The sequence below is a fragment of the Pseudophryne corroboree genome, chromosome 10 (genome assembly GCF_028390025.1).
Source record: "Pseudophryne corroboree isolate aPseCor3 chromosome 10, aPseCor3.hap2, whole genome shotgun sequence".
Classification (NCBI taxonomy): Eukaryota; Metazoa; Chordata; class Amphibia; order Anura; family Myobatrachidae; genus Pseudophryne; species Pseudophryne corroboree.
Window position 1 is genome coordinate 113,545,977 of NC_086453.1, and position 121,896 is coordinate 113,667,872.

The 121,896-nt window shown below is 45.7% G+C and overlaps 1 protein-coding gene across 1 annotated transcript; it reads left to right on the forward strand.

Moving 5' to 3' along the window:
- Positions 1-25,866: 25,866 nt before the first annotated feature.
- On the forward strand, positions 25,867-121,584 carry LOC134965069 (sulfotransferase 2B1-like). Its single transcript, XM_063941632.1, has 6 exons — positions 25,867-26,002; positions 57,772-57,980; positions 59,427-59,553; positions 108,209-108,303; positions 118,948-119,128; positions 121,453-121,584. Exons 1-6 carry the CDS (start codon positions 25,867-25,869, stop codon positions 121,563-121,565), a joined length of 861 nt encoding a protein of 286 aa, XP_063797702.1. The 3' UTR covers positions 121,566-121,584.
- Positions 121,585-121,896: the final 312 nt, after the last annotated feature.

The following is a 121,896-nucleotide window of genomic DNA, read 5'->3' on the forward strand; positions in this document are numbered from 1 at the left end:
CTCTGCAAAACACCAGGGACAGAAACAATAATGGAATACAGCGGCCTAGGCCAACGGACGCGGGAGAGCCGCTACTCACGGAACCGGTACGAAATACTGGCAAATGGACAGGAACTTCTAATGCTGCCGACACCGACTCTCAGAACTGGAGGACGGGCAGAATCCCAAACGACAGACCGGTGGACACCAGGAAGCCAGAAGACTTGACCAGGGACAGGCAAAGCCACTGGACCTCAGGGCAGGAACGCCTCACAGCAGGACACGGGCTCAGACACAGGAATCGACACCGGGACTGACACAGGAATCAACACAGGAAGCAGCTAGTCAGACACTGCTATACAGGAGCTCAGGGACTGGCAGGAATCAGCTCACACTTCAAGCAGACTGCAAACCAAGGAATATCACCAGCATCTGTGAATTGCAAACAGCCAGCATATAACAGAGAGGCCTAATTAATAATCCCATGCAGCTGCCCTGTTGCATGACTCTAAACTGACAAGATGCAATTAGCAGCCAGGTGAGGCTGAACACATGGGAACAAGCTGCAATTACACAGACTCACCAGCGGCAGCAGACAAGAGTATTCTAAAACAGAGCAACGGGAAATCCTGGCATGCAAGACAACTTTATAAACATAAAATAGGAATGAACCACTACCTGTGGTTCATAACACCTGGTCTGTCTGGAACTCCTGGTCTGTGCTACAGTAGACCTCCTGGTCTGCTATACTCTAATGCTCTTATTAATATGTTTAACAAGGGATGCCTCCCAAGCCACCGTGCCGTCACTTACATGTATGTACCTCACGAGAACTCGATGATTTCCTGTGGTTCAACCCCAAAATTTAGAAACTTATATATATATATATATATATATATATATATATATATATATTGCCAGGTCCACGGCACTCCCAATTCCCAAAAGTCTCTGGATACAAGAGATATGGCCGGTGCCCTCCCTGGTTACAGCAGCGCTGTGTCCAATGTAGCATGCAGAATTGGGCGGCACTCACGGCGCAGGAAAAAAAACAGACAAGCAAGTCTGGAAGTCTCAATCAACGTTTCAATGTGTATTATAACATTTTCGTCAGGATGACGAAAATGTTATAATACACATTGAAACGTTGATTGAGACTTCCAGACTTGCTTGTCTGTTTTTTTTCCTGCGCCGTGAGTGCCGCCCAATTCTGCATGCTATATATATATATATATGCTATATATATATATATACACACTCTTTCACCTCATATACTCTTTACTTTCGTTTCTGCGCTGAAATCCCTTTCATTCAGTATCGCAGGCTAATCCCGAGGAGTTGCAATTAGAGAAGGATCTATTAGCTTAAAATTTTGGACACTGAGATTGATTTGCGCTATTATCGCGTTGCCTCCTTATCGCCTACTAAAACAATACTATCGTGTGATTTGTATAATGTGGGCGTACCCAGACGCTCCGTTGCATAATATACGCTCCGTGCGTCGGCCCTTGCGTCGCGTACGCTAGTCCCGCCCTTTGTTAGAGACACATGTACGCAAGCCAGGTATATCCACAGAAATACAATTAACACGTTTATGTCAATGTAGATGATCTTTAACTGTAATCATCTACTGAGCACCACACAGAACTTCCTTGTATCTTAGGCAAGCCGTCCGCATGTTTTACAAATTACTCCTTAACGTATTAATTTTACTTTTAACTACCAATAGCAACAAATCTTTCTCAGCACGTTATCAATTGTGAAATGTCAAACAGGGAAGTGAGGTGTGAAAATACACAAATGAAAAGAAATACAGGTGTGTGCGTGCGTGCGTGTGTACGCAAAACAGAAATAAACAGTTTTAAAAGACAATAGCGTACTGTTCTTACCTTCCGGTTCCGGATTCCACCAGCACTCCTACAGCGTAGCGAAATAGACGCTTATCTAGCCAGCACTACTGTATCCCGATACAAAGGGATACTGCCTTCCCGCCCTTGCTGACAGATAAAGTCTGTGTTCGCTGGTGCGGATATGTGGAGGACGGACGAGCCGCCAATTGATAAAGCTAACTATTTATCTTATAACATTCACTATAAAATGGGTAAGAGACTCAGTACGCAATTGGCGTATGGGGTACCGTAAGGGTACGCACTTAGCGTAGCAGACGCTTATCCATGGTTGAGACGCACATGCGACACGCTCGCTCACAGCTTAACGCGTGGTGTCGAGCACGCTATAGGCGGCCGACTACCGTAATGCTACGCTACTAGCGTAGCGTACGCTCGTGACCACGAGGAGAACACGAGCGGCGCAGACGCTCACGGGATGACACTCAGTAAACCTTGTATGCAACTCAATGAAAGGCTGAGCCTATACTGTAAACCTTGGTTTTGTAATGTGAGCACAATGCAATGCTAATTAACCTCTATTGTATGAAAGCCTCTTGAGCGATTGAGACGCTCTGAATACTCTCAGCAATGTAATAAACACACAATACCTTGCTAAGGTTCCAACACCTTTACTAACAATATCTAGCTATGTAAAAGTTAAAAACCGCTACAGTGCATCCACTCCCATGAGGAACTGGGGTTCCCGGTCACTCTATGAAGAAAACGACACCAAAAAAACATTAAAAAAATCATGTCGACCTTTTTCCATGTCGACCTTGTTCCTGTCGACCCTTTGTCCATGTCGATCTAAGGTGTGTCGACCAATTGGCGTCGACCTAAGGTGTGTCGACCCTCAATCCCAGACCCCTGTGGTGTATCATCATTTACATATTTAAACAAGGAAGCGCAGGATTGAACACATAAATTCTATATTGCTAGCTGTTTCAACCACAACACAGTGGTTTTCTTTCTGCTCACTCAGTAAGTCAGTATATAATTCAGATTCACACCCTGTGTTCCAATTTGAATTGAATATCTTCTGAAGAATCCTGAAATAGGGAGGAGTCACCTAGCCTTAACAAATTGGATGCAGGAGGACTACCTCTGATGATTACTGAGGATATTGAGGATGAAGCTGTTGGCGTGGAGATTGCAGGTGCTGGGATCTAGTTAAGTGAAGGGAACTAGCTGATGCTGAACTGTTTGTTGTTATTTTTGTAGCACCAGCTTTTGATGTTATCAAAAACTTGTCATGAGCTCGCTGCAAATGACATAACAGAGTGGAGGTTCCTAGATGATTAATGTCCCTACCTCTACTTACTGTGGTTCCAAAAAGGCTACAGATGGCTTGACTAATGTTGCCAGGATTTGGATAAAAAGAATTCCACACATAAGAGGTGGATTTGTTGGCCCTATGCCCAGGCATAACAATGGCCATCTTCTTATCATGGCCAACAGCTGCTTCCACTGGTGCCTATTTACACAAAGAACATCCTCAACATTCTCATTAGCAACAGCGTCATCTACACTAATATCCCCCTCATCCTCTTGCAATTCCACAGTGGCATCCTTAATCTCTATGTCATCAGGTATACTTCTGCTGTTCATCACCACATTTGTAGAGGGAGCAGAAATGGTGGAAGGCAGCTTCACTGTGAGTACAGTATCAGAAAGGTCAGGTTCACACATAGTACAAAGGTCTTGCATCATCATGAGGCAGAAGAAGATGCCTCACTGACAGTTGCAGAACCACCACTCAGAAATAGAGATGTGCGGGTTTGGTTTTACTCTGATTTACTCGGGTCTCAAACGGCATCTTATTGGCTCACAGATGTCACGTGTTTTGGATAGCCAATAAGAAAAATCTGAAAAACCCGAGTAAATCTGAGTAAAACCGAACCCGCACCTTTCTACTCAGAAATAAAGACCAATGCCTAAGCCTTTCCTTGCCACTGCATGTGGTGAATGGCATGTTGGCAATTTATAAGAGGTGTCTTTTTCTTTAACACTGTATATTGTATTTTTTTATTTTAGATGCCCTGTCTTAGACCTGCTATGCTCTTGAGCATCTGCTTTAGTAGATGACATTGCTGGACTAGCATTGTCGTAACTGGTGGCAGCAGCCGCTGCACTAGTATTTGGTTGCTCTCCTCTAAACTGATAATTATCCATTTGTCAAGTTGCAGATCACGGCATGGATCACAGGGCTTATAGATGTGCATGAACACACTAGAGCAGAGCGCATCACCCAGTACAAACAGTACATAGATATTATGTTTTGTTTTATTTTTTAACTTGCAGCTCCATTAAACTGTGTGGATCACAGGGCTTATTATTAATGTATGTTACCAAAGTTCACCAAACAGTACAAGTACAAACTATATATATATATTGTAACAAGAAGGAAAAATACTTCGCCACAGGTGGAAATAAAATCCTTTTTAACTTTTTGACCCCTTGATGAAGTCTGTGTGACGAAACGCATTGGGCATCCAATTGACCTCTGACTCAGATAAGCACTTTAATACTTTTGCACTTTATTATTTTTATATGAATGTGTATTTGCTTTTTATCCCATTTTTAGAAAAAGTTTTGTTAAAAATAAATGTTTATATTTTTTTTAAGTACCGGTATCTTGTAATTATTTATAGACACCATTGGTCGCTACCCCCATCCCTTTCTTTTATATATATATATATATATAAAACTTTTTTTTAACTTGCAGCTTAATTAAAATTGTGTGGATCACGGGGCTTATTATTAATGCACATGAACATACAGAAGCATGCCACTATACACAGTCACTATACAGAGCACAGCCAGTTGTGAGCCTGGACACAACACAATACAGCAGAGTATAGCGCAGCACACAACAGTATGCCCCCTATACACAGTCATTATACTGCACAGTCACTAAAGAGTCTGGACACTACACAATACAGCAGAATATAGCGCTGCACACAGCCACGTACAGCGTGCCCTCTATAAGCAGTCACTATACTGTACAGCCACTAATGAGTCAGGACTCAGCACAATACAGCAGAGTATAGCACATTATACAGCATCGTGCCTCCTATAGCAGAGCTACTTATGAGTCTGTACACAGCACACAGCCATTAGAGCCTGCACAGCATGCAGTAGTGTTTGTTTCTCTGAAATGGTGACAAGTGCCAACTGTGGTGAATTTATAGAATCCAACTCCCGCGAGAATCCAACGCTGGGAGGATGACGTTCAGCCTTGCAGTGGGATCTGAGTCTGGTGGGAACATCCGAGCCCCTGGTGTTTGAAGTGGTTTGGGTTCCAAGGAATCCGGACCGCTCATCTCTATTACAAATATAGCATGATGATTGCTTTACTAGAAAGGCAACCTCAATTTTTCGCATTCTATGAGTAGTCAATACAAGACTTTTGTTGTCAGGACACATCGAAATAACATAATCTACCTCTCCTGGATTCATTTAATTATTAAGTGAATAAATGACAAATACTCATCCACACCAGGCTGTATAATCATTATTATTGATGACCAAAGGGTTTTTTCCTCTTGTCTACATCAATGTCTTTCCCATGTGTCTCATGATGTCAACACTCCATAATCACACACTATAGGATATTCCTAAAATAAAGCATGGCCTCTACTGCACATATTGGATCTTTTCAAATTCTCACAAGAGCATTGTGAGTAATTTTGTCAGACTGTTTAGTTAGTGGGATGTAGTCAGAATCCCAGTGATCACAATCCTAGCGGTCAGAATACCGGCAGCAGAATCCCGATGGTCAAAATTCTGATGAAGATGAGTGTTAGGACTAGGGTTAGGCAACAGGGAGAGTGTGCTATGGAGCTCCAGAACAATTGTGTAAGATCCCTAGAGCCACTTATAGGGTCTTCTGCCTACAACGGCCACCCATTGTATCATGCACATGCCAGTACTTAGGATGCTGCCATGTCTTAAACCTCAAGCAGTAGAGACTTACACAATTGACTGGAGACCACAGGATGATTGGCTGGAGTAATGAACAATAAACAAGAATACAACTGGAGGTGTCTGTGCGCTTCAGTGACTCCAAATACAGTGGTAATAAAGTGAATGTTTGCCTTTACTAAAAAACCAAGAGACTTGTTATAATATATTATTTTACTAGAAACAAATAATGTTACACTTTAAATAAATACACTTGCTAAAATACACAATAAAATGTATCAGCTCAATTGCTATTATATTTCAACCAGAATGCATTCCTTGTTTAGTGAAATGTTATAATAAAAAGCCACTTTGACTTATAATTAATTAAACCAATATTTCTTACAGAGATATCCAATTAATAAGAAACATTAATCAATTATTTCATTTGCCGTTAATGCCACATAATTCTCATTACTAAATGCCAGTTTGTAAATATATAAATGATTGAATAAATGTCTCCACTTAACCTGTCACTGGCGTCCCAGTGCAGGATTAGTCCTTCATAATGTGTTTTGCTCGATCAAACAGGGTTAATAATTACCCTTTCCTGGAAATGTCCTCCACTACAGCACTATAGCACAAGTTCAGGGATTAATTTTTCAGGTAAATACCTTAGGGAGTTCCAGGCTGACGGGCAGCGTTTGTAAGCACACAATCAGAGGCAATGGAGACTTTAGCAGGCCGTGGGTGCTGCACCGAGCAGCGTCCAAAGAACCACAGTAGTAATGAGCCGTAGATGTAAATGTCCTCGGTGTATAGCACACACCGTGAGCGGCAGCCGAATGGCACAGATGGATGCGGCAGAGATGAGCGGCAAAAGACCGGCACAGCTGAGAACGGCAGGAGCGGCAGAAGCGGCCAGAGACACAGTCACACATGCAGCGGTTGAAAACGGGTGATGACGTCAACGCGTTTCGTCCCGTTTATTCTCGGGACTTCCTCAAGACTGGCTTCTCAATGGGGTGTTACCTTTTTATCTACCTCTTAATGAGAAGCTCAAATCACCTGTGTTTGTTCAATTGGAATCTTAATAGCATGATACTCAAAAACAATTTAACTTTATATCTATATGAAATGCTATGTTGTTTTACTTCTTTAAATCACTTCATATGCACGAAATTTAGCATTAATAATATATAAAAACAACAAAACAGTTCTCTTGGTTTTGGTGGAACAGTTTTATATAAACAAGATGTACCCATAATATATTAAATATATTAAAATATATACTTAGATGCCAAAAGAAAAAATATATAAATATATATATATAGAAAAATTATATATTAGAGTTATATAAAAATTATGTATATCCATCGTGTCCATATATATTCTTGATCTTACTATTGTTCTATTTACCACAGACCCCCAATTCATGGTCCACTGTATTTAGTTTCTCTTACCTATTTGGTGGACCAACACTAATACTAATATTATATTTACTCTAATATATATTCATATATTCATTGTGGACTATTTTACCCTAGTCCATAATGCCCTATACAGTATATTCACTCTGTTCTAATGACCATGATTTACCCACACCAGTCACACTCTAATTATCAGATTAATCTAATGGTGTATAATCAAGTGCTTCATTTAAACCATTTGGACTCAAAGTGTCCAACTTGAAAATCCAGGATGACTCCCCCAGACAAACATGACGAAATCTATTCCCCCCTCGTTTTGTATTGAGAAATTGTTCAACAACTGTTAAAGACAATCCCTTCGGATCATTCTTACAAAATGTCTAGACACACTGTGCTTCAGGGATTTATTGATAATATTCCTTCGATGCTCTCTAAATATAGATTTTATTGATCTTGTAGTTCTGCCTACATACTGTAGTGAACATGGACACTGCAGTAGGTATACACTATATGTTGACTCACAGCTTAAATATTGTTTTATGGGAAAACTCTTCCCATTTACACTGGATGTCACTGAAAGTGCTTTATTAGTAATATGATTACACGTCAAACAAATAGGCTTATTACATTTGTAATTACCAATGGGTTTCACTGGCAACCATGTGTTCACTGTAATTTTATTTTTTTGTGTTCTTAATTCACTAGGTGCCAATATATTTTTAATATTGATTTTCTTTTAAAAAATTACTCGTGGTTTCTCTCCTATAGATTCACCCAAAATAGGATCCTGTTTTAAAATTCCAAAATTTGTCATAACGATCTTTTTAATTTCATTAGACCTAGAATTGAATTTTGATAGGAACGTCACTGTATCTGATAGCTTCTGACTTTGGGTATCTTGTTGTTCTGATATTTTATCTGTGTTATCTACTACCTCTTTTTGACCCCTACTTGTTTCCTTATCTTTCTTTTCTTTCTTATTTAGAAGGTCAAGTCTAACGAGGGATCTTGCATAAATTTTAGATTCATCTAGAAGTTTTTTCGGGTATCCTCTACGTTGAAAATTATTCATCATAATCTCCTCTTGATCGTAATAATCTTCATCTCTAATACAATTACGTCTTAATCTCATTATTTGATTTTTTGGTATATTGGTAACCCATGGTTTATAATGAGCGCTGTTATAATGCAAATAATTATTAGCTCCCACAGGTTTAACATAATTTGAAGATATAATTATATCATTTTGTATTGAAAATGCCACATCTAGGAAATTAACAGTGTCTAAATTAAATGTGTAAGTGAATGTGAGATTAAACGTGTTACAATTAAGATAATTAACAAATTCTTGTGCACGTGAAAGACCTCCTTCCCAAATAATAAACAAATCATCAATAAAACGGCCATAGAGGACCAGATTATCTCTAAATGGGCCGCCCCATATATACTCTTCCTCGAAGCAGCCCTTATAGAGATTCGCGAAACTTGGCGCAAATCTGGTCCCCATGGCCGTCCCTAGTGCTTGTAAATAATAAACATCGTGAAATAAAAAATATAATTGTGAGTTAAAATATACCGAATAGACTGCAGGATAAAATCACGTCGATTATCCAACAGATTCACATCTTTCATAAGATAATGTTTAACAGCATCTATTCCACTTTGATGTGGTATATTTGTATAGAGAGCCTGGACATCAAGGGTGAGAAAACCCCACCCTCTAGTCCAGTGCATCCCCATTGTTTTTTGTAAAATATGTGTAGTATCTTTAATATGTGATTCCAAATTACTGACGTACTTTTGTAAGTGAGTATCAACAAAATAAGATAAATTAGATATGAGGGACCCTATACCTGAAATAATGGGACGCCCGGGAGGTGATATAAGTGTTTTGTGAATCTTAGGTAGGTGATAAAAAACAGGAGTTACCGGGTGAGGACATGACAAAAAATTAAATTCATCCTCAGAGATGGCATTCTCCATTTTGGCTGTATCTAGCATCATTTTATATTCCAGCAGAAAAGGGGAGGTAGGATCACCCTTCAGAGGCATATAATATTTAGTATCTTGTAATTGTCTATTTGCCTCTGAAATATAATCTTCACGGTTTTGAATGATGATCCCACCCCCCCTTATCCGCTGGTTTGACGATCAAGGAGAGAGTATCTTTGAGTTCTTTAAGAGCCAATCTCTCTGCTTTTGATAAATTTTGATGACCTAAGGAGTTCCTATGTGTCTTTTGGCAAATACTTTTGAAATCACCTAGAGTCTTGTTAGAAAAAATATTAATCGCAGGGCTCTTGTGTTCCAGCGGAAAGAATTGAGACTTCTTCTTAAATTTAGGGATAACCGAAGAAGTCCTATGTGCCTCAATATCAAATATATTTACAGTATCTGAGTTATCTCTAAGTAATTCTTCTAAACATAAGAGTCCTTCTTTATCGGATTCATCTAATATAATTGGCATCTCAACAGTATTTTGTGACCCTATACCTTTATTTAACCTTTTTGCTGCAAAATATCGTTTCCTACAAAGCTCTCTGGTGAATTTATTTAAATCTAAAAATAATTCAAAAATATTAGGTTCCCTTGTTGGAGCATAGTTTAAACCTTTCTGTAATAATGATAACTGATTAGTGGTTAATTCATGGGAAGAGAGATTATATATACCTTTGGCATCTACTTGAACCTTGTTCTCCTGGTTTCTTTTATTTCCTCTTTCTCCTCTTCTCCCTCTCTTTGCCTTCGTTTTCTTGGGGTAGGTATTGTGAGGTGATCGTAAGAGTTTGGGTGGTGAAATTTGGTGTACTGACGAAAATCCTTAGATTGGTCAGGTGTATTTCTTTCACCTTGAGTTGTAGTTTCGGGTTTAGCCCTCCTTTCATTTGATTAGAGTCTATCCCGTGGTTGATATAGGGGGGTTCTCTTCTCAAATCTATTAGGTCTGGGGGAATAGTAGGTCCTATGTGAGCTCCTCATATTCATGTTAACAGGTGTTTTCGGTTGGAAATATTCAGCTCGTTTATTATCTCTACTCTTTTTATTGTATGAGCTAACAGAGTCTGTTTTGTAATCTTCCAGATCACGGGTATATTTTTGTTTCTTAAGGTATACTAAATCCTTCTCAAATTTTTCCACTCTCATATTAATTTGTTCATCTTTATTTTTTAAAATAGAGTTGTCTTTAAATTTGAGAAGGTTTTCTTTAATCTCATCAATTGATTCGGTTATCTTTGTTACCTTCTCATTTCTATATTGTATCAATAGTTTCATCAGGGAATAAGAACAGATGTCTAATGCCTCATCCCATTTCTTTTGTAATTCCGGGTTTTCAATAATAGATAGATGTTTAAATAATCTTAAACCCCTTGGTATAATTTTAGCGTCAACATATTTTTGTAGTGAAATCCCGTCCCACCAATTTCTCATCTCATCTTTTAGGAGATCTTCCAGGTGATAAAATTGCTTATTCATATAAGAATTAGTATTAGTAGGACTACTTTCATGGTCCTTAAATGTCATAGATGATAAATACATATCTCGCCTATTTTTTCTTTCATAATAGCTCCTAAATTCCGCCATAAGCAAAGGCAAACTCACTAATATAAAAAATAAGATTTTACTCACCGGTAAATCTATTTCTCGTAGTCCGTAGTGGATGCTGGGGACTCCGTAAGGACCATGGGGAATAGACGGGCTCTGCAGGAGACTGGGCACTCTAAAAAAGATAAAGTACTACTGGTGTGCACTGGCTCCTCCCTCTATGCCCCTCCTCCAGACCTCAGTTAAGGAAACTGTGCCCGGAAGAGCTGACATTACAAGGAAAGGATTTTGGAATCCAGGGTAAGACTCATACCAGCCACACCAATCACACCGTATAACTTGTGATAAACTTACCCAGTTAACAGTATGAACAAACAACATAGCATCAACCAATGGATGCCAACATAACATAACCCTTTACTAAGCAATAACTATATACACGTATTGCAGAAAGTCCGCACTTGGGACGGGCGCCCAGCATCCACTACGGACTACGAGAAATAGATTTACCGGTGAGTAAAATCTTATTTTCTCTAATGTCCTAGTGGATGCTGGGGACTCCGTAAGGACCATGGGGATTATACCAAAGCTCCCAAACGGGCAGTAGAGTGCGGATGACTCTGCAGCACCGAATGGGCAAATACAAGGTCCTCCTCAGCCAGGGTATCAAACTTGTAGAATTTTGCATATGTGTTTGAACCCGACCAAGTAGCAGCTCGGCAAAGCTGTAATGCCGAGACCCCTCGGGCAGCCGCCCAAGAAGAGCCCACCTTCCTTGTGGAATGGGCTTTCACTGATTTTGAATGCGGCAATCCAGCCGCAGAATGAGCCTGCTGAATCGTGTTACAGATCCAGCGAGCAATAGTTTGCTTTGAAGCAGGAGCACCCAGCTTGTTGGATGCATACAGGATAAACAGCGAGTCAGTCTTCCTGACTCCAGCCGTTCTGGTAACCTAAATCTTCAAAGCCCGGACTACGTCAAACAGCTTGGAATCCTCCAAGTCACAAGTAGCCGCAGGCACCACAATAGGTTGATTCAAATTAATAGATTACACCACCTTTGGCAGAAATTGCGGACGAGACCACAATTCTGCCCTGTCCATATGGACAACCAGATAGGGGCTTTTACATGACAAAGCCGCCAATTCTGACACACGCCTAGCCGAAGCTAAGGCCAACAGCATGACCACTTTCCACGTGAGATACTTCAGCTCCACAGTCTTAAGTGGCTCAAACCAGTGGGATTTCAGGAAACCCAACACCACGTTAAGATCCCAAGGTGCCACTGGTGGCACAAAAGGGGGCTGAATATGCAGCACTCCCTTAACAAACGTCTGAACCTCAGGCAGTGAAGCCAGTTCTTTTTGAAAGAAAATGGATAGGGCCGAAATCTGGACCTTTATGGACCCTAATTTTAGGCCCATAGTCACTCCTGACTGTAGGAAGTGCAGGAATCGACCCAGCTGGAATTCTTCTGAAGGGCCTTCCTGGCCTCACACCAAGCAACATATTTTCGCCATATACGGTGATAATGCTTTGCTGTCACGTCCTTCCTAGCCTTTAACAGCGTAGGAATAACTTCATCCGGAATGCCTTTTTCCGCTAGGATCCAGCGTTCCACCGCCATGCCGTCAAACGCAGCCGCGGTAAGTCTTGGAACAGACAGTGCCCTTGTTGCAACAGGTCCTGTCTGAGAGGCAGAGGCCATGGGTCCTCTGTGAGCATTTCTTGCAGTTCCGGGTACCAAGTCCTTCATGGCCAATCCGGAACAATGAGTATTGTTCTCACTCCCCTTTTTCTTACAATTCTCAGCACCTTTGTTATGAGAGGAAGAGGAGGAAACACATAGACCGACTGGAACACCCACGGTGTTACTAGTGCGTCCACAGCTATCGCCTGAGGGTCCCTTGACCTGGCGCAATACCATTTTAGCTTTTTGTCGAGGCGGGACGCCATCATGTCCACCTGTGGCAGTTCCCGTCGATTTGCAATCTGCGTGAAGACTTCTTGGTGAAGTCCCCACTCTCCCGGGTGGAGGTCGTGCCTGCTGAGGAAGTCTGCTTCCCAGTTGTCCACTCCCGGAATGAACACTGCTGACAGTGTGCTTACGTGATTCTCCGCCCAGCGAAGAATTCTGGTGGCTTCTACCATCGCCACCCTGCTCCTTGTGCCGCCTTGGCGGTTTACATGAGCCACTGCGGTGATATTGTCTGACTGGATCAGAACCGGTTGGTCGCGAAGCAGGGTCTCAGCTTGACTTAGGGCGTTGTATATGGCCCTTAGTTCCAGATATTGATGTGAAGGCAAGTCTCCTGCCTTGACCACAGCCCTTGGAAATTTCTTCCCTGTGTGACTGCCCCCCACCCTCGGAGGCTTGCATCCGTGGTCACCAGGACCCAGTCCTAAATGCCGAATCTGCGACCTTCGAGAAGGCGAGCTCTCTGCAGTCACCACAGGAGAGACACCCTTGCTCTGGGGGATAGGGTGATTAACCGATGCATCCGAAGATGTGATCCGGACCACTTGTCCAGTAAGTCCCATTAGTAGGTATGGAACCTGCCGAAGGGAATGGCCTCGTATAATGCCACCCTCCTTCCCAGGACTCGAGTGCAGTGACGCACTGACACCTGTTTTAATTTTAATTGATTCCTGACCAGTGTCACGAGCTCCTGAGCTCTCTCTATCGGGAGATAAACCTTTTTCTGGTCTGTGTCTAGGATCATGCCTAGGAGAGGCAGATGAGCTGTAAGAACCAACTGCGACTTTGGAATATATAGAATCCAGCCGTGTTGCCGTTTCACTTCCGGAGAAAGCGATACGCTGTTCAGCAACTGCTCTCTTGATCTCGCTTTTATGATGAGATCGTCCAAGTACGTGATAATAGTGACACCTTGCTTCCGCAGGAGCACCATCATTTCCGCCATTACCTGAATATTCTCAAGGCCGTGGAGAGACCAAATGGCAACGTTTGAAATTGGTAATGACCATCCCGTACCGCAATTCTGAGGTACGCCTGATGAGGTGGATAAATGGGGACATGAAGGAATGCATCCTTTATGTCCCGAGTCACCATAAAATCTCCCCTTTTCAGGCTTGCAATCACCGCTCTTAGCGATTCCAACTTGAACTTGAACCCTTTCAGGTATATGTTCAGGGATTTTAAATTCAATATGGGTCCGACCGAACCGTCTGGTTTCGGGACTACAACATGGTCGAATAATAACCCCCTCCTTGTTGAAGGAGGGGAACCTTGACCACCACCTGTTGAAGATACAATTTATGAATTGCAGTTAACACCGTTTCCCTCTCGTGGGGGGAAGCCGGCAGGGCCGTCGGTGAGGGGGCATCTTTCTCAAAGTCCAGCTTGTATCCCTGAGACACAATATCTATTGCCCAGGGATCTAATAGGGAGTGAACCCACTTGTGGCTGAACTTACGAAGGCGTGCCCCCACCGGGCCTAGCTCCGCCTGTGGAGCCCCAGGGACATGCGGTGGATTTTTGTAGAGGCCGTGGAGGACTTCTGTTCCTGGGAACTAGCTGTGTTGTGCAGCTTCTTTCCTCTGCCCCCGGCTCTGGCAAGAAAGGACGCACCTCGGACTTTCTTGTTTCTTTATTCGACAGGCTGCATTTGATAATGTCGTGCTTTCCTAGGCTGTGCAGGAATATAAGGCAAAATATCAGAATTACCAGCTATAGCTGTGGAGACCCGGTCCGAGAACCCTTCTCCACACAATCCTCAGCCTTCCACATGCCTCTTAAGTCGGCATCATCTGTCCATTGCATATTCTACAGGACACGTCAAGCAGAAATCGACATAGCTTTGACTCTAGGACCCAGTATACTCATGTCTCTTTGGGCATGTTTAATATATATATATATATATATATATATATATACACCTATCACTTAAGACAGCATCTTTGATATATATATATATTTCTATATATACATATATATATATATCTATCTATCTGCATACTAGGGTCTCAATCTCTGCTGATAAGGTACCTGTCCACGCTGCCACAGCGCTATAAACCCATGCCGACACAATCGCCGGTCTGAGTAGTATACTAGAATGTGCACGCTATCTGCAGGCTCCCTGAGAATAGCTAGTGCTACTTTCTGGGCAAATGGGACACCCTAGGGGAAGATTCCCATCACATCCTGGCCCTAGTGGGGAAAGGATACTGCTTGAGAATTCTTTGTGGGAAGCTGCAGTCTCTTGTCTGGAGTTTCCCGCTCTTTTTCCTCATGAGAGGAGGGAAATTTACCTCAGCTTTCTTCCCCTTAACATGTGTACCCTTGTGTCAGGGACAAATGAGTCATCAGTGATATGCAAATCATCTTTTATTACAATAATCATATATTGAATACCTTTCAGCCATCTTGGCTGTAACTTTGCATTATCGTAGTCGACACTGGAGTCAAACTCCGTGTCGATATCAGTGTTTATAATTTTGGATAGTGAGCATTGTGAGACTCTGAAGGTCTCTGTGACATAGGGACAGACAAGGGTAGATTTCCTGTCTGTTCTCTAATCTTTTGTGCAATAAATTCACCTCAACTCTTACACATATCCAAACAGGTGTCGGCGTTGTCGACGGAGACACCCTCTCACACACATATTTGCTCTATCTCCTCCTTAGGGGAGCCTTTTACCTCAGACATGTCGACACACACGTACCGACACACCACACACACAGGGGATGCTCTATTTGAAGACAGTTCCCCCCACAAGGCCCTTTGGAGAGACAGAGAGAGAGTATGCCAGCACACACCCCAGCGCTATATGACCCAGGAATCACACAGTAACTTAGTCTTAACCCAGTAGCTGCTGTATATATTGTTTTTATGCCAAATTTATGTGCCCCCCCTCTCTTTTTTCTCTATCGTGCAGGGGAGAGCCTGGGGAGCTTCCTCTCAGCGGATCTGTGGAGAGAAAATGGCGCTGGTGAGTGCTGAGGAAGAAGGCCCCGCCCCCTCAGCGGCAGGCTTCTCCCGCGATTTTGTGTAAAATTAATGGCGGGGGCTCATGCATATAACAGTGTCCAACTGTATATATGCTGCTTTTGCCAGGAGGTACTTAATTGCTGCCCAGAGCGCCCCCCCCCCCCCCCGCGCCCTGCACCCTACAGTGACCGGAGTGTGTGGGTGTAATGTGGGAGCAATGGCGCACAGCTGCAGTGCTGTGTACTACCTCATGTGAAGACAGGAGTCTTCTGCCGCCGATTTTGATGTCTTCTTGCTTCTGCCGGCTTCTGTCTTCTGGCTCTGCGAGGGGGACGGCGGCGCGGCTCCGGGAACAGACGACAAGGTCAGGTCCTGTGTTCGATCCCTCTGGAGCTAATGGTGTCCAGTAGCCTAAGAAGCGCAACCTAGCCGCAGTTAGTAGGTTTGCTTCTCTCCCCTCAGTCCCTCGTAGCAGAGAGTCTGTTGCCAGCAGAAGCTCTCTGAAAATAAAAAACCTAACTAAAATATTTCTTATTAGCAAGCTCAGGAGAGCCCACTAAAAGCACCCAGCTCTGGCCGGGCACAGATTCTAACTGAGGTCTGGAGGAGGGGCATAGAGGGAGGAGCCAGTGCACACCAGTAGTACTAAATCTTTCTTAGAGTGCCCAGTCTCCTGCGGAGCCCGTCTATTCCCCATGGTCCTTACGGAGTCCCCAGCATCCACTAGGACGTTAGAGAAATATATATATATATATATATATATATATATATCAATTGAATCAATATTCCTAGAGATAAATCAAGATCTAATTTTGATTCTCTTAATAAAAAAGAGAGAATGCTGCCTTGGGAGATAGCAAAAATCAAAAGATAAAAAACAAGTGGATGTACTTGACACCCAAATCCCAGGCGCAAAATTCTATAATTAATTATTTCACTTGTATTAGGTAGACACTAGCTGCACAAACTATGGCTTTGCAAGAGTCTAAAAGCAAACTAGAATACAATCGGAGGTGTCTGTGCGCTTCAGTGACTCCAAATACAGTGGTAATAAAGTGAATGTTTGCCTTTACTAAAAAACCAAGAGACTTGTTATAATATATTCTTTTACTAGAAACAAATAATGTTACACTTTAAATAAATACACTTGTTAAAATACACAATAAAATGTATCAGCTCAATTGCTATTATATTTCAACCAGAATGCATTCCTTGTTTAGTGAAATGTTATAATAAAAAGCCACTTTGACTTATAATTAATTAAACCAATATTTCTTACAGAGATATCCAATTAATAAGAAACATTAATCAATTATTTCATTTGCCGTTAATGCCACATAATTCTCATTACTAAATGCCAGTTTGTAAATATATAAATGATTGAATAAATGTCTCCACTTAACCTGTCACTGGCGTCCCAGTGCAGCATTAGTCCTTCATAATGTGTTTTGCCCGATCAAACGGGGTTAATAATTACCCTTTCCTGGAAATGTCCTCCACTACAGCACTATAGCACAAGTGCAGGGATTAATTTTTCAGGTGAATACCTTAGGGAGTTCCAGGCTGACGGGCAGCGTTTGTAAGCACACAATCAGAGGCAATGGAGACTTTAGCAGGCCGTCGGTGCTGCACCGAGCAGCGTCCAAAGAGCCACAGTAGTAATGAGCCGTAGATGTAAATGGCCTCAGTGTATAGCACACACCGTGAGCGGCAGCCGAATGGCCCAGATGGATGCGGCAGAGATGAGCGGCAAAAGACCGGCACAGCTGAGAACGGCAGGAGCGGCAGAACAATAAACAATACAGACAAGAACTGGAGCACAGTAGATTAACAGTGAGGGCATGGTCAGATCTCAGCAGCAGCAAACAGGACACTGTGTGAGTTGGAAACACAGAACAAAGTGCATTTGCTAAATACACTTGCAGGCTGAGCTGTGGGAAAGAACAATAGGAAACAAAGTCAACAGTAACTAATGGCAGATCCAATGTTCAGGCTAGATTCAGGCACAACTGACAGACAGGAGTTCTGACAGGTAGGGTAACCACAGGAACAGACAGAGTATGCAGAGGAATAGTACAGGAATCCAGGACAGACTAACATCTTACACTGAAGCATAAACTATAACCTGCAGGGAGGAGCAGGCCCGACTTCCTTATAACAGAGAGTGGTTCCAATCAGAGCGGCAGGCCCACAATAATTATAATTACCTGCAGCTGCAGTGCTGCACGTACTCTTGGCACCCTGAGTACTAGGCAACTAGCGGCATTGTAGCTGTCCAGTGACCCAGTTGCCTAGCAACCTGCAGGACCTTTGGGCATTGTGGACGGATAACGCGGTGTCCCGGTTGCCTTGCAACAACTGGGACACATTGCAGAGACAAGTCGCAGTAGCAGCTTGTAATAGAGGGTTAGGATTAGGCTGTGAGAGGGGTGGTTAGGGTCAGAATGCGGGAAGGAATGGTTAAAATAAGAATTTACTTACCGATAATTCTATTTCTCGTAGTCCGTAGTGGATGCTGGGGACTCCGTAAGGACCATGGGGAATAGCGGCTCCGCAGGAGACTGGGCACATCTAAAGAAAGCTTTAGGACTATCTGGTGTGCACTGGCTCCTCCCCCTATGACCCTCCTCCAAGCCTCAGTTAGGATACTGTGCCCGGACGAGCGTACACAATAAGGAAGGATTTTGAATCCCGGGTAAGACTCATACCAGCCACACCAATCACACCGTACAACTTGTGATCTGAACCCAGTTAACAGCATGATAACAGAGGAGCCTCTAGAAAAGATGGCTCACTACAGCAATAACCCGATTTTTTGGTAACAATAACTATGTACCAGTATTGCAGACAATCCGCACTTGGGATGGGCGCCCAGCATCCACTACGGACTACGAGAAATAGAATTATCGGTAAGTAAATTCTTATTTTCTCTAACGTCCTAAGTGGATGCTGGGGACTCCGTAAGGACCATGGGGATTATACCAAAGCTCCCAAACGGGCGGGAGAGTGCGGATGACTCTGCAGCACCAAATGAGAGAACTCCAGGTCCTCCTCAGCCAGGGTATCAATTTTGTAGAATTTTACAAACGTATTTGCTCCTGACCAAGTAGCTGCTCGGCAAAGTTGTAAAGCCGAGACCCCTCGGGCAGCCGCCCAAGATGAGCCCACCTTCCTTGTGGAGTGGGCATTTACAGATTTTTGGCTGTGGCAGGCCTGCCACAGAATGTGCAAGCTGAATTGTACTACAAATCCAACGAGCAATAGTCTGCTTAGAAGCAGGAGCACCCAGCTTGTTGGGTGCATACAGGATAAACAGCGAGTCAGATTTCCTGACTCCAGCCGTCCTGGAAACATATATTTTCAGGGCCCTGACAACGTCTAGCAACTTGGAGTCCTCCAAGTCCCTAGTAGCCGCAGGCACCACAATAGGTTGGTTCAGGTGAAACGCTGAAACCACCTTAGGGAGAAACTGAGGACGAGTCCTCAATTCCGCCCTGTCCGAATGGAAAATCAGATAAGGGCTTTTACAGGATAAAGCCGCCAATTCTGACACGCGCCTGACCCAGGCCAGGGCCAACAGCATGACCACTTTCCATGTGAGATATTTTAACTCCACAGATTTAAGTGGTTCAAACCAATGTGACTTTTGGAACCCAAAAACTACATTGAGATCCCAAAGTGCCACTGGAGGCACAAAAGGAGGCTGTATATGCAGTACCCCTTTTACAAACGTCTGAACTTCAGGGACTGAAGCTAGTTCTTTTTGGAAGAAAATTGACAGGGCCGAAATTTGAACCTTAATGGACCCCAATTTCAGGCCCATAGACACTCCTGTTTGCAGGAAATGTAGGAATCGACCCAGTTGAATTTCCTCCGTCTGGCCTTACTTGCCTCGCACCACGCAACATATTTTCGCCAAATGCGGTGATAATGTTTTGCGGTTACATCCTTCCTGGCTTTGATCAGGATAGGGATGACTTCATCCGGAATGCCTTTTTTCCTTCAGGATCCGGCGTTCAACCGCCATGCCGTCAAACGCAGCCGCGGTAAGTCTTGGAACAGACAGGGTCCTTGCTGGAGCAGGTCCCTTCTTAGAGGTAGAGGCCACGGATCCTCCGTGAGCATCTCTTGAAGTTCCGGTTACCAAGTCCTTCTTGGCCAATCCGGAGCCACGAATATAGTGCTTACTCCTCTCCATCTTATCAATCTCAGTACCTTGGGTATGAGAGGCAGAGGAGGGAACACATACACTGACTGGTACACCCACGGTGTTACCAGAGCGTCTACAGCTATTGCCTGAGGGTCCCTTGACCTGGCGCAATACCTGTTGAGTTTTTCCCAACGGTTTATAATCATGTGGAAGACTTCTGGGTGAAGTCCCCACTCTCCCGGGTGGAGGTCGTGCTGAGGAAGTCTGCTTCCCAGTTGTCCACTCCCGGAATGAATACTGCTGACAGTGCTATCACATGATTTTCCGCCCAGCGAAGAATCCTTGCAGCTTCTGCCATTGCCCTCCAGCTTCTTGTGCCACCCTGTCTGTTTACGTGGGTGACTGCCATGATGTTGTCCGACTGGATCAACACCGGCTGACCTTGAAGCAGAGGTCTTGCTAAGCTTAGAGCATTGTAAGTGGCCCTTAGCTTCAGGATATTTATGTGAAGTGATGTCTCCAGGCTTGACCATAAGCCCTGGATATTCCTTCCCTGTGTGACTGCTCCCCAGCCTCGCAGGCTGGCATCCGTGGTCACCAGGACCCAGTCCTGAATGCCGAATCTGCGGCCCTCTAAAAGATGAGCACTCTGCAACCACCACAGGAGGGACACCCTTGTCCTTGGTGACAGGGTTATCCGCTGATGCATCTCAAGATGCGACCCGGACCATTTGTCCAGCAGGTCCCACTGGAAAGTTCTTGCGTGGAATCTGCCGAATGGGATTGCTTCGTAGGAAGCCACCATTTTACCCAGAACCCTTGTGCATTGATGCACTGAGACTTGGCTCGGTTTTAGGAGGTTCCTGACTAGCTCGGATAACTCCCTGGCTTTCTCCTCCGGGAGAAACACCTTTTTCTGGACTGTGTCCAGGATCATCCCTAGGAACAGAAGACAAGTCGTCGGAACCAGCTGCGATTTTGGAATATTGAGAATCCAATCGTGCTGCCGCAACACTACCTGAGATAGTGCTACACCGACCTCCAACTGTTCCCTGGATCTTACCCTTATCAGGGAATCGTCCAAGTAAGGGATAACTAAAATTCCCTTCCTTCGAAGGAATATCATCATTTCGGCCATTACCTTGGTAAAGACCCGGGGTGCCGTGGACCATCCATACGGCAGCGTCTGAACTGATAGTGACAGTTCTGTACCATAAACCTGAGGTACCCTTGGTGAGAAGGGTAAATTTTGACATGAAGGTAAGCATCCTTGATGTCCCGAGACATCATGTAGTCCCCTTCTTCCAGGTTCGCAATCACTGCTCTGAGTGACTCAATCTTGAATTTGAACCTCTGTATGTAAGTGTTCAAAGATTTTAGATTTAGAATCGGTCTCACCGAGCCGTCCGGCTTCGGTACCACAACAGTGTGGAATAATACCCCGTTCCCTGTTGCAGGAGGGGTACCTTGATTATCACCTGCTGGGAATACAGCTTGTGAATGGCTTCCAAAACTGTCTCCCTGTCAGAAGGAGACATCGGTAAAGCCGACTTTAGGAAACGGCGAGGGGGAGACGTCTCGAATTCTAATTTGTACCCCTGAGATATCACCTGAAGGATCCAGGGGTCTACTTGCGAGTGAGCCCACTGCGCGCTGAAATTCATTGAGACGGGCCCCCCACCGTGCCTGATTCTGCTTGTAAAGCCCCAGCGTCATACTGAGGGCTTGGCAGAGGCGGGAGAGGGTTTCTGTTCCTGGGAACTGGCTGATTTCTGCAGCCTTTTTCCTCTCCCTCTGTCACGGGGCAGAAATGAGGAACCTTTGCCCGCTTGTCCACGAAAAGACTGCGCCTGATAATACGGCGTCTTCTCATGTTGAGAGGCGACCTGGGGTACAAACGTGGATTTCCCAGCTGTTGCCGTGGCCACCAGGTCTGAAAGACCGACCCCAAATAACTCCTCCCCTTACTAAGGCAATACTTCCAAATGCCGTTTGGAATACGCATCACCTGACCACTGACGTGTCCATAACCCTCTACTGGTAGAAATGGACAACGCACTTAGACTTGATGCCAGTCGGCAAATATTCTGCTGTGCATCACGCATATATAGAAATGCATCTTTTAAATGCTCTATAGGCAAAAATATACTGTCCCTATCTAGGGTATCAATATTTTCAGTCAGGGAATCCGACCACGCCAACCCAGCACTGCACATCCAGGCTGAGGCGATTGCTGGTCGCAGTATAACACCAGTATGTGTGTAAATACATTTTAGGATACCCTCCTGCTTTCTATCAGCACGATCCTTAAGGGCGGCCATCTCAGGAGAGGGTAGAGCCCTTACAAGCGTGTGAGCGCTTTATCCACCCTAGGGGGTGTTTCCCAACGCACCCTAACCTCTGGCGGGAAAGGATATAATGCCAATAACATTTTAGAAATTATCAGTTGTTATCGGGGGAAAACCACGCATCATCACACACCTCATTTAATTTCTCAGATTCAGGAAAACTACAGGTAGTTTTTCCTCACCGAACATAATACCCCTTTTTGGTGGTACTCGTATTATCAGAAATGTGTAAAACATTTTTCATTGCCTCAATCATGTAACGTGTGGCCCTACTGGAAGTCACATTTGTCTCTTCACCGTCGACACTGGAGTCAGTATCCGTGTCGGCGTCTATATCTGCCATCTGAGGTAACGGGCGCTTTAGAGCCCCTGACGGCCTATGAGACGTCTGGACAGGCACAAGCTGAGTAGCCGGCTGTCTCATGTCAACCACTGTCTTTTATACAGAGCTGACACTGTCACGTAATTCCTTCCAACAGTTCATCCACTCAGGTGTCGACCCCCTAGGGGGTGACATCACTATTACAGGCAATCTGCTCCGTCTCCACATCATTTTTCTCCTCATACATGTCGACACAAACGTACCGACATACAGCACACACACAGGGAATGCTCTGATAGAGGACAGGACCCCACTAGCCCTTTGGGGAGACAGAGGGAGAGTTTGCCAGCACACACCAGAGCGCTATATATATACAGGGATAACCTTATATAAGTGTTTTTCCCCTTATAGCTGCTGTATCTTTAATACTGCGCGTAATTAGTGCCCCCCTCTCTTTTTTAACCCTTTCTGTAGTGTAGTGACTGCAGGGGAGAGCCAGGGGAGCTTCCCTCCAACGGAGCTGTGAGGGAAAATGGCGCCAGTGTGCTGAGGAGATAGGCTCCGCCCCTTTTTCGCGGACTTTTCTCCTGCTTTTTTATGGATTCTGGCAGGGGTTAAAATTCATCCATATAGCCCTGGGGGCTATATGTGATGTATTTTCGCCAGCCAAGGTGTTTTTATTGCTGCTCAGGGCGCCCCCCCCCTAGCGCCCTGCACCCTCAGTGACCGAAGTGTGAAGTGTGCTGAGGAGCAATGGCGCACAGCTGCAGTGCTGTGCGCTACCTTGTTGAAGACAGGACGTCTTCTGCCGCCGATTTTCCGGACCTCTTCTGCCTTCTGGCTCTGTAAGGGGGCCTGCGGCGCGGCTCTGGGACCCATCCATGGCTGGGCCTGTGATCGTCCCTCTGGAGCTAATGTCCAGTAGCCTAAGAAGCCCAATCCACTCTGCACGCAGGTGAGTTCGCTTCTTCTCCCCTTAGTCCCTCGATGCAGTGAGCCTGTTGCCAGCAGGTCTCACTGAAAATAAAAAACCTAAACTAAAACTTTCACTAAGAAGCTCAGGAGAGCCCCTAGTGTGCACCCTTCTCGTTCGGGCACAAAGATCTAACTGAGGCTTGGAGGAGGGTCATAGGGGGAGGAGCCAGTGCACACCAGATAGTCCTAAAGCTTTCTTTAGATGTGCCCAGTCTCCTGCGGAGCCGCTATTCCCCATGGTCCTTACGGAGTCCCCAGCATCCACTTAGGACGTTAGAGAAAGTAAGGGTGTACACACGGTGAGATCCTTGCTATGCCCGATTTTCACTTGCGATTTCCCTTGAACTCCCCGGAGCCCAGCACCACCGATTTTGACTAACTTTTCTTGAGATATGGACAATGTGTACTTACGATTTTGGCTTATGTGAGATGTCATTGACATGTGAGATGAACTAGATAGTACACCAATCTAGCAAGGATTGACTTGCCTGCACAGTCTATCTTTTCTTGCGATGCCGACCTGGCGGGACCGCGCATCGGGATCGAATCGGAATTGCAAGGTGACTTTCACCTTGCGATCTGCACTAACTTTTCTTGCGATTTTGACTATATAGTCAAAATCGAAAGAAAATATCTCACCGTGTGTACACACCCTTAGGCTGCTGAAGGGGATGGTTAGGGTAAGTCTGTGGGAGGGGTGGGTTAGAGTTAGAATACTCACAAAATCCATCAGTATTTTGACCATTGGGATTCTGCTGCTGGTATTCTGACTGCCAGGATGGTGAGCACCGGGATATCGTTCACAACTCCAATTAGTAATGTTCCAATAGCTGCTGTTATACTTTGCTGAGAACTATGAATTTTATGGTTTCTTCAGATAAAGGGTTAATGTCTTGGTTGAATTTCAACCATGCAGGGCCTCTCACATTAATGTGCACATTGATGTATCCAAAGGTAGTAGCTTCTGCTGTGTCTGCAGCCATTAGGTTCACTGCTGTGTGACCAATGACAATGCAAGGAATTTTAAGTCCAAGTATACTGTGTGTCAGAGTTAACATTCTACTGTATTCGTCCAAACATAAATCCTGTCCAAAAAGGAGGGACATTTGCAGGTCAATTCCCTCTTCTAAACAGTAAATACAAAGAGGGGGTAGTGGTGGTTTGGTGGAGGAGGAATAGACTGATTCCACCATTAAAGTAAGTTAGAGTAGGTGAGGGCTGGAATGTCTTTCCTTGGAAACCTTGAAAGTTCATCAATATTTTGCTATGGAGCTCCAAGGTCCTGTTTACACCCCTGAGGGTATAGTTACTAAAAGTCAATTTTGGTTTTTAGTAGTTTTTCACTCGATTTTGTGTGACAGGTATTTACTAAGGTCAAAATTGACTCAACATCAACCACAAAACACCATTTTCAATAGAAACATCAGAAACAGCTCTATTTGATTTTAAATCGTCAAATTTTCGGAACCCTCTATATGTTGGGAAAAAAACATCGGAGGGAAGCATGGGGGGCACTCTGGCTGCATAAATTATGGCATTTAAAGGCACAGCAATCATTTAAAAAAATTAGTGGATATGCAAATTAGCACAGGAATTAAAGTGTTTGTGGGTAATACAGTGCATGTGACAGTGCATGTGGCCAATAAGAATGCTTTTGTATAATTTTGTCTATTTTAAGTCATTTATTGATCAATTTTTGATTGCCTTTTTATCGATTTTTATTGATTTTTGATGACTAGAACACATTTAAAACTTTAACTCTAAGTGTATAGTGCCTGTGGGGTATCTATTTTCAACCCTGTACCTTACTGTTCCGTACTGTACTGTACTCTAGTCTAGTTACTCTGTATTATATAACAAACCACTATGGCCCACACCGGCTAATAGCTAGGATATAGTGTTACCTAATCACACCACCAGGGGCATTTTAATAGATGAGGAGGACCGTGTGCAGTCTTGGTCCAGGTCCCCTCCTCTTTAGTCGGCAGCGCAGTGACTCAGAGCACTAGGGTCACTGGTAGACCTTAGTGCTATGCCCGAGTATAGTGCGCATGTGTTGGTCTCAGGGAAAATAGCGCGGGAGACATTTTCCCAGTGATCTTCCTACTGCGCATGCACAAAGTGACCCCTCCAGAGTCGCTGACGGACTCAGAAGGGGTAAGTATTAAAAAATTGGGTGCAACCACACACCTTGCACCCATTATACTGTAGATAAGCCACTGCAGACCACCTGGATACTATCTGAAGCCTTATATTAAGATCAATGGCTGTCAGTTCTTTATCTCAAGCTAGGCTCTTTCAGTTTTTTTGTTATGTAATATATAAATAGTTGAAGATTTTAATATTCATATATTGTTTTAATGTCTGCAGATAGAAATGATTTATGATTATTTCACGTACAACGGAATCAGATTTGCAAATAGTCTACATTCAAAGGACATTCTCAATTATGTGGAAAATGGATTTGACGTTTTGGACGACGATGTTTTCAATGTAACCTACCCCAAATCAGGTAATTTACTGTATAGACTGTTTGCATTGTTTTTCTATAATGACTAGAGATGTGCGGCGGGCACTTTTCATGTTTTGTGTTTTGGTTTTGGTTCTGGTTCCATGCTCGTGTTTTGGATCTGGATTGGTTTTGCCAAAACCACCCTTTCGTGTTTTGGTTTTGGATCTGGATGATTTATGAAAAAACATAAAAACAGCTTAAATCACAGAATTTGGGGGTCATTTTGATCCTACAGTATTATTAACCTCCATAACATTGATTTCCACTCATTTCCAGTCTATTCTGAACACCTCACACCTCACAATATTGTTTTTAGGCCAAAAGGTTGCACCAAGGTGGCTGTATGACTAAGCTAAGTGACACAAGTGTGCGGCACAAACACCTGGCCCATCTAGGAGTGGCACTGCAGTTGCAGACAGGATGGCACATTTAAAAACTATTCCCCAAACTTTTTCTCCTAGTCCGTAGAGGATGCTGGGGACTCCGTAAGGACCATGGGGTATAGATGGGCTCCACAGGAGATATGGGCACTCTAAGACCTTTTAATGGGCGTGAGCTGGCTCCTCCCTCTATGCCCCTCCTCCAGACCTCAGTTATAGAACTGTGCCCAGAAGAGACGGACATTTCGAGGAAAAGGATTTTGTTAATTAAGGGTGAGATACATACCAGCTCACACCACAAACACACCGTATAACATGGTATATAACTAGACCAGTTAACAGCATGAACAACAGAAATCAGCAACAGTCTGATCTCAACCGTACACAACTCACGTGTAACTACATCAGTAACTATGTACAAGTACTGAAGATTTATTCCGCACTGGGACGGGCGCCCAGCATCCTCTACGGACTAGGAGAAAAAGATTTACCGGTAGGTTTAAAATATTATTTTCTCTTACGTCCTAGAGGATGCTGGGGACTCCGTAAGGACCATGGGGTTTATACCAAAGCTCCAGACCGGGCGGGAGAGTGCGGATGGCTCTGCAGCAACGATTGAGCAAACAGGAGGTCCTCATCAGCCAGGGTATCAAACTTATAGAATTTTGCAAAAGTGTTTGAACCCGACCAAGTAGCTGCTCGGCAAAGCTGTAATGCCGAGACACCTCGGGCAGCCGCCCAAGAAGAGCCCACCTTCCTAGTGGAATGGGCCTTCACCGATTTTGGTAACGGCAATCCTGCCGTAGAATGAGCCTGCTGAATCGTGTTACAGATCCAGCGTGCAATAGTCTGCTTGGAAGCAGGAGCGCCAACCCTCAGGCCGCATATACAGTAGTACAAACAGAGCCTCTGTTTTCCTAATACGAGCCGTTCTGGCTACATAGATTTTTAAAGCCCTGACTACATCAAGGGACTTGGACTCCTCCAAGACATCCGTAGCCACCGGCACTACAATAGGTTGGTTCATGTGAAACGACGAAACCACCTTAGGTAGAAATTGTGGATGAGTTCTCAATTCCGCTCTATCCACATGGAAAATCAGATAGGGGCTCTTGTGGGACAAGGCCGCCAATTATGACACCCGCCTTGCAGATGCCAAGGCCAATAACATGACCACTTTCCACGTGAGAAATTTTAACTCAACAGTTTGAAGTGGTTCAAACCAATGTGATTTAAGGAACTGCAACACCACATTCAGGTCCCAAGGTGCCACAGGGGGCACAAAAGGAGGTTGGATGTGCAGTACTCCTTTTACAAAAGTCTGTACTTCTGGAAGAGAGGCCAATTCCTTCTGAAAGAATATTGATAAGGCCGAAATCTGCACCTTAATGGAACCTAACTTTAGGCCCATATCCTGTCTGTAGAAAATGGAAAAAACGACCCAGCTGGAATTCTTCCGTAGGAGCATTCTTGGATTCACACCAAGACACGTACTTCCTCCAGATACGGTGATAGTGCTTCGCCGTTACTTTCTTCCTAGCTTTAAGTAGAGTAGGGATGACTTCCCCTGGAATACCTTTTCTAGCTAGGATCTGGTGTTCAACCGCCATGCCATCAAACGTAATCGTGGTAAGTCTTGGAACACACACGGTCCCTGTTGTAACAGGTCCTCTCTGATAGGAAGCTGCCAAGGATCTTCTGTGATCATTTCCTGAAGATCTGGATACCAGGCCCTTCGAGGCCAATCTGGGACAATGAGTATCGTCTGAACTCCTGTTCTTCTTATGATTCTCAATATTTTTGAGATGAGCGGAAGCGGAGGGAACACATAGACCGATTGATACACCCACAGTGTTACTAGCGCGTCCACTGCTATTGCCTGAGGGTCCCTTGCCCTGGAACAATATGTCCGAAGCTTCTTGTTGAGGTGTGACGCCATCATGTCTATTTGAGGGAGTGCCCAACAACTTGTCACTTCTGCAAAGACCTCTTGATGAAGTCCCCACTCTCCAGGATGGAGATCGTGTCTGCTGAGGAAGTCTGCTTCCCAGTTGTCCACTCCCGGAATAAATACCGCGGACAGAGCGCTTACATGATTTTCCAATACAAAAAACTCCTTCGGGACCTCTAAATTGCGCAAAAGTCACAAGGCAGCCTGCTAGGTACTTACAATCCCCAAGGTACCCCTCCAAAGTACCCAAAATCTAAATCAAGAAGGAAACGGGTGGTGGAGAAAGTATTCCCTCAGGCGCTCAACACAACAAAAAATAAAAGGTATTATAAAAGGGGTAATACATTCCTTAATAGGTAGAAGAAATCCAGGACACAGTTGCACTCCTTCTTCACAAAAGATGCAATATTTTATTATAGAGGGGATTCATTTTATCTTAAATAATAATTATTTTACGGTAGAAAGGGATTTTTTTATTCAGAAGGTCGGTACAGCCATGGGCACCAGGTTTGCTCCAAGTTATGCCAACATTTTTATGGGCAATGGGAAATAGATTATATTTGGAATAACAACCCATTTGGAGCGAACCTGGTGTCCTGGAAAAGGTATATTGACGACATTTTATTTATATGGAGAGGAAGTAGAGAAGCACTTGATTGTTTTTGTGCTTATTTAAATAATAATGACCTCAATATTCAACTTACTTTCAATATAGATATACGACAAGTAGATTTTTTAGATATCACTCTTTCTCAGAAAGAGGGCGGATTCTGTACCAAGACCTTCATCAAAGAAACTGATTCACAGGCTTTTATCAATATCACTAGTTGTCATCATCACAGCTGGTTAGATTCGATTCCACAAGGGCAGTTGAAAAGGTTTAAAAGAAATTGTACCAGTAATGAGGTTTTTAGACAGCAGGCGGATCAATTGAAGGATAGATTTGAAAAAAGCGGTTATAACAGCGAAAAGATAGATAAAGCTATACAGGAAGTGGGTTTGATAGATAGGAAAGAATTGTTATGTGATAAGCTGCGGGAACAACCAAGAAATAACAGCAAAAAAAGAAAGAATTTTGATTGGGCTTTTATTACAAGTTTCAATGCACAACTTAGAACTCTTGAAAGGTCTTTTAGAAAGAACTGGGATATCCTTAAAAGAGATCCAGTTGTTGGAAAGGTAATCCCGGACCAACCAGTTTTTATATATAGAAGGGCGCCCAACTTAAAAAATTCATTAGTAAGGAGTTATCTCCCTCCAAGAAAGAGAGAAGGTACAGTTTTAACGAAGGGTTTTCATCGTTGTGGAGATTGCATTGGGTGTAAGGAAATAAAAAGCGATGGGACAAAGAAACTGGATGTTGTATGCATTAATGGAAAGACAGCCAAGATACAAGATTTTATTACCTGCAATGTTAAAAACGTGGTATATTTCACAGAGTGTTCATGCCATCTATTTTATATTGGACGCACTACAAGGTCATTAAAAATACGCATAAGTAAACACTGCAGGAACATTAAAAAAGGTCTAGTTACCCATGCGCTATCTAATCACTTCAAGATTCACCATAATAGCTCTGTAAATGGAATAGTCAGATTTGCGGGATTTAAATTAATCAAACCTACAAATAGACAAAAGGATACTATGACGATGCTGGCAAAAAGTGAAATGCAGTCTATTTATGAATTCAATACACTGCATCCGTTTGGGTTAAATAATGATTTTGAACTCAAATGGTTTTTATAAATTTTTATGTATTTATATATGTCTGTGTTATACCCTTTTTAAATGTTTGAATGAAATTTATGTTTATTTTTAGATTTTATTACCTCTGAGAGTTGGACTTTTTAAATCTGGATATATTATAATGCATTTTGTATATGTGTGTGCCGAGGAGATGCAATCGTATTAGTGAGACCGGTCACCACTTCCGGGTCTTTTGGATGGCAAAATAGGGATTGAACGGTTGGCGGAAGTTTCCGCCGCCGCAATGTCCCAAATCAGTAGTATATGCAGTAGATTGGCTGTTCAAAGAATACGTAATACCGGAAGTGACGGGGCCGGGATAGAGCCTGCGTCACAGGATATGATGCGAGCGGCTGTCAAGTGGATGTCGAGTGGTTGGCGGAAGCCGCCAGAGACATCTACTCTATAGGAATGGTTGGCGGAAGTCCCGCTGCCTAACGCGAGGGGTTGGCGGAGGTCTCCGCCACCATTGTTATATATTTTAGTCAGTATAGGAATGAGGTATTGGAAGGCCCTTTTGGAGCCTCAGTACGTGCAGGGGTTAAAGGTTAATTTAACTTGTCTATGATAGCTGGAAATTTATGGAGAAACCGCGCCCCCCGGAAGTGATGTATCGGAAATCGGTGCTCGAGATTGGAGGATTGCATCTCCATGGTACCCAACCTGTGATACAACAGCTGATTGTAATAGAGGATTAGGATTCTAATTGGTGGACTTTTGAATAAATATATGGATCAGAACACTGTCCCTTACTTCACCTTGAGAAAGACCCGCAGCATCGCGGGTAGAAACGCGACGGTAATTAAGGGACAGACCGGACTCCGAAGCTGCTGCTGTTAAAAGATCTGGAGAGCTGAATTGATTGCCAAACACCGGTTCCAGTGGTCTTTTCCGGAGAGACGCTTGGTGACTATATTACAAACTGCCATTTTGAGATCTGACAAAAATCAGTTCTCATTATTTGCTGGTAATTATTCTGGCCTCCCATTCTCAGCAGAATCTTTGGGGAGCATTCTTTTTGTGGATCGTGTTTATGTATAATGTGTGTTAGTGTTTTACCATTAAATTGTGATTGTACTGCACATGTTATGATTTCTTTTTTACATGATTTTCCGCCCAGCGAAGAATCCTGGCGGCCTCCGCCATTGCTGCTCTGCTTCTTGTTCCGCCATGGCGGTTTACATGCGCCACGGCTGTGATATTGTCTGACTGGATCAAAACGGGTAGGTTGCGAAGAAGATGCTCCGCCTGTCTCAGGCCGTTGTATATGGCCCTTAATTCCAGCACGTTTATGTCCAGACAAGCCTCCTGGCTTGACCATATTCCCTGAAAGTTTTTTCCCTGTGTGACTGCTCCCCAACCTCGGAGGCTCGTGTCCGTGGTTACGAGAACCCAATCTTGAATTCCAAACCTGCGACCCTCTAGAAGGTGAGCACTCTGGAGCCACCACAGGAGAGAAATCCTGGCCCTGGGGGACAGGCTTATCATCTGCATCTGATGCATTTGGAGATAGGACCCTGACCACTTGCTCAGTAGGTCCCACTGAAAAGTTCTTGCATGGAACCTGCCAAACGGAATGGCCTCGTAGGCCGCCACCATCTTTCCCAACACTCGAGTGCATTGATGAATCAACACTCTTTTTGGTTTCAGCAGAACCCTGACCATGTTCTGGAGTTCCAGAGCTTTTTCCACTGGGAGAAAAAACCTCTGCCGTTCCGTGTCCAGAATCATGCCCAAAAACGACAGCCGAGTTGTCGGGACCAACTGCGACTTTGACAAATTTAGAAGCCAGCCGTGTTGTTGTAGCACCCTCAGAGAGAGAGCCACGCTCTTCAGTAATTGTTCTCTTGATCTCGCTTTTATCAGGAGATCGTCCAAGTACGGGAAAATTTTGACACCCTGCTTGCGCAGGAGCACCATCATTTCTGCCATTACCTTGGTGAAAATCCTCGGGGCCGTGGAAAGCCCAAATGGCAACGTCTGAAACTGGTAATGACAATCCTGTACAGCGAATCTCAGGAACGCCTGATGAGGAGGATATATGGGGACATGAAGGTATGCATCCTTTATGTCTAGTGACACCATAAAATGCCCCCCTTCCAGGCTGGAGATCACTGCCCGGAGAGATTCCATTTTGAATTTGAATCTCTTCAAATATAGATTTAGGGATTTTAGGTTCAGAATCGGTCTGACCGAACCGTCCGGCTTCGGGACCACAAACAGGGTTGAATAGAACCCCTTTCCTTGTTGCAACTGGGGAACCTGGATAATCACTTGCTGTTGACACAGCTTTTGTATAGCCGCCGAAACTATTGCTCTCTCTGGGAGAGAAGCTGGCAAGGCCGATTTGAAAAATCGGCGTGGAGTCACATCTTCGAACTCCAGTTTGTAGCCTTGGGACACAATTCCTATCACCCAAGGATCCAAGTCCGAATGAACCCAGACCTGGCTGAAGAGCTGAAGACGTGCCCCCACCGGTGCGGACTCCCGCAGTGGGGCCCCAGCGTCATGCAGTGGATTTGGTAGAGGTCGGGGAGGACTTTTGCTCCTGGGAACTAGCCGAAGCTGGTGTTCTTTTCCCCCTACCTCTACCTCTGGTGAGGAAGGATGAACCGCGCCCCTTTCTGAATTTATGAGACCGAAAGGACTGCATCTGGTATTAAGGTGTTTTCTTTTGCTGTGGGGGAATGTAAGGCAGAAAAGAAGACTTACCCCCGGTAGCTGTGGAAACCAGGTCTGCAAGGCCTTCCCCAAACAGAACTTCACACTTGTAAGGCAAAGCCTCCATAAGTCTCTTGGAGTCAGCATCCCCTGTCAATTGGCGAGTCCACAGTGACCTCCTAGCTGAAATTGCCATGGCATTTGCTCTTGAACCCAAGAGCCCAATATCTCTCGCAGCCTCCCTCATATATAATGCTGCGTCCTTTATGTGACCTAATGTCAACAAAACACTGTCTTTATCGAGGGTGTCCATGTCAGATGACAAGTTATCTGCCCATGCTGCAATTGCGCTCCCCACCCATGCAGACGCTACCGCCAGTCTGAGCAGGGCTCCCGTAGTCGCATAAATTGATTTTTAGGTAGTTTCCTGCCTGCGATCCACAGGATCTTTTAAGGTCGCCGTGTCCAAGGACGGTAGGGCCACCTTTTTAGACAAGCGCGTAAGAGCCTTGTCCACCGTGGGTGAGGATTCCCACCGTAACCTGTCCTGTGAGGGGAAAGGATACGCCATTATAATTCTCTTGGGAATCTGCAGCCTCTTGTCTGGAGTTTCCCAAGCCTTTTCAAATAAAGCGTTCAGCTCATGTGATGGGGGAAATGTTACCTCCGGTTTCTTCCCCTTAAACATACAGACCCGTGTGTCCGGGACAGACGGGTCCTCTGTGATATGTAATACATCTTTTATTGCAATAATCATGTATTGAATACTCTTTGCCACCCTTGGGTGCAACTTTGCCTCATCATAGTCGACACTGGAGTCGGAATCCGTGTCGGTATCAGTGTCTGCTATCTGGGTAAAGGGACATTTTTTGGGACCCTGAAGGGTCTTGTGACACAGTAAGAGCCATGGAGTGACTCCCTGGTTGGCATTTGGACTCTGCTTTGTCCAATCTCTTATGTAATAAAGCCACATTTGCATTCAAAACATTCCACATGTCAACCCAATTAGCCGTCGGCGGTGCCTCTGGAGACAATACTACCATCTGCTCTGCATCCTCCCTAGAAGAGCCTTCCGCTTCAGACATGTCAACACACACGTACTGACACTCCACACACACTGTGATATATGGATATGGGGACAGACCCACAATAAGGAGAGACAGAGAGAAAGTATGCCAGCTCACACCCAGCGCCCTGTGGTTCTGAAACAAAGTCCCAGACTAGTAAGCGCTTTTATAATAATACATTTTGCACCAAATTAATGTGCCCCCCCCCTCGTTTTGCACCCTGTTACTTGTGTACAGCAGGGGAAAAGTCCGGGAGCAGCTTCTCTGAAGCAAGCTGTGGAGATAATGGCGCTGGTTAGAGCTGAGGGAACAAGCTCCGCCCCCTCGATGGCGGGCTTCGGTCCCGCTGTTTCTTTATACTGGCGGGGCTTTATATACTGCCTCAGCAGTATCTATACTTGTGCCAGCCTATATATGAGGTAAAAATTGCTACCCAGGGCGCCCCCCCTGCGCCCTGCACCCTTGCTGTGCCGTTGTGTGTGTGTGGGAGCAATGGCGTGCAGCGCGATCGCTGCGCGGTACCTCATGAAGATCTGAAGTCTTCTGCCGCCTTTGAAGTCTTCTTGCTTCCTATACTCACCCGGGTTCTATCTTCCGGCTCTGCGAGGAGGACGGCAGCGCGGCTCTGGGACGAACAGCGAGGACGACACTTGTGTTCCGACCCTCTGGAGCTAATGGTGTCCAGTAGCCTAAGAAGCAGAGCCTATCAGTAAAGTAGGTCTAAGTGACACAAGTGTGCGGTACAAACAACATGGGATGTGCTGGAATTTGCCCAGATGTAATACACGCACAATATTGGTGGCACAGGAAAGCGTACCCCTAAACCACACACGGCAAAGCCTGTAAAATTAATTTGGATAATAATAACAACCCTCTTATTTGGAGCTATTATAATAATATGCAGCACAGGCGAGCGTAACCCTACACCACATAGGGCAAACCCTGTAAAAATTATTTAGATAATAATATAAGTAAGGTATATAACCCTTTTATTTGGAGTAAATAATATACAGCACATGACACCACCACTGGACTTATGGCAGCACAAGACAGCACCACTGGACTGGACTTATACGGCAGTACCCCTGGACTTGTTCGGCAGTGTCAGACAGAAAGGCACTTTAAAAGACTAGTCCCCAAACAGCACATTATGCAAAGAAGAAAAATACTGTAGGTGGAAGATGGAATTGTTCTTGGGCCCTCCCACCCACCCTTATGTTGTATAAACAGGACATGCACACTTTAACAAACCATTCATTTCAGTGACAGGGTCTGCCACACGACTGTGGATGTAATAACTGGTTTGTTTCGACCCCCACCAAAAAAGAAGTAATCAATCTCTCCTTGAACAAGCTGGCTCTACAGAGGCAAGATGTCGACCTCATCCTCTGATTCCTCATCCCTTTCAGTGTGTACATCCTCCTCTTCACAGAGTATTAATTCGTCCCCACTGGAATCCACCATCACAGGTCTCTGTGTACCTTCTGGAGGCAATTGCTTGCAAAGGTCTTCCTGGAGGAATTTATAATTTATTTTGATGAACATCATCTTCTCCACATTTTCTGGAGCTAACCTCCTACGCCGATCGCTAACAAGGTTACTGACTGCACTAAACACTCTTTCGGAGTACACACTGGAGGGGGGGGGGGGGGGCAACTTAGGTAAAATAAAGCCAGTTTGTTCAAGGGCCTCCAAATCGCCTCTTTCCTGCCAGTATACATACAGACTGTCTGACATGCTGTCACTGATATTATCTATTTATTTATTACCAGTTATTTGTATAGCGCACACATATTCTGCAGCGCTTTACAGAGAATATTTGCCCATTCAAATCAGTCCCTGCCCCAGTGGAGCTTACAGTCTAAATTCCCTATCACATGTACCCACAGACACATTCACACTAGGGTTTATTTTTGTTGGAAGCCAATTAACCTACCAGTATATTTTTGGATTGTAGGAAACTGGAGAACCCGGAGGAAACCCACACAAGCATGGGGAGAATATTCAAACTCCACACAATTAGGGCCATGGTGGGAATTGAACCCATGACCTCAGTGCTGTGAGGCAGTAATGCTAACCGTACTGCCCAATAATCCTCCACCATTCTTTCAATGGTGACAGCATCACCACTAGACATGTCAGTAATCGTTGGCAGGTCCTTCAGTCCGGACCAGATGTCAACACTTGCTCCTGACTGCTCTGCATCTCCGCCAATGGGTGGGCTAGGAAATGTTATCCTTTTCCTCGCAACCCTAAATGTGGGAGAAACTGGAGTAGCTGTTGGCGGGTCACGTCTCACCAGCAGGTCTTTGCACCACTGCAGTATTGTGTCTGCTGGAAAGAGAGATACAACTGTCGAAGTCAGAAAATATTACAGTGCACACATCACGGACAAACTCCACACAGATGGCGTTGCATATTAGCGTGTGGTATGAGTAATTACGGTAGCATTTGTATTCGCATGGAAAAGCCACAAAGACATATCTCATATTTAATCCACATAGTGCACAATGGGGGTCATTCCAAGTTGTTCACTCATTATTTTTTTCCGCTACGGAACGATTAGTCGCAAACTGCGCATGCGCAATGTACGCAGTGCGCCTGCGCCAAGTAAATTAGCACAAAAGTTTGGTATTTTACTCACGGCGTAACAAAGTTTTTTCATCGTTCTGCTGATCGTAGTGTGATTAACAGGAAGTGGGTGTTTCTGGGCGGAAACTGTCCGTTTTCTGGGAGTGTGCGGAAAAACCCGGGAGCATCTGGAGAAACGGGGGAGTGGCTGGGCGAACGCTGGGCGTGTGTGTGACGTCAAACCAGGAACGAAACGGCCTGAACTGATCGCTATTTGTGAGTAGGTCTGGAGCTACTCAGAAACTGCTAAGAAATTTCTTTTCGCTATTCTGCGAATCTTTCGTTCGTTATTCTGCTATGCTAAGATACACTCCCAGAGGGCGGCGGCTTAGCGTGTGCAATGCTGCTAAAAGCAGCTAGCGAGCGAACAACTCGGAATCACCCCCAATGTACACATAGCCCACACGCACCGCACCAGCAAGTTATACTTGTTTAAAAGGTACAACAACAAAGGGATTCACCTTTACAGGATATGAGGGGACAGCATTAGGTTATGAGGTGGTGTTTGGTAACCACTTGTAGGGTATTTTAAGGGCAACATTCCAGTATTAGTTTGCAGAAGATAGCACGCTCCTGCGCATAAGTATGCGCAGGAACAGGATATTAATATTATACTGTGTTTACAGTACTCTGATATTCGGCGGGAACCCAGTGGAGACCAACTGCAAGCACACCTGGACCAGACATCGCCCACCTATTCAAACCAACCTATGACCCCTCCTGTACTGTAAATGACCAGCCCTTTGTCCTATAGATGAAGAGGTTACAGTTTCTATTGTATTGTGTTTTGACCAACTGTATAAAAGCCAAGCTGCCTAGCCAGTCATTCATCTCTCTCTGAAGGTCATCTTGCTTGATTGATCTGAGCACCGGACCGTGTGGCGCTGGCGAAACCAAATGTATGTACCATTGTATTGTAGCCTCTTTTCTGTTATTGTGATTGTATATCTGTTGTAACCCCCTTTAAGCAATTATATGTTGGTGGGTCGGATCCTGACATCTTATATATAGTTGGTGTTGTGTCTCTTTTCCTGCTAAGGTATTAAGTGTAATTCAGCCACACGTGAAGCTGCATTGTGCTCTCAGCGTGTTGGTGTGTGTGTATGGACTGCGTGTACTTTGTACGTCCGTCGTGGCGTGTGTACGCAAAGTGCGTACACGGTACAGGCCTTTGTATGCTAATTAAGTAAAAAGTACGTAGGTTAAGGATTGAATACAGCGGCCGCAGCAGCTCAAATTTAAAGTGTATTAAGGTATTGCTTTTAGTCCTGTAAGTAAATCAGCATTTACAATTGGGAGCTCGATCCGGTTTTTCACACGCTCGTAGGCTAGCAGGTCATAGCAGAATTTAATCTATCAGCAAAGGGTGGAGATACATCTTTAAGTTAAACCTTTTCCTGGTTGCGTGGATGTTTTAAAACTCTATTTTGTGCTGTTAGATTGAGTCTGCTCTGTCTGGTCTGCAGAGGTGCTGATAGAACCCTGAGGTAAAAGGGGAAAAAAGCTATTTAAAGATCTGTGTAATTTTTTTTGGTGCCAAAAGCGTACACAAAGGGTACCGATATTTTGCATACTCTCCCACATATTGTTGCCATAGGTTATTAGTCATTATAGATCTGTGTGAAATCAGATACATTTGTTTGCTCTATAGATAAATTTGAAATAAATGTATTTAAAGGCGTAATTATAAAACACAAAACACAGTTCTGGCCTAGTCATTTTAGGTTTATACAGAACAAGTGTGGGTTGTGTTTGTGAATGATAGTAGCTTTTCTCGATCACATTTATAGAGATTGTGTGATTTGTTTTATTGCGGATGCACGTTTGTACACGTGGTCTGGACAAAGTACAGGAGCGCGCACGAGGCGTAAAAGGCACGCACGGTCGCAGGTTTACGCAAGGTTGCGTAGGAGTACGGACGCTAAGTACAAATCACACAATAGTTTGTTCAATTAAAGGCAGGATAGTATACATTTAATACAATAGCACATAACTATCCGATTTCAAAAGCAGGTTACCTTAAATATCTTGTTTAAAACTGTAAGTGCCTCTGGGGTAAAGTAACCAACCTAAGGGAGTGGAATTTTCTGTACAGAAAAGAAAAACAAGGTGTATCTGAGTGAGTGAAAGCAAGAGTGAGTGGAGCTGAACCCCAGAAATCGGGTCCCGTGGGAACACTGGGTTAGTAGAGGCCCGGTGGTGTAAGGACCGCTACCTTACGTGAACATATTGTGGAAATATGCAAGTCATGAGGAGACTTGCACAGAAGCGTGGTAGGGAATTGTGAATTGAGAATTGTGACCCCAGATAGTTTTTGTTACGCTCCAGCTGAGGAACGCAGCTTGTGAATTCGACTCCCGTGATCGTAGGGCATATAGATAACTAGTATCTATAGGCTGTGCGATTGAACCGCACGTCCGTGTGTTCTACACAGCACAACTGGATAGCATTATGTCATATATGCTGTGGAAAAGCATACGCAGATGTGATTGTGTAAACAAAGGGGTTTTTCTTTGATAATGTCGGGAAATCTCCCTGGTGGGCTTCCACTGGAAAGAGTGAGCAATAGTTATTAGGCAACTGTTTTTTTCACCCTTCAAAAATTCCAGTGGAAAGATACCGAAAAGGAATTTTTTCGCTGCCTCTCTCATGAAAAGATTCCAACAGAACCTCCACCGAAAGAAATTACGGTGCTGTAAGTTCTGATAGGGCCCTAGGTTGGGTACATTGCGATCCACTATCGACAGTGTATCGTTGTACTGGCCAACGTGGGCGAGAGCGGGTGAAGAGCGCTCAGTGAACTCTCACCCATCTGCTTGCATTGAGTATTTTGGTGTTTGTGGGAACGGCCGAGAGGGCAAGACCCACAATTATGGGAGCCAGTTGCTCAAGTGAGAGACGTTCAGTATGCAGGGTTCAGGCTGGAGAATTGCGGCCGAAAGGGTCAGCAAGGTTTATTGCAATGAATGGGTACGTATGACTACTGAAGATAGGGCAGCATTCCCCAGGGTGGGTAGCTTTGAACCAGAGGTACTGCAGAATGTAGGTATTTGAATATGTCTGATCAAATCTAGAAAACAAAGGATCAGACATAACGATTGTTTAAATCTGTGGCAACAAGGTGCAAAGGGAACTAACTCGCAAAGCAAATTCCAAACCTGGCAGGAATGTGAGTATGAGCACACCATTACCGACACAAGTCGAAGGGGAGGAAATGGCTACAATCAATGGTACATCTGTAAATGATAGTGAAATGCAGAAGCAATGTGTTAACCCTAACCCTTGCAAGTTGTATCCTGTTTTGAATTCTCTCCAAGGCTATAGGTCACACGAAGATGAAGGATCCAGCCTAATAATAGCCCTCATTCAGGCAGTCACCTTACAGGAAACTCAGGTGGGCCCGGCCCAACCAGTAAGAGCAGTAACAGTATCCCCCACTGAAAGGACTGGTGAGGTCACAGACATCGGTAAGTGTGAGACTGTTCATTACACAGAGACATTAACACCTCACAGTGAGCAGATTAGGAATGGAATGGTAGGATTACATCCTGTCTTGGAAATAGTAACTTCCAATGGGAGAACCGATAGTCAGGGAATAACCCTCACCAGGAATAATGCAATGTATTGCCCGTGGTCCAGATCAGAGCTGCGGTCAATCATTTCAGAATTCCCCGATCCCCGGAAGCATTTAGCCAGATGTCAGAAGTTTATCAAAGATTGGCGGATATTCTTGAAAGCGTGCCTACCCCCTAATATTGACACCCAAAAATGTATTACAGATTGTAAATTTGAGTCGGATGGTCCTATGACTGACGAACACAATCAGGAGAACGTGGAATGAATTAACATACAACTAGGATTGTATTTCCCCACTGCTGTTAAGTGGAGCAAAATTTTCTCCATAAGACAGAAGGACAGTGAAATGACATCTGAATATTTCCATAGGGCTTTGCAAATAATGGCTAGATACACTGGGGTATCGGATATAGGGAACGATGTGAATTACAGGGAGGTAGCTGTCTCTGTGCTAACGGACGGGCTCAATAAGGCATTGAGGGACAGGGTGCAAACATCTTTGCCTAATTGGAGAGGGGTCACAGTAGATAATCTCAGAGAGTGCGTTATTGAACAGCACAAGAATATCGCTATACGCAGAGAACAACAGAAGGAGAGGTTGAGGACTGTAAGTATACAGGCTCTTACAGCAAAGTCCCATCTGCCTAAACCCCAGACCCTGGATGTTTGGAGAAGACCAAGACTATGTTACATTTGTAGGAAGAAAAGGCATTTTGCCAGAGATTGTAGGAGTAGTCGGACACATAGTCAATATAGACCCCCTAGACAGAAAACACAAGCCACATTATTAAACACATAGACGGGACCAAGGGACATATAGTAAGGAATTACAAGCTATGTAGAAAACACAGATTCGGCTAATGGGAAGAACGAAATAAATGCAACATTACCCTTTGACAAAACTTGCTGGGGTTAAGATGGAGCCTCTAAACTTTTGCTTCTTTTTCTAGCAGAAATGGCCCCTGATTAACTTAACAGGAGCTTTGTTAAAAATGATATACATATAATGTGCTCCCGCTCAGGAAGTACAAAGTATGTTAGACACCCACGAAGACTAATGTTGCATTTCACTGTTCTAGATTCATGTCCATCACAGGTAGAGGAAAATGTCTCACAAATACCAGGTTCCATATGAACTTAGGATGGACAGGACACTGGATTGATGGGTGGGATAGTCCCAGTAGAGATACAACACACATAGATTTTTTTTTTTTTTAAGGGGAGTAGACCAAGTAGAGAATCACTTCCCCGTAGTGCCCAATCCAGTTGTCAAATTTTTATAAAATCTCCTTTACCTCTACAAACTCATCTGCCACCAACTTCTATTCTGTTTCTCCACAAATGCCTCTTCATCTTTTGCGTTCACACAGGGTGGTCCAATACATGGACCCGATTACAGTTCAAACACCAAATGCCTACTCGGTCCTTCAGAGTTTTGCCCAAACCCAGTATATCTCACTAACACAATGACACCAGTATTACTACAGTGTGCCTCGTCATGCACAAAGGGTGGAGAATGAGAATACTGGTGAAAGGGAAACTGTGTACAGACATCGATAGGCATGATGGTGTGATGGCATGTTGGTGAATGGCAAACCTGACATTTTCTTTTTCATTTTCCCTCTCTTCTCTCATCCAGAGATGTTGTTACTTCACACAACTGATAACATGAAATAATTAAATTGAAATGCAAAAATTTGTGTTCCCTACAGGAAGAGGCAGTCTGGAAGGCGAAGGAATATGGTCAGGAGTCCCCAGGACTTTGGACAGATGGACACGGTAAGCCAGTGGCCCCCAGAGCATATCTTCTAAGTCTAGCTGAGGCGGCACACGGTCTGACTCATCTGGGCAAGGAGGGTATGTGCAAGCTGGTAAGAGCCTACTGGAGTGCGCCAGGATTCTCTTCTCATGCAGGTAAAAAAGCAATGACATGTCTTACTTGCTTGAGGAAGAATATTGGTAAGACAATACCAATGGAGCCATCCCATATCCCTCCTACAGACGGACCTTTTCAGGTAATACAAATCGACTTCATACAGTTACCACCTTGTAGGAATTTAAAATATGTATTTGTATGTACTGATGTGTTTTCCAACTGGGTAGAAGCATTCCCCACTGCCACAAATACTGCTGTGTTCACTGCAAAGAAAACCGTGCAGGAATTTGTGTGCAGATATGGCATCCCTAGAATGATTGAAAGTGATAGGGGTACCCATTTTACAGGTGAAGTCTTTCAGGTCATGTGCAAACTGATGGGAATTAATAGCAAGCTGCATACTCCGTACCGGCCACAGGCGAGTGAGCAAAGTGATGGCTGAAACTGGATTGCTGTGGCCAGAAGCTTTGCCAGTAGTGTTGTACAGCATCAGAACCACTCCCAGGTCAACGTTTAACTTATCACCCTTTGAAATTATTTTTGGTCGACAACCCCATGTAATGATAGACCCCCAGGATGATTTGAAATGCAATAATGAAATAACTGTGAAATATTTGGTTAGGATGAGCCGGCAGCTGAGAAATCAACAAAGAAATCTAAAGTTGGTGATTCCTGACCTACCGAACAGTAATTGTCATGACATTGAGCCTGTGGATTATGTGATGATTCAAAATTTTTTACACTCAGGTTGCCTCATAGACAGGTGGGAAGGACCGTATCAAGTCTTGTTAACCAGCACGACAGCACTAAAGGTCGCCGAAACAGAGACTTGGGTCCACTCGTCCCACTGCAAGAAGGTCGCTGACCCGGAGAAAACTCGTGACAAAGAGCAAGGTGAAGAGAACCTCGTATCACTAGAGTGCTTGTTCCGGGAAAGCTGAGAGGCAGGACTGTTGAAACGGCACCTGAGCGCGGAGAACAACAAGATCAAAGACGGTTGTCGTGCCAGTTTTCTTTTTTCACCTCCCACTGCCCTTTTCTCTCTCTCCCCCTTCTTATTTTCCTTCTCTTTCCCTAACGAAATGGATCTACCTAAAGAGACTGCGTTTTGGGTTTTTCTGGTAATTCTGTTTTTGCCCAGGACAATCTGTTATGGTGAGGATCCCAGAGAAGTCGAGCAAGGATCTGGAATGGGTTCTGATACTGTGCACCGGGATCCCGTCAGTCGGCATACTGAAGACCACCCCTTAAACCAGACAGAATGTTTGGTGTGCTCACAGGTACTTCAAGGACAGAGTAAGTCAGGATTAGTACCATACCCTTTACCAATAGATGAGGTACTCGAATTACAGTGTGGGAGACCAGTGGACAAGAAATTCAATATATCTAGGTCCCCTAGCTTGAAGCTCCACCAGTACATCGTAGATAGGTCCCTGTTGTGTTTTAATATTTCCAATTTCCGAAAACCAGGAAATTGGGAAGAGACGTGAAATAACCAGACAATGACCTTTTCGCACAGAGCTGATAGGATACCTATCGACTCTGAACTTGTACGCAAGATAGCCAACAGTGGCAAGTATTTTCGGTACCGGTATACATGTGGAAGCAAAACCATGTGGGTTGGATAGGTATCGCAGGGGTATTGTGCCCATATCATCCAGCCCGATACTTGTACTGAGCAAATGAGAGAACTAGGGATTGGATTCTTTATATGGAAGATTTGCAATATGGTGTTGTTACATTTTGTTCCCTATGTTCTCCCAGATGATGCCTATTTCATATGTGGGAGGAAAGCATACAAGTGGCTTACTCCGAGCTCTGAGGGATTGTGTTATATTGGGAGAGTACTACAAGAGGTCATGACCATAACTCATGACAAAATGAAAGACGTTCACCGCAACGCTCAGACTCCTTATACTCATACCCATTATAAACACATCATCAAGAGACACCTCATAGGTATGCAGAGCACGCAGCCTCTGATTTGATCCACGAATCCACCGGGATTCAGTTCCTTCTCGCATTAGATATCACCCGTACTGCCAGAGGAACTATAAATTATAGGTACATCCATGCGCTAGCGAAATTGATAGATAATATCACTGAGATGTATGATGACACCTTCAGGTATACAGGAAGGGAGTTACAAGCCTACAAGAAGGAGCTGATTCAGCACAGGATGGTCCTCAATTACGTTACAGCTGTGACAGGTGGCTACTGTTTTACCCTGGCAACTCAATATGGCGTGAAGTGCTGTACGTATATTACGAATAGCACTGACAACCCCACGGAGATCATCGATCAAAAGATGGATGAGATCTCACAGTTGAAGTGGGAGTCCAGGAGGAAGCACAATCTTACCTTGACGGCTGTGGGTAATGAACTGACCGGCTGGGTTTCATGGTTGAACCCACACAAATGGTTCTCAGGGTTAGGAGAGTGGGCACAGAATGTTATTATGAGTGTGGGAAAGTTTCTCCTTTGTATCCTTGGAGTCATCATAATTATTGGCTTGAAATTCAAGTGTGTTCAAATTCTAACGCGGCGCAAGCACGGCACAAATTTGATGAGTCTAAGGAGCGAGGGCGTTGTCACAGCAGCAGATTTGGTTTATGACCCATCAATAGAAACGCTGTTATGAGAATGATTGCAAATGAATTTCATGGCCTGTTTCTTTCACCATTTTTCTGTTTCCCCCTTTTTACCCATAAACATCCAACCGGAAAAGACATCAACCCTACCCAATGTTTATGTGAATGTATTTTTATATATTTGTTTTATCTTCATCTCTGCAACCTCCAGTTAATGGCACACATAGTCGACAGGTGTTATACACATATAGTAGCATTCACATATGTTCACCCTCCATGTATCATCAACTAAATGAGCTTCCCTTTTGTTGGTATTTGAAGCCGAAGAGGGGAGGGTCAAAAGCCCTTGCCCGAAAGGAGCTCGGTAGTGTTTGTTTGCCCAAGTACAGACCCTTAATATGGGATAAGAAGGATTTAATGTATACTTCGCAATACCTTGAAGCTTACTTAGAACATATATGGCACGATGATACATGCCCCTCAGACATTAATTCATACATACATGCTTTTACTATCCCACTAGGCTATACATTTCCCACCTACAACTCTCCCCCGATCATCCAAGCTGTGTATATATTGTATAGGTAATATTTTTAGTTTATTACTTAAGAGTGGCAGTTATTGATGACTGCCAAAGGGTGGACTGTCGAAGTCGGAAAATATTACAGTACACACATCACGAAAAAACTCCACACAGATGGTCTCCGTGCACATACTTGTTCTGCCGTGCGTGCGCATATTCACAAGTTGTGTATTACCGCTCACGCGGTCCTGCGTATTAGCATGTGGTATGAGTAATTACGGTTGCAATTGTATTCGCATGGAAAAGCCACAAAGACATATCTCATATTTAATCCACATAGTGCACAATGTACAAACAGCCCACACGCACCGCACCAGCAAGTTATACTTGTTTAAAAGGTACAACAACAAAGGGATTCACCTTTACAGGATATGAGGGGACAGCATTAGGTTATGAGGTGGTGTTTGCTATCCAACTGTAGGGTATTTTAAGGGCAACATTCCAGTATTAGTTTGCAGAAGATAGCACGCTCCTGCACATAACTATGCGCATGAACAGGATATTAATATTATACTGTGTTTACTGTATTCTGATATTCGGCGAGAACCCAGTGGAGACCAACTGCAAGGACACCTGGACCAGACATCGTCCACCTATTCAAACCAACCTATGACCCCTCCTGTACTGTAAATGACCAGATCTTTGTCCTATAGATGAAGAGGTTACAGTTTCTATTGTATTGTGTTTTGACCAACTGTATAAAAGCCAAGCTGCCTAGCCGGTCATTCATCTCTTTCTGAAGGTCATCTTGCTTGATTGATCTGAGCACCGGACCGTGTGGCGCTGGCGAAACCAAACGTATGTACCATTGTATAGTAGCCTCTTTTCTGCTATTGTGATTGTATATCTGTTGTAACCCTCTTTCAGCAATTATATGTTGGTGGGTCGGATCCCAACATCTTAAATACAATTGGTGTCGTGTCTCTTTTCCTGCTAAGGTATTAAGTGTAATTCAGCCACACGTGAAGCTGCATTGTGCTCTCAGCGTGTTGGTGTGTGTGTATGCACTGCGTGTACTTTGTACGTCCGCTGCGACACGTGTACGCAAAGTGCGTACACGGTACGGGCCTTTGTACGCTAACTAAGTAAAAAGTACGTAGGTTAAGGATTGTATACAGCGGCCGCAGCAGCTCGAATTTAAAGTGTATTAAGGTATTGCTTTTAGTCCTGTAAGTGAATCAGCATTTACACAACGTAGGCTTTAACCTAGGATTGAGCACGGTGGCCAAAATGTAGTGCTCTGATTTCAACAGATTGACCACCCTTGAATCTTGGGAAAGCAAATGAAGGGCTCCATCCACAAGTCCCACATACTTAGCGGAATCGCTCCATCTTAGCTCCTCCTTCAATTTCTCCAGCTGCTTCTGTAAAAGCCTGATGAGCGGAATGACCTGACTTAAGCTGGCAGTGTCTGAACTGACGTCACGCGTGGCAAGTTCGAAGGGCTAGAGAATCTTGGAAAACACAGAACTCATTCTCCACTGCACTTGAGTCAGGTGCATTCCCCTTCCTTTGCCTATATCGTAGGTGGATGTATAGGCTTGAATGGACTTTTGCTGCTCCTCCATCCTCTGAAGCATATAGAGTGTTGAATTCCACCTCGTTACAACCTCTTGCTTCAGGTGATGGCAGGGCAGGTTCAGAAGTGTTTGCTGGCACTCCAGTCTTCAGCACGCAGTGGCTGAATTTCGAAGTGGCCCACAATTTTTCAGGCCAACGACAGCATCTCATGCCTCTGTCATTTTTCAAGAAAATTATGCACCACCAAATTAATTGTACGTGCAAAACATGGGATATGCTGGAATTTGCCCACATGTAATGCACGCACAATATTGGTGGTGTTGTCCGATATCACAAATCCCCAGGAGAGTCTAAGTGGGGTAAGCCATTGTGCGATTATGTCCCTCAGTTTCCTTAAGAGGTTGTCAGTGGTGTGCCTCTTACGGAAAGCGGTGATACACAGCATAGCCTGCCTAGGTACGAGTTGGTGTTTGTGAGATGCTGCTACTGGTGCCGCTGCTGTTGTTGCTGCGGGAGGCAATACATCTACCCAGTGGGCTGTCACAGTTATGTAGTCCTTAGTTTGCCCTGCTCCACTTGTCCACATGTCCGTGGTTAAGTGGACACTGGGTACAACTGCATTTTTCAGGACACTGAGGACAGTTTTCTTAATGTCCCTGTACAGTCCGGGAATCGCTTTCCTAGTGAAGTGGAATCTAAATGGGATTTGGTATCAGGACACAGTACATCCATTAACTGTCTAAATCCCACTGCACTAATGGCGGATACCTGACACACGTCTAACACCAGCATAGTTGTTATGGCCTCAGTAATCCACTTTGCAACAGGGTGACTGCTGTCATATTTTATCTTCCTCGAAAAAGACTGTTGGACAGTCAATTGCTTACCTGAAGTAATACAAGTGGTCTTCCAACTTCCCCTCTGGGATGACGATCGACTCCTAGAAGCAACAACAGCAGCAGCAGTAGACACTCAAGGATCTTTCGGAGGAATCCCGGTTAGGAGAGGACTCGTCAGTCATGCCAGTGACGTGGCCTGCAGGACTACTGACGTTTCTGACTGAGGAGGAAATTGACGTTGAGGGAGTTGGTGGTGCAGCTTGCAGGAGCTTGGGTACAAGAGGAAGAAGGGATTTAGGTGTCAGTGGACTGCTTTGGCTCTTACCCAAAGTTTATGAACTTGACAATGACTTCTGATGAATGTGCTTCAGGTGACGTATAAGGGAGGATGTTCCTAGGTGGTTACCCCTACTCATTACGGATTGACAGAGGCAACACACGGCTTGACACCTGTTGTCCATATTTGTGGAGAAATAATTCCACACTGAAGAGGAGGCTTTTTTGGTATTTTGCCCAGGCATGACAATAGGCTTTCTCATCCCACGGACATAACTGTCTCCACTGGTGCCTTATTCAAACAAACCACATCACCATCAGCATCCTCATCGTCAACTTCCTCCTCAGTGCCAGCTACACCTATATCCTCCTCATCCTGGTGTACGTCTACAGTGACATCCTCAATCTCAATATCAGCAACTGGACTGGCGGTGCTCTTCCCAGCACTTGCAGGGGGCATGCAAATGGTGGTAGGAGCCTCCTCTTTCTATACAGTTTTGGGAAGGTCAGGCCTAGACATCGCAACTGCGGACACACTTGGACTCTCCTTGGGTATTTGTGATATCTCTGAACACACAGTTGTATTATCCTGTGCTTTAACAAGCTTAATTTTTTTAATTTTTTGAGAGGGAGGAGGGCTTCCATCCTCATGAGAAGCTGAGCCACCAGTCATGAACATAAGCCATGGCCTTAGCCTTTCCTTGCCACTTCGTGTCGTGAATGGCATATTATCAATTTTACATTTCTCGTTAGATAATTTCTTTTTTTTCTGATTATTAATTTTATCTTCTTTTATATGCCCTCTATGACATTGGGCATCAGCCTTAGCAGATGATGCTTATGGAATTGCATTGTCAATGTCAATACTGGTGGCAGCAGCAGCTTCAGCACTAGTACTAGGAACTGGAAGTGGTTCCTGATCTTCCACTATTTTTCCCTCCAAATTGTTCTCCATTTCACAGGACAGCACCCCTTTATTATTACAGCACACAGAACAGTGTCCCTTTATTTTCACAGCACCCCTGTATACTTACAGCATACAGGGCCAGTGTAATGTTATTTGAACAGCAGCACCCCTATATTTTACAGCATACAGCAGTCTGCTTTTAATTTTTAACAATTGCACCTCTGATTTTTTACAACAAACAGGGCCAGCAGCACCCCAGTATCTTATTACATACAGGAGCAGTGTGCTTTTAATTTGTAACAACTGCACCTCAGAATTTTTACAACATACAGGGCCAGTGTAATGCTATTTGAACAGCAACACCCCTATATTTTACAGCATACAGCAGTGTGCTTTTAACTTTTAATAACTGCACCTCTGAATTTTTTACAACATACAGGGCCAGCAGCATCCCTACATTTTACAGCATACAGCAGTGTGCTTTTCATTTTTAATAACTGTACTTCTTGATTTTAGTACAACATACAGGGCCAGTGTAATGATATTTGAACAGCAACACCCCTATATTTTACAGCATACTGAAGTGTGCTTTTAATTTTTAATAACTGCACCCCTGATTTTTTATAGCATACAGGGTCAGTGTAATGTGATTTGAACAGCAACACCGCTATATTTTACAGCATACAGCAGTGTGCTTTTAACTTTTATCAACTGCACCTCTGAATTTTTAAAACCTACAGGGCCAGCAGCACCCCTATATTTTACAGCATACAGCAGTGTACTTTTAATTTGTAAAAACTGCACCTCAGAATTTTTAGAACATACAGGGCCAGCAGCACCCCAATATTTGACAGCATACAGGAGCAATGTGCTTTTAATTTTTAACAACTGCACCTCTGAATTTTTACAACATACAGGGCTAATGTAATGTTAATTGAACAGCAACACCTGTATACTTTACAGCATACCGCAGTGTGCTTTTAATTTTTAATAACTGCCCCTCAGAATTTTTAGAACATACAGGGCCAGCAGCACCCCAATATTTGACAGCATACAGGAGCAATGTGCTTTTAATTTTTAACAATTGCACCTCTGAATTTTTACAACATACAGGGCTAATGTAATGTTAATTGAACAGCAACACCCCTAAACTTTACAGCATACCGCAGTGTGCTTTTAATTTTTAACAACTGCACCTTTGTATCTTTATAGCATACAGGGACAGTGTAATGTTATTTGAACAGCAACATCCCTATATTTTACAGCATACAGCAGTGTGCTTTTAACTTATCAACTGCACCTCTGAATTTTTACAACATCAGGGCCAGCAGCACCCCAGTATTTTATTGCATACAGGAGCAGTGTGCTTTTAATTTGTAACAACTGCACCTCTGAATTTTTACAACATACAGGGCCAGTGTAATGCTATTTGAACAGCAACACCCCTATATTTCACAGCATACAGCAGTGTACTTTTCATTTTTAACAACTGCACCTCTGAATTTTTACAACATACAGGGCCAGCAGCACCACTATATTTTACAGCATACAGCAGTGTCCTTTTTTTATTTTTAACAACTGCACCCCTGAATTTTTACAACATACAGGGCCAGTGTAATGCTATTTGAACAGCAACACCCCTATATTTTACAGCATACAGAAGTGTGCTTTTAACTTTTAACAACTGCACCTCTGAATTTTTACAACATACAGGGCCAGCAGCACCCCTACATTTTACAGCATACAGCAGTGTGCTTTTAGTTTTTAACAACTGCATCTCTGACTTTTTACAACATACAGGTCCAGCAACACCCCTATTTCTCTTACGTCCTAGAAGATGCTGGGGACTCTGTAAGGACCATGGGGTATAGACGGCTCTGCAGGAGACATGGGCACTCTAAGACTTTAGAATGGGTGTGCACTGGCTCCTCCCTCTATGCCCCTCCTCCAGGCCTCAGTTAGATGCTGTGCCCAGTGGAGACTGGATGCACTGCAGGGGAGCTCTACTGAGTTTCTCTGTAAAGACTTTTGTTAGGTTTTTTATTTTCAGGGAGCACTGCTGGCAACAGGCTCCCTGCATCGTGGGACTGAGGGGAGAGAAGCAGACCTCCTTAAATTATAGGCTCTGCTTCTTAGGCTACTGGACACCATTTGCTCCAGAGGGTCGGAACGCAGGTCTCACCCTCGCCGTTCGTACCAGAGCCACGCCGCCGTCCTCCTCACAGAGCCGGAAGATAGAAGCTGGGTGAGTATGAGAAGAAAGAAGACTTCAAAGGCAGCAGAAGACTTCAGATCTTCAATGAGGTACACACACAGCGGTCATGGTGCACGCCATTGCTCCCAACACACACACACAGAAGGCACTGTAAGGGTGCAGGGCGCAGGGGGGGGCACCCTGGGCAGCAATTATTACCTCAAAAACAGCACTGGCACAGGTCTCAGATACTGCGGAGGCAGTATAGTATAAAACCCCCACCAGTATAAAGAAATTGAGCGGGACTGAAGCACGCTGTCGAGGGGACGGGGCTTGATCCTCCAGCACTAACCAGCGCCATTTTCTCCACAGCATGCTGCAGAGAAGTGCTCCCGGACTTTCCCCTGCTGAACAATAACAGGGGGCAAAAACGAGGGGGGGGGCACATTTATTTGGTGCAAATTGTACATATATTTATATATAAAGCGCTATTTAGGCTGGGACCTTGGTTTCAGTATATTGTGGCGCTGGGTGTGTGCTGGCATACTCTCTCTCTGTCTCTCCAAAGGGCCTTATTGTGGGTCAGTCCCCATATTTATTTAACCCTGTGTGTGTGGGGGTGTCAGTACGTGTGTGTCGACATGTCTGAAGTGGTAGGCTCGTCTAGGGAAGATGCAGAGCAGATGGTGGTGGTGTCTCCGTCGGCACAGCCGACACCTGATTGGGTGGACATGTGGAATGTTTTGAATGCTGATGTGGCTTTATTACATAAGAGATTGGACAAAGCAAAGTCCAAAGACAAGCAGGGAATTAACCCATGGCTTTTACTGTGTCCCAGGACCCTTCAGGGTCCCATAAACGTCCCTTTACCCAGTTAGCAGACACTGAAACGACACGGATTCCGACTCCAGTGTCGACTAGGATGATACAAGGTTGCACCCATGAGTCGCGAAAGTATTCAATATATGATTATTGCAATAAAAGATGTTTTGCATATCACAGAGGACTCCTCTGTCCCTGACACGAGGGTCTGCATGTTTAAAGAAAAGTAACCTAACACATCTCATGAGCTGACCATTTTATTTAAAAAGCTTGGGAGACTCCTGACATTAGACTGCAGGTTCCCAAGAGAATTATTATGGCGTATCCTTTCCCCTCAATGACAGGTTACGGTGGGAATCCTCGCCCACGCTGGACAAGGCCTTAATGCACTGGTCCAAAAAGGTAGCACTACGGTCCCCTGATCCGCAGGATCCTAGGCAGGAATCTACCTTAAAATCAATTTATGCGACTACGGGAGCCCTATTTATACCTGCAGTAGCGTCGGCATGGGTAGGTAGCGCAATTACAGCTTGGGCTGATAACTTGTCATCTGACATTGACACCCTAGATAAAGATATTATGGTGTTGGATGCAGCACTATATATGAGAGTGGCTGCGAGAGATATTGGGCTTTTGGGTTCAAGAGCAAATGCCATGGCAGGTTCTGCTAGTAGGTCCCTGCAGACCCGTCAATGGTCAGGTGATGTTGACTCAAAGAAACATATGGAGGCTTTACCTTACAAGGGTGAAGTTTTATTTGGGGAGGGCCTCACGGACCTGGTTTCCACAGCTACCGCGGGTAAGTCGTCTTTTTTGCCTTACATTCCCCCACAGCAAAAGGAAACACCCCAATAACAGATGCAGTCCTTTCGGTCGCGTAAGTTCAGAAAGGGGTGTGGCTTTCTTTCCTCGCCAGAGGTAGAGGTAGAGGGAAAAGAACACCGGCTACGGCTAGTTCACAGGAAGAATGTCCTCCCCGGCCTCTACCAAATCAATCAAAGAGGTGCTTCCACGCCGATTTTCAAATCGGCCTTGCCAGCTACTTCCCCGGAGAGAAAAATAGTTTTGGCTGCCATACTAAAGCTGTGTCAACAGCAAGTGATTATCATGGTTCCCCTAGTATAACAGGGAAAAGGGTTTTATTCAACCCTATTTGTGGTCCCAAAGCCGGATGGCTTGGTCAGACCAATTCTGAATCTTAAATCCCTAAACCTATATTTAAAGAGGTTCAAATTCAAGATGGAATCTCTCAGGGCAAGGATATCCAGCCTGGATTGGGGGGGATTTTAGGGTGTTACTAGACATAAAGGATGCATACCTTCATGTCCCCATATATCCTCCTCATCGGGCGTACCTAAGATTCGCTGTACAGGATTGTCATTACCAGTTCAGACGTTGCCGTTTGGGCTTTCCACGGCCCCGAGAATTTTCACCAAGGTAATGGCGGAAATGATGGTGCTCCTACGCAAGTAAGGGGTCACAAGTATTACATACTTGGACGATCTCCTGATAAAAGCGAGTTCAAGGGAACAGTTATTAAAAAGCGTCTCTCTCTCCCTGAGAGTACTACAACAGCACAGCTGGATTCTAAATCTACCAAAGTCGCAGTTGGTTCCGACAACTCGGCTGTCTTTTTTGGGCATGATTCTGGATACGGAAAAACAAAGGGTTTTTTTCTCCCAGTGGAAAAAGCCCAGGAACTCCAGAACATGATCAAAGATCTGTTAAAGCCAAAAAGAGTGTCAGTTCATCAATGCACTCGAGTATTGGGAAAGATGGTGGCGGCCTACGAGGCCATTCCATTCGGCAGGTTCCATGCAAGGACTTTTCAGTGGGACCTTCTGGACAAGTTGTCAGGGTCCCATCTGCAGATACATCGGAAGATACCCTGTCCCCCAGGGCCAGGGTCTCTCTCCTGTGGTGGCTCCAGAGTACTCCTCTTCTAGAGGGTCGCAGGTTCGGCATTCAAGATTGGGTTCTTGTGACCATGGACGCGAGCCTCCGAGGATGGGGAGCAGTCACACAGGGAAACAATTTTCAGGGAATATGGTCAAGCCAGGAGGCTTGTCTACACATCAATGTGCTGGAATTAAGGGCCATATACAACGGCCTCCGACAGGCGGAGAATTTTCTTCGCAACCTACCGGTTCTGATACAGTCAGACAACGTCACAGCCGGGGCGCATGTAAACCGCCAGGGCGGGACAAAAAGCAGAGCAGCAATGGCAGAAGCCACCAGGATTCTTCACTGGGCAGAAAATCATGTAAGCGCTCTGTCAGTGGTCTTCATTCCGGGAGTAGACAACTGGGAAGCAGACTTCCTCAGCAGACATGATCTCCATCCAGGAGAGTGAGGACTTCATCAAGAAGTCTTTGCAGAGGTGAAAAGTCGTTGGGGACTTCCTCAAATAGACATGATGGCGTCACGCCTCAACAGAAAGCTTCGGACGTATTGTTCCAGGTCAAGGGACCCTCGGGCATTGGCAGTGGACGCCCTGGTGACACCGTGGGTGTTTCAGTTGGTCTCTGTGTTCCCTCCACTTCCTCTCATCTCAAGGATATTGAGAATCATAAGACGAACAAGCGTGCAGACAATGCTCGTTGTTCCAGATTGGCCTCGAAGGGCCGGGTATTCAGATCTTCAGGAAATGCTCTCAGAAGATCCGTGGCCTCTTCCTCTCAGGGAGGACCTGTAACTACAGGGGCCCTGTGTGGTCCAAGACTTACCGCGGTTACGTTTGACGGCATGGCGGTTGAACACCAAATCCTATCTAGGAAAGGTATTCCGGATGAAGTCGTTCCTACTCTTATTACAGCTAGGAAGGAGTTAACGGCGAAACACTATCACCGTATCTGGATAAAATATGTGTCTTGGTGTGAAGCCAAGAATGCCCTACGGATGATTTTCAACTGGGTAGTTTTCTCCATTTTCTGCAGTCAGGTGTGGATATGGGCCTGAACTTAGGCTCCATTAAGGTGCAGATTTCGGCCTTATCTATATTCTTTCAGAAGGATTTGGCTTCTCTCTCAGAAGTCCAGACTTTTGTAAAGGGAGTGTTGCACATCCAACCTCCTTTTGTGCCTCCGGTGGCACTGTGGGACCTTAACGTGGTGTTACAGTTCCTTAAATCACACTGATTTGAACCTCTTCAAACAGCTGAATTGAAGTTTCTCACTTGGAAAGAGGTCATGGTATTGGCCTTGGCATCTGCAAGGCGGGTGTCCGAATTGGCGGCTTTGCCTTACAAGAGCCCCTATCTGATTTTCCATGCGGATAGAGCAGAGTTGAGGACTCGTCCTCATTTTCTGCCTAAGGTGGTTTCGTCATTTCATATGAGCCAACCTATTGTGGTGCCTGTGACTACGGGTGCCTTGGAGGATTCCAAGTCCCTTGATGTAGTCAGGGCCTTAAAGATTTATATAGCCAGAATGGCTAGGGTTAGGAAAACAGAAGCACTGTTTTGTCCTGTATGCAGCCAACAAGGTTGGCGCTCCTGCGTCTAAGCAGACTATTGCTCGCTGGATCTGCAACACGATTCCGCAGGCTCATTCTACGGCTGGATTGCCGGTTCCAAAATTCAGTAAAGGCCCATTCCACTAGGAAGGTGGGCTCTTCTTGGGCGGTTGCCCGAGGCGTCTCGGCATTACAGCTTTGCCGATCTGCTACTTGGTCGGGTTCAAACACTTTTGCAAAATTATACAAGTTTGATACCCTGGCTGATGTGGACCTCATGTTTGCTCAATCGGTGCTGCAGAGTCATCCGCACTCTCCCGCCCGGTCTGGAGCTTTGGTATAAACCCCATGGTCCTTACGGAGTCCCCAGCATCCTCTAGGATGTAAGAGAAAATAAGATTTTAAACCTACCTGTAAATCTTTTTCTCCTAGTCCGTAGAGGATGCTGAGCGCCCGTCCCAGTGCGGACAAATTCTGCAAGGCTTGTATATAGTTGTTGCTTACATAAGGGTTATGTTACAGTTGAGATCAGTCTCTGGCTGATGCTGTTTTGTTCATGCTGTTAACTGGTTTCGTATATACCATGTTGTACGGTGTGTGTGGTGTGGGCTGGTATGTATCTCGCCCTTAGATTAACAAAAATCCTTTCCTCGTACTGTCAGTCTCCTCTGGGCACAGTCCTACCTGAGGTCTGGAGGAGGGGCATAGAGGGAGGAGCCAGTGCACACCCATTCTAAAGTCTTAGAGTGCCTATGTCTCCTGCAGAGCCGTCTATACCCCATGGTCCTTACGGAGTCCCCAGCATCCTCTACGGACTAGGAGAACAAGATTTACCGGTAGGTTTAAAATCTTATTATTTTACAGCATACAGCAGTGTTCTTTTAATTTTTAACAACTGTACCTCTGAATTTTTACAAAATAAAGGGCCAGTGTAATGTTATTTGAACAGCAACACCCCTATGTTTTACAGCATACAGGAGCAGTGTGCTTTTAATTTTTAACAACTGAACCTCTGAATTTTTACAACATACAGTGTCAGCAGCACCCCTATATTTTAAAGCATACTGGAGCAGTGTGCTTTTAATTTTTAACAACTGCACCCCTGAATTTTGATAGCATACAGGGCCAGTGTAATGCTATATGAACAGCAACATCCCTATATTTTACAGCATACAGAAGTGTGCCTTTAATTTTTAACAACTGCACCCCTGAATTTTTACAACATATAAGGCCAGCAGCACCTCTATATTTTCCAGCATACAGGGTTACAGTGCCCCTGCACCCTGTACTACACAGTGACAGCTAGGACAGCAACACCCATGTACAGCTGCAGCACATGAAACACCAGTGACAGCCAGGTCAGCACCCCAAACACAGCACAGGTACACCACAGTGACTGCAGTAGTACCTCTACAGAGCACACATTAACCCCACCCGACGCCATCACCCACAGAGCGAGACAGAGGTCTGTCTCCCTCACTCTCCAAGTCCGGAGTGAAAATGGCGGTGACGCGCGGCTGTTTATATGGAATCCAAATCTCATGAGAATCCAACAGCTGGATGATGAAGTTTTGTCTTGTTCTGGTTTCCGAGTCTGGTGGGAAGTCCCGAGCCGGGCTTGCATCTGGGCTCAGGATGTGATGTTCGGGGGGTTCGGTTCTCAGGGAACCGAACCCGCTCATCTCTAATAGGGATGATTACAGATCTTCATTGTAATATCCAGGCACACAGAAGCCCCACTTATTCCTTCACAAAATGCAGCAGAGAAAGGAGAGGAGAGCAGCACATGCCCCAAGCACCTCCTATTCCTTCCCATCAGAATGAAAGGGTTCCAAAAATGAGCAAGTGACAAATGTGAATGGGGCGACTGTGAGTGTGAATGGTGAGAAGTAAGGGAACACCACAATCTCACTGGGAGCTCCCCCACAAAGTTGATCAGACATGGCACACCTTGAAAATAGCATAGGCAGTAATATCATCGCAAAAGCATCAATGCAGCCAATATATCTGTCTTGTGGTATCTATTTAAATTATTGAATAATAATGGACCACCAGTATCTTTGTTTTTGATTAATTAATGTCTAGCTCTATTTAGAAGGCCTGTAGGCTGATTTTTTTTAAATTTGTTTGCCAAGGAGGTATCTCAGCATCCCTCCCAGGTAGCCTATACTTGCACTTGTGTGCACTTGTGCTACCCGATGTGAAATAGTTAAGCTACTGTCCTTCCAGCCAGTAAAGTTATCAGATGATGCTCGGCGGCAGAGGTCAGTTGGTCTCCTCCAAGAATATTCTACTCTGATCCTTGTTGCTCAGTATGTTCTACTTGGAAGGACTGTTAGCAGTATGTATGAAACATTGGAGAGAGATAAAGTGGATCAGTTGGCAAAAGCAACCAATCAGCTTCTGTCACAGGAGCTGATTGGTTGCTTTGGGCATTTTTTCCACTTTCTCTCACAGGCTTGATACACCACCCCCTAAGTCCTTCCAGTAACTTTCAGATGCCACAGCTAATTGTGCAAACCAAATTTTCCCCACCTACTAGAACCTGAGCACTATTGCATATGTAGACAAGGGAATTTATTGTCACCCACTAGAAACTGTGCTTTCTGGAAGCCTTAGTGCATAAATAAAGGTTAATAAACAATATAAAATAATAATATAGAAATAATGATTTTATGAATTTCATTATTTCTAGGTACTAACTGGATGATACAGATCTTGAACTTAATAAAGCACAAAGGGGATGTCACACTTAGCAACAGTGTACCATTCTACGAGAGATCACCATGGTATGAAAGTATTCCAGCTCAAACAGTGATCAAGGACCTTGTACCTCCAAGAATTATGACTTCCCATCTACCAATCAGCATTTTTGCTAAATCTTTTTTCAAGTCTAAAGCTAAAGTAAGCAAAAGAGATGAGATTTGCAATAGAGTGTGTATTATTAAATTATTATTGAAACCATCCCCAGGCTGTTAGTATGGGTTCTGAGACTTCTTTTTAAATGAGTATCAGTACTGGAGTCTATCAGGGATGTGCTATAAACCCATTACTATATTCATGTATACTTACAAATTGATTGTGTTTACTCTTTACAGTCAGGTGATTGTAAAATTTGCAGATGACAACAATGTGGTGGGATTTATTACCGGTGGTGTTGAAGACCGGTTTAGAGCTGAGATTCATCACCTTGTATAATAGGGGTGGTTAAGTATTTGTTGCTAATTAATAAGAAAATGAAAAGGAACTTATTTTAGGAGGTCAAAAAGAACAGAACTGCACACACTGTCCATAAGTGGTGCAGGAGGAGAGAGAGTGAGGGAGCTCAAGTAACTGGGTATAAATATTTGAGAAGATCTCACTGGGACTCCATGCATCGCTTCTGTATTGGGAAAGGCACAACACCTCTCTTTCCTACGTAGACCGTGTGCTGCAAGCTTACTCAGAAATACTGTATTTAAACATTTATATAGACGTGTTATTGAGATTATACCAACATATTCTATTTTTCTTTGGTAGAAAATAATGCCCTTATTTATCAATGAGTGATACATTTTACTGTGAGTGATAAATTGCACCAGCCAATCAGCTTCTAACTTCCATGTCACACACTGGGTTTGAAAAATGACAGTTTTGAAATTTATCACTCATTGATAAATAAGGGCATAAGTCTGTTGATAGTGTAGTCACAGCAGCAGAGCGGATGATTGGTCAATCACTGCCTCATTCAGAGCAGGATATACATCATAAAAGGAGTGTGGTAAAGTCAAGGAAACTTATGAGTGACAATAGTCATTCTTGTCAGACTCACTTTGCACTTTTACCATCAAATAGGTCATTAAGCAGTATTAGGACACACATAAGCGGGATTAAGATAAGTTTCTTTGCATCTGTGATTTCTAGATTCAATTTAAATTGAATTATTTTTAATATGTGTTGCCACTAAATTTCCTGTTTGACTGTTTTGTAATTTTACTTAATTTGCTTTTAGGAATCTGTTGACAAAAAAACAATTAAATTATAAAGATACATGTTTACTACTACTGACCATTGTTTTACAATCAAGCTGCTTTTTCATGTTACTGTGTGTATACAGTATGTAGGGTAGCTGAACAGTGATTGTCTCCTCAACCTGGTGAGAAGACATCACCAGCCAATGGTGGACTGGTCTGACAAGGAAATAGGTCAATGAGGACAACTGGTTTCTCAGTGATGGTTAAAAGTATAGCGTAAAGAAACTGTGATATGTAGGAATACGGTATTTAGGAATTAAGTGTAGCTCAAATTTTAATTGTATCAAAACTACATTTACTTCTTTATATACTGAACTTAATTCTTGATTTTCCTTAGATTATCTACACCGTGCGAAATCCTAGGGATGTCATTGTGTCTGCATTCTATTTTATCAAGATTTTCAAAATGTTTTCAGAAGTTGAACATTTCCAGGAATACTTAGACCACTTTTTACAGGGGAATGGTGAGTTTATTAAACCAGGCTCTTGACATAAAATATTATCTGTAAATCACTTAGTAATAGCTCCATATAGATTAGAGATGTGCACTGGCCCAAATCTCCGGTTTTGGGTTGTTGTGTTATCTCCTTTGTGTTTTGGATCTGTTTCTGTTTTGCCTATAACTCCCCTGAAAGTTTTGGTTCTGAATTTGTTTTGGATCTGTATGATTTTTTTTTTAAATCATAAAAACAGCCAAAATGAGCGAATGCGGGCCTGTTTTTGTTCCTACAGTATTATTAACCTCAATAAGATTAATTTCCACTCATTTTCAGTTAGTTTTGAACACCTCACAATATTGTTTTCATCCAGTTTAGGCCAAAAGGTTGCACCGAGGTAGCTAGATGACTAAGCTAAGCGACCGCAGTGGGCGGCACAAACATGTGACACTTAAACTTCCAACATGGCACATCTAGGAAACAGAATGGCACTGCAGTGGCAGACAGGGTGGCAGATTAAAAATGTATACAAATGTTTGTCGTGTATGCAAGAAGGCAGTCAGAAATGCTCCAAACAGCACATAATGCAAAGAAAAGAGGTGCAAGATGGAATTGTCCTTCGGCCCTTCCACGCTATATATATATATATACATATATATATACATATATATATATATATATATATATATATATAGCTTGTTCAAAAAGGTGCGGCACTCCAATGGTTTGCACTCACGGTACACATATGATACAACGTTTCAATGCCCTTTATTCATGTGGCATTTTCGTCAGGTAAACAACGGAAAGAACATACATCTTACCTTAAATAGATATCACCCTGTGAAACACGAGGATGCCGTAGCGGGACTCCACGCCCGCCAAAAGGCGCACTCAAAATGACGTTATGGCGTCCAGAGAGAGATGCCAGGCAACTAGTGTGAACCCGTCACCATAGAATCAAACAACATAGATAAACAGCAGCACAATGTAACACAGTTAGCTTCGGTTATTAGACTAGCCAAATAAAGTGCATAAAATGCATAAACAATGTCACAAATAAGAAATATAATCAAACAGATACATATACTGTAGTAGCGCTCCCATTAAGAATTACATAAGAGCACAATTACATATTAGTACACCTGTAAAACAAAATAGCAGAACAGCAAGCTGACTCTCCATAAATGTATATAGCTAAACAAGCATCTAGTTACCACAGACCCAAATACCATATGTATACAAGCCTGCTAACATTAAAAGGAGAATGTACTAGGGGACACAAACCTAGCATAGGGTTAATATAAAATAAACACTTAAAAATAAACACTTAACCACTATTAGCCAAAATGTTAATATCTGAATGTTCATTTAAGCCATTAGGGGCCACTGTACCCAATCTGAAGATCCAACGTGCCTCACATTGTAACAATTTAAGGCCCCTATTGCCACCACGTAAGGACTGCGGAATATGGTCAATCATTCTATATTTGAGAGTGGTAAGATTATGAGAAGCCGTCGCAAAATGTCTCGCGACTGGCTGGTCACTCTTACCGGAACTCAACGCAGACTTAATAGCCGAACGGTGGGCGGCCATCCTATCTTTAAACGGGCATTCTGTCTTCCCTATACAAGATAGGCCGCATGGGCAGATGATCTGATACACAGTGATTTTAGAATTACAGGTAAGTCTATGCCTAATATGCATAGTCTTACCTGTTTGCTGATTGGTTGTGCTATGGGGGCGGCGGTAGCCCCCTCATATGCCAACATTTTTATGTTTGAGGTTGAACAGGCTGTATTTTTTTTCTGATGTTTCTATTGCCAACAGAATTATTTTCTTTTGTCGCTATATAGACGACTTGCTATTTTTTTGGAAGGGTGAAAGTAGCGATTTAATTAGCCATATTAACCAGCATAATTCTAGTAATAGCCCTGTTAAATTTACCTTTTGTTCTAGTCCCTCCGAGATCCATTATTTGGATGTTGCAATATCCGTTCAGAATGGTTTGATTTCTACCAATGTGTATTCTAATCCAACGGATCGCAATAATTTACTTGCTCCATCTAGTTGTCACCCTAGAGCTTTAATCTCAGGACTGCCCTATTCCCAATTTATCCGTGTTCGATGGATTACTTCTGATACCAGACAAGCCGAAATTCAGATTAACAATCTATTGTCCAAATTTCTTGAACGAGGATATGATTTCGAGTTGTTACAACAAACTAAAAGTAAGGTTTTAAATATGGATAGAATGGAATTATTACAATTTAGGAACAAAAAATAACAAAATATCCTTCCATGGGTTACCCAATTTACTACAGCTAGTGGTATTATTAATAAAGCTTCTAAAAAATTATGGCCTATGATTAAATCTGATCCTGATTTCCATTTGACTAATACCCAATTGATGTCCTGCCACAAACGAGGCCGTAATATACGTGACATTCTAGTCAAAGCTGACATCTCTGTGCCACCACCGACTATTTATAGAGGTAAATTGGGCTGTATTCGTTGTACCCGTGTCACCTGTAAATTTCTCATCCCGGGTGATACGTTTTATCATCCGCAAACAGGTAAGACTATGCATATTAGGCATAGACTTACCTGTAATTCTAAATTCACTGTGTATCAGATCATCTGCCCATGCGGCCTATCTTGTATAGGGAAGACAGAATGCCCGTTTAAAGATAGGATGGCCGCCCACCGTTCGGCTATTAAGTCTGCGTTAAGTTCAGGTAAGAGTGACCAGCCAGTCGCGAGACATTTTGCGACGGCTTCTCATAATCTTACCACTCTCAAATATAGAATGATTGACCATATTCCGCAGTCCTTACGTGGTGGCAATAGGGGCCTTAAATTGTTACAATGTGAGGCACGTTGGATCTTCAGATTGGGTACAGTGGCCCCTAATGGCTTAAATGAACATTCAGGTATTAACATTTTGGCTAACAGTGGTTAAGTGTTTATTTTTAAGTGTTTATTTTATGTTAACCCTATGCTAGGTTTGTGTCCCCTAGTACATTCTCCTTTTAATGTTAGCAGGCTTGTATACATATGGTATTTGGGTCTGTGGTAACTAGATGCTTGTTTAGCTATATACATTTATGGAGAGTCAGCTTGCTGTTCTGCTATTTTGTTTTACAGGTGTACTAATATGTAATTGTGCTCTTATGTAATTCTTAATGGGAGCGCTACTACAGTATATGTATCCGTTTGATTATATTTCTTATTTGTGACATTGTTTATGCATTTTATGCACTTTATTTGGCTAGTCTAATAACCGAAGCTAACTGTGTTACATTGTGCTGCTGTTCATCTATGTTGTTTGTTTCTATGGTGACGGGTTCACACTAGTTGCCTGGCGTCTCTCTCTGGACGCCATGACGTCATTTTGAGTGCGCCTTTTGGCGGGCGTGGAGTCCCGCTACGGCGTCCTCGTGTTTCACAGGGTGATATCTATTTAAGGTAAGATGTATGTTCTTTCAGTTGTTTACCTGACGAAAATGCCACATGAATAAAGGGCATTGAAACGTTGTATCATATGTGTACCGTGAGTGCAAATCATTGGAGTGCCGCACCTTTTTGAACAAGCTGTTTATCTCTCTGTGAGGGCACTCAGTGTGATATTACTGTAAGTGGCTGTGCCGGACCCTTGCCGTTTGTTTATATATATATATATATATATATATATATCAAAAGGCAAATACCACTCATCAGAAAATCTCCTGAACCATAAGTACTAGGATTTGACATTTTGACAGTAGCTTGCTTTTGTGACGTAGGCACCCACTAAGAGGGGATTTTTAAAACTTCCACCCACATAGGGGGTTAAAAGGGGTGAGATGATTATTGGGAATTCCCCCCTCACGGAGGAGAATTAAGACAGCCCACCCAGCCAGGGCATTAAAGAATGCATGGTGCCAGTGATGCCAAGTCACGGAGGAGGGAGGACACAATTTGTTCCTGTACTTCCTTTGTAGGGTAGATAAAGAGTCGCACAGGCACCTTCTTTTCAAATTACAATTTTATATTATCATATATATGTCCTTTCCCCTTTATTCAGTCGCATAGGTATATACCTTTGACGTATTGGAGGTGCTCCTAGGAATGGCGTAAGTATGCAAGACCAAAAGAAAGAAGTATTCCTTGTTGTGGGCACACACAGACTAATATATTTTTTTTAAAGCCAAATATCCTTATGATAGATGACCATTAATTCTAAAATATAGCTTTTATGGTTGTCATTTAAAACATTAGCGAAATATAGTGCATGTGAAATAATTTGTGTGCAAAAATTATAATAACGTGAATTAAAAAGCTTGGCCACTGTGATTTACTGTTTCTTCACTGTCTCTAGTATTATTTAAACAATGTTTCAATATTTGTTGCAATGTTAGTTGCTGAGTGTCTTCTACCAATACATTTGTATCTCAGGATTAATAAGTCCTGTGCATGATTTTGACACCAATATTTTTATTTAATTCCGTGCTTGCAGTGTGCGCATCACTGACTAATAATGCACCATTTGTTCTAAACAATTATATGGAGGACCTTATTACTTTATTAACTAAAGTGCCTTATAGTGTCCAATATCAATAAATTAATTGTTGCTGCTTCAGGGAGTGTTGTCACTTTGCTGCTTTTCTAAATCAATACAGCATCACTGTGTGTTGGGATGTGTGTGTATAAACTATTATCTCTCATTGCCGTGGATAATCCCTTATTCCTGTCTGACAGATGTATAGTCCACAGATAGTTAGGGCTTCAAATGTTCACACTTTCTCTACATATTTTATGTGTATATAAATTTATGTTTGTGGTATATTTAAGATTGACAGTGCTCTATTCTATATGGCACTACTATACGTTTGATCTCATTGGTGGCATGCCACCATCAAATTTCACATATCAAATATGGAGTTTGTGGTATAATCATCACATTACTTTTATTCAATTAATAGACTCATAATTCACCAATTATTTATTCACATATAATAATCACACACAGAGATTTCAATGTATTGTGCTGGCACAGTGTAATTGAAGCCGTTCTATGTCCCCTGAACAAAGTGCTGCCATCCTGTGTCCCCTTGATATAGCGCTGCTCACACGCTGTGGTACCCGTTTAAGTGACCCCCCACACATGTGTGCCGTCTCCCGTGCAGCCCTGAGGAGGCCTCAGCCTGGGTCTCCCTCATGCCGCGTGTCCTAGCATAATGCCACTAGCTGCGGCTCCCGTCTATGGGACCACCCGCGTGGCTGAGCGTTAGTTATGATGAAGCCGTCTCCGGCGTGGTATTAGAGCAATGGCGCCGACAGCGCTGCAGCTATAACTTAGGTCACAGCACCTTTAGTAAATTCAGCACTTAATTATACATGCAACATAAATATAAACAGTGGCAATGCTATTAAAATGATAGGACACATGGTACAGTATCTGCGTCCGATCTCCTAACGATCGTTTCGCATTTGCTTAATCATAGGAAACCCGATTTCCGGGTTTGGGAGAACTATATCCCCTGTCTCAGTCTCTCATTCATCATAAATTTTGATTGACAGGTTCAGTCACCTATCAACATATGGAGTTAGGAGATCGGACGCAAATACTGTACCATGTGTCCTATCATTTTAATAGCATAGCCACTGTTTATATTTATGTTGCATGTATAATTAAGTGCTGAATTTACTAAAGGTGCTGTGACCTAAGTTATAGCTGCAGTCGCTGTCGGCGCCATTGCTCTAATACCACGCCGGAGACGGCTTCATCATAACTAACGCTCAGCCACGCGGGTGGTCCCATAGACGGGAGCCACAGCTAGTGGCATTATGCTAGGACACGCGGCATGAGGGAGACCCAGGCTGAGGCCTCCTCAGGGCTGCACGGGAGACGGCACACATGTGTGGGGGGTCACTTAAACGGGTACCACAGCGCAGGGCCGGCTCCAGGCCTACTAGCACCCTGAGCGAGAAAATGTAAAAGCGCCCCCCAACCCCTATGCGAGCGCCGAAGGCGCGCGCGCTTCGGGGAAAGTGGGCGTGGCTTCTGGGAAAGTGGGTGTGGCCTCGTAACTTCATATTATTAAACTATAAATAAATATATTTTTTCACACCCCCTCTATGCACACAATTAGCAGCCTTATGCAGAACAGCCACAGTAGTGTTCCTTACACACAATGTCTCCAGTGTAGTGCCAGCTACACATGACATGCCCCGCAGCAGTGCCAGCAACACATGACATGCCCCGCAGCAGTGCCAGCAACACATGACATGCCCCGCAGCAGTGCCAGCAACACATGACATGCCCCGCAGCAGTGCCAGCTACACATGACATGCCCCGCAGCAGTGCCAGCTACACATGACATGCCCCGCAGCAGTGCCAGCTACACATGACATGCCCCTCAACAGTGCCAGCTACACACAATAGACCCCCAGCAGTGCCAGCTACACATGATAGTGTTCACGTTTTAGGGCAGGGTGCTGATCACAAGGAGGGCACATTTTTTAGTAAGGAGGGCAAAATGATGTACATACTGTAATGCTTGGTGCTCCTCCACCCACATGCTAAAGCAGGGACAGTGCGCGCCGAAGGCGCGCAGCAAAAATTTAGGGGCGTTGCTTCGTGGGGAAGGTGCATGACCACAGAATAGTGGCAATTCGCATTACACCACATAGTAGTGCAGCTAATACATATTGCACCAGGTAGAACCTCCTATACACTTTGCGCCAGGCAGAGCACGTTAGACACTTTGCGCCAGGCAGAGCACGATAGACACTTTGCGCCAGGCAGAGCACGATAGACACTTTGCGCCAGGCAGAGCACGATAGACACTTTGCGCCAGGCAGAGCACGATAGACACTTTGCGCCAGGCAGAGCACGATAGACACTTTGCGCCAGGCAGAGCACGATAGACACTTTGCGCCAGGCAGCGCACGATAGACACATTGCCTAGCCACAGACGCCTAGTAGATACACTACATGATATGCCCCCCAGCAGTGCCAGCTACACGTGACATGCCCCCCAGCAGTGCCAGCTACACGTGACATACCCCCCAGCAGTGCCAGCTACACGTGACATGCCCCCCAGCAGTGCCAGATACATAAATGGCCACACAGTGCAGATATGCCCCCAGTGCCAGATACATAAATGCCCCCACAATGCCAGATACATAAATGACCACACAATGCCAGATACATAAGTGCCCCCACAGTGCCAGATGCATCAATGACCCCACAGTGCCAGATACATAAGTGCCAGATACATAAATGCCCCCAGTGCCACAAAACATAAATGCCCCCACAGTGCCAGATAAATAAATGCCCGCCGTGCCACAAAACATAAAAGCCCCCACAGTGCAGATATGCCCCCACAGTGCCAGATACATAAATGCCCCCAGTGCCAGAAACATAAATGCCCCCACAGTGCAGATATGCCCCCACAGTGCCAGAAACATAATGCCCCCACAGTGCAGATATGCCCCCACAGTGCCAGAAACATAATGCCCCCACAGTGCAGATATGCCCCCACAGTGCCAGAAACATAATGCCCCCACAGTGCAGATATGCCCCCACAGTGCCAGAAACATAATGCCCCCACAGTGCAGATATGCCCCCACAGTGCCAGAAACATAATGCCCCCACAGTGCAGGTATGCCCCCACAGTGCCAGAAACATAATGCCCCCACAGTGCAGATATGCCCCCACAGTGCCAGAAACATAAACGACCCCACACAGTGCCAGACAGATTTTAACTTACCTGTCACTGACACTGCGGTGCTGGGAGCCGGGAGTACTGCTGTGGGCGCGGGCGGGTGGGCGGGCCGCGGACGGAGGAACTATACTGTCTGCGCGCTATGCACGCTGCGCGGCGCCGGCGTCCAACGTCAGACGCCGGCGCCGCACAGCGAGCGCGCACACAAGCGGCCGGGAGTGGGACAGGCAGGCTGGCTGGCTCCAGGCAGGAATATGGCGGCCGCAGCGTGCGGCGCCCTATAAGAGTGGCGCCCCGCGCGGCCGCTCTAGTCGAACATGCCTGGAGCCGGCCCTGCCACAGCGTGTGAGCAGCGCTATATCAAGGGGACACAGGATGGCAGCACTTTGTTCAGGGGACATAGGACGGCTTCAATTACACTGTGCCAGCACAATACATTGAAATCTCTGTGTGTGATTATTATATGTGAATAAATAATTGGTGAATTACGAGTATATTAATGGAATAAAAGTAATGTGATGATTATACCACAAACTCCATATTTGATATGTGAAATTTGATGGTGTCATGCCACCAATGAGATCAAACGTATAGTAGTGCCATATGGAATAGAGCACTGCCAATCTTATATATACCACAAACATAAATTTATATACACATAAATATGTAGAGAAAGTGTGAACATTTGAAGCCCTAACTATCTGTGGACTATACATCTGTCAGAGAGGAATAAGGGATTATCCACGGCAATGAGAGATAATAGTTTATACACACACATCCCAACACACAGTGATGCTGTATTGATTTAGAAAAGCAGCACAGTGACAACACTCCCTGAAGCAGCAACAATTAATTTATTGATATTGGACACTATAAGGCACTTTAGTTAATAAAGTAATAAGGTCCTCCATATAATTGTTTAGAACAAATGGTGCATTATTAGTCAGTGATGCGCACACTGCAAGCACGGAATTAAATAAGAATATTGGTGTCAAAATCATGCACAGGACTTATTAATCCTGAGATACAAATGTATTGGTAGAAGACACTCAGCAACTAACATTGCAACAAATATTGAAACATTATTTTAATAATACTAGAGACAGTGAAGAAACAGTAAATCACAGTGGCCAAGCTTTTTAATTCACGTTATTATAATTTTTGCACACAAATTATTTCACATGCACTATATTTCGCTAATGTTTTAAATGACAACAATAAAAGCTATATTTTAGAATTAGTGGTCATCTATCATAAGGATATTTGACTTTAAGAAAATATATTAGTCCGTGTGTGCCCACAACAGGGAATACTTCTTTCTTTTGGTCTTGCTTCCTGTACTTCCTTGCCAGTGGCTGTTGCAGAGCAGTACATTATTTTAATAGAGAAGCCACATCAACTGCCACCCTTAAACACTATCAAACATCGCTGGGTGTGGCTCCCCTATGTGAATAATGGGCTGTTCTGCAACTGCCACTGGCAAGGCAGTCCAGCCTTATGGTTCAGGAGATTTTGTGATGAGTCAGTGGCATTTGTCTTTTATATATTTATTTATTTCAGATATAAGTACTTAATCAACCTTTCTCTTACGTCCTATAGGATGCTGGGGTCCATATTAGTACCATGGGGTATAGACGGGTCCACCAGGAGCCATTGGCACTTAAGGAGTTTAATAGTGTTGGCTGGCTCCTCCCTCTATGCCCCTCCTACCAGACTCAGTTTAGAAAATGTGCCCGGAGGAGCCGGTCACAGCTTGGGGAGCTCTACAGAGTTCTCTTAGGAAAAGTTTTTTTCTTTCTTTTCAGAGTTTGTTATTTTTCAGGGAGGCTGCTGGCGACAGCCTTCCTGCAGCGAAGGACTGAGGGGGGGGGGGAGCAGTGTCCGCCCCATGGGGTCTTGAACCACTGCTCCCCGCTGACTGGACATTGAGCTCCAGAGCGGTCCGATCATGCCCCGCCGCAGGGGAATGCTCGCCCCGGCAGCCAGCCGCCACCCCCTCAGGGAGTTGAAGAAGTGTCGAGTGAGTCACTGTCGCCCCTTGCAAGCGGGGGGACAGTGTGGAGAGGGCGGCAAGAGGGTAGGAGCATGGTATTTACCGCGCTCCTAGAAGGCTCCGCGGTACTGCAGTGCATCGCTGGGAGGGGCGCCTTGGGCCAGCTCCGGGCCCTACACTGTCCACTACAAGCCTGTCGGGGTCTGCGGATCCAGGCCAGCACAAGTCCTCCGGCCAGTATAATCTTTCAAAGAGCGGGAAGACAGCGCCATTGAGGGGGCGGAGCTTCTCAGAGCGGACCCAGCAGCGTTCAGGGCCATTTTTCCTGCCTGCACTCACTACCAAGTGGATCCAGGTCCCTCAAGAGCAATCTCCAGCTATCTGTACAGTACCAGGGGGTTGTAGAAGGGGGGGAGGCTGTATAAAGGCTGTGTCACCTATTAAGGGACACAGTCAGCACTGGTTAGGGACTCCCTATACCTCTAATAGCGCTGTGTGTGGGTTGGCTCCAATCTCTGTGTCTTTCTGCCATTCTTGGGAAACTCTGTCTACATAATACCCTGTGTGTTTGTGGGATGTTTGAGGGTGTGTGACATCATGTCTAGGGACACTGTTTCATATGCTGCAGAGGATTTGTCTTCCCAGGAAGACTCCATTCTATGTAATCAGGATTGCACTGTTTTAGCACAGATCCCAGCTAGAGAGCCAGAATGGTTAGTCTCTCTGAGGGGGACTATTTCTCAGATTTCTGATACAGTTGCTAGGACTGAGCATGCCACTCAGGTCCTCCAGTCCTCTATGGTTGTATGGTCTGATACTGCCTCCTCGGGGTCCCCTGCAGTACATTCTCACAAACGTGCACTTGCAATTATGCAGGATGACACGGACACTGACTCTGACATTGCAGACGGTGACGGGGATGTGTTGAGGGGGACAGCATCACTTGCCAAGGGGGTGCAGTTGATGATTGAGGCTGTTAGGGATGTTTTAAACATTTCGGACACAGCTCCGGAACAGGTTGAGGAGACCTTCTTTAAAGATAATAAGAAGCCCCCCTCACCTTCCCGGCATCCAAAGAATTAAATGCTATCTTTGAGAAGGCATGGGAAACTCCGGAATAGAAATTCCAGATTCCCAAGAGAGTCTTGGTGGCTTTTCCCTTCCTAGAGGAAGATAGGAAGAGATGGGAGTCCCCACCGATAGTTGACGCCTCTGTCTCCAGGCTGTCCAAACAGGTGGTATTACCAGTCCCGGGATCTACCGCGTTAAAGGACCCGGCAGATTGCAAGGTGGATGCTACGCCCATTTTCATGGCTTCAGGGGCTATATTGCGGCCTACTATAGCCTGCTTGGATTGCTAAGGCTATTGCCAGGTGGTCAATCACTCTGCAGGCGGAATCGACTATGCTGGACAAAGGTGACGTTGATTTGTTTTTACGTAATATTCAGGATTCTGCAGGGTTCCTGGTGGATTCCATGAAAGACCTGGGTTCCATGGCTGTGGGGATCTCCTCCATGTCCGTCTCGACTCGCAGGGGTCTCTGGCTGCGCAACTGGTCTGCGGACGCGGAATCCAGGAAGTGTGTGGAGGGCCTACCATGCAAAGGTCAGGCTCTCTTTGGGGAGGCGCTGGATGCGTGGATTGCCACGGCTACCGCGAGTAAGTCTCCTTTTCTCCCCTCAGCTGCACCGGCTATGAAAAAGCCTTTTTCATCTACCATGTCACAGTCATTTCGGCCTGCGAGGCCTAGAAAGAATAAGCCTTCGAACATCTTCTTCAGGGGTGGTCGTGCCAAAGAAAAGAAACCTGCTCCTGCAGGTTCCCAGACCTAGAAGCACGCTTCTGATACCCCTAAGTCCTCCGCATGACGGTGGACACCTAGGCCAGGAGGAGGGTCAGGTGGGGGCAAGACTCCAGCAGTTCAGCCACAGCTGGGTGTCATCAGGTCTGGACCCCTGGATCCTGGATATAGTGTCCAGAGGGTACAGACTGGAGTTTCAAGATCCCCCACCTCACCATTTCTTCAAGTCAGGCTTGCCAGCCCTGCTGGCAGACAGAACAGTTCTTCTGGAGGCCATCAGAAGATTGGTGGTGTCAGAGGTCATTGTTCCGGTCCCACTTCAGCAGTGGAACAAGGGTTATTATTCGAACCTTTTTGTGGTACCAAAACCAGATGGTTCGGTACGGCCTATTCTAAACTTAAATCTTTAAACCCTTATCTCAGGGAGTTCAAATTCAAGATGGAATCTCTGAGAGCTGTCATCTCAGGACTGATGGAGGGGGAGTTCCTGTTGTCTCTGGACATCAAGGATGCTTACCTCCACATTCCCATTTGGGCGCCGCATCAAGCATATCTCAGGTTTGCGCTGATGGACGATCACTATCAGTTCCAGGCGCTGCCATTTGGCCTCTCCATAGCACCGAGGATCTTCACCAAGGTGATGGCGGAGATGATGGTTCTCCTCCACAAACAGGGGGTAAACATAATTCCATATCTGGACAAACTCCTGATCAAGGTGTCGTCCAGTGAGAGGTTGTTGCGGTCCATCGCACTCATGACACAGCTGCTCAGGAAGTACAGTTGGATCCTGATCCTTCCAAAGTCTCATCTGGAGCCAACAAGGCGGCTGTCTTTTCTGGGAATGATCCTCGACACGGAAGTGCAGAGGGTATTTCTCCCGGTGGAGAAAGCGTTGGTGATTCAAACAATGGTCCGGGATGTCCTAAAGCCTACCCAGGTATTGGTTCATCAATGCATATGCCTTCTGGGGAAGATGGTTGCCGCCTACGAGGCTCTGCAGTACGGCAGGTTTCATGCTCGACCTTTTCAACTGGATCTCTTGGACCAGTAGTCGAACTCTCACCTACACATGCACAAGAGGATACGCCTGTCTCCGAAAGCCAGGATTTCACTCCTCTGGTGGCTGCAACTTCCGCACCTTTTGGAAGGGCGAAGGTTCGGAATTCAAGACTAGATCCTTTTAACTACAGATGCAAGTCTAAGAGGTTGGGGAGCAGTCGCCCTGGGGGAAACTTTTCAGGGATGATGGTCACATCTAGAGTCACTCCTCCCAATAAACATCCTGGAACTCAGGGCCGTGTACAATGCCCTTCTGCAAGCAGCACACCTTCTACAGGATCGGGCTGTTCAGGTGCAGTCGGACAAAGTGACCACAGTGGCCTACATAAACCGACAAGATGGAACAAAGAGCAGGGTTGCATGTCAGAGGTGTCAAAAATCCTCATCTGGGAAGAAAGACACGCTGTGGCGAAGTCGGCAATCTTCATTCCGGGTGTAGACAACTGGGAAGCAGACTTCCTCAGCAGACACTATCTCCATCCAGGGGAGTGGGGCCTCCATCTGGAGGTGTTCGAGGAGGTCACCGGTTGGTGGGGGTTCCTCACATAGACATGGTGGCCTCCCGCCTCAACCAGAAGCTACGGAGGTACTGTTCCAGGTCAAGAGACCCACAGGCAGTGGCGGTGGACGCACTGGTAACACCGTGGGTGTTCAAATCAGTATATGTGTTCCCTCCACTTCCTCTGATACCAAAGGTTCTTCAACTCATGAGAAGAACAAAAGTTCTGGCAATCCTCATTGCTCCGGACTGGCCAAGGAGGGTTTGGTACGCAGATCTGCTGGATCTTCTGCTGGAAGATCCACGGCCTTTACCTCTTCGGGAGGATCTGCTCCTGCAGGGGCCGTTCACTTATCAAGACTTACCGTGGCTACGTTTGACGGCATGGCGGTTGAACGCCAGATCTTAGCTCGGAAAGGTATCCCGAGTGAGGTCATTCCTACCCTGATACAGGCCAGGAAGGTGGTAACGTCTAAACATTACCATCGCATTTGGAAGAAATATGTTTCTTGGTGTGAGGCCAAGAAGTTTCCGGCAGTGGAGTTTCAACTTGGACGTTTTCTCATTTTCCTGCAAGCAGAGGTGGATATGGGACTGAGATTGGGCTTCATCAAGGTCCAGATCTCTGCTTTGTCCATCTTCTTCCAAAAACAATTGGCTGTTCTTCCTGAGGTTCAGACCTTTTGAAAGGGGTTCTGCACATCCAGCCTCCCTTTGTGGTGCCTACGGCACCATGGGATCTTGATGTGGTGTTGCAGTTCCAGCAATCTGCTTGGTTTGAGCCTCTACAGGAGGCCGATCTCAAGTTTCTCACGTGGAAGGCGGTCACCTTGTTGGCCTTTGCTTCTGCAAGACGCGTGTCGGAATTGGGGGCTTTATCTTGTAAAAGCCCCTATCTGATCTTCCATGAGGACAGGGCGGAACTTAGGACTCGTCCACAGTTCCTACCTAAGGTTGTGTCGGCTTTCCATATCAACCAACCTATTGTGGTGCCAGTGGCTACTGACTACTCGATTACTTCAAAGGCCTTGGATGTTGTGAGGACTTTGAAGATTTACGTGAAGAGGACGGCTTGTCATAGGAAAAGTGACTTTCTGTTTGTCCTCTATGATCCCAAGAAAATTGGATGTCCTGCTTCTAAGCAGTCGATTTTGCGCTGGATCAGGTTCACTATCCAGCATGCCTATTCCACAGCAGGATTGCCGTGTCTGAAATCTGTAAAGGCCCACTCTACTCACAAAGTGGGCTCTTCCTGGGCGGCTGCCCGGGGTGTCTCGGCGGTACAACTCTGCCGAGCAGCTACTTGGTCTGGGTCAAACATGTTTGCCAAATTTTACAAGTTCGATACATTGGCCTCTGATGACCTCAAGTTTGAACAAGCAGTGTTGCAGGAGCCTCCGTGCTCTCCCTCCATACTGGGAGCTTTGTTACATCCCCATGGTACTAATATGGACCCCAGCATCTTCTAGGACGTAAGAGAAAATAGGATTTTGGATACCTACCGGTAAATCCTTTTCTCATAGTCCGTAGAAGATGCTGGGTGCCCGCCCAATGCTGCGTTTTCCTGCTTGGCTTTTATAATTCAGTTCTGCCTGTTTCCTAGGTATGTTCTGTGTTATTTACGGTTTTCAGCTGTTGCTGAGTTTTTCCGGCATATTGGCCAGATTTGCATGTTGTGTGAGCTGGTATGAATCTCGCCACTATCTGTGTAATTCCTTCTCTCAAAGTTTGCCGTCTCCTCGGGCACAGTTTCTACACTGAGTCTGGTATGAGGGGCATAGAGGCAGGAGCCAGCCCACACTATTAAACTCTTAAAGTGCCAATGGCTCCTGGTGGACCCGTCTATACCCCATGGTACTAATATGGACCCCAGCATCCTCTACGGACTACGAGAAAAGGATTTACCGGTAGGTAACCAAAATCCTATTTTCTCTGACGTCCTAGTGGATGCTGGGGACTCCGTAAGGACCATGGGGAATAGCGGCTCCGCAGGAGACTGGGCACAAAAGTAAAGCTTTAGGACTACCTGGTGTGCACTGGCTCCTCCCCCTATGACCCTCCTCCAAGCCTCAGTTAGATTTTTGTGCCCGAACGAGAAGGGTGAACACTAGGTGGCTCTCCTGAGCTGCTTAGTGAAAAGTTTAGTTTTAGGTTTTTTATTTTCAGTGAGACCTGCTGGCAACAGGCTCACTGCATCGAGGGACTAAGGGGAGAAGAAGCGAACTCACCTGCGTGCAGAGTGGATTGGGCTTCTTAGGCTACTGGACACCATTAGCTCCAGAGGGATCGAACACAGGCCCAGCCATGGAGTCCGGTCCCAGAGCCGCGCCGCCGGCCCCCTTACAGAGCCAGAAGCAAGAAGAAGTCCGGAAAATCGGCGGCAGAAGACATCCTGTCTTCACCAAGGTAGCGCACAGCACTGCAGCTGTGCGCCATTGCTCCTCAGCACACTTCACACTTCGGTCACTGAGGGTGCAGGGCGCTAGGGGGGGGCACCCTGAGCAGCAATAAAAACACCTTGGCTGGCGAAAATACATCACATATAGCCCCCAGGGCTATATGGATGAATTTTAACCCCTGCCAGAATCCATAAAAAAAGCAGGAGAAAAGTCCGCGAAAAAGGGGCGGAGCCTATCTCCTCAGCACACTGGCGCCATTTTCCCTCACAGCTCCGTTGGAGGGAAGCTCCCCTGGCTCTCCCCTGCAGTCACTACACTACAGAAAGGGTTAAAAAAGAGAGGGGGGCACTAATTAGGCGCAGTATTAACAATACAGCAGCTATAAGGGGAAAAACACTTATATAAGGTTATCCCTGTATATATATAGCGCTCTGGTGTGTGCTGGCAAACTCTCCCTCTGTCTCCCCAAAGGGCTAGTGGGGTCCTGTCCTCTATCAGAGCATTCCCTGTGTGTGTGTTGTGTGTCGGTACGTTTGTGTCGACATGTATGAGGAGGAAAATGATGTGGAGGCGGAGCAAATTGCCTGTAATAGGGATGTCACCCCCTAGGGGGTCGACACCTGAGTGGGTGAACTGTTGGAAGGAATTAACAGTGTCAGCTCTTTACAAAAGAAAGTGGTTGACATGAGACAGCCGGCTACTCAGCTTGTGCCTGTCCAGACGTCTCATAGGCCGTCAGGGGCTCTAAAGCGCCCGTTACCTCAGATGGTAGATACAGACGCCGACACGGATACTGACTCCAGTGTCGACGGTGAAGAGACAAATGTGACTTCCAGTAGGGCCACACGTTACATGATTGAGGCAATGAAAAATGTTTTACACATTTCTGATAATACGAGTACCACCAAAAGGGGTATTATGTTCGGTGAGGAAAAACTACCTGTAGTTTTCCTGAATCTGAGAAATTAAATGAGGTGTGCGATGAAGCGTGTGTTTCCCCCGATAAAAACTGACAATTTCTAAAAAGTTATTGGCATTATATCCTTTCCCGCCAGAGGTTAGGGTGCGTTGGGAAACACCCCCTAGGGTGGATAAAGCGCTCACACGCTTGTCAAAACAAGGGCTCTACCCTCTCCTGAGATGGCCGCCCTTAAGGATCCTGCTGATAGAAAGCAGGAGGGTATCCTAAAATGTATTTACACACATACTGGTGTTATACTGCGACCAGCAATCGCCTCAGCCTGGATGTGCAGTGCTGGGTTGGCGTGGTCGGATTCCCTGACTGAAAATATTGATACCCTAGATAGGGACAGTATATTATTGCCTATAGAGCATTTAAAAGATGCATTTCTATATATGCGTGATGCACAGCGGAATATTTGCCGACTGGCATCAAGAGTAAGTGCGTTGTCCATTTCTGCCAGAAGAGGGTTATGGACACGACAGTGGTCAGGTGATGCGGATTCCAAACGGCATATGGAAGTATTGCCTTATAAAGGGGAGGAGTTATTTGGGATCTGTCTTTCAGACCTGGTCGCCGCGGCAACAGCTGGGAAATCCACATTTTTACCCCAGGTCGCCTCTCAACATAAGAAGACGCCGTATTATCAGGCGCAGTCCTTTCGTTCCCATAAGGACAAGCGGGCAAAAGGTTCCTCATTTCTGCCCCGTGACAGAGGGAGAGGAAAAAGGCTGCAGAAATCAGCCAGTTCCCAGGAACAGAAGCCCTCTCCCGCCTCTGCCAAGCCCTCAGCATGACGCTGGGGCTTTACAAGCGGACTCAGGCACGGTGGGGGCCCGTCTCAAGAATTTCAGCGCGCAGTGGGCTCACTCGCAAGTAGACCCCTGGATCCTTCAGGTGGTATCTCAGGGGTACAAATTGGAATTCGAGACGTCTCCCCCTCGCCGTTTCCTAAAGTCGGCTTTACCGACGTCTCCCTCCGACAGGGAGGCAGTTTTGGAAGCCATTCACAAGCTGTATTCCCAGCAGGTGATAATCAAGGTACCCCTCCTGCAACAGGGAAAGGGGTATTATTCCACACTGTTGTGGTACCGAAGCCGGACGGCACGGTGAGACCGATTTTAAATCTAAAATCTTTGAACACTTACATACAGAAGTTCAAATTCAAGATGGAGTCACTCAGAGCAGTGATTGCGAACCTGGAAGAAGGGGACTACATGGTGTCTCTGGACATCAAGGATGCTTACCTTCATGTCCCAATTTACCCTTCTCACCAAGGGTACCTCAGGTTTGTGGTACAGAACTGTCACTATCAGTTTCAGACGCTGCCGTTTGGATGGTCCACGGCACCCCGGGTCTTTACCAAGGTAATGGCCGAAATGATGATACTCCTTCGAAGGAAGGGAGTTTTAGTTATCCCTTACTTGGACGATCTCCTGATAAGGGTAAGATCCAGAGAACAGTTGGAGGTCGGTGTAGCACTATCTCAGGTAGTGTTGCGGCAGCACGGTTGGATTCTCAATATTCCAAAATCGCAGCTGGTTCCGACGACTCGTCTTCTGTTCCTAGGGATGATCCTGGACACAGTCCAGAAAAAGGTGTTTCTCCCGGAGGAGAAAGCCAGGGAGTTATCCGAGCTAGTCAGGAACCTCCTAAAACCGAGCCAAGTCTCAGTGCATCAATGCACAAGGGTTCTGGGGAAAATGGTGGCTTCCTACGAAGCAATCCCATTCGGCAGATTCCACGCAAGAACTTTCCAGTGGGACCTGCTGGACAAATGGTCCGGGTCGCATCTTCAGATGCATCAGCGGATAACCCTGTCACCAAGGACAAGGGTGTCCCTCCTGTGGTGGTTGCAGAGTGCTCATCTTCTAGAGGGCCGCAGATTCGGCATTCAGGACTGGGTCCTGGTGACCACGGATGCCAGCCTGCGAGGCTGGGGAGCAGTCACACAGGGAAGGAATTTCCAGGGCTTATGGTCAAGCCTGGAGACATCACTTCACATAAATATCCTGAAGCTAAGGGCCATTTACAATGCTCTAAGCTTAGCAAGACCTCTGCTTCAAGGTCAGCCGGTGTTGATCCAGTTGGACAACATCACGGCAGTCACCCACGTAAACAGATAGGGTGGCACAAGAAGCAGGAGGACAATGGCAGAAGCTGCAAGGATTCTTCGCTGGGCGGAAAATCATGTGATAGCACTGTCAGCAGTATTCATTCCGGGAGTGGACAACTGGGAAGCAGACTTCCTCAGCAGACACGACCTCCACCCGGGAGAGTGGGGACTTCACCCAGAAGTCTTCCACATGATTATAAACCGTTGGGAAAAACTCGACAGGTATTGCGCCAGGTCAAGGGACCCTCAGGCAATAGCTGTAGACGCTCTGGTAACACCGTGGGTGTACCAGTCAGTGTACGTGTTCCCTCCTCTGCCTCTCATACCCAAGGTACTGAGAATTATAAGATGGAGAGGAGTAAGCACTATATTCGTGGCTCCGGATTGGCCAAGAAGGACTTGGTAACCGGAACTTCAAGAGATGCTCACGGAGGATCTGTGGCCTCTACCTCTAAGAAGGGACCTGCTCCAGCAAGGACCCTGTCTGTTCCAAGACTTACCGCGGCTGCGTTTGACGGCATGGCGGTTGAACGCCGGATCCTGAAGGAAAAAGGCATTCCGGATGAAGTCATCCCTATCCTGATAAAAGCCAGGAAGGATGTAACCGCAAAACATTATCACCGCATTTGGCGAAAATATGTTGCGTGGTGCGAGGCCAGTAAGGCCCGACGGAGGAAATTCAACTGGGTCGATTCCTACATTTCCTGCAAACAGGAGTGTCTATGGGCCTGAAATTGGGGTCCATTAAGGTTCAAATTTCGGCCCTGTCAATTTTCTTCCAAAAAGAACTAGCTTCAGTCCCTGAAGTTCAGACGTTTGTAAAAGGGGTACTGCATATACAGCCTCCTTTTGTGCCTCCAGTGGCACCTTGGGATCTCAATGTAGTTTTTGGGTTCCAAAAGTCACATTGGTTGAACCACTTAAATCTGTGGAGTTAAAATATCTCACATGGAAAGTGGTCATGCTGTTGGCCCTGGCCTGGGCCAGGCGCGTGTCAGAATTGGCGGCTTTATCCTGTAAAAGCCCTTATCTGATTTTCCATTCGGACAGGGCGGAATTGAGGACTCGTCCTCAGTTTCTCCCTAAGGTGGTTTCAGCGTTTCACCTGAACCAACCTATTGTGGTGCCTGCGGCTACTAGGGACTTGGAGGACTCCAAGTTGCTAGACGTTGTCAGGGCTCTGAAAATATATGTTTCCAGGACGGCTAGAGTCAGGAAATCTGATTCGCTGTTTACCCTGTATGCACCCAACAAGCTGGGTGCTCCTGCTTCTAAGCAGACTATTGCTCGTTGGATTTGTAGTACAATTCAGCTTGCACATTCTGTGGCAGGCCTGCCACAGCCAAAAATCTGTAAATGCCCACTCCACAAGGAAGGTGGGCTCATCTTGGGCGGCTGCCCGAGGGGTCTCGGCTTTACAACTTTGCCGAGCAGCTACTTGGTCAGGAGCAAATACGTTTGTAAAATTCTACAAATTTGATACCCTGGCTGAGGAGGACCTGGAGTTCTCTCATTCGGTGCTGCAGAGTCATCTGCACTCTCCCGCCCGTTTGGGAGCTTTGGTATAATCCCCATGGTCCTTACGGAGTCCCCAGCATCCACTAGGACGTCAGAGAAAAGAAGAATTTACTTACCGATAATTCTATTTCTCGTAGTCCGTAGTGGATGCTGGGCGCCCATCCCAAGTGCGGATTGTCTGCAATACTGGTACATAGTTATTGTTACCAAAAAAATCGGGTTATTGCTGTAGTGAGCCATCTTTTCTAGAGGCTCCTCTGTTATCATGCTGTTAACTGGGTTCAGATCACAGGTTGTACGGTGTGATTGGTGTGGCTGGTATGAGTCTTACCCGGGATTCAAAATCCTTCCTTATTGTGTACGCTCGTCCGGGCACAGTATCCTAACTGAGGCTTGGAGGAGGGTCATAGGGGGAGGAGCCAGTGCACACCAGGTAGTCCTAAAGCTTTACTTTTGTGCCCAGTCTCCTGCGGAGCCGCTATTCCCCATGGTCCTTACGGAGTCCCCAGCATCCACTACGGACTACGAGAAATAGAATTATCGGTAAGTAAATTCTTATTATTTCCAGTCAGGAGAGGATCGTGTCTCAATTATCAGAGGTTGACTTGTCACTTGAACTAAACATTGCCAAACCTCTCAGAGAGCAATAGGAGGAAAGGAGACAGATATTTTGACTCTTAAACGCATTAAAGGAAAGTATGATAGTCAGCAACTGCTTATCTGCTATGTAAAGGGTACCGACAGCTCTCCCAGTGACCTAAAAGTGTTTTGCAAAAATCTTTACCTTTTTACCTCAAAGGATAAGCCCTAAGTAGAGCGAGAAGCTAAGCAAGGAGACTAGGGCCCTTTGGAATAGAGTCAGCCTATCCCGGCAAACATTACATATTTAACATACAGCAGGCGGAGCTTGGCCTGTTGTCCCAGCATAACCAGCATTTACAGCACTGAGCAGGGCAGCATCAGAGGTGGGATGGGCCAGAGAAAGAGGCTGATCATTCTCCTCAGCGCTAGCCATTTGACAGCATCAATCCGGAGAAGGCCCGTCCAGAGGTGCGGCCTGACAAAGATATGTAAAAAAAATTTAAAAGCAGTATTAAATTTGCTTAAATACCAATGCTTATCATGTCTTTGTGATTGTACTTGAAATTCCATAGTGAACCACAGGTATTCACCTAGTCTACGTATATAAATTCCAAATACCACTGACTGACTCACTGACTCATCACGAAATCTCCGAAACCATGAGGACTTTTTACAGTAGCTTTGTTTTGAGATTCACTGACTGATCATAAAATTTCCAGAATCATGAGAAACTTGAAATTTGTTCAGTTGCTTTGTTTTGTGATGTAAGCACCCACTAAGAAGGGATTTTTCAAAAGTCTCTCCCCAAATGGGTGATAAGGGGGTGTAAAAAGCCAAATACCACTGACTGTCCCATCATGAAATCTCTGGAACCATGCGGACTAGGAACTTGAAATTTGGACAGTAGCTTTGTTATGTGATGTAGGCACCCACTAAGAAGGGATTTTTAAAAAGTCCCCCAAAAGGGTGAAAAGAGATTTTTTTTTTTTATATATTCTTCATTATCTCTTAATCCAGATAAGATTTAGATTTGATTTTTGCATACAAACATTACCAACTCAAGTGCCTAAGTAGGTGTATATATTTTTAGCAGGATGTTAATATAGGTTTAAAAACAATCATTTTTTCAATTATTCTTTTACTGGCAATCTGACAATTTTTGTTTCATTTTAAATTGGAGGATTGTTAAGGGCTTCTTTAGCATACACCCAAAACTGTCTTCAGTCCCAGAATTCCTCTGATCCCATCAAACGGCTACAGTTCCCTGTAAAGGTTTGCTATGCCATGACCATTAACAAACTACAGGGGCAGAGTCTGAAAGTGGCTGGTGTGGATTTGAGGAGTGTATGTTGCCTGTTTCAGTCAGCTCCTCTGACAGCCTGTCCATTCTCCAGCCTGAAGGAAAGACTAAAAATGTATTTTACCAGGAAGTCCTTAAAAATTAAAGTTATACACACGGAAATACTTAAAATTCCAGAGCGAAACACGGGTAATCAGGTAGTGTTGTATATATTAAACAGGACGTGCACATGTCACCGTCTTCATGATCTGATTCCTCATCCCCATCAGTGTGTACATCCACTTCTTCACACAGTATTAATTTGTCCCCACTGTAATCCGCTATATTAGGTGCCTCTGTATTTTTTGGACATTATTGCAAGTAAAGGTTTTCCTCATTGAACTGGAAATTCATTTTGATAAACATCATCTATTCCACATTTTGGGGAAGTAACCTCATATGCCGATCGCTGACAATGTTTCTGGCCCTGCTGAAAACTCTTTCGGAGTATGCACTGGGGGGGGGGGGGGGGCACTTAAGTAAAGCAAAGCCAGTTTGTGCAAGGACCTCCAAATAGCCTTTTGTATCTGCCTGTATTGAAATGGACTGTCTGATATGTCTATTTGGCTGCTTTCACTGAAATAATCATCAACCATTGTTTGAATGGTGACCATATCATATGCAGTGACAGTAAACCTGTCAGTAATTGTAGGCAGCTCCTTCAGTCCGGACCAGATGTCAAAAGTTGTTCCTGATTGATCGGCATCGCCACCAGCAGGTCTCTTAGGAAAAGTGACTTTTTTCCTCACAGCCGCAGTTGCCAGAGAAATTGAAGGAGGAGATGTTGCCGTGTCACGTGCTGCTTGAGCTGACAATTTGTTCACCAACAGCTCTTTGCATCTCTTTAGATTTGTGTCCATTGGAAAGAAAGATACAACATAGGACTAAAACCTAGGATCAAGTATGGTTGCCAAAATATAGTTATCTAATTTCAAGAGATTGACAACCCTTGGGTCCTGGCATAGCCAATAAAGGGCTTAATCTACAAGTCCGACATGCTTAGCATACTCTCTTCCTTTCAGCCCCTCCCTCAATTTGTCCAGCTTCTTTTCCAAGAGACTAATAAGGGGAATTACCTGACTCAAGCTGGCAATGTCTGAATTAACTTCACATGTGGCAACTTCGAAGGGTTTGAGAACCTTGCACAACATGGAAATTATTCTCCACTGCCCTTGACTACGGTGCATTCCTGCTCCTTTCTCTATGTCATAGGTTGATGTGTAGCTCTGGATAGCCTTTTGCTGTGGTTGAATTTCACCTTGTTACTACCTCTTGCTTCAGCTGATGGCAGGGCAAATGCAACATTTTTGCAAGTGCTGCAATTTTCGATATGTACTTGCAGAATGGCGAAAATGTCCCAAAATATTCCAGGCCACGAACAGCATCTCCTGCACACCCCTGTCATTTTTAAACAAAAATTTGCACCACCAAGTTATTTGTGTGAGTAAAACCTGGGACGTGCTAGAAATTGGCTCAGATATAATGCTCTCACAAGTTTGGTGGCATTGGGATATATTCAAAAAGAGTTGGATCCTTTCTGAGAAGCATTGTTGGAAAGGATCCGACAAAGCACTATTCAAAAGCACTATTCCTGACAATGCCAATCCGACTTTTCTGTCGGATTGACAGAATCTGAAAGGATCTGAAAGTCTGCGACTGCGGCTACAGTTGGGGGACAGGCTGGAGCAATAAGCACGTCATCGGCTTCTTCTGACCTCCTCCTGGCGCTTCCGTCATCCCGCTACTAAGATGAAGCCCGTCGCCTGGTCCAACGACTGACCGCCCAGTGTCTCTGCAGCAGCTGTAGTGTTAGCGCTGGAGTAGGGAGCCACCATTTTCCTGCCTGCCAGCTGTGGGCCGATGGTCACTGGCTGCACAGCCTGTGCACACCTCCTCTCCACAAAAGTCTCAGCTGGTTCCCATCAGTGCCACGGCCAAACCCGACATTGTCAGAAACTGGGCTAAAACCTGTCGGGTTTGGCCGCGCTTCCAACAATACACGCGGCTCGGCGGCTGAATCCACTGATCCACATGTATTCCGACAGCTTTCCGACAAGTCAGGAATTCCCGACTTGGAACCCCTACCGACCTAAATCTGTCGGAAGCTGCCATCTTTCCGACAAGACGGCAGCTTCTGACACTTATGGAATATACCCCATTGTCAGATATCACAAATCCTGGGGAGAGACAAAGTGGGGTAAGCCATTTTGCAATGATTTCTCTGAGTTTTTCTAAGAGGGTGTCAGCGTTATGTCTCTTAGTAAAACCGGTGATACACAGAGTAGCGTGCCTCTGAATGAGTTGGTATTTGCGAGATGTTGCTGTTGGTGCTGCTAAAGGCAATACATCTACCCAGTGGGCTGTCACACTCATGTAGTCTTTAGTTTGCACTGTTCTGCATGTCCACATATCCTTGGTTAAGTGGACAGTGGGTACAATGGAATTTCTGAGGACACTAACAATGCTTTTTTAATGTTCTTTTACAGGCTGGGAATTGCTTTGCTAGTGAAGTAGAATCTACATGGGATTTGGTACCACAGACACAGAACCTCAATCAACTGTGTAAAACTCACTGCATCAATGGTGGATACTGGACGCATGTCTAATACCAGCATGGCTGTTATGGCATCAGTAATCCGCTGTGCAACTGCGTGACTGCTGTCATACTTGCTCCCCCTTACAAAGGATTATTTAACAGTCATTTGTTTAGTTAAACTACAAGTAGTCTTCCTGGTCCCCGTCTGGACAGTAGCAGCAGCAACAGGCGTAGCACTCAAGAATGCTTCTGAGGAAGCCAGGATAGGAGAGGAGTCAGTGACGCTTATGAGATTAGAAGTATTAGAAGTAGGACTACTTCTGTTCATGACTGAGGATGTTGATGATGAAGGTGTTGGTGGTGGAGATTGCAGGCCCATGGATCTAAAAGAGAGAAGTGAGCAGCTAGGTGACATTGGACTGCCTGTTACTTTTTTTTTGCCAAAGTTTCTGAGTTTGACAATAACTTTTCATGAATGCGCTGCAAGTGACGTAGCAGGGACGTTGTTCTTAGGTGGTTAGCGTCCTTACCTCTACAAATATGACGTTACAAAGGCTACAAATGGCTTGACACTTGTCCGGATTTGGGTAGAAATAATTCCACATGGAAGTGGTGGATTTTTTTGTCTTTTGCCCAGGCATGACAATGGGCTTTTTCATAGAGATGAGCGCCTGAAATTTTTCGGGTTTTGTGTTTTGGTTTTGGGTTCGGTTCCGCGGCCGTGTTTTGGGTTCGACCGCGTTTTGGCAAAACCTCACCGAATTTTTTTTGTCGGATTCGGGTGTGTTTTGGATTCGGGTGTTTTTTTAAAAAAACACTAAAAAACAGCTTAAATCATAGAATTTGGGGGTCATTTTGATCCCATATTATTATTAACCTCAAAAACCATAATTTCCACTCATTTTCAGTCTATTCTGAATACCTCACACCTCACAATATTATTTTTAGTCCTAAAATTTGCACCAAGGTCGCTGGATGACAAAGCTAAGCGACACTAGTGGCCGACACAAACACCTGGCCCATCTAGGAGTGGCACTGCAGTGTCACGCAGGATGTCCCTTCCAAAAAACCCTCCCCAATCAGCACATGACGCAAAGAAAAAAAGAGGCGCAATGAGGTAGCTGACTGTGTGAGTAAGATAAGCGACCCTAGTGGCCGACACAAACACCGGGCCCATTTAGGAGTGGCACTGCAGTGTCACGCAGGATGTCCCTTCCAAAAAACCCTCCACAATCAGCACATGACGCAAAGAAAAAAAGAGGCGCAATGAGGTAGCTGACTGTGTGAGTAAGATTAGCGACCCTAGTGGCCGACACAAACACCGGGCCCATTTAGGAGTGGCACTGCAGTGTCACGCAGGATGTCCCTTCCAAAAAACCCTCCCCAATCAGCACATGACGCAAAGAAAAAAAGAGGCGCAATGAGGTAGCTGACTGTGTGAGTAAGATTAGCGACCCTAGTGGCCGACACAAACACCGGGCCCATTTAGGAGTGGCACTGCAGTGTCACGCAGGATGTCCCTTCCAAAAAACCCTCCCCAATCAGCACATGACGCAAAGAAAAAAAGAGGCGCAATGAGGTAGCTGACTGTGTGAGTAAGATTAGCGACCCTAGTGGCCGACACAAACACCGGGCCCATTTAGGAGTGGCACTGCAGTGTCACGCAGGATGTCCCTTCCAAAAAACCCTCCCCAATCAGCACATGACGCAAAGAAAAAAAGAGGCGCAATGAGGTAGCTGACTGTGTGAGTAAGATTAGCGACCCTAGTGGCCGACACAAACACCGGGCCCATTTAGGAGTGGCACTGCAGTGTCACGCAGGATGTCCCTTCCAAAAAACCCTCCCCAATCAGCACATGACGCAAAGAAAAAAAGAGGCGCAATGAGGTAGCTGACTGTGTGAGTAAGATTAGCGACCCTAGTGGCCGACACAAACACCGGGCCCATTTAGGAGTGGCACTGCAGTGTCACGCAGGATGTCCCTTCCAAAAAACCCTCCCCAATCAGCACATGACGCAAAGAAAAAAAGAGGCGCAATGAGGTAGCTGACTGTGTGAGTAAGATTAGCGACCCTAGTGGCCGACACAAACACCGGGCCCATTTAGGAGTGGCACTGCAGTGTCACGCAGGATGTCCCTTCCAAAAAACCCTCCCTAATCAGCACATGACGCAAAGAAAAAAAGAGGCGCAATGAGGTAGCTGACTGTGTGAGTAAGATTAGCGACCCTAGTGGCCGACACAAACACCGGGCCCATTTAGGAGTGGCACTGCAGTGTCACGCAGGATGTCCCTTCCAAAAAACCCTCCCCAAACAGCACATGACGCAAAGAAAAATAAAAGAAAAAAGAGGTGCAAGATGGAATTGTCCTTGGGCCCTCCCACCCACCCTTATGTTGTATAAACAAAACAGGACATGCACACTTTAACCAACCCATCATTTCAGTGACAGGGTCTGCCACACGACTGTGACTGATATGACGGGTTGGTTTGGACCCCCCCCAAAAAAGAAGCAATTAATCTCTCCTTGCACAAACTGGCTCTACAGAGGCAAGATGTCCACCTCATCATCACCCTCCGATATATCACCGTGTACATCCCCCTCCTCACAGATTATCAATTCGTCCCCACTGGAATCCACCATCTCAGCTCCCTGTGTACTTTGTGGAGGCAATTGCTGCTGGTCAATGTCTCCGCGGAGGAATTGATTATAATTCATTTTAATGAACATCATCTTCTCCACATTTTCTGGATGTAACCTCGTACGCCGATTGCTGACAAGGTGAGCGGCGGCACTAAACACTCTTTCGGAGTACACACTTGTGGGAGGGCAACTTAGGTAGAATAAAGCCAGTTTGTGCAATGGCCTCCAAATTGCCTCTTTTTCCTGCCAGTATAAGTATGGACTGTGTGACGTGCCTACTTGGATGCGGTCACTCATATAATCCTCCACCATTCTTTCAATGGTGAGAGAATCATATGCAGTGACAGTAGACGACATGTCCGTAATCGTTGTCAGGTCCTTCAGTCCGGACCAGATGTCAGCATCAGCAGTCGCTCCAGACTGCCCTGCATCACCGCCAGCGGGTGGGCTCGGAATTCTGAGCCTTTTCCTCGCACCCCCAGTTGCGGGAGAATGTGAAGGAGGAGATGTTGACAGGTCGCGTTCCGCTTGACTTGACAATTTTCTCACCAGCAGGTCTTTCAACCCCAGCAGACTTGTGTCTGCCGGAAAGAGAGATCCAAGGTAGGCTTTAAATCTAGGATCGAGCACGGTGGCCAAAATGTAGTGCTCTGATTTCAACAGATTGACCACCCGTGAATCCTTGTTAAGCGAATTAAGGGCTCCATCCACAAGTCCCACATGCCTAGCGGAATCGCTCCGTGTTAGCTCCTCCTTCAATGTCTCCAGCTTCTTCTGCAAAAGCCTGATGAGGGGAATGACCTGACTCAGGCTGGCAGTGTCTGAACTGACTTCACGTGTGGCAAGTTCAAAGGGCATCAGAACCTTGCACAACGTTGAAATCATTCTCCACTGCGCTTGAGACAGGTGCATTCCACCTCCTATATCGTGCTCAATTGTATAGGCTTGAATGGCCTTTTGCTGCTCCTCCAACCTCTGAAGCATATAGAGGGTTGAATTCCACCTCGTTACCACTTCTTGCTTCAGATGATGGCAGGGCAGGTTCAGTAGTTTTTGGTGGTGCTCCAGTCTTCTGTACGTGGTGCCTGTACGCCGAAAGTGTCCCGCAATTTTTCTGGCCACCGACAGCATCTCTTGCACGCCCCTGTCGTTTTTTAAATAATTCTGCACCACCAAATTCAAGGTATGTGCAAAACATGGGACGTGCTGGAATTTGCCCATATTTAATGCACACACAATATTGCTGGCGTTGTCCGATGCCACAAATCCACAGGAGAGTCCAATTGGGGTAAGCCATTCCGCGATGATCTTCCTCAGTTGCCGTAAGAGGTTTTCAGCTGTGTGCGTATTCTGGAAACCGGTGATACAAAGCGTAGCCTGCCTAGGAAAGAGTTGGCGTTTGCGAGATGCTGCTACTGGTGCCGCCGCTGCTGTTCTTGCGGCGGGAGTCCATACATCTACCCAGTGGGCTGTCACAGTCATATAGTCCTGACCCTGCCCTGCTCCACTTGTCCACATGTCCGTGGTTAAGTGGACATTGGGTACAACTGCATTTTTTAGGACACTGGTGAGTCTTTTTCTGAGGTCCGTGTACATTCTCGGTATCGCCTGCCTAGAGAAGTGGAACCTAGATGGTATTTGGTAACGGGGGCACACTGCCTCAATAAATTGTCTAGTTCCCTGTGAACTAACGGCGGATACCGGACACACGTCTAACACCAACATAGTTGTCAAGGCCTCAGTTATCCGCTTTGCAGCAGGATGACTGCCGTGATATTTCATCTTCCTCGCAAAGGACTGTTGAACAGTCAATTGCTTACTGGAAGTAGTACAAGTGGGCTTACGACTTCCCCTCTGGGATGACCATCGACTCCCAGCAGCAACAACAGCAGCGCCAGCAGCAGTAGGCGTTACACGCAAGGATGCATCGGAGGAATCCCAGGCAGGAGAGGACTCGTCAGAATTGCCAGTGACATTGCCTGCAGGACTATTGGCATTCCTGGGGAAGGAGGAAATTGACACTGAGGGAGTTGGTGGGGTGGTTTGCGTGAGCTTGGTTACAAGAGGAAGGGATTTACTGGTCAGTGGACTGCTTCCGCTGTCACCCAAAGTTTTTGAACTTGTCACTGACTTATTATGAATGCGCTGCAGGTGACGTATAAGGGAGGATGTTCCGAGGTGGTTAACGTCCTTACCCCTACTTATTACAGCTTGACAAAGGGAACACACGGCTTGACACCTGTTGTCCGCATTTCTGTTGAAATAGTTCCACACCGAAGAGCTGATTTTTTTGGTATTTTCACCAGGCATGTCAACGGCCATATTCCTCCCACGGACAACAGGTGTCTCCCCGGGTGCCTGACTTAAACAAACCACCTCACCATCAGAATCCTCCTGGTCAATTTCCTCCCCAGCGCCAGCAACACCCATATCCTCCTCATCCTGGTGTACTTCAACACTGACATCTTCAATCTGACTATCAGGAACTGGACTGCGGGTGCTCCTTCCAGCACTTGCAGGGGGCGTGCAAATGGTGGAAGGCGCATGCTCTTCACGTCCAGTGTTGGGAAGGTCAGGCATCGCAACCGACACAATTGGACTCTCCTTGTGGATTTGGGATTTCGAAGAACGCACAGTTCTTTGCGGTGCTACTGCTTTTGCCAGCTTGAGTCTTTTCATTTTTCTAGCGAGAGGATGAGTGCCTCCATCCTCATGTGAAGCTGAACCACTAGCCATGAACATAGGCCAGGGCCTCAGCCGTTCCTTGCCACTCCGTGTGGTAAATGGCATATTGGCAAGTTTACGCTTCTCCTCCGACAATTTTATTTTAGGTTTTGGAGTCCTTTTTTTACTGATATTTGGTGTTTTGGATTTGACATGCTCTGTACTATGACATTGGGCATCGGCCTTGGCAGACGACGTTGCTGGCATTTCATCGTCTCGGCCATGACTAGTGGCAGCAGCTTCAGCACGAGGTGGAAGTGGATCTTGATCTTTCCCTAATTTTGGAACCTCAACATTTTTGTTCTCCATATTTTAATAGGCACAACTAAAAGGCACCTCAGGTAAACAATGGAGATGGATGGATACTAGTATACAATTATGGACGGACTGCCGAGTGCCGACACAGAGGTAGCTACAGCCGTGAACTACCGTACTGTGTCTGCTGCTAATATAGACTGGTTGATAAAGAGATGTCGTAGTATGTATGTATGAAGAAGAAAGAAAAAAAAACCACGGTTAGGTGGTATACAATTATGGACGGACTGCCGAGTGCCGACACAGAGGTAGCCACAGCCGTGAACTACCGTACTGTACTGTGTCTGCTGCTAATATAGACTGGTTGATAAAGAGATGTCGTAGTATGTATGTATGAAGAAGAAAGAAAAAAAAACCACGGGTAGGTGGTATACAATTATGGACGGACTGCCGAGTGCCGACACAGAGGTAGCCACAGCCGTGAACTACCGTACTGTACTGTGTCTGCTGCTAATATAGACTGGTTGATAAAGAGATGTAGTAGTATGTATGTATGAAGAAGAAAGAAAAAAAAACCACGGGTAGGTGGTATACAATTATGGACGGACTGCCGAGTGCCGACACAGAGGTAGCCACAGCCGTGAACTACCGTACTGTACTGTGTCTGCTGCTAATATAGACTGGTTGATAAAGAGATGTAGTAGTATGTATGTATGAAGAAGAAAGAAAAAAAAACCACGGGTAGGTGGTATACAATTATGGACGGACTGCCGAGTGCCGACACAGAGGTAGCCACAGCCGTGAACTACCGTACTGTACTGTGTCTGCTGCTAATATAGACTGGTTGATAAAGAGATGTCGTAGTATGTATGTATGTATGAAGAAGAAAGAAAAAAAAACCACGGTTAGGTGGTATACAATTATGGACGGACTGCCGAGTGCCGACACAGAGGTAGCCACAGCCGTGAACTACCGTACTGTACTGTGTCTGCTGCTAATATAGACTGGTTGATAAAGAGATGTCGTAGTATGTATGTATAAAGAAGAAAAAAAAACCACGGTTAGGTGGTATACAATTATGGACGGACTGCCGAGTGCCGACACAGAGGTAGCCACAGCCGTGAACTACCGTACTGTACTGTGTCTGCTGCTAATATAGACTGGTTGATAAAGAGATGTCGTAGTATGTATGTATGAAGAAGAAAGAAAAAAAAACCACGGTTAGGTGGTATACAATTATGGACGGACTGCCGAGTGCCGACACAGAGGTAGCCACAGCCGTGAACTACCGTACTGTACTGTGTCTGCTGCTAATATAGACTGGTTGATAAAGAGATGTCGTAGTATGTATGTATGAAGAAGAAAGAAAAAAAACCCACGGTTAGGTGGTATACAATTATGGACGGACTGCCGAGTGCCGACACAGAGGTAGCCACAGCCGTGAACTACCGTACTGTACTGTGTCTGCTGCTAATATAGACTGGTTGATAAAGAGATGTAGTAGTATGTATGTATAAAGAAGAAAGAAAAAAAAACCACGGGTAGGTGGTATACAATTATGGATGGACTGCCGAGTGCCGACACAGAGGTAGCTACAGCCGTGAACTACCGTACTGTGTCTGCTGCGACTGGATGATAAATAATGATATAAAAAATATATATATATCACTACTGCAGCCGGACAGGTATATATATTATATAATGACGGACCTGCTGGACACTGTCTGTCAGCAGAATGAGTTTTTTATAGAATAAAAAAAAAAACACCACACAAGTGAAGTCACACGACGAGTGTTTAACTTTTTCAGGCAATCACAATATAGTATACTACTAACTATACTGGTGGTCAGTGTGGTCAGGTCACTGGTCAGTCACACTGGCAGTGGCACTCCTGCAGCAAAAGTGTGCACTGTTTAATTTTAATATAATATGTACTCCTGGCTCCTGCTATAACCTATAACTGGCACTGCAGTGCTCCCCAGTCTCCCCCACAATTATAAGCTGTGTGAGCTGAGCACAGTCAGATATATAATATATACATAGATGATGCAGCACACTGGGCTGAGCAGTGCACACAGATATGGTATGTGACTGTCTTGTACTCCTGGCTCCTGCTATAACCTATAACTGGCACTGCAGTGCTCCCCAGTCTCCCCCACAATTATAAGCTGTGTGAGCTGAGCACAGTCAGATATATAATATATACATAGATGATGCAGGCATGCAGCACACTGGGCTGAGCAGTGCACACAGATATGGTATGTGACTGAGTCACTGTGTGTACCGTTTTTTTCAGGCAGAGAACGGATATATTAAATAAAACAACTGCACTGCTGGTGGTCACTGTGGTCAGTCACTAAACTCTGCACTCTCTTCTACAGTATCAGCCTCAGGTCAATCTCTCTCTCTCTCTCCTAATCTAAATGGAGAGGACGCCAGCCACGTCCTCTCCCTATCAATCTCAATGCACGTGTGAAAATGGCGGCGACGCGCGGCTCCTTATATAGAATCCGAGTCTCGCGAGAATCCGACAGCGTCATGATGACGTTCGGGCGCGCTCGGGTTAACCGAGCAAGGCGGGAAGATCCGAGTCGCTCGGACCCGTGAAAAAAAACATGAAGTTCGTGCTGGTTCGGATTCAGAGAAACCGAACCCGCTCATCTCTACTTTTTCATATCATGGGCAACAACTGTTTCCACTGGTGCCTGCTTTACACAAACAACATCCTCATCATCAACATCATCCTTATTAGCGCCAGCTGCACAAATATTCTTCTCATCCTCGTGCACTTCCACAGAAGCATCCTTAGTTTCTATGTCACCATGTTGACTTCTGCTGCTCATCTCCACATTTGCAGGAGGTGCACAAATGGTGGAAGGAGCCTCCTTTTCGAGTACAGTATTTGAAAGGTCAGGCTCACACATGGCACCTGTGAACACATTTGGATCTTCTCAGGGATTTGTGATATTTCGGAGCACACATTGGTTCCTGTGCCTTAACGAGTTTAATTTTTTTGACCCTTGTACAGAGAGAAGGGCTTACATCATCATAAGAGGCAGAACCTCCAGACATAAATAAAGCCCAAGGCATTAGCCTTTCCTTGCCACTACATGTGGTGAATGGCATGTTGGCAATTTTATTTTTGTCTGTAGCTAACTTTATTTTTGATGTTTATTTCTGTGCCACTGTAAAATGATAATGCTTTTTTTGATTTTACATACCCTGACTTAAGCCGTCTATGCCCTTGGGCATCAGCCTTAGTAGATGACGTTGATGGACTTGTATCATCATGACTGCTGGCAGCACCTGCACCACTAGTATGTGCTTCCTGCTCTCCTCTCAATTGTTTGTACTCCATATCTATGGCACAATACGTGTTTGAGTCAGAAATAGTAGTCAAACACTGTAGTTTAATATCACCAGCAGTGTGGCACAATACGTGTATGAGTATAAAATAATATATTCAAAAAATGTGGTTTAATATTACCAACAGTGTGGCACAATACGTGTATGAGTACAAAATAATATTCAAACACTGCAGTTTAATAACACCAACAGTGTGGCACAATTTGTGTATGAGTATGAAATAATAATATACTGCGGTATGACTGGCAGTCTCACAGAACTTATAAAAATAAAATAAAAATTGTACAAAACACTGGGGCACAGCACAAACAAAAGAAAATATTTTCTTTATAATTATATTTTAGGGTTTTTAGCTTTTATTATTTTAATTTTACACTGGGGCGGAACCACTGGATGGATGGACAGATCATGCCTAGGTAGACAGAGCACCCCTTGTCAGATACACCACCAGACGACAGACAGAGCACCCCTGGACTGATACTGATATATACAACAAACCAGCCCCTGGATGTACACACACACAGTATACTGGGCTTTTTAACACTGGGGCAGAGACCCTGGATGTATATGGACAGATGAGATCACCCCTTGTTGCCAGACACACCAGACGCCAGCACCCCTGAACTGATACTGATATATATGACAAACCAGAACCCAGATGTACACTACACACAGTATACTGGGTTTTCTTAACACTGGGGCAGAGCCCCTGGATGTAAATGGACAGATGAGAACACCCCTTGCTGTCAGATAAACCAGACGACAGCACCCCTGGAGACACACCAGCCCCTGGATGTAAACTACACACAGTATACTGGGCGGTTTTTAACACTGGGGCAGAGCCTCTGGATGCATATGGACAGATCACCACTTGTTGTCAGATACACCAGATGACAGCATCCCTGAAGACACACCAGCCCCTGGATGTACACTAAACACAGTATACTGGTTGTTGTTTTTTTTTAACACTGGGGCAGAGCTCCTGGATGTATATAGACAGATGAGATCACCCCTTGTTGTCAGATACACCAGACGACAGCCCCCCTGTAGACACACCACCCCCTGGATGTACACACAGCCCAGAGCCCCGGTATGTATGCACAGATGAGATCACCCCCTGTCAGATACACAAGCACTCCTGCACTGATAATGATTGAAGATCACCCCTTGTTGTCAGTGAATGCAGCCAGAAGGCTCACGCCCATGCCACATGCCCCAGCACTGACAGGGACACATCTGTTCAGTGCACTCTCTACAGCCAGAGTGAAAATTACGACGATCACAGGGACCGGGATCTGTAATGAGTCAAACTGACTCATTACAAGCCGCCTGAGCAAGGAGAGGAGCAGCAGCTTCGGGGACAGTGGAGAATGAGGAGGGAGGGGGACTTGGGAGCCGCAGCAGCGCACTGTAATTGGTGGTGTTGCCGCCGCAGCTGTCCCTCTCCTTCCACGTAGGCTGGCCGCAACCGCCGCTGTGAATGCTGAGATGAGGGAAGCACATCCCAGCATCAGCCAGGATCAGCAAGTCGTCCACATATGGCATGATCCTGACACCCTCGTTGCGGAGAAGAGCAGTCATGACTGCCATGACCTTGGTGAGGATCCGAGAAGCCGTGGTCAGTCCGAAAGGCAAGGCCTGGAATTGATAATGTAGGTTGCCAATAGCAAACTGCAGATATTGCTGATGCGACATGGCAATAGGGATGTGCAGGTAAGCATCCTGTATGTCCAGGGATACCATATAGTCCTTGGGTACCATGGCCAGTACAATAGAACGCAGAGTTTCCATACGGATTTTGGATACCCCAACACATTTGTCCAAAGATTTGAGGTTGAGTATAGGCCGGGAGGATTCATTTGGTTTTGGGACTAGAAACAGGGTCTAATAGTAGCCCCTGCCTCTTTGAGACAGAGGTACCTGCACAATCACTCCCGTATCTAGTAGAGATGAGCGGGTTCGGTTTCTTTGAATCCGAACCCGCACGAACTTCACTTTTTTTTTCACGGGTCCGAGATACTCGGATCTTCCCGCCTTGCTCGGTTAACCCGAGCGCGCCCGAACGTCATCATGACGCTGTCGGATTCTCGCGAGACTCGGATTCTATATAAGGAGCCGCGCGTCGCCGCCATTTTCACACGTGCATTGAGATTGATAGGGAGAGGATGTGGCTGGCGTCCTCTCCATTAGAATAGATTAGAAGAGAGAGAGAGATTGTGCAGACAGAGTTTACCACAGTGACCAGTGCAGTTGTTGTTAAGTTAACTTTTATTTAATATATCCGTTCTCTGCTATATCCGTTCTCTGCCTGAAAAAAACGATACACAGCAGTCACACAGTGTGACTCAGTCTGTGTGCACTCAGCTCAGCCCAGTGTGCTGCACATCAATGTATAAAAGCTTATAATAATTGTGGGGGAGACTGGGGAGCACTGCAGGTTGTTATAGCAGGAGCCAGGAGTACATAATATTATATTAATTTAAAATTAAACAGTGCACACTTTTGCTGCAGGAGTGCCACTGCCAGTGTGACTAGTGGTGACCAGTGCCTGACCACCAGTATAGTAGTATATTGTTGTATACTATCTCTTTATCAACCAGTCTATATTAGCAGCAGACACAGTACAGTGCGGTAGTTCACGGCTGTGGCTACCTCTGTGTCGGCAGTCGGCACTCGGCAGGCAGTCCGTCCATCCATAATTGTATAATTATATACCACCTAACCGTGGTATTTTTTTTTCTTTCTTTATACCGTCGTCATAGTCATACTAGTTGTTACGAGTATACTACTATCTCTTTATCAACCAGTGTACAGTGCGGTAGTTCACGGCTGTGGCTACCTCTGTGTCGGCAGTCGGCAGGCAGTCCGTCCATCCATAATTGTATTATTATAATATATACCACCTAACCGTGGTTTTTTTTTCATTCTTTATACCGTCATAGTGTCATACTAGTTGTTACGAGTATACTACTATCTCTTTATCAACCAGTGTACAGTGCGGTAGTTCACGGCTGTGGCTACCTCTGTGTCGGCAGTCGGCAGGCAGTCCGTCCATCCATAATTGTATTATAATATATACCACCTAACCGTGGTTTTTTTTTCATTCTTTATACCGTCATAGTGTCATACTAGTTGTTACGAGTATACTACTATCTCTTTATCAACCAGTGTACAGTGCGGTAGTTCACGGCTGTGGCTACCTCTGTGTCGGAACTCGGCAGGCAGTCCGTCCATCCATAATTGTATTATAATATATACCACCTAACCGTGGTTTTTTTTTCATTCTTTATACCGTCATAGTCAGTCATACTAGTTGTTACGAGTATACTACTATCTCTTTATCAACCAGTGTACAGTGCGGTAGTTCACGGCTGTGGCTACCTCTGTGTCGGCACTCGGCAGGCAGTCCGTCCATCCATAATTGTATTATAATATATACCACCTAACCGTGGTTTTTTTTTCATTCTTTATACCGTCATAGTGTCATACTAGTTGTTACGAGTATACTACTATCTCTTTATCAACCAGTGTACAGTGCGGTAGTTCACGGCTGTGGCTACCTCTGTGTCGGCAGTCGGCAGGCAGTCCGTCCATCCATAATTGTATTATAATATATACCACCTAACCGTGGTTTTTTTTTCATTCTTTATACCGTCATAGTGTCATACTAGTTGTTACGAGTATACTACTATCTCTTTATCAACCAGTGTACAGTGCGGTAGTTCACGGCTGTGGCTACCTCTGTGTCGGCAGTCGGCAGGCAGTCCGTCCATCCATAATTGTATTATAATATATACCACCTAACCGTGGTTTTTTTTTCATTCTTTATACCGTCATAGTCAGTCATACTAGTTGTTACGAGTATACTACTATCTCTTTATCAACCAGTGTACAGTGCGGTAGTTCACGGCTGTGGCTACCTCTGTGTCGGAACTCGGCAGGCAGTCCGTCCATCCATAATTGTATTACAATATATACCACCTAACCGTGGTTTTTTTTTCATTCTTTATACCGTCATAGTCAGTCATACTAGTTGTTACGAGTATACTACTATCTCTTTATCAACCAGTGTACAGTGCGGTAGTTCACGGCTGTGGCTACCTCTGTGTCGGAACTCGGCAGGCAGTCCGTCCATCCATAATTGTATTATTATAATATATACCACCTAACCGTGGTTTTTTTTTCATTCTTTATACCGTCATAGTGTCATACTAGTTGTTACGAGTATACTACTATCTCTTTATCAACCAGTGTACAGTGCGGTAGTTCACGGCTGTGGCTACCTCTGTGTCGGCACTCGGCAGGCAGTCCGTCCATCCATAATTGTATTACAATATATACCACCTAACCGTGGTTTTTTTATACCACCTAACCGTGGCAGTCCGTCCATAATTGTATACTAGTATCCAATCCATCCATCTCCATTGTTTACCTGAGGTGCCTTTTAGTTCTGCCTATAAAATATGGAGAACAAAAAAGTTGAGGTTCCAAAATTAGGGAAAGATCAAGATCCACTTCCACCTCGTGCTGAAGCTGCTGCCACTAGTCATGGCCGAGACGATGAAATGCCAGCAACGTCGTCTGCCAAGGCCGATGCCCAATGTCATAGTACAGAGCATGTCAAATCCAAAACACCAAATATCAGAAAAAAAAGGACTCCAAAACCTAAAATAAAATTGTCGGAGGAGAAGCGTAAACTTGCCAATATGCCATTTACCACACGGAGTGGCAAGGAACGGCTGAGGCCCTGGCCTATGTTCATGGCTAGTGGTTCAGCTTCACATGAGGATGGAAGCACTCAGCCTCTCGCTAGAAAACTGAAAAGACTCAAGCTGGCAAAAGCACCGCAAAGAACTGTGCGTTCTTTGAAATCCCAAATCCACAAGGAGAGTCCAATTGTGTCGTTTGCGATGCCTGACCTTCCCAACACTGGACGTGAAGAGCATGCGCCTTCCACTATTTGCATGCCCCCTGCAAGTGCTGGAAGGAGCACCCGCAGTCCAGTTCCTGATAGTCAGATTGAAGATGTCAGTGTTGAAGTACACCAGGATGAGGAGGATATGGGTGTTGCTGGCGCTGGGGAGGAAATTGACCAGAAGGATTCTGATGGTGAGGTGGTTTGTTTAAGTCAGGCACCCGGGGAGACACCTGTTGTCCGTGGGAGGAATATGGCCGTTGACATGCCAGGTGAAAATACCAAAAAAATCAGCTCTTCGGTGTGGAGGTATTTCACCAGAAATGCGGACAACAGGTGTCAAGCCGTGTGTTCCCTTTGTCAAGCTGTAATAAGTAGGGGTAAGGACGTTAACCACCTCGGAACATCCTCCCTTATACGTCACCTGCAGCGCATTCATAATAAGTCAGTGACAAGTTCAAAAACTTTGGGTGACAGCGGAAGCAGTCCACTGACCAGTAAATCCCTTCCTCTTGTAACCAAGCTCACGCAAACCACCCCACCAACTCCCTCAGTGTCAATTTCCTCCTTCCCCAGGAATGCCAATAGTCCTGCAGGCCATGTCACTGGCAAGTCTGACGAGTCCTCTCCTGCCTGGGATTCCTCCGATGCATCCTTGCGTGTAACGCCTACTGCTGCTGGCGCTGCTGTTGTTGCCGCTGGGAGTCGATGGTCATCCCAGAGGGGAAGTCGTAAGCCCACTTGTACTACTTCCAGTAAGCAATTGACTGTTCAACAGTCCTTTGCGAGGAAGATGAAATATCACAGCAGTCATCCTACTGCAAAGCGGATAACTGAGTCCTTGACAACTATGTTGGTGTTAGACGTGCGTCCGGTATCCGCCGTTAGTTCACAGGGAACTAGACAATTTATTGAGGCAGTGTGCCCCCGTTACCAAATACCATCTAGGTTCCACTTCTCTAGGCAGGCGATACCGAGAATGTACACGGACGTCAGAAAAAGACTCACCAGTGTCCTAAAAAATGCAGTTGTACCCAATGTCCACTTAACCACGGACATGTGGACAAGTGGAGCAGGGCAGGGTCAGGACTATATGACTGTGACAGCCCACTGGGTAGATGTATGGACTCCCGCCGCAAGAACAGCAGCGGCGGCACCAGTAGCAGCATCTCGCAAACGCCAACTCTTTCCTAGGCAGGCTACGCTTTGTATCACCGCTTTCCAGAATACGCACACAGCTGAAAACCTCTTACGGCAACTGAGGAAGATCATCGCGGAATGGCTTACCCCAATTGGACTCTCCTGTGGATTTGTGGCATCGGACAACGCCAGCAATATTGTGTGTGCATTAAATATGGGCAAATTCCAGCACGTCCCATGTTTTGCACATACCTTGAATTTGGTGGTGCAGAATTTTTTAAAAAACGACAGGGGCGTGCAAGAGATGCTGTCGGTGGCCAGAAGAATTGCGGGACACTTTCGGCGTACAGGCACCACGTACAGAAGACTGGAGCACCACCAAAAACTACTGAACCTGCCCTGCCATCATCTGAAGCAAGAAGTGGTAACGAGGTGGAATTCAACCCTCTATATGCTTCAGAGGTTGGAGGAGCAGCAAAAGGCCATTCAAGCCTATACAATTGAGCACGATATAGGAGATGGAATGCACCTGTCTCAAGTGCAGTGGAGAATGATTTCAACGTTGTGCAAGGTTCTGATGCCCTTTGAACTTGCCACACGTGAAGTCAGTTCAGACACTGCCAGCCTGAGTCAGGTCATTCCCCTCATCAGGCTTTTGCAGAAGAAGCTGGAGGCATTGAAGAAGGAGCTAACACGGAGCGATTCCGCTAGGCATGTGGGACTTGTGGATGCAGCCCTTAATTCGCTTAACAAGGATTCACGGGTGGTCAATCTGTTGAAATCAGAGCACTACATTTTGGCCACCGTGCTCGATCCTAGATTTAAAGCCTACCTTGGATCTCTCTTTCCGGCAGACACAGGTCTGCTGGGGTTGAAAGACCTGCTGGTGACAAAATTGTCAAGTCAAGCGGAACGCGACCTGTCAACATCTCCTCCTTCACATTCTCCCGCAACTGGGGGTGCGAGGAAAAGGCTCAGAATTCCGAGCCCACCCGCTGGCGGTGATGCAGGGCAGTCTGGAGCGACTGCTGATGCTGACATCTGGTCCGGACTGAAGGACCTGACAACGATTACGGACATGTCGTCTACTGTCACTGTATATGATTCTCTCAACATTGATAGAATGGTGGAGGATTATATGAGTGACCGCATCCAAGTAGGCACGTCACACAGTCCGTACTTATACTGGCAGGAAAAAGAGGCAATTTGGAGGCCCTTGCACAAACTGGCTTTATTCTACCTAAGTTGCCCTCCCACAAGTGTGTACTCCGAAAGAGTGTTTAGTGCCGCCGCTCACCTTGTCAGCAATCGGCGTACGAGGTTACATCCAGAAAATGTGGAGAAGATGATGTTCATTAAAATGAATTATAATCAATTCCTCCGCGGAGACATTGACCAGCAGCAATTGCCTCCACAAAGTACACAGGGAGCTGAGATGGTGGATTCCAGTGGGGACGAATTGATAATCTGTGAGGAGGGGGATGTACACGGTGATATATCGGAGGGTGAAGATGAGGTGGACATCTTGCCTCTGTAGAGCCAGTTTGTGCAAGGAGAGATTAATTGCTTCTTTTTTGGGGGGGGTCCAAACCAACCCGTCATATCAGTCACAGTCGTGTGGCAGACCCTGTCACTGAAATGATGGGTTGGTTAAAGTGTGCATGTCCTGTTTTGTTTATACAACATAAGGGTGGGTGGGAGGGCCCAAGGATAATTCCATCTTGCACCTCTTTTTTCTTTTCTTTTTCTTTGCATCATGTGCTGATTGGGGAGGGTTTTTTGGAAGGGACATCCTGCGTGACACTGCAGTGCCACTCCTAGATGGGCCCGGTGTTTGTGTCGGCCACTAGGGTCGCTAATCTTACTCACACAGCTACCTCATTGCGCCTCTTTTTTTCTTTGCGTCATGTGCTGTTTGGGGAGGGTTTTTTGGAAGGGACATCCTGCGTGACACTGCAGTGCCACTCCTAGATGTGCCCGGTGTTTGTGTCGGCCACTAGGGTCGCTAATCTTACTCACACAGTCAGCTACCTCATTGCGCCTCTTTTTTTCTTTGCGTCATGTGCTGTTTGGGGAGGGTTTTTTGGAAGGGCCATCCTGCGTGACACTGCAGTGCCACTCCTAGATGGGCCCGGTGTTTGTGTCGGCCACTAGGGTCGCTAATCTTACTCACACAGCTACCTCATTGCGCCTCTTTTTTTCTTTGCGTCATGTGCTGTTTGGGGAGGGTTTTTTGGAAGGGACATCCTGCGTGACACTGCAGTGCCACTCCTAGATGGGCCCGGTGTTTGTGTCGGCCACTAGGGTCGCTTATCTTACTCACACAGCGACCTCGGTGCAAATTTTAGGACTAAAAATAATATTGTGAGGTGTGAGGTATTCAGAATAGACTGAAAATGAGTGTAAATTATGGTTTTTGAGGTTAATAATACTTTGGGATCAAAATGACCCCCAAATTCTATGATTTAAGCTGTTTTTTAGTGTTTTTGGAAAAAAACACCCGAATCCAAAACACACCCGAATCCGACAAAAATAATTCGGTGAGGTTTTGCCAAAACGCGTTCGAACCCAAAACACGGCCGCGGAACCGAACCCAAAACCAAAACACAAAACCCGAAAAATTTCAGGCGCTCATCTCTAGTATCTAGAAGAGATTGTACAACAGTGTAAAGTCTGTGCTTTCAGCGGATACGAAGGGATAACCGTCGAGCAGAACTGGTGAGGTGGACGTCTCTCTTGAAGAAGATCGCATACCCGTGAGACACAACTTTCCTAACCCAGGCATCTGAAGTGGTCTTTAACCAGACCTGGGCAAACTGCAGAAGTCGGCCTCCCACCCTGGGGTCCCCCAGGGGGAGGCCCACCCCGTCATGCCACAGGCTTGTCCTGTTTGAAAGCAAGCTGACGGGCGGTCCAAGATTGCTTAGACTTGGGCTTGGTGGTTTTGGAAGTACGATCCTGTCTCGGGTACGCCGGACCCTTTGCTTTGCCTGGAGGTCGAAAGGAACGAAAAGTGGTACTTTTAGGCTTTGGAGCAGAAGGATTAGTACTTGGGAGATATGCAGTCTTAGCTGTTGCCAAGTCAGTCACGATCTTGTTCAGATCCTCCCCAAATAGTATGTCTCCCTTAAAAGGGCACCCAGTACCTGAATCCTCAGCTGAAACCTTTTCCTCAGTCAAATCCGTGGTGACAGCACTGCAGGATGCAGGAGCTTCTGCGGATTTCCCACCCTGAGTAGCAGACATTATTGGGAATGTAGCCTTAGGGTGCAACAGTACAATATAGCCAGACAAACACAATACCTGCAAAAAAAAACCCTGTGTTATGTGACTTCAAATGCAAAACACAAACAGAGGATTTAAGCAAGGTGAGGTGACTGAAACACACAGTGAAAATTACAAAACAGTATATCCTGTGGAACACTATATTTTAAATGAGACCCTGACGCACTTAGCCCCTCAGGGTACAGAATAAAGTGATAGCAATACGTGTGATACACAGAATAACTAACACTGTCATGTAGAATAACATGACACTAACATGACGTAGAATACTTAAGTGTCTGTAAATACACAGCGCTGACAATACAGGCATTTTTACAGAGGAGACAGTGCCCAGCAGTCCCAGAGATCAGCCCAACTAGTAGTGAAGATGGCGTCAAAATCTCAGCAGGGAGTGAGGGAGAGAGAAATGCAGCTCCAGGGTTGGAGCACCAGCAGTAGATGGCGCCCGGAGCTGGGGGAGGGGCTACAGGTCAGCGCCTTATCCCCTCTGCTGGACCTCACCACCGGGTACTACGGAGCCTATTACAAACGGATTTTTGGTAAATCCGACCTGTGCTCCCTGCCCTGGTGGATATAGTGGGGTCCCTGTACGGCCACAGTGTCCATGCCAGCGGCGCGGCCCATCTCCTGGGACCGCGATTGGATCACGATTTACCAGCGGGTCTCACCTGGGGGACCATCTTACCTTATCCCTGCCAAGCAGCCACGCGATCCAGGAGAGCAGCAGCAGTGGTGTGCCTAGAATCCAGTGCATCCCCGCTGAAAGTACCCGGGAACCAGGCCGCGGGAGTATGGAGCGCCGCTGAGGGAGGTGATGGAGCTGCAGCACAGCATGTCAGAATGACATAAAAGTGCTTCGGCCCTTGAAGTCTTCTTAAAAAGCTCTTTTTAGGGCTGTCTAGCGCAGCCCCATCTGTTAGTGACCTGCACTGCAGGCACCAACTTACAAACTGAGCTCCAGTGCCTGGATGTGGGGCTATAGAGGAGGTGGTGCAGTGCATCCTGGGAACAGTCAAAGCTTTAGCCTGTTGGTGCCTTGGATCAAGATCCAACTCTATACCCCAATGTTATTCCCTGTGGAGTACCCCCCTGCAGAAAGGGGGACTCTGTCTGCCATAATGTGTAAAAAGGGGAACTGGCTGCTATAATATGTAAAAAGGGGATGTTGTCTGCCGTAATGTGTAAAAGACTACTGATTAGTCAATGTACAGAAGACAAGAAAGAAAGACCCTTTGTTGGTGCACTCATTAAGAAAACCATATAAAGGTTAAAACTTAACTTTTAATTAGATCCATATAAAATCATTTTTGTTGAAAATAACATTTTTGTTGAAAGAAACTATTTAATAAATCCTTTGTCCACTATACCATGCAAAATTGTGTACTCATCAATTGCATATCCATGGTAAATAAACAATCTGAAAATATAAAATTAATTAAGGCATCATAGCCTAATATGCAGCAGGATACCAGTAAAACCCTTTATTAGGGAATTGGACAGTGGCGTCCTCAGGGTGTATTATCAACCCTATAGGGCCGTATTCACGGCCCAATTTGGGGAGAGATGTGTGCTGAGCGAACCGCTCAGCACACATCTCTCCCCCCGCTCAGCACACACCGCGATGTGTGCTGAGCGTGCAGGGGGGGGGGTGCTCATTTCACCCAGCGGGTGAAGTGAGCGACCTGCTAGATTGGCCTGGCCAATCTAGCACCAGCGATAGCGATGCGCGGGGCTGCGCATCGCTATCGCTGTGGGGGCTACACACGGAGTGATCGCTGCTTAGAATCTAAGCAATCTAGTCAGATTGCTTAGATTTTAAGCAGCGATCGCTCCGTGAGTACCCCCCTTATCACTCAGTTGGAATTTGATATCAGATTCACAATTTAGACCAACAGTATCAATTAATAATGAAAATGAGATAGAAAAAGAAGGAAATCAGAAAAAGTATGAATCTGCTGTCAACGTTAGGCTGGCTTATGAATTTGTCTTATTCTACTACACTGAATATTCTCTGCTGTCAGATTCACTCCGATTGTGGAGAGTGTACTGAACGGACGTGTCTGTCCGTTACTGTGTTGTCTGGTGTGGAGCGGGTGCAGGGCCGGTTCCGGGGCTTCTGGCGCCCCGAGCGGCATTAGGGTGTGTGGCTTCATACAGGGGGCGTGGTCAGTTACGCCCCCTGTACTGTTGTAGGATGTGCGGTGCGCGATGACGTCATCGTGCACCGCACAGCAAAGGTCCTCTCCACGAAGGTAAACTAGATGCTAAGCGTCTAGTTCCCTTCGTGGAGAGGACCTTTGATGTGCGGTGCGCGATGACGTCAACGCGCACCGCACATCATTACAGTGAAGGTCCTCTCCAGGAAGGGAAATTAGACGCGTAGCATCTAGTTTCCCTTCACAACGGACAGCGGGCCGCAGCAGCGGGGGGCACCACAGCAGCAGCGGATCTTGCCATGGTGCGGCGCCCTCCGGAAGGCGGCGCCCCGGGCAAAAGTCCTGCTTGCCCATGGCAAGATCCGCTACTGGGCGGGTGCTCTATCTGCTGTATCTGAAAGGAGTGCTCTGATGTATCAGTCAAGGCGGGGTCCTCTGTCTGCTGTATCAGTCTAGGTGGGGTGCTCTGACTGCTGTAACTGAAAGGGGTGCTCTGTCTGCTGTATCTGAAAGGGGTGCTCTACTGTATCAGTACAGGCAGGGTGCTCTGTCTGCTGTATCAGTCTAGGTGGGGTGCTCTGTCTGCTTTAACTGAAAGGAGTGCTCTGCCTGCTGCAACTGAAAGGGGTGCTCTGCTTTATCAGTCCAGGTAGGGGGCTCTCTTTGCTCTAATTGAAAGGGGTGATCTGTGCATCCATCCAGGGGCTCCGCCACAGTGTAAAATTAAAATAATAAAAGCTAAAAACAAAAAGCCTAAAAATATAATTATTAAAAAATATTTTATTTTGTGCTGTAACCCAGTGTACTATACAATCTTTATTTTTATTTTCATAAGTACTGTGACACGGGTGGTCTTCAGTTTGCCGGCTGTCGGGATCCCGGCGCACAGTATACCAGCGCCGGAATCCTGACAGCCGGCATACCAACACTTTATCTCCCTCTTGGGGGTTCACGACCCCCATGGAGGGAGATTAAATAGCGCGGCGCGCCACCGTGCCCACAGCGTGGCAAGCACAGTGAGCCCGCAAGGGGCTCATTTGTGCTCACCACGCTGTCGTTATGCCGGCGGTTGGGATTCCGGCGCCGGTATGCTGGTCGCCGGAAGCCCGGCCGCCAGCATACAATACTTCACCCCTGTGACACTGCCAATCAGACTGCAGTATATTATTATTTTGTACTCATACGCGTAATGGCCCTCACTTGCTAGCTACTTTTAGCAGCCGTACAAATGCATAGTCGCCGCCCACGGGGGAGTGTATTTTCGTTTTGCAAGAGTGCGAACGCCTGTGCAGCCGAGCGGTACAAAAACATTTTGTGCAAAACAAGACCAGCCCTGTAGTTACTTATTCTATGCGATGATTGCAGCGACGAAGGTCTCGGAATTGACGTTAGATACCCACCCTGCAAATGCCTGGACACGCCTGCATTTTTCCAAACACACCCAGAAAACGGTCAGTTGACACCCATAAACTCCCACTTCCTGTCAATCACCTTGCAATCGGCTGTGAGAATGGAATCGTCGCTAGAGCAATGCAAAACAATGATGCTGTTTGTACCCATACGCCACGCGTGCGCATTGTGGCCCATACGCATGCGTAGTTTTGCCATTTTTTTAAATGATCGCTATGCAGCTAACAACGGCAGCTAGCGATCAACTCGGAATGAGGGCCATAGTGTGACACTGTTGAAGGTCAACTGCAGTGTTCAATTACTATTTCTGATGCGCACACGTATTGTGTGACACTGTGGGTAAAGGTGGTAAAGGTGGTACCACAGTAATATCTTTTAATTCCTACTCATACACGTATTGGGTGACACTGTTGGTGAAATTAAACCGTAGCATTGAAATTAAGCTGTAACGTTAGCTTATCTCTGACTTATACACGTCTTGTGTGACACTGTGGGTGAAGGTGGTACCACAGTAATATATTTTATTTCCTACTCATACATGTATTGAGTGACACTGTTGGAGAAATTAAGCTGTAACGTTAGCTTATTATCTCTGACTTATACACGTATTGTGTGACACTGTGGGTGAAGGTGGTACCATAGTAATATATTTAAATTTTTTTTTAAGTGCCATCCTGTCTGACACTGCAGTGCCATTCCTAGATGGGCAAGGTGTTTGTGCCGGCCACTTGTGTCGCTTAGCTTAGTCATCCAGTAACCTTGGTGCAAATTTTAGGACTAAAAATAATATTGTGAGGTGTGAGGTGTTCAGAATAGACTGGAAATGAGTGGAAATTATGGTTATTGGGGTTAATAATACTATGGGATCAAAATTACCCCCACATTCTATGATTTAAGCTGTTTTTGAGGGTTTTTAAAAAAAAAAAAACCACCCGAATCCAAAACACACCCGAATCCGACAAAAACTTTTCAGTGAGGTTTTGCCAGAACGCGTCCGAATCCAAAACACGGCCGTGGAACCGAATCCAAAACCAAAACACAAAATCCGAAAAATTTCCGGTGGACATCTCTACTTCTAACATCATGTCCATTTTTTTGTAGCAGTTGTACTGTATTTTTTTCATAATTAACAAGACAATCATTGGCATTTGTGGAATTATTATGCAACTTAAACTTTTGAAAAGTTGTTTTTATAATATGTATTGGTGCTATGAGGAAGGATTGTCTGAGGGCCCAGAAGGTGACTTAGGCCTGGCAGACACTTTCCTACATGGCATCTTATCATCAGCATATTCTTGGCCAAGTCCCACTATACTATTGTGGGCCAACTTTTCTCTTAATGCCCTGCGAATATGTTTCAGTGATTTGAAAGTACACATACTAGGAAGCCATCTTGACTATATATCACATAATTAATAGTCAAATGAGAAGTGTTTTAGGCAGAAAGAAGGATAGCTGAACTTACTGTAAACTCACAAGTATTTTTATATATAATGATGCCTCTGAGAAGTCACTGGTCTAGATGCATGGCTACTGGGGTGATAACTGCACCGTAAACATAGGCAAACGCAGCGGGCTTCCGGTTGCCTGGAAACCCCCATCTCCAGCCCTCACCATCACCACAATTATAATAGTATAAAATGCAATTTTACTATGCTGCACGTTTTCAAGATATACTCAGTATCACAAGTAAAACAAATAGCACCACCTGTGGATCTTTTAAAATGTTCCAGCCAGTAATGAATAAACCTGTGCACGAACTAGAGAATCTGAAAATATGCACTGTTTGGGGTGCACTGCTATAGTCCACTTAAAGGGTTAATTGTTAAAACTGTATGTTAAATACTATCCAGTGCATAAGGAGACCCATGTGTGCTTATATGTCCAGGGCAGTGTTAGGTTCTTCTGCCACTCCCCCAGGCCTCCGGACTTGCTCCAGTGCTCTGGAATGGTGCTTAAATCTGAAAAAAAAAAAACCATTAAGCTCAGGCCGGATGGCCCTATTGCTATTGGAATTATGACATACGCTGCACTACATATGACGCATGTTATAGCTGGTTAAGTGCTAATTATGCCTTCTTCATGGACCTGCCACAAAATTAAAGCATTTTGAAACCACTCTCTAGAAATCCAACATTTGCAAATGATAAAGGTGACAACCCTGTTTTTGTCTCAACCTGATGGTAATTATTTGCTGCAGTAGTTCTGGTTAGTGCTATAGTTTTATTATTTTATTAGATTTTGTTAAACCTGTGGTACAATTGCTTTACTTTCAGCTATGTTTGGCTCTTGGTTTGAACATGTCAAAGGCTGGATGCAAATGAAGGATGACAGCAGATTCTTCTTTATTGCATATGAGGAGCTCATTCAGGTATGGTTACGCTACAACCAAACTGTCCACACTGACATGCAGGGTATACAGTATGTATGTCATCTCCATGTTACATCTAGGTACCCTGTAATTGGTTTCTGACAGAATTTAGCCTAATTCTGTGTGTGTCCGTGTGATAATTAATATAGGTTTACACCAGGGGAGGGATCCTGGGGTGTACACCGGCAATGAAAGGTGTGACCCTCCGGAGACCTTTCAGTACTGCATACGAAGACAAGGTTGCAGGCGCACAATTAAAACACTACCAATTGATTAATAATAATCATTACAATAAAATTTAGCATTTTGAGCGAGGTTCTTCACATCGTTATGGCCATAAATAACGGCTTGTCCACCACTTCCAGGTGACCTCATTAATTGGGAAAGTCCCTAAAACATTGGGGGTACAAGTCTGGGGCACAGGACACCCCAAACCCTAGCAGCCAAGTGACCCCAGGGCAAGACTAGAGTAAAAAAATATATAGTGAAAAAAGTGAAGCTAGTTAGGTTAGTGAGAGAGGCTGCTAAAAAAACTGCAGTGGTAAAATAGTGAGAGGTAATGTGGTGAGAAATAAAGTAGTGAGAGGTAAAGTAGTGAGAAGAGAAGGTGGGAAATGAGTTACACTGAAACAACACACACAATAAGGATGAAAGGAAATACAAAATGAAGTGTTAACCTGTGTTGCTAGTGAGGCCGACCAGCCACAGCAGTACAGGGTGACCCACATCCCAGAAATCCACCCCCCATCTGACAATCTAATACAGGTTGAGTATCCCTTATCCAAAATGCTTGGGACCAGGAGTATTTTGGATATCGGATTTTTCCGTATTTTGGAATAATTGCATACCATAATGAGATATCATGGCGATGGAGCCCAAGTCTAAGCACAGAATGCATTTATATTTCATATACACCTTATACACACAGTCTGAAAGTAATTTTAGCCAATGTTATAATGTACTTCGTGCATTAAACAAAGTTTGTGAACATACACACAATTCATTTATGTTTCATATACACCTTATACACACAGCCTGAAGGTCATTTAAAACAATATTTTTAATACATTTTTGTATTAAACAAAGTTTGTGTACATTGAGCCATCAGAAAACAAAGGTTTCACTATCTCACTCAAAAAAGTCCGTATTTCGGAATATTCCGTATTTCGGAATATTTGGATATGGGATACTCAACCTGTATACATTTTTGCAGGACTCACCTTGCTCTGCATGCAGTCTAAGAAATGTCAGGAACCTAATTAATTGTATGCAGCAATGAATATAGGGGGTCATTCCGAGTTGATTGCTCGCTAGCTACATTTTGCAGCCATGCAAACGCATAGTCACCGCCCACAGGGGAGTGTATTTTAGCTGTGCAAGTGTGCGAACGCTTGTGCAGCCAAGCAGTACAAAAAGAGTTTGTGCAGTTTTGAGTAGTTTTGAACTTACTCAGCCGCTGGGATCACTTCGGCCTGTCTGGAACCGGAATTGACGTCAGACACCCGCCCTGCAAATGCTTGGACACACCTGCGTTTTTCCAACCACTCCCTGAAACGGTCAGTTGACACCGATAAACGCCTTCTACCTGTCAATCTTCTTGCGATCGGCTGTGCGAATGGATTCTTTGTTAAATCTATCGCCCAGCAACGATCCACTTTGTACCCGTACAACGCGCCTGCACATTGCGGTGCATATGCATGCGCAGTAGTGACCTGATCGCTGCGCTGCAAAAACCGGCAACGTGCGATCAGGTCAGAATGACCCCCATAGATTGTAAGTTCCATTGGGGCAGGGACTGATGTGAATGGCCAAATATTCTCTGTAAAGTGCTGCCGGCAGTGCCGTAACTAGACATTTTAGCGCTGTGTGCAGGAAACAGCATCGCCCCCCCCCCCCACATATATACAAAACAGGGCCATTGCGCACATCAGGCACGTGCCAAAACTATAGGAGCAAGACCACAGAGCTCCCTTTCACACATTATGGCAGCAAAGCCCCCCTTTTTTACACATTAGGCAGGGTCTCCTTTTTTACACATTAGGGCAGCAGAGGGTCCCCTTTTTTACACATTAGGGCAGCAGAGGGTCCCCTTTTTTACACATTAGGGCAGCAGAGGGTCCCCTTTTTTACACATTAGGGCAGCAGGGAGTCCCCTTTTTTACACATTAGGGCAGCAGGGAGTCCCCTTTTTTACACATTAGGGCAGCAGGGAGTCCCCTTTTTTACACATTAGGGCAGCAGAGGGTCCCCTGTTTACACATTAGGCAGCAGATTCCTCTTTTTACACATTAAGCAGGCAGAGTCTCATTTTACACATTAGGAAGCAGAGTCCCCCTTTTTACATGAGAGAGAGAGATCGAGAGAGAAAGTGTGTGTAAGTGTGTGTGTGTGTGTGTGTGTGTGTGTGTGTAAGTGTGTGTGTGAGAGAGTGACAGTGTTTGTGTGTGTAAGTATTATACTTAACTGTGAACAGCTGGCAGAGTGGCAGGCCTCTCTTCTTCTCCTTCCTGGCCTCCTCCTCCTCCCCCAGCTCTCAGCTCCTCGCAGTGCAGTCTCTCCCGAGTTGCAGGGGGTGGCGATCCGGCATCCAGAGGCGAACATTTATGTCCCGGGACTCGGGAACCAGAGCTGCTGCTCCTCCATCCTCTCTCCCCTACAGCCGCTCCCCCGGCGTGATGCAGTTAGGGAGCAGAAAGGGTAGCAGAGAGTTTGTGTAGGAAGCAGTGAGTGTGAGGAGCAGAGAGAGTGGGTGTAGGAAGCAGTGAGTGAGGGGAGCAGAGAGTGTGGGTGTAGGAAGCAGTGAGTGAGGGGAGCAGAGAGTGTGGGTGTAGGAAGCAGTGAGTGAGGGGAGCAGAGAGTGTGGGTGTAGGAAGCAGTGAGTGAGGGGAGCAGAGAGTGTGGGTGTAGGAAGCAGTGAGTGAGGGGAGCAGAGAGTGGGTGTAGGAAGCAGTGAGTGTGGGGAGCAGAGAGTGGGTGTAGGAAGCAGTGAGTGTGAGGAGCAGAGAGGGTGAGTGTAGGGAGCAGTGAGTAAGGGGAACAGAGCAAGTGGGTGACACTTAGGGGAGCAGAGCAAGTGGGTGACACTGAGGGGAGCAGAGAGACTGGGGTGTAGGGAACAGTGTTTGTCAGTGTGGAGCTGCCAGTGCCGAGCTAAGTGTGCGTTATGCTGCGGCTGCCACTTGTAACCTCCGCCTCCGCCTCTATTACTCACCGCACACTGCCTCGGTCCGCTCCTATGCTTCTTCCGGCTCCCGCCGCCGAGTTCAAGGCAGAGCTCCGGAGATCGGAGCTCTGCACATCACCTGCAGGTGAGAGGGCGGGTGGGCGGCGGCCGCAAACTAATTACATTGTGCACTGGCTGCGGGAGGAGGCGGCGGGGGAGGGGGGAGAGCGGAGAGCGGGTGTGCCGGTTGCGCCTGCAGTGCCCATGCGCTGTGGGCGGCGCACACTCGGCACACACGTCGTTACGGCACTACAGTGCTGCGTAATGTCTACTCTATAAAAAGAAGTTAATAAATAGTTCCATTTACAAACACACTCAAATTCTGTGGATTTTTCTAATGTTTATTTATTTTTTTAAATTTTTAATTGTAATGAAACTTTAACATACATAGCAAACAATAGAACTCACAAAAACATTTATGAAGTGGTCAGAGCAGTGTACCTTGGCTTTCCAATTGTGCACCTACAGAAGACAATTTACTCAGCATTCTTCAAGAGACACCTCTGCGAACCTGGGGGCTGACTCTGTTTCAGATCTATGCATATGGATGCAAATGGCGAGTTTTTCCATACAGATCCGCAGATAGAAATGTACATATTATTGGGTATGTCTGTCCTATTCTGAGTTATACGTCACTCAGCCGGATATGACCATCCATGAAATTTGTTGCTCTGGGGCGGCAACAAAGTAAACACACAGAACTGCCCCTGGACCCTTAATGCTTACAAAATGGGGGTTACATGCCTCATTTTGAAGAACGGTGCCGGTTGCCGTCTACACTCCTAAATGCTCCCTAACTGCCACAGTATGTTAATCATGCTCTGACTGACAAGGGGGGCTGTAAGTGATATTGCTAGATCCGTTCTGTATGGGATCTGGTCAGCATACTGGCATTCGGGATGCTGCCAGTTGGAATCCCGATGCCAGAATCTCAACACTGGTCAGAAGACAGATGCCAGGATACCAACATGTATCACAGTGCCGGTGGCAGAATCCTGATCGTAAGTATGCCAGGACGGGTTAGAGTCAAGCTGCAGGGGAGGGGGGGTAGGAGGTAGACGGGGAGGGTTACACTATTTACCTACCAGATATCGGGATTGTGTGCATCAGGATAACACTGTCGGTATTCTGACCACTGGTATCTCAAGCACCAAAAACCCAATACCATCCCACTCTATACTTGTGCAGAACAGGTCTCGCATCTGCACAGAATGGGTCTTGCATTTGCGCAGACCCACGACCATTGGATTTGTATGTAAACTATTGGGTTTACATACAAATCTGAATTAGGCCCAGTGAGCCATGGATTCTGTATGGGGCTGGAGGGATCTGCCCACACAAGTAAGAAAAAGTAGGTGAGACCACACCTAAGGGCTGCCCAGTGTATATGTAATGCCTCGGGATTGGCGGGTATGTCTAAGTGGTTAAGTGGTTGAAAGAGGTATCATAGGTGTTGGGTAGCTATGCGACAGACCTTTCCCATGAAATATTTTCCCAGTACCTTGTTTTGTAGTACCTTACTCAGAGAGGTAGAAGAAATCAATATGAAACAGGAGTGAGTCAGCAATTCCAACAGGATGTCTTTTTATTGAGCCGCAATGAACTCTGGATTGAGGATGTTGATTGGTAAATTGGCACAAAATATTAATATATCACTAGAAGAATAGGGCCTAAAAATAAGATACCGTAAAGAGAGGATAATTGACTACAATTCACATCACCTTAAATTATTCACAAATACAAAAGACAATAAAATGAATCACAGATAATGGCATATTATGATCACAATCTATATTGTGGTCATGAGAAGAGTAATGAAAAACACACTTTCCAATAACAGTTGCTAAATTTCCAGCTTTCTCTAACCAAATTGTAATAATCTTCACGGGCAAATAACGTTGGAGCTCTTTTTGAATCTTGTGGAGCCACAGTGTTGCAATGGGGGGAAATGGAACACAGATACACAAATAATCCTGGGTTGTAAGAATGTCATTATTTCTCAGTCTTATTCCAAAGAAGATGTAGCTAGCGAAGGGATTGTAGTGTTTCTGAACAAATGTAGCTTACTTAGTAATAAGGGTTTTTGGGCAAATAAACTCAGTCTCTGTCTCCAGATAAAGTAACTCACTTTCACTTGCATAAATAACTCAGTCTGTTATTCCAAATTCTGCTTATTGACTGGTAGAAATACTGTAGAGGGGGACTCAGTCTCCACTCCCAAAGACTTCACATGGCAGGTACTGCAGCTTGCCCCAAGCCTTTATCACACTGCCACTCCGACCCCTTATTAGCACTTCGGATCAGTCTTATTGCAACTCCGTGGTTCAGACAGGCAATTACGTCTATAGGGTCCAACTGTCATGGGGGTCCAAATTTATGACACGTATCGCTCCACTAATAGCGGCTTCATGAAGGAGTCAATTTAAAACTATAGAGAACATAAAACATTTTTAATTAAGGAAATTAGAATCAAGTGTGTTCCTCTCCATACCCATCTTCACTTGTGAAATCAGCGCAGAGGTATCCAGCCTGTTTTGTATTACACCTATTTTAAAGGTGATTGCGTATGCAACCACAAGCACACTATTTCCTATTGCTGCTAATATTAGAAATCTATTACACACTATTTAATATATAATTGTATGTTTATAGTAGTGCTGGATTAGCTGTGTTTTTTATACTTTGCCTGTGGAGACAGTCCAAGTGGTACTGTGGCAGCCAAACAGTCCGGTGAGCCAGGAGAATAGTGTCCATACCTGCAGCAGTCAAGTAAAGGATTTTTAAACTCTGTGCATGTGAAGTTGGGGAAACTGAGCATGACACAGAAGCTTGTGGCCTGAAGAAGAAGGCAGAACTGAAATTTTGGGCAGTATCTTATCAGCCCTGATGCTGCTTCGGCCGATCAAAATGGCCGGACATCACGATGTATGACTGATGGTCATTATCATGGTATCCAATTAGAGACCATTTTGATTGGCCGAATATGGACCCGCAATCACACAAAAACACATGGGATCAGGGATAAATCCGGGTGCCTGAGGCACATGAAGCATAATCCCTGATAAATTCCGAAATCGTGAGAAAACATTGCCGGCACAGGGTTAACAGGATAGCCCCCAGCAATCCTGTTATTATCGGGAAAGTGCAGCTGCTAATAGGGTACCGCCCTTTGTGTTATGTTGCAGACTAGCTGCTATGTTAGGGAGAGACCAAGAAGTGAGCTACTGTAAAGCACTGAGTGTTTTCAACCTCCATTTCATTTATTTATTGACCATGAAAACCTATGTGTTGACCCTGATTCACTCATTCAAGTACCTAAACACTGCAGCGCTTAACACTCTACCGTGCTAAATACCCCAGATTGTCACTCTGGGTAATAATAGCTGTGGATATGGGAGTAGCCATAATGTGTACAGGGTATGCAGTGCATCTGAACCCTTCAGTTCTTAGGGCCCCACGTGCACACCCTACACCCATAATTTATATAGTTACCACTCTACAGTGCCAGTCCCAGCTAGTCTAATCAGATGGAACATGCTGGTCTCCTAATTACATCCCCAGCTGCAGCACATTGTTGTTATGGGCCTGTGCTTGTGTGCTGCAGTGATTTGCCTTGTGTTATTTTAAAAGGGAGTTAGCCCTGAGCCTCAGGGCCAGTTAAAGCTTCTGTTAGTTTCTAGCCAGTTTCTAGCCTTGTTTATGTTACCTGATCTTTTTACTTGTTCCTGTGTACCTTGCCTGTACCCAGTTTCAAACCTGACTCTTTTATGTGGTCCTGAGATCCTTGTCTGTATCCAGCTTCAAGCCTGGTTTCCTGAATTCCCTGTTTTGTTTGTCTCAAATTTGAACCTGTTCCAAAGACTCCTGCACCTGTACCAAAGACTGTTAAGTATATTTTGCTGCAATATAATGCCTTCATGTGGTGTTTAACTTGCTACAGCATTCTACCCTGTTTTACATCTGCAAGTTACCATTGTTACATTCTGCTGGATTCTTTGTTTAATACAGATTTATTTGATACAAACATCCCTGTATTGGTTTTCTGTTCTAAACAAGCATTTATCCTTGTCTAGCAATTCACCTGCCAGTCATTCAAGGCAGGTGAATCCTAACATTATAACTGGCCTTGAGTCTCAGGGCTAACCTCCCTTTTAAAATACTGTAGCACAAGGTCAACCACTGCAGTACACAAGAACAAGCCCCTAACAACAATGTGTTACAGCTGGAAATGTACTTAGGAGAGCAGCATGTTCCAACTGATTAGACCAGCTGGGACTGCTCTCAGACAATAGCACTTCTGGCAGCCCAAAGGTACCGCAGACCAGGCTTAGCGTGGAGACATGATACCTGAAGCAGGGTCATGTCACGGCGCCCCCACCCACCACCACACACACACATACATACATACACAGATTCACACACATTTAGGCACAGACAGAGCCGGATTAAGGGGGGTTCCTGGGGGTAAGTACCCAGGGCCCCCCTGTCTAAAAGGGCCCCCTGTCAGCCGCCACAGGTCGGATCTTCCAACCCGAGCTGCAGCACTCCCGGATCCTTGCGGTACTGGCAGGCAAACTTGTAGCTGCCAGTGCCTCATAGAAGACAGGACAGCTGAGCGCAGCAAGAGGCGGAGGAAGTGGCCAGCCTGCTGCACTTATAGATGCTGCTCCCGTCCCTGCCAGAGCTCCGCCGGGGGCCCATGACCGATGTGACATGCACCCGTCCCTGCTGCCGCCAGGCTCCCACATGGGGTGCACCCGGTTCCTGTCCCTGCCACCAGGCTCCTACGTGGGTTGCACCCGGTTCCTGCCGCCGCTGGAGCCACGCAGTGCGCCCACTGGTAGGCTTTATTGTTGAATCCAAATCATCAAATATGTTCCTCTCCCACCCAACACCCCCCTCTCACCCTGCATTCTCACCCACCCTGCACAACCCCCTCTTACCCTGCATTCCCTCTCACCCTGCACAACCCTCTCTCACCCTGCGTCCCCTCTCACCCTGCACACCCCCTTCTCATCCTGCGTCCTCTCCCACCCTGCACACCCCTCTATCACCCTGTGTCCTCTCCCACCCTGCACACTCCCCTCTCATGCTGCAACCTCACCCACCCTGCACACCCCCCTCTCACTCTGCGTCCCACCTCACCCTGCACACCCCTCTCTCACCCTGCATCCCCTCTCACCCTCTACACCCCCTTCTCATTCTGCTTCCTCTCCCACCCTGCACACCCCTCTATCACCCTGTGATCTCTCCCACCCTGCACACCCCCCTCTCACCCTGCAACCTCACCTACGCTGCACACACCCCTCACCCTGCGTTCTCTCTCACCCTGCACACACCCCTCTCACCCTGCGTCCTCTCTCACCCTGCACACCCCTCTCTCATCCTGCATCCCCTCTCACCCTGCTCACACCCCTCTCACCCTGCACACCCCCCTCTCATCCTACGTCCTCTCCCACCCTGCACACCCCTCTATCACCTTGTGTCCTCTCCCACCCTGCACAGCACAACCCCCTCTCACCCTGCACACCCCCCCTCTCACCCTGCGTCCTCTCCCACCCTGCACACCCCCTTCTCATCCTGCGTCCTCTCTCACCCTGCACACATACCTCTCACCCTGCACACCCCTCTCACCCTGCGTCCCCTCTCACCCTGCACACATCCCTCTCACCCTGCACACATCCCTCTCACCCTGCACACCCCCCTCTCATCCTGCGTCCTCTCCCACCCTGCACACCCCTCTATCACCCTGTGTCCTCTCCCACCCTGCACAGCACAACCCCCTCTCACCCTGCACACCCCCCCTCTCACCCTGCGTCCTCTCCCACCCTGCACTGCACAACCCCCTCTCACCCTGCGTCCTTTCCCACCCGGCACAACCCCCTCTCACCCTGCGTCCTTTCCCACCCGGCACAACCCCTCTCACCCTGCATCCTCTCCCACCCGGCACAACCCCCTCTCACCCTGCATCCTCTCCCACCCTGCACCCCCCCCCCTCTCACCCTGCGTCCTCTCCCAACCTACACACCCCTCTCTCACCCTGCGTCCTCTCCCAACCTGCACACCCCCACTCTCACCCTGCGTCCTCTCTCACCCGGTGTCCTCTCCCAACCAGCACACCCCCCTCTCACCCTGCGTCCTCTCCCAACCTGCACACCCCCTTCTCACCCTGCAACCTCACCTACGCTGCACACACCCCTCTCACCCTGCGTTCTCTCTCACCCTGCACACACCCCTCTCACCCTGCGTCCTCTCTCACCCTGCACACCCCTCTCTCATCCTGCATCCCCTCTCACCCTGCTCACACCCCTCTCACCCTGCACACCCCCCTCTCATCCTACGTCCTCTCCCACCCTGCACACCCCTCTATCACCTTGCGTCCTCTCCCACCCTGCACAGCACAACCCCCTCTCACCCTGCACACCCCCCCTCTCACCCTGCGTCCTCTCCCACCCTGCACACCCCCTTCTCATCCTGCGTCCTCTCTCACCCTGCACACATACCTCTCACCCTGCACACCCCTCTCACCCTGCGTCCCCTCTCACCCTGCACACATCCCTCTCACCCTGCACACATCCCTCTCACCCTGCACACCCCCCTCTCATCCTGCGTCCTCTCCCACCCTGCACACCCCTCTATCACCCTGTGTCCTCTCCCACCCTGCACAGCACAACCCCCTCTCACCCTGCACACCCCCCTCTCACCCTGCGTCCTCTCCCACCCTGCACAGCACAACCCCCTCTCACCCTGCGTCCTTTCCCACCCGGCACAACCCCCTCTCACCCTGCATCCTCTCCCACCCGGCACAACCCCCTCTCACCCTGCATCCTCTCCCACCCTGCACCCCCCCTCTCACCCTGCGTCCTCTCCCAACCTACACACCCCTCTCTCACCCTGCGTCCTCTCCCAACCTGCACACCCCCACTCTCACCCTGCGTCCTCTCTCACCCTGTGTCCTCTCCCAACCAGCACACCCCCCTCTCACCCTGCGTCCTCTCCCAACCTGCACACCCCCCTCTCACCCTGCGTCCTCTCACCCTGCACACCCCCGGCTTACCTGGTGTCCCTCTCCCATACTGTGTCCCCGTCTTCCTCTTTCCCTCTACCCAATATGTCGTATTCACACCCTGCATCCCCCCTCTCCCACTCAGAGTCCCAATCCCCAATATGTCCCTCTCCCACCTAGTGTCCCAATCCCCCACAATATGTCCCTCTCCCACCCTGCATCCTTTCCCACCCCTTCTTCTGTCCCTCTCCTTATTATGTCCTTTTCATGACACACCTCTCAGATGTAGCAGTACACGTCCGCACTGATAGGTGTTACTTTCACATCTCCCTGAAATGCTTTTTCAAAAGTAGGCAGGTATGCTCTAACAATGATTTAAATATATTGCACAATTATCAGAAATATTTTTTTTCAGGACCTTCGAGGCAGTGTGGTGAGAATCTGTAAATTCTTGGGGCAGGAGCTAGATGATGCACAGATTGACTCGGTTGTAGAACATTCTGCTTTCACAGCCATGAAGGAAAACAAGATGTCTAATTGGAGTCTTATGCCCGAAGAAGTTCTTGATCATTCTAAAGGTTCCTTTTTACGCAAAGGTATATATGGTATCTTTCTTCCAAAATGTTAGGGTGTGTACACACGGTGAGATCCTTGCTATGTTCGATTTTTACTTGCGATTTCCCTTGAACTCCCCGGAGCCCAGATAGGACAGATTTTGACTAACTTTTCTTGAGATTTGTACTATGTGTGCTTACGATTTTGGCTTATGTGAGATTTTGGCTTATGTGAGATGTCATTGACATGTGAGATGAACTAGATAGTACACCGATCTAGCAAGGATTGACTTGCCTGCACAGTCTATCTTTTCTTGCGATACCGACCTGGCGGGGCCGCGCATCGGGATCGCAAGGTGACTTTCATCTTGCGATTTGCACTAACTTTTCTTGCGATTTTGACTATATAGTCAAAATCTCAAGAAAAAAATCTCACCGTGTGTACACACCTAGTGTTCAATTAACCTTGCGTTTCTCTAATATATATAAACAAATGTAATACAAACTAATCCCTGAATGTATGCTTACAAAAACACAAGAAGAGATATATCTTTTCTGTATATGCTGGTAGAGGTGTGGTATATTTAGTCAACATAGTCTGAATGTCGATGTGTTTGTAATATTGAAATTTAAATGTAATATGTTGAAATTGCCAGAATGTCGGCTTTGTGAATGTCACCTGTTACAATAAGATTTAATATGAAAAGATAACCCCAAGTGTAACCCTAATTGCAGCCTAACTCTAACCCTTATCATAACTGCAGTGTCAGCCTAACCCATTGTCGTTTCTATAATAGGTGCAATGTGTGCAGTCAGGGGCGTTTTAAGAGAGGAGGAGGCCCGTGTACAGCCTTCTGCTTCAGGGGCCCCCTCCTCTCTGACTGATGCACAGCATTTAATACTTACCGCTCCGGAGTCCCCCGGCGGTGCCATCCGTCTCCACGGCAGCAGCAATAGAGTCTGAGAACAGACTCTATTGTGCATGCGCAAACCTCCGGGAACACGGCGCGGCAGCCATTTTCCTGAAGATTTTGCTAATGCCGCCGTGCCATCTTTCCGGAGTTTTCAGCAGGAGCAATAGAGTTTGTTCCCCCTAGTGTTCAAACTCTATTGCGCTGCCGAAAAGGGATGGCTTTGACGGGGGACTTCAGAGAGGTAAGTATTAAGCAAATGGGTGCAGTGTGTGCGGGGTGGTCCCCCCTGGACCTGGGGGCCCGTGTGCCTCGCACACACTGCACCCATTATAGAAACACCAATGTGTGCAGTGCACACGGGTCCATGGGCCCAGGGGGGCCCACACCGCACATACTGCATCCATTGCACCCATTTTAATACTTACATTTCCGGAGTCCAGCTTCGAACGCTACGGTCATGGCGGAAATTGCAGCCAAAATGGCCACCGTGCATGTGCGGTAGTCAAATTGGTCTCCGGATTATGGAGAGTGCCATGTTTCCGGAGAACCTGCGCATGCGCAGTAGACTCTAACACAATGCCAGAGTCTACAGCACCGTACAGAGGAGGGGGCCCACCCAGAGGTGCACACAGGCTCCCTCCTCTGTTGAAATGACCCTGGCCTAACCCTAATCTAAATGTAACCCAAATTACAACTGAACGTTAGCCCTACAATCCTTTGAGGCTTATTAATCAGCGCATGATAAAATTAATTGTGAATGAGAAGTGGTGTTCCAGCCAATCAGCTCGTGTTCTGTTCCTGTCCTGTGTTTGAAAAATGACAGTTGGGAGCTAATCGATTGGCTGGAGCACCATTTATCATCACTCGTTGATAAATGGGCCCCTTTGTCATCATTCTCGCTGTCAACATACTTATAATGTTGAGATTTTGGTATTCTGATTGTTTACTGTGTAACTGCATATTGTTAGTAGTAGATCTTCCGAATAAGCCTTAATGTCATTTTCATGTAGAATTTCTTTTAATGGAGGATCATCTCTCACTAATCGGGTATGGTATATAGCTATATATATAAGAGAATGAACAATAGTGCAACATCTTTCATAGAAGAAATATACTGAAAATAACAGTAATAGTTAATTAGCAATAGTCATCAACATTCATTAAAACATTAGTATAGAAGAAGATTAACTAATACCAGAAAATTTTACTTTCTACTTTACAAGGGGCTCTGTTTCTTGTTAATTAATCTGGACGTATAATATCAAAATATAATATGGAGATGAGTAGAATGTACATTTCACAAAGTGGCCTGTTTTTGGGGAGCTTTGGAATTTCATACACAATTTAGTAAAAATTACTTTATTAAGACCTTGTTCTTGCAGAAAAGGTGTACTGTACATTTATACTGACATAACGAGCTCCAGATTTGTATATAATTGCTGTTTCTTTCAGGAATCTCTGGTGATTGGAAGAATTTATTTACAGTAGCCCAGAGCGAGTATTTCAACAAAATTTATCAGGAGAAGATGAAAGACATCAATACAACTTTTTATTGGGAAAAATGATAATGCAGTCATTCTAATTCAAATGTGTATTATTAATAATGAAAATATATTTTAATCACACCTCATATTGCATTGTAATCATATTGTAAATATCTGTTTAATTAAAACAAATGTGTTAGCATTAGGTCTGAATACTGTGAGTTTGTTGTCTTAGTAGCCAAGGACCTTCAAACATCCCATGAGTCAAGGTGGGATGTACTAATCACATAACTGCGGTGAAACCTCCGAAAACAACAGCTACACATATAGCTCGTCACATGAATTAAAAAGGGTCTGCAGCAGAACTGCAGCACATCAGTTCCCATAGAATGTCTGGGGCTGTGATATGCCT

Bases quoted from the DNA above. Each gene is read 5' to 3' on its own strand.
- LOC134965069 (XM_063941632.1), top strand. From the start codon at position 25,867: ATGATTTATGATTATTTCACGTACAACGGAATCAGATTTGCAAATAGT. The intron at 26,003-57,771 runs GTAATTTACTGT...CATTATTTCTAG, and splicing joins TGTAACCTACCCCAAATCAG to GTACTAACTGGATGATACAG. The intron at 108,304-118,947 runs GTATGGTTACGC...ATTTTTTTTCAG, and splicing joins CATATGAGGAGCTCATTCAG to GACCTTCGAGGCAGTGTGGT.